The 130,169-nt window shown below is 37.6% G+C and overlaps 3 protein-coding genes across 6 annotated transcripts in view; 1 reads left to right on the plus strand and 2 right to left on the minus strand.

The window, feature by feature from the left end:
- Window positions 1–249: 249 nt before the first annotated feature.
- On the minus strand, window positions 250–35,072 carry KIAA0408 (KIAA0408 ortholog). 2 transcript variants are annotated; one of them, XM_055114107.2, is made up of 6 exons: window positions 34,932–35,072; window positions 15,680–15,920; window positions 11,823–12,185; window positions 11,655–11,734; window positions 8,255–9,587; window positions 250–6,140 (listed from the first exon to the last, which is right to left on the minus strand). In XM_055114107.2, exons 2-6 carry the CDS (start codon window positions 15,812–15,814, stop codon window positions 5,967–5,969), a joined length of 2,085 nt encoding a protein of 694 aa, XP_054970082.1. In that variant the 5' UTR covers window positions 15,815–15,920; window positions 34,932–35,072; the 3' UTR covers window positions 250–5,966. The 2 variants fall into 2 exon arrangements, with proteins under 2 accessions (XP_054970082.1, XP_034818715.1); XM_034962824.3 differs by having other exon boundaries at window positions 15,680–15,934; window positions 34,932–35,068.
- Window positions 35,073–35,104: 32 nt separating this feature from the next.
- MTCL3 (MTCL family member 3) lies at window positions 35,105–81,568 on the minus strand. 3 transcript variants are annotated; one of them, XM_034962820.3, is made up of 7 exons: window positions 80,294–81,568; window positions 77,230–78,418; window positions 76,540–76,764; window positions 74,605–74,763; window positions 44,752–44,823; window positions 37,141–38,316; window positions 35,105–35,243 (listed from the first exon to the last, which is right to left on the minus strand). In XM_034962820.3, the coding sequence occupies exons 2-7, from the start codon at window positions 78,328–78,330 to the stop codon at window positions 35,133–35,135; spliced, it is 2,844 nt and encodes a 947-aa protein (XP_034818711.3). In that variant the 5' UTR covers window positions 78,331–78,418; window positions 80,294–81,568; the 3' UTR covers window positions 35,105–35,132. The 3 variants fall into 3 exon arrangements, with proteins under 3 accessions (XP_034818711.3, XP_034818712.3, XP_054970081.2); XM_034962821.3 differs by having other exon boundaries at window positions 37,141–38,313; window positions 80,294–80,473; XM_055114106.2 differs by having other exon boundaries at window positions 77,230–78,413; window positions 80,294–80,451.
- Window positions 81,569–129,786: 48,218 nt separating this feature from the next.
- Window positions 129,787–130,169, plus strand: part of C5H6orf58 (chromosome 5 C6orf58 homolog) — a 21,256-nt gene continuing 20,873 nt past the window's right edge. Inside the window, exon 1 of the mRNA XM_055114111.3 lies at window positions 129,787–130,086. The gene's annotated coding sequence lies outside the window, so the exon portion shown is untranslated. The remainder of the gene's footprint in view (window positions 130,087–130,169) is intronic.

Here is a 130,169-nt window from a genome sequence, read left to right on the forward strand (position 1 = left end):
GATGGAGACTTTTGCCCCCTATTACTCCATGTAGCTTCCTCTAAAGAATATTGTGGGTGCTTCTCTGGCTTTCATTGCAAATGAACTATTTTACTACAGATATCATTAACTCAAAAAACCCTTTACTGGGTTAATTTTAAACAGAAAATTTTAAGAAAATATTCAAATAAACAAATATATAATTCAGGTTAGACAATTTGGTGTTGAGACTGGTCAGCATTATGTAAGAAAAAATCTGCAGATCCCAAATAGCTGGATTAAATTTGTTTAATGATTCTTATAAAATTGCCATGAGTAAGTAATTGAAAAATAAAGCTTCAAAAATAAACTGGCAGCAGAGCACAATTGCAGTCACATTGCTTAACAACAGGGATATGATCTGAGAAATGTGTTCTCAGGTGATTTCATCACTGAGCGAACATCACAGAGTGTAATTATATAAATCTAGATGGTAGGCTTCATAGTATAATCTATTGCTCCTAGGCTACAAACCTGTACAGCATGTTACTGTACTGAATACTAAAGGCAATTGTAACACAATGGTATCTGTATATGTAAACATAGAAAAAGTATAGCAAAAATATTGTATTATAATCTTATCATCATATATGTGCATTGAACTGGTTTGTGCAGCATGTGACTGTAATTTTGAGTGAGGTTTATATTGGAAATTACTGTATGCTTGCTATGGTTTGAATACGTACCTCCAAAATTCATGTTGAAACTTAATCTTCAATATTAAGAGGTAGGGCCTTTAGGAGGTGATTGGATTATGAAGGCTTCTCTTTCATGAATGGGATTTAAGGCCCTTATATAAGAAGCATCACATAGCATTCAGCTGCTTCTTGCTATTCTGCTGTTTCTCCATTGTTGGCCCCTTCTGCCATATAAAGACACAGCAATAAGGCACCACCTTGAAAGCACACAGCAGCCCTCACCAGACACCGAATCTGCTTGCAGCTTGATCTTGGACTTCCCAGCCTCCAGAACTGTAGAGAAATAAATTTCTGTTCTTTATAAATAACCCAGTCTCAAGTGTGTTTTGTTATAGCAGCACAAATGAGCCAAGATAATACTTCAAGCAAACTGCTTTTATTTATTCTGGAGTATATGTAACTTATGAAGTGTGAAACTATTCTGATTCTTTTGAAGATTGAGGTCAGGATTCAGTTGATGCTAGAGATGAATACTGATTGGCTATTTATTGGTTTTACTTCAACATCATGTCCTACATACAAAATTTATATAAAATCAGAGCATAGGCATTAAAAGTGGAAATATTTTGTTAAAGCCTTGTTCACAACTTCTTGAATTTCAAAAAACCATTTAAGTCAGGGGTGATGACTTTTGATGATCATTGAAAGAGGGAATCAACAGAAACTCCCAATGAGAGCAAGATAAACAATTTGTGTCATGTATAAAATGAACAAAACAAAAATGAAAAAGAGCTGTTCAATCTTTTTTTTTTTGTCTTCTCTTCCTTGGGAAAAGAAGGCTGGAAAAATAGCCTGAGCTAGGAGTCTGAAGAGCCATCTATTTAACTATCATCTTCAAAAATATTTATTCTAAATATTATCTTGACTACTTAATTTTTCCTTCTTACTTAGAAATCACAATGCCTGCCTTGTAGTTTGTTGTAAGAAGCAGACAAGTCGTGGAATATGAATTTGCTTTGCAAACAATAAGGTCATAGATGCACATGGGACATTTATACAGGAGAGCAGATCATGAGTGAGCCCAGGCTTGGATTCTGTCCCTGCAATCTTGGCAGCCATGCAGACCTCTTTGAATCTCAGGTTTCCCACCTCTAAATGAACTTGTTCTGAGTTCATAGGTCCCTCAAAATCTAAACCGTTACCTACTTTCTAGATTTCTCCATAGCTTCATATAAACAGATTTTTTTCCTAAGAATTTGTTAATTTAACCTATTGGATTAATACGATCATTGAAATGTGTATCAGATTTTAAGTATCATGATTTTATTCCCAATAAAACAAAAAATTATTTTCTATGATGAATATGCATACATTAAAATGACGAGAAATCATTTTTGGTACTTGTCTGAAGAACTCATCCCCAATTTTTGCCTTTTTTGCTTTGCAAAGCACATTTTCTTGTAGGAACATATTTTCAGGGTGAGATGAACAAGTCATAGTTATAAGTTTTTTTTTTTTTTTTTTTTTTTTTTTTGAGACAGAGTCTCACTCTGTCACCCAGGCTGGAGTGCAGTGGCGCGATCTCTGCTCACTGCAAGCTCTGCCTCCCGGGTTCATGCCATTCTCCTGCCTCAGCCTCCCGAGCAGATGGGACTACAGGTGACCACCACAATGCCTGGCTAATTTTTTGTATTTTTAGCAGAGAGGGGGTTTCACCGTGATGAAACCAGGATGGTCTCCATCTCCTGACCTCGTGATCCCCCCACCTTGGCCTCCCAAAGTGCTGGGATTACAGGCATGAGCCACCGCGCCCACCAGTTGTAAGTTCCGATACATGTACTTGCTACTTAAGAAAAACATGCCGAATTTAAAGCAAATAGTACTGTAATAAAAAAATCTGATTTTCCTGAAAATGGTTTAATTTTATGATGTAAATGCAAATCTTAGAAGTAAAAACTTTTTTCAAAGAAGCCTTTTATCAGACTCAATTAGCAGTTAAATGGGTAGAGAGAGGATGTCAGTGTACGAGAAGCCATATGGAGTTTTGGGTGGCCAAGAGCAGGAAGTCAGGCAGGTTTGGCTTCAATTGTACTACCTAGAGATATTTTGGAAGAAGCTAGAGTGAACTGTGTACATATATGAGTTTAGATTTCATAAGACACTTAGCTTTACTGGAGTTCACTGCAGAAAATGAGGGAAAGAAAAATGTTCTCGATGTATACAAATGCCACAGACAGTTGTTTTTACGCCTACTTTATTTGATAGCTTCTAATGGCTGAAGGAGATTTCAATATCAAGTAGTTGTTTATCACAAATGTGCCTAAAAATAATTTTAAAGATCTTTGTAGGGAAGCAGAAACTCTTTTAAGTCCAGATGTTTTCTCAGGATAACTAAACCTGGTAAAATCACCTATGTAGAAGTAAATAATATTTTATGGCCACATCTGCAAAATGAAATATGATCATCTTCATTGTCGATATAAAAACAAATGAAAGTTATGGGTAATTTTTGATAAAATGAATTATACAAAGCATCATTTATATTTTTATATTTGGCTTTGGGACATAAGGCAATATGGAGAACTTATGTGACACTGACACAAACACACACACACACACACACACACACACAGAAACTCAAGTACTCCTCTCTGCCTCATCCTTATTCCTTTCTGAGATCAGCCCATAATATCAGTAATCCTCTGCTGAACTAAAATAATATTTTTGCTCCAAAAGTCTGCTAGGGAAAACATCTATTAATATATGTTTTTAAATCAAATATTTCCAGAAATGCTTACAAGTCCCTTTAAATCTAGCAATGATAGCATAATAAAGGGCATATTCTAGGGAAGAAAATGCCCACTTAAAGTAGAAATTTACCAGTTAAAAATCACAAAACATCAAAAACTATTTTCAAGGATTATTTCCATTTACCTAATAGGTTTTTCCATTTAAAAGTTATAAAATATTTAAAAAGAGAAAACAGAACATTCAAATAACCTTAGTTTTTCAGTTTTACAATCAAGGAGTTGGACTAGATGCTAATTTTTTTTTTCTCAGCTCTAACTATAATTTTAGTCAACATAAAAAGACGTTAAAATGTGTCCCACTGGTTCATTCAACTGTTAATAGAAAAAAGTGGCTTAAAATTGTGAAGTCTGAAAGTATAGCCATTCTAATTTACAGATAACAAAGGCAAGTCCTAGGAAGAAAAGTGACCACCCAAGGGCATCCATCCATTCAGAGATCAAGCAATGTCACTGTTTTCAAATCTGCCTGATCATCAATATTTTGCTTTGTTTTGTTTTGTTTTATTAATGGTTCTGGAGTCCCAGTCCCTACCCCTAGAAATTTTGCTTTAGTAATATGGGGTGAGATCAGAAATTTCATTTTTTTAAAGAGATCCTCAATATTCTAAGGAACCACAGATCATACCAGACTACTTGGGATACAGTGGTGGAGAGGAACAGATAGGTTGCACAGTCCTTGGGCAGGCTCTCCATTGTCACACAACAGCATTTTCCTAACAGGTCTGTCATTTTATGACCCAGGGTTCCTCTTTCCTGATGTTTTCTCCCCTCTAGCTGGACAGCATATTATGAGAGTGATATTACTTGGTGTCTAGTTTACTTTTCTTTGATAGCTTCCTGTGGAAAAGGATCTTCCTGAAGGAAATAAGAATTAAAAGAGTAGATGTATAGACCTTAGTTACCATCCAATACAAATCACTCTAGACCTTTAATTCCACTTAACTACCGAAACTGTCCTTACAGTAAAGTATGAATCTAGACATCACCATGCTACAGTCTTGAGCCTTTCAAGGAAGTCTGCAATTTGAAAATTATTTTCTTTACCTCAGGTCATGGGGTACAATGAAGTGAATTTTTCTAAATGGTTCAAATACATCATAAGGAGATGGCTCTTGGAATACATTTGGCATAAGAATTTCTTAGTAAAAGAAAAGCTTAAATAGAGTTAATATCTAATAACATAACATAATTGGTTTTATATAGTGACAGTAGAGAGCAAAGTTCCTTCTAAAATCTTCCATTTAGAATTCCAAGCCCCTCGACATTCATATTTCTGTCAGTTTTCAATATAGATTTTATGTGTTCACTGTATGCAAACTGTAGCCAAAATATACATTTCTATTCCTGATGCTACTGTGGATGTCATGGTTTAGTTTAAGCCTTTTTTGGGTAGCAAACTGTGAGAAGTATAATTTCAGCTTTCAAAGAAATATTATTCCTGATCTTCCTTGTTAGTAAAAAAGTAACTTAGTTTGTTATCTATTAATTTTAAGGAAAAGATTAGAAAAAGGAAAAAAATAATAAATGACTTACCTCTAAGTATGTATGACTCCATGTTAAAGCAGCTAAACTAAAAGCTTACCACAACTTAAAGAAAAACTAAAATTCAACATCATTCAGTTTCTTTCTGCATCCCATTTAGGAAATGTTTGTTGCTGAGGCTGACAAAATAAATTCATCATTTAATCATGTCATTTATAATGTAGTCTCATGATACTGTCTCTGAGGATCAAATATTCAGTTAAAGCCATACTAGACTACCAAATAATATATAAAACATTTATGAACATTTTATGCTTGCTTTACAAGGCTGATCTATTAAACTTGTGACATTTTTATTTAAAAAGAATAAACAAGAATATCAATCGTATTATTTTATCCTTATATGGGTTAAGAAATTATTTATGAGTTGTCTTTAGAAATCTACCAATGTTAGATGTGTGCATAATTCTTCTTTTTCATTGTAGCTGGGGGCCAAGGAAGTGGTCAATTAATATTTGTACTGCAAATGCCTTAAGTGGATACCTATTAAAAGGTATACAAAATATAAACAGTACTGCATATTTTCAAAACTTTTAAATAAACACAAAGAATATATAGGTATACATGTTATAATTTCAAAGTCAACACTAGCACATAAGTTTTTCATATCTAAATACATACTAGGATACTTCCTATTTCAACACATGCACCTACAAACACATGGCCATGCACATAACCTTACTTTCTGCCACTTGCAACAAAGAATATACAATATTGTACATTGTTTCAACTTATATTGTATTGGAAAACTAATGAGGATGGCATTAAAAAATTCTGATCTAAGAAATCAAAATGCGGGAAGATAATTATTCCTTAGATTAAAAACACTGAAGACTGATGGAAAGTTAAGATTCAAATTGCTTGTCGGAAGAGAACAGGTCCGCCTGTAAACACTCAGAATGCTCTGTTTGACAAGTGGGACTAGAACTTCTGTAATATAGCAATCCAGGCCAAAGACTTAAACCATCGATGCTTCGGATCGCAGAGAAATGGTATAGTTGTGGGTAGTTCTCCGCAAGGCAGGGGGTGCAGATGGAGATCTGGATGCCCATCTGGAGGGGAGACGACGATTTGCTGGTCTAGCAGGTCGGGAAAATCCTTTTCCATGTGAGGCGTTCACTGACATGGATTCCTAGGACACAAGTAAAAACATTCCTCTCACTCTGTGGGTACCAACAATAGGCTTAATATACGATGGGTCTCAACTATAAGATTAGTCCGTTAGTAAATTTACAAGAAAGAAAAAGCATTGAAAACTAAAGAAGATAGTTGTCTAATATTTGTGGTTTTGAATGTTTTAAAGCAATTCAATTTTAATATGGAATATGACATTTGATAATTTTGTACCTTTCCTTACACTGACAAATTTTAATACAGTTAATCTCTCTGTAGAACTAATGATGAGCTCAGGATTTAAAATTTCAAGTTAAATAACTTGAATATCATGGAAATACAGATGTTTCTTAGTGCGCTGTTAGTATGTTACAGTGTTATTTAAAAATAAAAAGATAATTTATAGAAGAAACTGTTCATTTATGTCAAATTATTGACACTTTTAGAGGTGATAAGCAAAAGGCACACAAACCAAATGATTAATCTGATGCTTTTTTTTTCCACTATCACTGGCACTATCTATCAAAACCTTAAAATTATCATTAAAATACTTTTAAATACATCTTCATTCTAATTACTAATACAAAATTGCTCTCTTGGGCATGTTCTGATGAGAGAAAACCTTTTCTTTCACTTTTCTTCTCTTTCATTTTCTTCCTTCTTTCCTTTTATTTTAATGGAAAAAAAAGCATTCCTTGGTCCTTAAAATTAAAACAAAAGTACAAAGCTTCCATGACACACTTTATACACTTGGTTCTTATTGACCCTTCTTAGACCCCACAAAGCCTGTGCTCTTTCATCTGAGCTAGGCAGTGAGGATGGCCTCCTATTTCTACTATTTTAGCCATGGTCTGACAGTAAACTGCAGTTTCTTTTTCTTTTTGGAGACGTATTTTCTAGATTTGTTCCCACAGGAGGAAGAACAAAAAACAAAAACAAAAACTGCTCCTAAGGATCTATAGTAGAGAACCTCCCTGCCAAACTCCCAATGAATGCAAAAAGGGAAATCACTCAGTAGTATTTCTTGTTAGTTAACAAGAATTTTGTTTGGTTATTGTACAGATATATCTATTTCCCATCTTTAGCTATAGGACCTTGCGGGCATTGATGGGCTCAATTAAAAAGCAGAGAAATACAAAAGCAGGATACTTTCTGCACCTTATAAAAACAGGCAAGATTTCTCATAAGATGGATGAAAACTGATATTTTTGCAGGGTTTGAAATCCACATAGTAGTTTTTTACACCAGAAGGAAGCAACTTGCATAACAGTTTAAAACCATGCTGCGTACCCACTGCATTCTATGAAACTAGGAGTTCTGAAGTATTGGTTAATAACAACAATATGTCACCTTGTAATTTTTGTTAGCTTCTTAAAAATTATATGAGTAAAAGAGAGTGTTGTATAACTCTTCTTTGTAAATACCAATTTCTTTGACCTCTTTTTCTCTTATAACTAATGAAGATTAAACTCTTTCATAAATAGGAACAAAAAAAATAACAGTTTACTTAAAATGTCCATTTGAGTGGGGTTTTTTTGGTCAATTTCTATGCTAAGAATACATACAAATAAGAATAACCTTATTTATATATACTATCTTTTAGTTCCACAGATAAAAGGACTCTATTAGGCACTGTTTTAAATGATGTGTATTTCCCATATTCATATTAATGTGATTAATCCTATGAGAAAGAACATGAGTCAAATGCTGAGAATGACTGAACCAATCATAGTTAATAACTGAAAAGTGAAAACGATTTTAAAAATATTTTCCATACACTTAAAAAAGAACCTTTAAAATAATGAAATTCTATAAATTGAGAAATGTCCATTCTGAGTATTTTTTCAAGAAAGAGCAAACATTTGATCTTCTTCAGGTTCCTAAATCCACTTACTGTATTTATGTTATCCCATTTCAGAATTTTTCAAAAGTTACAATGTACTATTCTCAGTCTTAAAAACTACACCTTCAAGGTTCATGTTGAGTTATATTTATTTACAAACAGGGTCAAGGGGCTAAGAAGAGTCCAAAACTTGTGCCCTCATTCTATTTATATGAATTGGACATATAAACATGATTCAGAGCCATTGCTAATATGGATGCTGCCAAATTATGTTATATTTGCTTTCTCACCTCTGTTATCTTTTTCGGATCTATTCCTTGCTTCACTTCCTGTCCCCCCCACACAGCTGTCTTTTGCTGAAACTGTTGTTCCATTTGGAGCATTTCTAAATGCTGACTTAATGTGGCACCACCACTGACATCAGAATTACATTTGGTCCAATTATCCTGGAAGCACTTAGAATTTTGCAATGCAGACTCTGTTGCTGTCTCATAGGTTTTCAGCAGCTTTTCCACAACACCATAATTTGACCTGGGATCAGCTGACCTCGGACGGCCAGACAAATTACTCGGTCTCCAGTCATGCTCGTGGAGCATATTTCGATAACTGCGAGGACTCAGGTGTCCCTGCATTTGTCTTACTAGGCCTGTTGTGGATTTCTTGGTGGGATTATCAGGCACATTTTCCATGGGCACAGGCATGTGGGCATTGGTTTTCCAAATACCAGACACATCGTTACTTTGTGATATGCTACCTGTGTGAGTAGATGAGGTATCACAGGGCTTGAGATCCTCTGATGATTTTGAGCAGCTGTGATTTTGCTGTATTGCCTGACAATTTCTATCTGTTCTAAATACAGTTCTGTTAAATTCATCAGTCTTTGCTGCCAGCTTCTCATTCCTTGTAGTCCTTTCAAAGCCACAACTGAAATTTCTAAGTGGGCTACTGCTCTCTGCTACTGAGGAGCTACAGTCATTACTTACATGAAGATCAGGATGAGATTTAGCAGGGTGATCTGGGATCACCATTTCATATTTTGGATTACTGGGGGTAGAGCAGGTTTTCTGAAACCACGAAGTAGAGGGGCTCCTTTTTGCACCTATCCCAATGTCACATGACCACATGCTAAGTCCAACATCTTCATTACTTGGAGGCTTGCTATCTATTTTGACTTCTGGTACCAAAGAGGAAAAGATGATACCATCTTTCGAAGTTTTCCCTTCATTTGGATACAACATAGACATCTCTTGTTGTCTCAAAGGGAAGTGAGGGTTGTAATTCCTTTTACTTCGACCCTCATGGGGTACCCAGCTGTTGTGGTCTAACCTTTCCTTCCATCTTTCATAGGCTTGTTCAGAATCCGAGCTGGGAAAATTTCGAGAGGTGCTTCTTGGAGGAGGAACTGGTGGAGTTTCATTTCTTTTTAAATCGATTGTATCAATTCCACATTTTTTCGTAGAATTGCTCTGGAGCACATTGGTACAGCTCAGATTCTTCCTATTTTTCTGTTTTTCTTTTTCTAAACTGATTGGAAGAATGCACTGGTCATTGTTGATCATGGGGTCCCCATGAGGTATATTAGTTACATTTGGCATTTCCTGGAGAAAAGAATCTGACTTCATCCTAAACAATGATAAAACATGGTGTATTGGTTATAACTTTATTTAGAATAAGCTCTCAAAAGCAACCATAGCTAAAGCAATGAGTTTCTGCTATAAGAAAAGGATTCACAACTGCCTCATACATCATTTTTATATAAATCTCCCAGTCAAAAACTTAAGTCCTTTTATGGTGGAATGAAGTCTACCTCTCAGTGTTATATTCAATGCTCTACACACTCTGACTCAAACTCTTTCCAAACTTGTCTCTCATTTTCACTATTACCTGAGACTTCACCTACCCTCAGATTAAACTATGTAGTCTCCTGGGTTTCTGCTACTGGCATTTCTCTCTCTGTAGCTTTTATCTTGCCATTCCCTTACCTTCTCTCTGCCTGCTGAATTCTTATTCATTATGTAATGTGAGCTCAAGTTCTTCTCCTTGAATTTGAAATAACATTTTAAGTAGTCAGATAGAAATCTGAATAAAAGTGCAATGAGATATGAGTAATTCCAAATGGAAAGTGTCATTTGGTCTTGAAAAAAAGTAAAAATTTTTTGGATGACTTGAGTAAAAGGCATATAGGATTGAAGTAAAAGGCAAAAGGATTAAATACTATGGCTACTCGAAGGAAAATGAGTACTTTGATATAGATTAATTATAAAGCAGAGTGGGGAGGATAATGAAAAATGAGAGAGAAACATTAGGTTATGTCAAATTGTAATGTCTTTGAATTACAAATATCTTGAACCTTGTTCTAAAGTCCATGGGGTGACAATAAGAACGTTATATTGGGTGTGATTTGTAAAAGAAAATTGGCAAGTAAGTCTTTTCTGAGTTATATTAAATAAAAAACTAAATATCACAATTCAAACTTAACCACACTGATAAATATAAATCATATTTATACCTCTTCAAATTATAAAAGATTATGGGATAGCTTACAATAAAATGTGGATAAATACCTATTAACAGAGAATAGAAAAGCTAAATAGGCAAATAGAGGACAAAGTTATGTTTAAAACATGATTGGCTAAGAAAATCTATTGCAAGTCAGCACAAAAATTCTTTCTGAGCTTCCTAACAACTAATGAAAAATAAGGGAATGTAGGAAGCCTACTGACCCACGAGGAGAGATAAATGTTGATCCTAGAATAATCCATCTTTACTAAACTTGTAGAGAATTCCAATGTATTTGTTAATTTGGCTAAAACTTACTGTTATTAAGTATATACTGTTTCCAAATGGAAACAGCATTTTTTGTGGCACGCGTACATGTGTACATATTTACAATATGTTGTTCTGAAAACTATGTAGGCCTCCATTACATAAATACGAATTGAAGCAAAATAAAGTGCTCTTAAGCATTAAATATTTTAGTAGAACATGATTATATAAGCAAAACGCCACACTGTTAATTCTGACATCGTTTAATGATACGTTTAACTGAATTAGCCCAGTTGTACACTTTCATTGTCCAAATGCTCAGAATGAGAAAGAACTACTTTAGAGGTTACTTACTGATTTTTACTTAATTAGACACGAAAAAGAGTAAAGTATTACTAATAGATTACAAAGAGAATTGGAAGATTTGCTTTAAGAATTAGTGAACAGAGAAATATACAATTACAGTTTCTGGCCTGGCGTGGTGGCTCACGCCTGTAATCCCAGCACTTTGGGAGGCTGAGGCAGGGGGATTATTTGAGGTCAGGAGTTCGAGACCATGCTGGCCAACATGGTGAAATCCCGTCTCTACTAAAAATACAAAAAAACTAGCTGGGCGTGGTGGTGTGTGCCTGTAGTCCCAGCTACTTGGGAGACTGAGGTAGGAGAATCGCTTGAACCTGGGAGGCGGAGGCTGCAGTGAGCCAAGATCATGCCACTGCTTTCCAGCCTAGGAGACAGAGCGAGATAACATCTCAAAAACAAACGAGCAAACAAAAAATTAAAGTTTCTATCTCCCACCCTAGATAGTACATTTTAATAACTCATTAGTTCTTACATGTAAGGAGGAGGCAGTTTGGAGTCATTAACTAAAAACAATATTCTTTTTTATTTACCCATCTAAGATAATCAGATGTACCAGCCTACCTTCTATGGTTAGACCACTTTCGAATTTCCTCTTGAAAGCTGCATAATTCTTCACTCACCTTCGCAAGTTCTTCAAGAGCCTTTACACATATAAGCAACAGCCCGTTAGCACTTTGAAATGTAAATATTTCTTTAGAAACAGTTCTAGGCCAATCACATCTTACTTACTGTACTGAGGGCGCCAGAACAGCTCTTGCTCTCTTCCTCAGAAGTCCTCAGGTCAGGCCAGGCCTCACATTCCTTTTGGTTGTCTGTAGCCAAAGGATCCAAAAACCCTACTTTTGATTTTTTTGTTGCTTTTTGTTCCTTACACATTTGATTTCCTCCACTGACTAAGCTCTGCTCTCTTTTATTTTCTTTTCTCAGACCATCTTTGTGATTCGTCCTTATAAATTCACTTTGTCCTAAATCGGGGTAATTTGGGGAAGATTCTATCACTTTCTCTGGAATGGTCTTCTCATGGTAAAGATCAATGATCTTAGCACGTTCATTCATATTGATTTTCCTCCGAAGCTTTACTTCCCGGCAAAGCTGTAAGAAAAATAAAACAAAATTAAAACTTCTTTTCCCCTAATTCACTTTGTTAATATTCTTGATACTAAGCAAACCGCTTTGAGTTCTCTTTGCCATATTAAAATATACTTCCTGGGTATTAATGCTTCGGCCTCCAAATAGTGCCTCTAAAATATGGATTAGCTAGAACAAGTTTGATGAAACATAAAGGCTACTTTTAGTAGGGCAACACATGGATGCTAATTCTTTTGACTAGCAATCAATCATTCAAAAATAAAATAAATCTGTATCTGTATATAAATACAGAAACACTGTCACAAAATTAGAATGACCTGAATCAATTACTGGCCATACTATATAATTGCTTTCAGAGAGATGCAAGAATTTAACATTAAAGTCATAGTTTTCAAATGTCGGGTCCTACTTGTACACTAACATTTAACTGTCTAAATGCTTGACAATCTCAGATAGTAAGTCAACTTATTCTTGTTCCCTAAACAGTCACTTGTCAGTCAAAAGATGTTTCCTTTGGTTGGTCAATTACATTGTGAGGGCTAGATATTACTGAGATTTTTAAAAAATCTCAAAGTGATACACATTTTTTAAATATTTCTCATCCAGATTAAAACAAATATGACAATACCCTACGTGATATAATAGAACTGCAAGGCTTTGATCATCTATTAGTCTGTATTAAGGTAGAATCCAGATTACTTCTTTATGAGATCTTAGTTGAACCTGCACACACTCATTCAGTTCACTTCTGAATAGAGGAAAGAGATGGCTTTCTCTTTAGGCTTGGGTCATGTAAAAGCTTGTCAAACTTCAAAAGAGACTGTCAGATGACTATCAAAGCAAATGACTCTATGTTTAACAGCCGCAATCAATATCTACACTACATGTATTATTCAAGTAATATAATAGATTTATTGCTGCTTAATACATACCGATAACTCAGTTGAGATAAGCACTAGAGTTGATGCCTGAAAAATATACAGTGTATTTATTTTTCTAATGCTTATAAATGTATTAGTATTTATTGTATGAAGTCAGGATAGCATCAAACTGCAGCCGTGAATTGATTGTTCGGTCGCTGCCAAATTATTTGTACTGAACTTCTGCGGGCATTATGGTTTGAGCTGACCTTGAGGGATATAAGAAGGAACCCTAAAAAGTGACATGTTAAATCTAAGGATGCTCTTGGTGACACTGTCCTGTTTTTGCGAAGTCATGAGTGAAAACAAAATTGCTTTAGTTGCAAAACCGGGGAAAAATGTGCTATTCCTGGGAAATAAGTTTGCCTTATCATTTGAATTTGAAGGTATATGCACCTGATAATTTTTGTTAGTTACTAGAAAGACTCACTAGTACATTTCATATATGATCCTTCCTCCTGTCTTCAGCTCATCTTTCCATTTTTGTTTTTGCATATTTTATATCATACCTAATTTTATGCCATCTTAAATTTTCTTGATTTAGGTGAGGTATGAATCAACAAATAACAATGTTATTGATGGAAAACTATTTTGTACAAAGGTACTATGTTACTTGGTACTCAGCCCTTGTCAATGGTTATCTGATTATTCTACCAAAGGATACAGGCAGGAGACTACAGTGTGGAAAAAAACAAAACAAAACCCCAGACATCTATAAGTTCTATCCAGAATTTCTATCTGGATTATTTCAAATTTCAAATGATCCAAGTATGAACATTTTGGTTTTGCCATAGCAAATGCAATGACTGTGGATAGTGGCTGAACAGGGAACTACGAGCATCTTAATAGCCAACACTGCATCCTCTCATTAGATATTATCACTTAAAATCACTGAAGATATATGTGCATACCTGGGAATCTACAGTTCTCTAGTACATGGCTTAATAATTTACATCTGATTTAACATACAGAACTTTGTGATAAATGTTAAACAAATACAATCTTTTATGCTTGTGGCATGAGATTATTTTTCCAAGTGTTGATTTCTTAATTTTAGTTTAGTTATGGAGCTGTATAGCACAGGCAGCAAAACATAAACAGCAGCACAGCTACTCTCCAAGATAAAAAAATATGACAGCCCTTTTGTCTCTCTGATACAGAAAGGGATGTTATCTCTATGAGGTATAATTTGATGTTTAAAGCATATTTCATGCCTGCTAATTGATAAAGCTAATATTTACCATAGATGAACTCTATAGAATTGTCAGAATAATTATTGGACAGTAATAAATTTAATCAGACAGCAGCTTCTTTTAACTACATGGCTTTAAAAATTGGCTAGACTAATCCTGCATCCCTTAGTTATTTTGCTTGGATGCTAGAATTGTCTGAGACCGTTATGAACTGAACTTCCCAAACATTTGGAAGGCAATGACCTAGGACTACAGGTCAGTTTCTGATTGCGCTGGAGTTTTGGATTCTGATTTGACCAGGGAATCTCTTTGTTGATCCAATCCGAGTATGGATAGAGGGGTTAAAGGAGCAAGCAGGACACATTTTCTAAACTATAGAGGGACAAGAAGTATATATTCTCCTTTAATCCCTAATCATACACCACATGCCTGCCTTCTCAGCTCTATTTTAGAGGAAGGGCTTAATAGTTACTTTTCTTCAGCTTTCTTCCTACTATGCCAATTCATATTTTATTCACAGTCAATTACATGGCTGTTAATAAGAAACATGACTGTACTATAAACACATAAAGCACTTACTTTGCCTGCAAAAAAGGCCAAGAAGTCTTAAAATAACAACTTTGGTAATGCGCATAAAACCATATGAAGTCAATACTAAGGATGTTACCAAAAGAAAGCAAGATAAGCATAAATTATTTCCAGTTGGTGCAAAAGCTTGAATATACATCAATGCAAATGCTTGAAGGAAGTATTTCAGGGTCAACGGACTGAGGGAGGGTTAACGGGAACAAAATGACTGTGTCAGAGTCGTGATATGTCATTTTTCATAACTCCTTTTCCAATAAATATGCCACTAAATGTGCACACCTTGATAGAATAAATCTCATGTCTACTGCCATTTTCTGTTTGATATATGATACTCCTTTTGATTATACTGCATTATCTAACATGTAATTTCCTTTAATAGACATTACTCATAAATCTTCTTAGGAAAGATCTATGTTCTAATGCCCAACTATAATTTTGCTAATCTATGTCCCATCAAGTGTATCTTTCTTGCATTTTACTCCTGGACCTGGTATTTGAAAATTCATGCAAAATACATACCTCACTTTTGACAAAAAAGCTCTCTAGCCAGAAAATAATAAGTTGAAACATTATAGAGTGACATTTCAAATGCTTAATTTTCATGCAATGATATAAAATAATCCTTACAATACCATTGGATAAGATTATGCTATTTTTGTTCTAGTAAATGTCACTGAGAAATGTACCTCTTAGGTCGAATAAGGAAATCAAAAACAGTTTCCAATACAAAACAGCCCACAGAATTTTCATCCTGCACTTAAACATTACAGAATATCCAAAACAAATTAAAGTGTACCTCTTCTATTTTCTTCTGCATAATCTTCCATTGACTTTCCCATTCCTTTCTTTCATTGTCAAACTGGTCCAGTAATTCCATCTTTTCCTTATGCCAGTTAGTCTCTGTGTTCTCCCACTGCTTATGTAGGTCCATGGCAACAGTGTAAGTGTCAGCGAAGAAGTGTTTCTGCTCCTCTCTGCCTCCTCTTAACTGTTTCTTGGAAGCTTGAAGTTGTTTTATTTGAAGCAGTCTCACTTGCCTTTAAAATAAAGCCTAATATAAACATAACAAGAGACAGTTCCAAATCCATGTGCTTTCTGGAAATATATTTTATCATTTTGTCGAGCCATTGATATAAACAAACTATAGGAAAATTGGACTCAAAAGAAAAGAGATGACAACAGTCTACTTAAGAAGAAGAAACTAACACAGTCAATAAAGTAATAAGTATTGTCCAAAGTTTTTTTCCCTTTCTGAGACCAGACAGCAAAATTATAATGGACAAGATGATTAAATGCGCATGTGAGATGTAATCATCCCTTTAACCACTTACTCTAAAAATAGATTTTTTCATGAATAAGAGTGTAAGTATACAATTCAAATGTATGCTCACATCTACACACTGTGACAGATTCTGCTGCAATAAAATTATTCTTTCTGTTCTGATGCAACCTGATTATATATTCTTATGACTTAAATTCCTGAAACAGAGCTGGTTTGCAGTCTTAATTCTATATTCAGAGATCAAGCCTGTGCCAAATGTCATTACTGTGTTACTTATGAAGACCCCAAAGTTGGTAGTCAACTTAGGACTGATGTATCATCCAGAAACTAATCTAAATTATAAAAAATATATTCATTATGTCATTTCATCAAGGAAAATCTAGAAGCATCAAAACTATCCTGTGAAATATACGTTAAAATTTATCCATGCTCTCTTTTCCTTTGAATAGGCTATATACCATAAACTGCTTAGGATATTGAATACAGGGAACTGAAGAAAACATTTTGCTCAGTTTTCAGGGAATCCTCTATTACATTAAGTAGTGACTGAAATAATTAACTTTCTAGCCTTCAGGGACTTGTATTTAAGGTTTGAAGTCACAATTTAAAATACCAGCTATGTAACTGGTATAAGTCTAAAATTTCTGAGATTTAGTTTTTTGCATTAAAATGGGGATAGTCATAGAACTGTTAAAAAGATTAAATGGCATACTGAATGCAAAGTAGTTTGAGAAATTTAAGAAAGTTTTCTATTTTTTGCTTTACAAAATTTCATTGTGACTTCAATTAAAAATAATTTTGTATTAAATAAGTCATGTGCCTTTTTAGGGGGTAGAAAAGCATGTTTAAAATGTTTGAATCTCTGTTTAAGATAATTATGCCTATAAGATGTCTAACTCTTCAGTCACTAAGCCAGTATCAAAATGCTATAACTTACTGGTGGCAGCTAATGCTAATTATGGACAAAGATCCCAACAGTCAATAGCTTTGTGGGTGCTGGCACTGCCGAATTAAGGCCACATACCCAAGCAGCAAGCGCCAATTTTGTATTCACAGAAGGTAACTGCATATTTCAAATCCTAAATATCAGCTAAATATCGAACACTAATTTTATTTTTGTCAGACTGTTGTGAACATACATATCTGACTAGGAAACAGTTTTGAATCTATATTTTTTGAGTCACGATCAATGAATTAGCATAGAATAAGAAATGAAAAATGTTAGCTATATATGCAGGGTTCTACCTTCAAAACACCCGAATAATTTTGGGATCTATATTGTTACTTTACTCTCAAACTATTTACTAAAGATACTTTGATAATTTTTTCCTATGTCTTTGGCACTAGCACTATTATGATTAATTCAGTCACGAAAAATACGTAATTTCAGATCTGGCTATTAAAGGTGCTATCATATCTCATTTTATCCATTTGGCCATGCTCAATTTCTGACCTCATTTCTCCACCTCCTCTGTCACCCCTTTCTTTGCTATCTTTCCCACATATAAACCAGTAACCACAAGTACTTGCCATAATAAATGTCAGTGAAGAACAAATAAAACGAAGATGGTAAAGAACATACAGAGTTTTGGTTTTTGTTTGTTTTGGCTAATCTAATTTCCATTGATCTTGATCTTGAATACCTAGTAATCTTTTAGATTCGTCTAACAATTCTTCATAGGAAATGCAGACAGTGCCTGTCTTGAAACTAGCAGACTGCTTTAAAACTATACGTAATTAACTGTGTGGTGAAACTACCTTGCTGACTAGAAAGTATTTGCCACTGGAACTTCTTAGGAAGAATGGTGTGGTTTGAGATAATAAGAGATAAATGCAGATTTAACCAAAGAAACTAAAAAAGGATGCAGACTAATTTCAAGCTACCTGGAAAAGAGGAGCTATGATAAATCCATGTTTTATCCCAACTGTCTTTAAACATTGGAAATGTTCAGAAATCACCATAAAGTCTTTTCTACAATTATGTAGCAAATGGCTCCAATTTTTCCTTCTATTCCTAACTCTTCTTGAATCACTTCCACGCTACTGTTGAAAGATGCCAGGCCTTTCTCTTTTTAACCTACCAGAAGATCATTCAGGAATACCCTAGATCAGTCTTGCTCTTGATAACAAGACTATATCTAAACCCAGGTAACAGTCCTGAAGCAGACCGAATCCTGCACCTATTTGCAAAGAGCCAAACTCATCCCTTAATATGGAGAAGGACCAATGTATGGAGCTTTTCCTTTCCAGGCCCAGAGCAATTGCTAGTGCCAAGAAATGTAATAGTTATGGATCAGAAACAAGCCTTTGCAAGAACATTTCTATAGAGCAATATCTGTGCCAATTTTTTGTGGAAGGATTTGGCCTTCTTAGCATCTCAGTCTTGTCGTAAACATAATGTTAGATGTAACGCAGCCAAACATATTGCTTCCACCTCTAAATATAAAGTGGAGGGGGGGGCATAGAATTGTTTCGGAGATTAAGTGAGCAAAAGGGAAAAATGCTTAAAAGAAGTGCCTAAACACTGCTCTGGATCATAGCAAATGCCTGAAAAATACTTGGTTCTTGTTTTCTTCCTTCTGTCCTTTGTTCCCTCCCTTCCTCTTCATGTCTTTCCTCCCTCCTTCCCTTTCTCCTCTCTTTCTCCATCTATCCCTCTCCATGTTGTTCTCTGGAAAAAAAACAGATTATTTTGGTCTTTATTTTAAAATGAGATAGAAGCAAGTGTAATTGTGTGAACTCTCATATTCTCCATGGTCTTCTTTTGCCTTTTTTCAAATATTTTAAAGATACATGTCACATATTTAAAGAAAAAAGCTTTATTGTTAGTAAAAATGTGAACAAATCTTATGTAAAACTGCTTTTGTTATAAATCTGACTTAAATATTACAAAAAATATCAAACTGAAGGGGCAACTTTGTAGAGACAGAATGTTTCGTAATGAGAAGTTATGGGGTAAAGTGGTTCAGCAGATTCAAAAACTCAATTTAAGTGCTCTCTACTGGGGCAAAAATAAAAGTTCTTTTTGTTCCTAGTTGTCACTCATTTTCTCCCACAGATACTGGCATCTATGTGGGAGAGAAGGAAGGATTTCTGCTATCTGCATCCCCTACCCCATATCTCTTTGGCTCTCCAGTTTATGTTGTTCCTTCTAGAATTCCATTTCAGAATAAAAATTTATTAGAGCAAATGTAAGAGGACAGAGTGAGCTGCATTACTTAGTCACACACCCCAACTCTAAACCAGCATTGCATAATCCCTTTTAACTTACTTCCCCTTTCCAGGGCTGAAAGCCAGAATTATAAAGAGTTGTGAGTGGGTTGCATAAGTATGGTGATGGGAGGCACATAGTTCTGCTAGACTTCCGGCCCTACCAGTAAGCAAAGTTTAAGAGTAACACGCAAGTCTCACAAGAAATTATTTTCACCCCCAAATTAGCCTCAGTTTGGTCATGGCAGCAATTCTTTCTCTGAGGGGTGCTCCATTCTTAGGACACCCGGGTCACTACCCTTTCAACCTCCATCTCGCCCATTGAAAACTGGACTGCATCCAAACAAACTAAACAGCGTTCCTTAGGGGCAGCTGCTCCATTGCTACTTCTCTCTTTTTAGATTATTGTTTAGAGTACTTGTTTCTTGCTGTCCTTATTTCCTTTTGCTAAACATATCACTTTTCACATAATTAAAGATTTTTCATTTATAAGAGGTTACATATTCCAATAGAAATGCCACACACAGTAGGTACTGCTAATATCACAATTCCTAGAAGACTCATTTGGCCTGAAGATGCTTTGCTTCTGCTTAACTTTGATGGATTAGGAATTCCCCAGCTTATAACCTATCAGAGCAATGTACCATTTACCTCCTAAATTCTCTATCCCTTTCTCCAGGCTATTATAATCACTTGAATTATTTCAATGAATTAATAAATCTCATTCCTCTCTATTGTTCACTTGCAATTGAATCTTTCCAAAGACCACCATGATTTGATTTTGTTACAGAGTAAAAGGGAAATTTTTTTCATTGCTGTGTATTGCTGATTTAGCACATTCCTCATGCTCCAACAAGGTCAAAGAGACACTACCACATGCAATTCCGAATGAATCAACTTTACCGTTTCATTTAATTATCTTCTTCCTTGTTTTCTTTACAGTTATTTACTCAAATTAGAAAACATCCAAGCTGTATGCACACTGATTTTACTTATAAAATGCAAACTTTAAAAGCAAACATTTGGTTTGAGTAAACAAATGTCTAAAACTAACCATCGTGAACAAAAGACATAGTGGTAAGTTTCCCTCCTAACCGTAGATTATTCAATTATGAATGGCATAGACTTCAGCTCAAATTACAGAAACACTAACTCTACAGTGAGTCCACCACCACCTTAGATAAAACTAAAATTTATTTTTCACCGCAATTTTCAAATACCAAGTCTCCAGGATTGTGACCTTTAATTTGCAAATGTTAAAAGTCTTTATATGAATAAAAAATCACATTTGAATAAATATACTTAGTGAAAATCAGTGATGGGCAAAGTGCTTTTCAAACAACTGAGAAGCAGTGTTGGAAAAACAGTCTCAAAGAGCGGATGGTACTGTCAGTCCACAGTTGGGAAATCCACCCTAAGCAGCGGAACAGCCTTTTTCCTAGGAGTCAGTACAATCTGTTATGCACCCCGCCCACTGTTTTTAAGCCCAGACACAGACAACAGCAGAGACAGATGTTGAAATTACACTCCACTTAAACAGTATCCATAGTTTAAAACATCTCAACAGCAGCCCCTTTGTATCCTGCCATAATTAGTCACTTGCTTGTAAACTTGCCGGAAAGAAACATACCTTTCGCACTGGGGAGAAATCCTATGGATGCTCGACCACTGGTCAATTAGCAGTGGAAGAAAGTGGATGGCTAGCTGTCTTAAAGAGAAAAGTCTCAGCTCGGTGAATCTCGATTCTTTACAAGAAAAGGGGATGCAAAATAAGTCCAACCATTCCACAGAGCAGTACTGACAAGTCCCTTTGAAACCTTCACCACTTTTACAAGTCAAAAAGCTGCTCAGCTTAGTGTCACAGCAGCAGCTGAGACTACTGTGACGTCAGTTACTTGGAGGCGGCCTTCAAGCCACCTCTTCCAACCAGAGCTCTGTAACTTTAGAGCAGCTCATGCTCTGGGTAAACAACTCCAGGTCCAGGACATTTTTAGCTTTTATAATGGAGCCCAGTATTTTCAAACTTGCCAAAAGAGCTGGTTGTTAACATCATACGATGACAATGGCCAATTTTAGATTTATTTTATTAGGAAAGTAAACTCATTTTTTTATAGGCAAGAATTATCTCCCTCCTTCCATAATTCTTTCTCCTTCTCAGCTGGTGGCAGGATGTACTCTGCTGCACCTTTAGAAGTTTGCATCTGGATGTGGCAGAACAATATGTGTAGCATAATTATATATATTATGCACTCTCAAAAGATCTGTGAAAGTTATGAAACTTCTATCTTCAAATAAAATAGAAATGGAACATAAAGTCCAACCTCTTAGCTCTCTGTGATTCTGACAGTGTGTTGCTTTTATCTACAGTAGTAGCAATGTCTTTACGTTAGAGAAAATCAGAGCCCATGGGAAAGGATGAGATTTCTTATTGTGGGAGGACAAAACAAACACACACACACACACCCCAAAAATGAGATACCTATGGGCTTATTTTCCACTAAAGTGTGCTGCAGCCATAGGAAGAGAAAGCAGCCTAAGTGTATGGAAAAGCTCTCTAAATCATGATCAAATCAGCCTGTTCTGAAATGCTAGGAGATCTTGCCTCCCCAGCGACATTTTCAGGTTTATTGTGGCTTTGTACACACATGCATCTGATGATATTTGGTTTAATTTAGTCAAAAAAGTCTCTAGAGCAATTTTTTGCCTAACTTAGCAAATACACAAGTTTAAACAATAAGGTCTTATCTTCAAGTCTGAAGAGCTTCCCTGGTGTGGTCTTTAAAGTAATACATATTCACTCACATTATTTTCACCTGCTTCCAGATAAACATTTCATGAGGAGCTAAAGTTTAGTAATAGTAACCTGCTCATAGTAGGACTTTAATACATGTAGGACAATCAAATGAAACTGTACTCTGTGTCTGGAAAGCCTGACATCATAATCTCAACAGCAATAACAACAATAACAGTGATAGTTATAGTAATAATAGTGATTATTCACTGAGGGGCAACCCTCTGCAAGGTTCTGTGCTAAGTACTTTGAACAGACCTTTATCTGAGTTCACCCTCAGAGCAATTCTGTCTCTAGATACTGATAATCTGATCTTACTGATAAAACCCAAGCAAGGCTCATAGTGGTAAAGCATCCTGCAAAAGTTCATAGAAATGCACCCATGGGGAGGAAAGGGTTTGAAACTGTTTTTTCTGATTGCAAACCATGGAATTTTGTCATAGAGATCTAAGTTTCAATTCTGCTGCCACCACTTATCTGTGTGATCTTGCAGACCCTGATTCTTCCTTAAAGACATAATTATATTTACTTTAAGAGGCCATAAGAATATGAGGGAATGCCATAAGAATATGAGGGAATATATATAGCGCCAAGCACACAATAAAGGGTAGCTCATGTCTGCCTCCATGCTTATGAGGCTAGGAAGAAGATTCTTTGAGAGAGGGAAAGGGAGGAGGGAGTTGCACAAAAACATCAATACAGAATTATCTTAACATTGTTTCTGGCCGGGTGTGGTTGCTCACACCTGTAATCCCAGCACTTCTGGAGGCGGAGGCAGGTGGATCACGTGGGGTCAGGAGTTCGAGACAAGCCTGGCCAACATGGTGAAACCCTCTGTCTACTAAAAATAAAAAAATTAGCCGGCTGTGGTGGCTCAGGCCTGTAATCCCAGCTACTAGGGAGGCTGAGGCAGGAGAATTGCTTGAACCCGGGAGGCGGAGGTTGTAGTAAGCAGAGATGGCATTCCTGCACTCCAGCCTGGTTGACAGAGCAAGACTCTGTCTCAGATAAACAAAACAAAAAACAAAGGTTTCCTTTACCTTTTCTTCTACTCCAAACTTCTATGTATCACTTGTAAATCAAACTAAGACTATTTTCTAAATCCTATCGAAAATTCAGATAGTATGTGTCTAAGTTACAAGAGATGTTAGGTTGGACTATACTTCCTAAGTGTCACTCAGTAGTACCCATTTCAATCTCTTTTCATGGCTGTCCCAGTGTGATTGTCCCAGGGCAATCACAAATAATTGCCCTATGTTTTAGAAAGAATTATGTCATTCATACCTGATGACATACTAATTTATTTCAATGTATAACAGATTCAAGTGCTTCATCTGCTTCTTGTCATGGTAAAGCTGATCTTAAATTGTACACAGAATCAAATAATAATGAAAGTCTTTGACAAAAAGTTTACTCCAAGTTTACCACTTATTCTAGTATTTACCAACCTTTTCTGTTGAAGTTTATATATATATAATTTATATTATATGTTATTTATATAAAATATATAATTTCCAGGCCATATTTCATACCCAAAAGACAGAAAGTAAGTCAATTAGGTGATACGGTGCGAAGTCAAGAAATGTTCAGCACAGCTTTTGATATTTTCCCTTGAAAACTTTTTGTTTTTTAAGAAAACTTTTAAAAGAAAATTTACCACAATTATATACATAAAATGAATGCATTTAAAAGACTGATGCTGGTATACTCAGCCCTACAGTTACATTCAGACATCTTGAACTGCCTGAGGTTTTCAATCAGAATGACTGAAAATCTTATGAAAATAATGCAATTTGTTTTGTAATGCAGTTTTTCTTTAAACCATTTGAACATTTAAATCTTCAAATATGAAATTCACAAATGATTGCCCTATGTTTTAGAATTACATCATTCATACCTTATGACATACTAATCTTATTTCAATGTATAACAGATATGTAAAGAAATGTACATAATAACACTTAATGGAAAATAAATGTAGAAACACTGCCTGCTGTCAAGAAACAAAAAAGAAAATTCTAAAAAGAAATGGAAAAGATCTATATTAATAATAATATTAAGGCACAATCAAAAACATTTTGAAAAGGGTAAAAGAGAACTAATGCGTGCATAAATGTCACTAGCAGGTGTTTCCAGACTTACAGAATTTTAGAGCCAGAAAGAACTTCTGAAATCATCTAGCTAACCTTCTCATTTTACAGTTGAGGGAAGAGGCCCTGAGGGTAACTCATCTGCTCAAGGTCACAAAGCCACTAAGTGGCCATTCCAAGAATAGAATCCAGGTCTCCTCATTCCTGGTGGAGTGCCTTGAAGTTCAAAATTCCAAGAAGTGCAAGGGAAGAAAATCGAAATATGAATGCTGGATATGAGAGGAGACTGAGAAGTTGATTTCTGGCTTTGGCAAATTTTAAATTCAGTTTTCTTCTATATCCAATGAGAGAGATGATACTCTATCTTTCAAGTATGACATAAGAATCATATAGCTGAATATTTATTTATTTATTTTTGAGATGGAGTCTTGCTCTGTCACCCAGGCTGGAGTGCAGTGGCGCAATCTCAGCTCACTGCAACCTCCGCCTCCCAGGTTCAAGTGATCCTTCTGCCTCAGCCTCCTGAGTAGCTGGAACTACAGGGGCATGCCACCATGCCCGGCTAATTTTTGTATTTTTAGTAGAGACAGGGTGTCACCATATTGGCCAGTCTGGTCTTGAACTCCTGATCTCGTGATCCACCCGCCTCGGCGTCCCAAAGTGCTGGGATTACAGACGTGAGCCACTGTGCCCAGCCAGCTGAGTATTTATTACTATCTAAAGAGGCTCGTGTCCTTAGCTAATTGTAAACACTGGGTCAAAATAAAAAGGCAAATGGATTTTATCTTAGCAGTTAAAAAATCTGAAGATAAACATGGCAACATGGCCTTAAGCATGCCAGTGCCAGTACATATTTAATCTATGGTTTTGTTTGCAGAATGATCCTGAAGTGTTACAAAGCAGTTACTCATTTGTTCTCTTTATGCTATGACAACCTGGTTGTTATGAGACTAGAGAGCTTCTGATTTCTTGTTTATAACGTTTTTCCATTGCTTATTCTTTTACCCTTTAAACATATTTAACAATAAAAGGGGTACTGTGTTTCTATTTTCATTGGAAAGAAGATAGAAAAGATTGAAAAAGAGAACAACTTTTAAAAAACTAAACTTGTTCTTTTTTGTTTGTTTTAGTTTAGTTTTGTTTTTGAGATGGTCTTGTTCTGTTACCCAGGCTGGAGTGCAGTGGTGTGATCATGGCTCACTACAACCTCAACCTCTGGGGCTCAAGCAGTCTTCCAGCCTCAGACTCCTGAGTAGGGGACCACAGGCACTTGCCACCATGCCCAGGTAATTTTTTAATTTTAATATTTTTTTTTGAGATAAGGTCTTGCTATGTTGCTCAGGCTGGTTTTGAACTTCTGAGCTCAAATGATCCTCCCTCCTTTGCCTCCCAAAGTGCTGAGATTATAGGCCTGAAACACTGTGCCCCGCCTAAACTCATTCTTCTGCATGTTAAAGTTCAAAGGCTACTATAAAGGACGTATTTTAAGAAATCCTTCCTTCTTGAATAATGTCTGCCCCTTGCAATTTTCAAAGTACTTTAAGATCATGAGATCTCAGTTGTTTAGCAGAACTCTTAAATCTTAAATTATCTTCAATTCCTAAGGTCTTGGGTACTTCAATTAACATTCCATTTAACAAATATTTGTGAATACCAATTCTGTGCCAGGTTAGACCAAGAGGACTCAAACAAGAGGAAGAAATCCTTGTCTTCAACAGGTCTGGTCAGCTCTGAAGATTCCCTGAAATGTGACATGTAGCATGACTGTTTGCATTTTGAGTAGCCCACTACACTGGTATAAATTCACAAATTTGGAGAGTCTCTCCTAGGAGTACCCACAGCATTCCACCAAGGAGATCACGGTTTAGTGTTACTCTCACTCAGCCCTAGCTGCATACTATAATCACACAGAGAATGAAAAAGAAAAATAGTAATGCTGGAACTCTCCCCAGACTTCTGACTCAGACCATCCAGTGGTGAGGTCCTGGCTTCAGACTTTTGATAAAGTTCCACAGCTGATTCTGTCAAATTTGGTCCTGTGTTATTTGAGTTCTAGAATGGCAATTTCAACTGTGTGTTAATAAATATAATTTTGATCCTCCTAAAATACTGTTTTGGGGTATAAAATTATGAGGATCACACACAGAATATTTACTATCCATGTACATGTTTGGATTATTACTTGCCAGCTAATGTACTATTTTTCCAGTGGGGGATGTTTATCCTTAGAATCATGGGACACTGGCTGTCTCTTCTATTCTGAAGGCTGAGGACACGTCAACAGGTTTTTTAACCAAGCACATCCGTCATGGGGCTTATGCACAGGCATTTCCAGATGACAGAAATATTCAAAAGACACACGTTTGAATGATCTGTTCTTTTTAGGTAGTGGTCCAAATTCTGAACCAAACAGTAACATATTTGAGAAATGTGGGCTATTTTAAAACTAGAAACAGACCTTGCTCACATTTTTCAAACTTGTTTTTAGCATCTCATTGTATTATTTACAGATTCTTGACTTGGAGGATACTGATAATGATGACAATAAAATCAAAATAATAAAAAGGACTGTTTGAGGGCTACCTTTACTTTAGTGACCAGCAGAGTCCTGGGAATGCTTGTCCACCACAAGAGGGCCACCCTGAGCCACTTACTTCTCTCTGCTAGGATGTTTCAGCAGTAAAGCATGGCTCAGGCTTGGTGAGTGTAATTTGAAGGACACAGGAACTAATCCATATTCCCCCAGGGAGTAACTAATCCACCTATATCTTCTACGAGAAATGTTAGATTTATCACTACTGGGTGGCAGCATTCTATTTCCAAGAATTGCCTAGTAAAATACCACTGGTAGAGGAAATAACTATTGGCTACTCACACTTCGGCACAGAAAAGAAGAGGTAGCACATACTAAGGACTAGAAGGAACAAATCAATATGGGTAGGCTTTGATTAGAGGTCAGGAAAGCCATCTGTTTCATTCACAGGGAATGGAGTGGGGAAACAGGTGGAAGATCTGAATGGGGAACTGCATAGGTGGGTGTTAGATTTTAAGCACTTGGAGTTCAGGTCAAAAGGAATGTGGCATCATGATATGAGAGGGATACAGTAAAGGATCTGGAGGTAAAGTTACAGAACGGGAGGCCCAAAGTCACACTTCAGCGTAGCTCCTAGGCCCACTCTGCAGAACCAGCCAGACCCATTTTCAGGGTCTTCTGCAGAACCATGCAGACCCATTTTCCATGGCCAAGGTCCCTCAGTAAGTCCATATTAGCCTATAAGCACAATACCTTGATGGGTAATTTGCCCATGAACATCTCAAAAATTCATAAAGGAAAAGGGGTTAGGAAGAGAGAGTTACAAAATGGCGATATCATGTAGGGCAAAAGCTATTCAAGTGCAGGAAGGAAACAGTAGGTATTTAGTACATCCTCAAAAGCAGCTGTGTCTGACCCTTCCACTGTATTCTGATGTTGTTGACGCTATCAATATATATTGCAAAATAAGATTTCTGTAACCTTATTCTTTTTTTTTTTTTTTTTTTTGAGACAGTTTCGCTCTTGTCGCCCAGGCTGGAGTGCGATGTCACGATCTCAGCTCACTGCAACCTCTGCCTCCTGGGTTCAAGCAATTCTCTTGCTTCAGCCTCCCAAATAGCTGGGATTACAGGCACTCGCCACCAGGCCCAGCTGATTTCTGTATTTTTAGTAGAGACGGGGTTTTGCCATGTTGGCCAGGCTGGTCTCGAACTCCTGACCTCAGGTGATCCACTCAACTCGGCGTCTCAAAGTGCTGGGATTACAGACGTGAGCCACCGTGCCCAGCCAACCTCACTCTTTCTTTATCCAATCTTTTTAATCCACATTACTATTTTGAATCCAGTCACTTTCTACAAATATCAGGTATCTTCAAACAAATAGCTGCATCTGAATCAATTACATTCCCTCTGAAGTAAGGAGGCTGAATAGAGACTTCAGTTTCCCCTCTTGGACAGTTTTTTTCATATCAAGATGAGGTCCAAGGCCAGGGAGTCCTCATTTTCCTTGACTACCTCAACTAGCTTCACTATGGCTTTTTCCACTAGATGTAATCTAAGCTTATTTACAAACGCTAAGGCCCTCTATGCTATGCCCTCTATGTGGGCCGACAGCCTCAGCAGGTACACATTTCCTTTCAGGCAAAGGCTCAGCAGATACACATTTCCTTTCCTGCTTGGATTCCCAGGAGTCATCTAATGTCCAGAAAAAAATTAATTTCAGTAACTTGTCATGCTGAAACCCAGTTATAAATGACTGATCTAGGCCACTACACAGGATGTTCTATTTAAGAAGTCTAACTCTATTTTGTCTGTCCCGGAGTCAGTGATGCAAAAGGAGTAACACAGAATGTGAAAAAACTGTTTATAAGAAAGATGGAAGGGAGTTATAAACTACAAACTAAACTGAGTGTTCTGACTTTAAGAAATAAGAGTATATAAGTCATTTCTTTAAAAAAGCTCTTAAATTACCTTCCCTTACTAAATCACTTGAGGCAAGTAAGTAAACTGATGAGCTGCTCTCTGCCCCTCATACTCTCTTAATATTTGAATGCACAGGTTAAGGCAGGTACTTTTGACATAAACTTAAAGAGCTAACTTTAAAGGTACATCATGTTGGACAACCTCAAAAAGAAGTGATGCCGTTTCCCAGCCTTCAATAATCACTTATGCATATGCTTGTTAACATAAGCAGCTCAACTCAAAACATTCAGAAGAGACTACAGAAAATAAACGCATAAAGCACACTTTTTCAGAGTCAGTAATTTCCACAGCTCCATATCTGGAGTACACATGACATTGTAACACTTCAAATAGTCAAGATATTGCACCACTCCTGAATACCTCAGGGTGGTTTGCCATTTTCTTAAGTGAGTTGATGTTCTAAACTTTTCTGAAAAGTTCTAGTTTTTAAATTAGTGTAATGCTCTACACTGTTACTGTTTATTTAATGTTTATTTAGTAAAAAATAACAATCATTTAAAATCATTTTAAAAATATATCTAAAACTTTGCTGATAATTTAAATAAAAATCATCAAAACAGGCAAATTTTTATTATCTGAGTTTAATATATGCTAAATAGGAATTTGGATTCAAAAACATTGAGAAAAACATTCAAATATGCAAGTCAATAAAATTTTATTAACATTTTTGTAAAGACTGAATAACTGCTAACAACCACTGATTATGTATTCTCATCTTAAACTAAATGTTTGCAATTTTATCTTCAGATGTTGAGTTTTGTTGGTACCTTATTTTGAAAAATAGCTACAGAAAAATACATACAACTCTGAACTAAAAAAGTTTTATAATGGTAACATTGAAATTGAATAATCAGGAAATGTCAATAGACTTAAGTTTATTAATCATAAATATCTGGGATATAAGATCAGATGGGGCTCTTTAAGACAACACAGCCTGGGCCGGGCACGGTGGCTCACGACTGTAATCCCTGCACTTTGGGAGGGCAAGGTCGGCAGATCATGAAGTCGGGAGATCGAGACCACCCTGGCTAACATGGTGAAACCCTGTCTCTACTAAAAATACAAAAAATTAGGTGGGCGTGGTGGCGGGCGCCTGTAGTCCCAGCTACTCAAGAGGCTAAGGCAGGAGAATGGCGTGAACCTGGGAGGCGGAGCTTGCAGTGAGCCGAGTTCGCACCACTGCACTCCAGCCTGGGCGACAGAGCGAGACTCCGTCTCAAAAAAAAAAAAAAAAAAAAAAGACAACACAGCCTGGCTTAACAGTGAGCAGTGCAAGGTAGAGATTTCTGAGGTTTCTCTTTACATCTAAAAAGTGTTATATTTGCTGCTCTTGTTCTTTGATCAAGTGGGTTATAACAGTACTCTACTCAAAAGATGCCCCCAGAAATATTTAAAATATTACCCACAACTTCACTAGGACAGACACAGACTAGAACTGCCAGTGAGTGCAGAAAATACACCTTTAAGCAGGGAAGACATAGATGAAAATGTATTTAAGTTACATGGAAAGGACCTTTAGAGATTCTATGATTTGCACACATTTTCAAAATGGCAAACATGAAAAACAGCCACTACCACTTTCCCTTCTCTCAACTGATCAACTCAGAAGTACAGTTTAGAAGCATTACCACATTTAAGATATTACCACATTTATTACTGTAACTACAAAGGTGTTCTGCCATGTCCAGGCCATGAAACGTTCTATTTTGTATGAGTTTCTATCTGAAATTCTAGAAGTAGACTGCTGAGAATATCAGGACCTACCCATGAAATGTGAGTTTCATCAAAATATGAATGAAATTACTTTACTTATCAAAAACCAGATCAAAATTAAAAACGTAGAATGAAATCTATCTTTCATTAGACCTAATTGGTTTACAACTAGGGTTTAAGCAGTTATGTCTTCATGCATACTATGTTTTAACTGTACCATATCCCAGTAGTTTAATAAATGGTCGACTTTTCTTACTTTCTGGTAATATTCTCCACTACCTTCTCTTCAATTTCTACATTCAGTTATGGTGTCTGACCCAAAGCATGACTCTACTAGATGAACTGGACTGTAGTTCTATCAGAATGCAGTTACAAACTCTGCACGAATATTTGGAATTAAGGCTGAGCTACCAAATTGACACTCCAAACTTCGTTGGCAGCTGATTAAATAACCATATCGCATTCTATCACACAAACTAAAGTGAAGATTGGAGAATGCAGGCCAAAACACATTCCAGGCTCAGGACTGAATTTTCCTTTGTTTTATGAGTTTAGTTACTTATGCCTAAAAATAGCCAACTGAATTCCTTTTTTCTTAGATCTAGGCCAAATTAACAAGAAGACACTTCTTCCTATGGCCAAGAATGTGCATACAAGGGAATTTTCTAGAATAAGGCTTGCTCTGTTGAGTTTACTTTGGTGTGATGTTTAAATAGCACAGCTTCAAAGGTCCAAACAAAAGATGACGCCTTGTCTTAATAATTAAGAGTCTTTGCTCTCTTGGTGAATCAAGAAGCCTGGTTGTTCCTCTTTCAGAAACAGCTTAATATAACAAAAATAATGCAAGCAACAGGATCAAAGGGGAAGATGCTGGGGACTCTCTTTCTGAGGTTTTGGGCACCATCTTTGTCAACTTATCTTCCCAAGTCTATGTTCTACACTTTAAGAGATAGGTGCACCCTGGATACTGGGTGCCCATTGAACAGCTTTAAGTTATAGGGAAAAGATGGCAAGGAAAAAGGTCACTTTGTGCCTGCTGGCAATTTTCTGACCCCACCTTCCACCAACTGGTCCCCAGCATGTCCCCTAAGATAGAGGCAGTTCTGAATGCCCTGACCCTGGATGCATTTCTCATTATACACCACAGTGTGATGGAGCTGTGTGTGTACACACAGGCACAACCGGGAAGCTGGTTTATGCAGTGAGTGGGGCAGAGTGGAAAAGAGCCTCCCTGGAATTCAACTGTTCAGTAAAGTTGATTCACTAACTTCAGAGGAGCTGTTGGAATGATCCCATATCCCCCAGAATCTGTGAGCAGCAGTCAAGTCAGTACTGCTTCAGCCTACTTTCCTCGCCCCAGTATTTCACAGGAGTTTCACATATGGAGGATCTGGATGAGGTTTAAGTCTCATGAAATTCTATAAAATAACTGCCTGTATTAGTCCACTTTCACACTGCTATAAAGAGCTTCCCTGAGACTGGGCAATTAATAAAGGAAAGAGGTTTGACTCACAGTTCTGTATGGTTAGGGAGGCCTCAGGAATCTTACAATCATGGTGGAAGGGGAAGCAGGCACCTTTTTCACAAGGCAGCAGTGGAGAGGAGTGAAGGAGGAACTTCCAAACATTTATAAAACCATTAGATCTCGTGAGGACTCACTCGCTATCATGAGAACAGCATGGGGGAAACCACCCCCATGATCCAATCACCTGCCTCCCTCTACATGTGGGGATTACAGGTCCCTCCCTCAACCTGTGAGGATTACAATTCAAGATGAGATTTGAGTGGGACACAGAGTCAAACCTTATCACTGCTTTAGGAGTTCATAGGTAAGATTAATACCCCTGTTGCCAGAAGGGCAACATAGGGAACATGACCATAGTTCCTAAAATGAGATCTATAGTTGAGGCTGGTGTTTTGGTTAGCCCAGACATCTCTCCTTTCCTATTCAGGTCATAAGTTATCACTGAGGTGTTTGCACCATCTTTGCATATATTTAGGCTGTCAGCCCATCTAAGAATGCCTAGGGATTTTGTTGTAATAACATGTTAGATCACTGTGGGATCATCTTGAGTCTTGAATTCAGTGTGCACACGTGCCTGTTTCTTTCAGTGGGTGTGTGACCCTGTGCCCACACACAATTCATCTTGGTTCTCTTTTCTGTTAGGTATTACTCCTATTTACCTTTGATTTTGTGTTTTTGAAAACTTGTATTAATGCAAGCCAAGTTTTCTGGCACGACCACCAGTGCAGAAATATAATTGCTTTATCCCTGGAGGTGATATCCCTTCTGGCAAAGGCTGTACAACTAAGTGGAAATGCTCTAGAGAGAATTCAGACATCCACTGAGCAGCTGAAACTTTAAAGTCTACTCAAACCTAGACAACTAATGATCCTGTATCTTGGTATCACATAGTTTACTGTAAGCTTTGTTGAGGCTATATAGAATGTGTATTTTAGATAATTCAAATATCTAAGAGTAGTGGTTCTGGGGCATTTTTAAAAATACAAATGCCTAGGTCCGTACATTTTATTTCAATTAGTATGGAGTAGGTCCCCAAATAAAAACATCCCAGAAATTCTGATGTGCAGCTAGTGTTGATAACTACTGATCTAGTTATTTCATTTTTGATTCCTCTCATGATAAAGAAAGCTAAAATGTAAAGCCAGTTTCTTAAAGTCACATAGGGTGGTGAATACGCATGATGCTTCTGAAGTGAATAAGTGCAAACCATATCACATTTCTCCACAAAGACAACATCAGCAATTTGGACAAGCCAATTATTTGTGATGTGGGATTTCAGGGACCTTGAAGTTCTGATCCCTTCCTCCTAAATGCCAGCGAACTTCCCAGTCATTGTAATAACCTGCAACACTCCACACACTTCCAAATGCTCTGTAGGTGGCTGAGAACCTTTTAACAGGTATAACTGGCTCCAAAGATGATAAATATTTCAGCTACATTTCTGCCCTCAAACATTTACTTTCAGTTCCTGAAATGGTGGCCTGGAAACTTATCACGGATCTAACAGACAAACTTTAGGTTTTAAAGTGTTTTTTATCTCTGAGATGAAAAATTTTAAAAAGCAAACACCTGAATTATATATAATTGATTAAACATGGCATTTATCTAATTTCATTCATTTTTGTAATGAAGCTTTACCTAGCTCTCAGAATCTCTAAAATGAAAAGCCAGAAGTGCATACTGACAGATTCCAACTGTTGGGTAACCACTCCTCACTCCAAGTCTCTCCTCCCCCTATCAAAAAACAAACAGAACCAAAAACCAAAACCAAACAAACCCTATAGAGAGTAAGAGCAGTTATTCTAAACTAAAGTTTTAGACTATTGTGAAGGTTTGTTTGTTTGTTTAATTAATACTCAAATGGATGTGTGGGAGGATGAGACTATAAATAAATCATAGTCCCTTGAAAGTTAAATTCCTGGGATTCCAAGGACCATTACCAATAGCAACTTTTATAACAAAGTTTTTCCACATATCCTTTTTGCAGACATGCAAGATACTTCACTTTCCACAGATTTTCATATCTGTCAACCAACCTGTGAATATTTACAAGTATGTGACTTCAACAAGTGCAGAGATTGCTGACTCTTGGGTGGCACTGGATAAACTATCAATGAGATGGACAGAATGGGTCCTTTGGGTAGATGGAGTCTATCCAGGCCACTTTAGGTTTGAGGAGAAAGGGGGATGCTCAGGTTTATTGAAGTTAGTTTATATCTCGAGAGCACCTCCTGCCTGAACTATGCTACCAGTCTTGGATTGTGATCTAATGAAATTCTAGAAAATGACGATACTTTAATGAAATTCTAGAGAATGACTGTATTTTTTCCCATTCAAAACAATTCACATATCATATTTATAGAGTATTTCCTACTCTGGAGGCAATCTATTATAGAGGATAGGACTCCAAGCAGTAAGTTTGATTAGCAATACACGACTTCAGGTATAATAAGTAAAAGCAGGAGTGGCAGGTTTGGTGGGAATCTGGTCAAATAGAGTAGGATGGGGATAATTATTTCCTAAATGAACTAAGACCTAATCCAATCTCATGCTTCCAAGCATATCTCTGTAGACAAAACACATTGGCATTACAACACATTACTTAGTTTTCATGAGGGTCACATTTCATTTATTTCCCATATTTTTTTCAGATATTTATTGGATGTCAAAATTATCTTGTTAGTTTGATGCAACCTGGCAAAGGTACTTTACAAATGTATATACTTTTTGGAAATGTGACCAAATTGTGAATGTCCGTCCAGCTTTTGAATAATAATAGTGAACTACTGAGAAATAATTATGAGACATGTAGTCCATTTTTATATTCAATATGCCAATTATTTATCAAGAGGAGACAAACAGGATGAAAAAAAGAAATAAAAATTAAAACAATTCATACAGAAAAATGTCACACTTTCTTACCTGAAATATTTTAGTGTTTGGGCTTCTTATTGAATTTGGTCTTGGTAAGATGAGTTGTATCTTTTTAAAGAAATAAGCAGTCTTCAGTGTTTTTATAGCATTGGTTACTACAGAAATTATACTTCTTTTACTTCTTGTCTTGAAGGGTGAACAAAATAAACAAACTGAAAATACTACAATGAATGGTAAATGATGAAAGATTTACAGTACAAAAAACAGTGTAAAAAGGAAGACAAGTTTAAATATTGTTGTGTAAGAAAGTGATGAAAATAATACAAGAATGAGAATAAGTAAAATGATAGGCTGGAACATCTGGGAAGGTAAATGCAAAGACAAAGAGAAGAGTTAATTAATAATAATCTTTAAAACTTAAATTCACATCAACAAATTTAAGTATTCATTCAACTTAAAAAAGAACCTCCACCCTCCCTTAAGCCTATATCTATAAAATCTGAAAGCCTAATATACATAGCACTTTCTCTCACTCTAATTTCTATTATTTTCCCTAAGAGTATAACTGAATACATATCAAAATTCAACACGTTTTATCATAAAACGATATTTTTCATAGCAAAGCAGAGCAACATGCAAGATAAATAAGCGATAGGGCTGCAATGTTTCTAGCTGTACCAACAGGCAGTTAATCTAAAACCATGCTTCTGTACGTAAACTGGCTTTTAAATGTCTTGCGTGTCTTAAAAGCCATGCATGCTGTTGTACTTCCGTGGGTTCTCCAGTGGATACAGGACACCAGGCTTGCCAGAGGAAACAGCATTGCCTGTTTTGTTTCATAAATTATCTTTCATGTGGTTAACTCTGACAAAATGCATTCGTCTTTAAATGGCCACCATACCTGGCCAAAGCAGCTCAGTCCAATTCATCCGGTGTGCCTTTACAAATCAGGATGGAGGAAAAATGCTGGTTTTCCCTGTTCTGGAATAGTTATTACTATTTCTCTGAATTAGTGTTGCCTTCAAGCTACCGTATAGACTCCTTCCCCAGTCCTGAGATTCTCCACTATACAACTGAGAGTGATTTTCTCTGGAAATAATGATCATGTTATTTCAACTTATGGTAAAAAAAAGTGGCTTTCATTTGTTCCTTTCCCGGGGGTTGTAGACACAAAACCATGTCTCTTTACCACTGGTTTCTACATTTACCAGTAGTTATCCATCAGTTCTGTTTTATTTAATTAAATTAATTTTTTTTATTGAGACAGAGTCTCACTCTGTCGCCTAGGCTGGAGGGCAGTGGTGCAATCTTGGCTCACTGCAACCTCCCTCTCCCCGGGTTCAGGTGATTCTCCTGCTTCAGCCTCCGGAGTGGCTGGGATTACAGCAGTGCGCCACCACACCAGGCTAATTTTTGTATTTTTAGTATACACGGGTTTCGCCATGTTGGCCAGGCTGGTCTCGAACTCCTGACCTCCTGCCCTCTTTGGCCTCTGGGATTACAGGCATGAGCCACAGTGCCCTGCCATCAATTCTGTTTTAGTTTTATTCTTTCTTTTTTTTGAGACAGGGTTTCACTCTTGCCCAGGCTGGAGTGCAGTAGTGCAATCACCATTCACTGCAGCCTCGACCTGCCTGGGCTCAGGTGATCCTCCCACATCAGCCTCCGGAGTAGCTTGGATTACAGGTGCGTGCCACCACACCCAGCTAATTTTTCATATGTTTTGGAGAGACGGATCTCGCCTTGCTGACCAGGCTGGACTCGAACTCCTGAGCTCAAGCAATCCACCCTCCTCGGCCTCCTAGTCTAGTCATTTTTTTAAAATCCTAAACTCAATATGGATCTTGGCTCGAAAACCACATATCAGCAGTTAAATATTCCTATCCAGGACCATCTTGCAGTTCATCTGCTAGCAGAGTAACAGAGAAAAATATTGACCTTCTAAAATAATAACGTGCCTCAAAATCCGTTACTCTTTCCACAACAATTGAGGGTAATGGTGTTCAGTTTTCCTTTTAAACAAAACAGAGGAAGAAATGGTGACTATGTGATGGAGTCACAAAAACCTCAGCCCTGCAGAAGGACAGTGTGTAAGAACTGGTGGGCCGAGGCCGGGGGTTTCAGGCCCCAGCGCGGCCCTGAGCGGGGGCTTCCCTCAAGCGGGGCGCGGCAGTCCGGGCGCCGAGACGCCCCCCAGGGACGCGGCTCCACGGGCCAGCCTGGCCACCGCCGTGGCTCGCAATAGGCAGAACTGTACCTGACTCACGGAAATGGGCTCCTCGGCGCCGCGGTCGTCTGCAGACTTGGGCACCTCGAGGCGGTCGATGAAGGTCTGCAGCTCCTTGCGGAAGGCCTTCATCTGAGCGTTGATGCGGTAGAGCAGCTCGTGCTCGCGGATGCGGCTGCCGTCGTCCTCCTCGTCCATGAGTCCGAACAGGTCCCCGTTGGCCACGTAGATGCGCGCCTCGGTGATGATGGTGCTCGTGTCGGCGATGAGCCGGTCGATGGTCTTGCCCAGGCGCTCGGCCTCCGAGCGGATGTCCTTCATCTGCTGCCGATCGGAGAAGCTCTTGGGCCAGGGCCCGGGCGCCGGGTAGAAGGAGCGAGTGGGCGTGAGGCAGCGGATGTTGCGCACCTCCTCCGAGTCGCTCTCGCCGCCGATGGGCCCTTCGCGCTTGCGGTGCGGCGGCCGCGAGTCGTCGTCGCTCTCCTTCTTGCCCGCGTCGCTCTCGGCGTCGCTGTCGCGGGGGCTGCCGCGGATGCCCAGGTGCGAGGCCAGGTCGTAGCGCTGCATGTTGGACATAAGCACGCGGTTCTCATACTGCAGCTGCATGACCTTGCCGCTGAGCTCATTGATCTGCAGGCGCGCCGCCTTCAGCTCCTCCTGCAGGGCCTCGGTCTTGGCGTTGTCGTGGTGCCGCGCGCTGTCGTGGCCGCCGGACTTGTACTTGTACTTGTTGAGCTCCGCCGTGATGCGCTTGTTCTGCTCCTCCAGGTCGGCCACGTTCCTCCGCAGCAGCTCCGTCTCGTCTTCCACCAGCTGCAGGTGCTGCCGCAGCTCCGACAGGGATTCGCTCTGCTCCCTCATGAGTGGGTTGGCCGAGCCGTTGAAGTCATCGCCCCTAAGGTCGTCCAGTTCCGCCTTCAGGCCTCTGTTCTCCACCTCCAGTTCGACGATTTTCCTGCCCAGGATGTTGGCTTCTTCCTCCACCAGCCTTAGCCGTAGCTTGAGCTCGGCCTCCCTAGTGCTGGGAGGGCCTCCGGCTTCTCCTTTGGGCAAAGGACTGTCCAGATCCCCATAAAAGGATCTGTACTTCTGGAGCTCGTGTTCAAATCTGTCCTTTTCTTTATCAATCTTGGCCATTTTCTTTCTCATCAAAGCGGCTTCTTCCTTAACAAACTGCAGCTGGCACTTCAGATCTTCATTGTCCTCCTCATTTGGGGGAAAAGACGGAAAAGGATAGGAGATCATTTTTATGTAAATCAAGGAAACAACCAAAAGAGGACACCTGGATAAATAATTTTTCTTGCAATCCAGATTTAATGACAGAGAGAAACAGAAGCAGATACTGTGTATTTTCTTCAGATCACTTAAATTCTCTGGCAAATTAAAGATTAGAACAATGTTACATCCTGGAAGCAAAAAGGAAAAGGAATATGAAAAGAGAAAAACTGTGGCATCACTATTCAGAGATTATTATATGTTGTAACTGCATACAACTGTTTGGTGATCATTTCAGCAGTGTTTCTTTTGTTTCATTATTGCAGTAATAAATATAAAATCTGTTCAACGAGCATGTGGTTCATATGCATTTGCGGCCACTTTTTTGTCACTTACACTGAGCCAAGTGCTGAAAAGTGTTTTACAAATATAAACCTAATTTAATATTCAGAGTAAACTTAGGAGTAGGTTTTACAGTTCCTGGTTTAAAGATGTTCAGTAACCGTTCGAAGGTTACACAGCTAATGAATAGCAAAGGACAAAGGTGAAATTTGAATCCAGTTCTGGCTGAAACGAATGCTCAGGCTCTTGATTTCTGTGTCACTTAGGAAATAATCTGCCCCCTGTTTTTATTCAAAGGAAAATTGTTTTAGAGGCCTGTAAGTCAGGAAAGGTTGACATTGGAATGGTCCATCCAAGGAGAAACTGTTAAGTTTTCCATCTAGATCACATTTAAAATAGGTTGTACTCCCATCAGTCTGAAATGGATAAAGCCTGGCAAAAGGATAGTGGAACTATAGAAGTTCTTCTCACACATTCTTACGACAACCTCAGAGCCCAATCATTAACTAAATTGAAAAGTACAAAAGGAGGAATGGAAATCTTTCTCTGAGGGATATTACTGAAGCATGTTATTATGTCTAAGGTCATTTCTCCCAAGGACAATTTCTCAAAATTCTCTTTTAAGTGTGTACTTTCAGCCAATCATATAACTTCTGTGAACTTTGGTTTCTTCATTAAAAAAACAAAAATAAAAATTCTTTCCTTATCCAGTACTCGGTCATCTGTGTTTGAGATGCATTCTGGTAAAGAAGGAGCAACCACTGGTGAGAAGGTGAGGAGAATAATGAGCTTCTGCCAGAGATGCTCAGTAAATACCACACAGAGCCTTTGAGATGGAAGAGATGGAGAACAGGGCACAGGTCTTCTGTCTTCCTATCTACTAATGGGAATATGAAGAATATGAAGGGTTTGAGAGCTGCTGGGTGTGCAGAGCCTGAACATTACATTCCATATAGTATTAAATACTTATATCAGTCCTTCAAGATAGGTGATGCTATCTCCCCTTTACCGATAGGGGAGATTTATTAACATTGCAGTGCACAAGTTAATAAGTGACAGAGCACCGTCTATATTCTGGCTGAGTCCCAAACTCATATTCCTTCCACTGCACATGCTGCCTCTAGAAAAGAAGCATAAAAGAAAAAAAATAGAGCAATGTGGTAAAATCAAAGAAGTAAGATGTGTTGCCTTGTACACTTTCCTCTAGGAGAGGTTTAGAAGAAAGAAGAGAAGGACTACCAGAAGAGATGAGAGAGCCTTAGCAGCATCCAGAGAGGAGAAGAGGGTATGTCATGGAAAGCTTTGATGGAAGATTTTTTGAGGATGAGACCAAGGACATGTTACAATGTTTTGGATCACATCAGCAGAGGAATCAAAGATGACCCTGAATTTTTGAGTTGAGGGGTCTCATTGGATTGTATGGCCAATAGCAAGGGTAGAGAATGAATAAAGAGGAGCATTCCATTTAGATCGCTTTTAAAATAGGATGTACTCCCATCAATCTAAAATGGATAAAGTTGGTTCTGCCTGCTGAAAGGATAGTGGAATGAAACTTACAGAAGTTCTTCTCAAACATTCTCACGACATTCTCATGATAACCTCAAAGCCCAGTCATTAACTAAATTGAAAAGTACAAAAGGAGAAATGGAAATGGTTTTGGGTGAAGAATGTGGGTTTAAGGTTTTAAGAATGCTGTCTGTGAGGTGTTCCAGTGGAGGGATACAGGGTGGAAACATCCATCAACAGTCATGTAGAATCTCAGGCTCATGATTAGATTACTAAGATTACAGCTTGGCACTTAGAGCTCAGGTCAAGAAGTGAGGACATGTGGATGAGATGTGTAGAGGTGATGGTTGAACCTATCATAATGGTCACAGACACAACCAATGAGGAGAAGAAAAGAAAGGGAGACAGATGGCCAGGCGCGGTCACTCATGCCTGTAATCCTAGCACTTTGGGAGGCTGAGGTGGGTGGATCACAAGGTCAGGAGCTCGAAACCAGCCTGGCTAATAGGGTGAAACCCCATCTCTATTAAAAATACAAAAATTAGCTGGGCATGGTGGCATGCGCCTGTAGTCCCAGCTGCTCGGGAGGCTGAGGGAGGAGAATTGCTTGAACCCCGGAGGCAGAGGTTGCAGTAAGCCGAGATTGCGCCACTGCACTCCAGCCTGGGTGACAGAGCGAGACTCCATCTAAAAAAAAAAAAAAAAAAAAAAAAAAAAAAAAGAGAAAGGGGGAGACAGGTAAGAAATAGTCAAAGGTTTGGGAGGGGAAATCTAAGGTCATGTAGGCCAATAATTAGAAACAATGTTTGAACAGAAACATGACCAAAAATGATAGGCTAAACAAGGGGTGGATTATTTTAGACCATATAGGGTAACTTCCTGATGTTGTCATGGCATTTGTAAGCTGTCATGGCACTGGTGGGATTGTAGCAGTGAAGACGACCAGAGGTCACTCTCGTTGCCATCTTGGTTTTGGTGAGTTTTAGCTGGCTTTTTTACTGGAACGCATTTTATCAGCACAAATAAATGTCAAATATGCTTTTACATAGGCTAGGTTTTATTTGACATGCAAGAGTAGATGAGACTGGGAAGCCAGGTAGGGTTGCATATGTGGTGGAAGTCCTTGATTGCAAGGCAAGGCCTTTATTTGCTAGTATAGTTGGCATATACTGCAAATTGAATCTAACCAAAACAGCAGTGGGTGTGATACAAGGCACACACTGAAGCAGAATAACACTTCACTGGGTTATATTAAGCAAATAAAAAAGAGAATATCTGATTTGTGTGTATGTAAGCGCTCCTGCCCAAAGGAATGAAAACAACAATTATTTTAACACTTGGACATAGACTGAATATAATAGAGTCATTATGAGGGAAAGAGCTGCATCAAGGGCTAATGGTCATGGTAATTATTTTATTTATTTAAAAATAAATATTTTCAAGATACAAAATGTGCTAGTTTCTGCAATGCCAAGAGTTTACCACCCTGTATGCCAATATGCCTTGCATCCTGATCTTGTAACCCAACTATTGTAGGCTGCATTGGAAACTTGGCATAGAAATATCGTACATAATTATTGATAAAAAAAGGAGATTGTATGCAAAGTGCCTGGTCCACAGTAATTGAGCAGTAAATACTTTCTCCTATTTTCCACAGTGAAAGGTAGGCAAGAAAAATTAAAATGCTCTGAGGTGTGAAGCAAGTTATTTCTTATTTTTGTGTATGTTAAAGACTCACTCAATTGAAGATGCAAATTACATGTGAAGAGGGGAACATAAAGATATGATGATGATGAAGGCCAGTAAGAAATGAGCTACGCCTGGCTTCCACTTTAAGAGCCACTACTAGAAACTAAATTGCATTCTAATCGATTACATATATTAACTCATTTAGTCTGTACAACAACTCTCTATTATGATTCCCATTTTATATATGAAGAAATAGAGGCACTAAAAAGAATAAGTAATGGGCCCAAGTTCATACAGCCGGTATATGCCAGAGATTTCAACCTAGGCAGCCTGGCCCTAGAGCTACAGTTCTTAATTGCTGTGCAGTATAATTTCTCTGTAAATAAAGTCACTGTGCTGCTGGAGGAACATGTGAGGAAGAGATCAAAGAAGCTGAAGCAAATTAACAAAATGAAATACAAAGCTAAATGAATAATAGACAGTTGGACCATATGAAATTGCCACTTCTGTAGATCAAATTCAATAGCATGTTGGCAATTTTGTGTGATTTACATAGAAAAAGGAGACACGGGAGTATTTAAAAGCATGTATTGAACCTGTGCAGAGTGCCAATCACTAGACACAGATGATTCAAAGCTGAATAAGATGGCTCCTGTCTACAAAAATGCCCTGGCTAAGTAGGAGAGATGAATGCATAAACAAGAATTACAATAGAATGGTATATTTTCAGTAATACAAATATGTGGATCGATGGTTTGCAACCTTGACTGAGCATTGGAATCGTGTTATAATTTTGTAAAAATGGACCATTTTATAATTGAGATATCCCATCAGAGATAGCCTGATCAGTCTCCTGAGGTGGGTTTTTTAAAAGTGACAGGTCATAACCTCTGAAAATAAATGTGTTGGAAATGATAGCAGAAACTTCAAATGCTACAGTATACTTATAAAAAAGGAAGTTTTTGCCCATGAAATAAAAGCTGGTAGATTGCATAGCATCTTGACTTTTGTAAGGTCCCTGACCTCACTGAGAAACTGATTAAAGTTGTGGATGTTTTTGCAGAAAGTTGCCCACATGCATAGTGAGTGGAGGTCCATAAAGCCAAGACTAAACAGTTAAGAATTCCTGCATCAGAGACTATGGTTGAAAAGAATAAATAAGCTTTTAACACAGGAAGTGTAAGAATAGGACAAATGTAGATACAGCGTCTACTCCATAAACAAGGTAGGAAAGAAGATTCATGGCAACACGTGAAATGATTCACAACAAAATATTTAGAGTGAGTTGGATAAAGTGACAGCAAAGACAGAGTGGAAAAGCTGTAGTGACAGAGTATATTTGGACTTACTAAGGGAACAGAGAGAAAGGTACAAAAAATGGTATCATGGTCCTGGCTGTGAGATTCTCTGGGATTCTAAAAATGCTGAGGTCCATACATGTTCTGGTGCAAGTACCAGGAGAAAACAGAGCAGGAAAAGAGCAGGTACAGAGAGGAAAAAGGAAAATAATATATAGTTAATACGTTATGCTTTAAAAAATGTCTGAGATCAACTTTTTCAAATTTTGAATATTTAAAATCACTTTAGTTAAATTATCTATCTAATGTGAAAAAAACCTTGTAATCACAAAAGTATACTACAGTACCATAGATTCCAACTGACATAGTTTAAAGGTTAATATCTAGCCAAGTGCTTTTGGAGAGTCATAATGTCAGAGGCGTGTGACCCAGAACAACTACATCTTGAATAGGAGCTGGGTAAAATGAGGCTGAAACCCACTGGGCTGCATTCCCAGATGGTTAAGGATTCTGAGTCACAGGATGAGATAAGAGGTCGGCACAAGATACAGGTCATAAAGACCTTGCTGATGAAAGCATTCCAGTAAAAAAGCCAGCTAAAACTCACCAAAACCGGGAATGACCTCTGGTCGTCTTCACTGCTACAATCCCACCAGTGCCATGACAGTTTACAAATGCCATGACAACATCAGGAAGTTACCCTATATGGTCTAAAAAGGGGAGGCATGAATAATCCACCCCTTGTTTAGCATATCAAGAAATAACCATAAAATGGGTAACCAGCAGCCCTCAGGGCTGCTCTGCTTATGGAGTAGCCATCCTTTTATTCCTTTACTTTCCTAATAAACTTGCTTTCACTTTACTCTATGGGCTCGCCCTGAATTTTTTCTTGCACGAGATCCGAGAACCCTCTCTTGGGGTCTGGATTGGGATCCCCTTCCTTAACAATAGTGTCATTTTTATCCCAAATGTTTCCTCTTCCATTTTAAAATCTTCTTCATTACAACCATTGGCACCTCTTTTTACCTTGAAAGCAAAGCTAGTCTTTACTGTGGCTGTGTTTCTAAGGTTTTTAACAAGCCCATGTTAAGTACATCTTTCAACTTTCATTTTTATTCTTTTGTCTCCTTTCTTTTGCTTCTCCAATCACTGGTATGGAGAATTACTTCATTCCAGGGCTCTCTAAAGATATAATGAGCCTTTCTCTCCTTTCTGACTTCCCTCTGCAACATTCCTTTCTTTACTTTCTCCTGACACTATAGGAACAGCCTTTCTATTGACCTTATTAATTATAAAAGGACAAGATTAGCATCATGAGTACAGTTCTCAAATATAGCAGCGTATAAAATACGAATGACATTTTTCTGCATGCTTACAATGTAAAGCAATTATAATAGGGATGTTATGGCTGGCTTTATAAGTAAATATTCTGATTTATACTACCTGTATCTACAGCTACATAATTGATATGCAAATTTGACTTTGTTTTGCATAAGTTTATCTGGCCATTATATCTATTTATAAATGTAGCTTGTGATTATATACACTTAGAGGTACTTGATGTACTAGTTGAAATTTTATTTCCACATACCTCTGTGGGAGTCTGTTGAGCCTTTTTTTCAGATTTTGGCAAATCTTTGCTTCCTCTTCTTTTTAAGGATAACTGAAACAAAGCACGAATATATTTAGTTGGATAAACTATAATTTTAATTCAATTTTATGTTTTTAAGTATTCTAGTCTCAAATGACAAAACCAAGACAAATAAAAAGAGTTAGTTCAATAATCATAAAAGGAGGAAAAAAATCCTAAACCAGATAGATTTAGATATATTTTTACTTTGGACTAGGATACACATCACAGTAGAATGTAGCTGGCAATTATTTAATTTGAGAAATACAGGAAACCTACTGTGAAAATGCAGAAAAACAACAGACAAAATTGATTGTTGACTCAATATGATATATAGTTCAAATGTAAACAAATGCTTGTTAGCATTCCACATCACTAAAGGAAAAAAAGTAAGTTATTATTTCCAATGTTGGGAGTTAGGTTGCTATAAGCTTATGAACACACACTTTCAGTGAATTTATGTAGAATCGGAAGCACTTCATTCTCCCCTCACCACACATCACCCCCTTGCTCCTCCTCGACACGTGCAAAATGATAGGGCATGGTAGGGGTTGTAGTGAAATGGAGAAGGCATGCCCCATCTCAAGAAACAGGTGGACCAGCCACAGCTTCAGCTCATTGTGTGATACAGGAATGTGGGCTTTTACAAGAGAAGCTGGAAATCTGGATTCTTATGTAAAATCTCCCACATTTTACTGGCTGATCCTAATTAAAATTCAAACTAACACTTTGGAAGTCAAAGAATACACAGCTAGTGCCAAACTGTTTCAAGGACAAGCGTAATATGATGTCTGGTGCTCAGTTCCATTTCTCACACCAATATAAGAAGAAGGGTCTCTGTATGTAAACAATAATTATCCATATGTATGACGGTCTACCATATACTAGACATTGAGGGGGAGACTCAAAGTTTGATTAGATACTGCATCTACCATCAGGAAGCTGAAACTTAGCAGGGGAGGAGACAGAGAAGCAAACAATTACAGTGCAAGTTGATAAATGCTATGCTTTAGGTTCTGTGAAGCAGGGGTTTTGATTTAGTGTGGCATCACCACCATAAAAATAGTGCTTGCTACATGGCAGGTGGTGAAAAAAATACTTGCTGAACTAATGATATATGAATACCAAATCGAGGTTCTGAGGTCAAAGAGAAGGACAGGGGTATAGACTGACAGTAAAAATAGGGAAGCCTTTTCCAAAGAGGAGTCTTCATAAATTTGCAAAGAAATGAAAATTAAATTCTTCACATGTTAATTTCTAACCCATATCCACTGTTAAGTAAAGGCATACGTTCAAGCACAGAAGGCAGGGGAATACTTTGGTGCAACTGCTTTCATTCAGTATGAAACTGAAACTACAGAGACAAATGAATAGCCCACGTGGTTATTCATTTCTAGTTCTTTACAGGAAGAAGTTCTTTCTGTTGCTTGTATAATCTTCTTAGAAAGGAAAGCTTGGGGACTGACTCACCATAACCAAAAAGTAATTTAGGAAGTAATCAACAAAACAGTCCCAAGAATACCAAGAATAAAGTGAGCTAAACTAAGAAACCTGGAACATTCTAGGTAGGGGCTACCTACAAGAAGCGTTGAATTTGTTTCACTAAATACTTATTGAATGCTTGTATTTGAATTCACTCAATTATATGTTTATTTAGTGACTACCAATGCACTTCATAACATACCTGTGACACAATAATAATAAAACCAATGTGATCTTTGCTCTTTTGGGGGTTCTCAGCTTACTTGGCATGATCTGTTCAGTCTGGAATTCAACACAGTGTTATGAAAGCAATGATAATACAAGAACAATATTAACTGTCATTGAGCCCTAATTCATGTCAACCCCTTCACATACATTATCTCAGCTAATTTTTAAACACTCCTTTTAGCCTCACTTTGCAGGTGCTGAAACTAAAGTTTACAGGGGTAAACAGAAGTAGATGAATAAATTATCAAAAGCATCAGTTATCTCTGTGCTCCTCAGAACAGCATCATCAGTGTCACCCAGAAAGCTGTTGGAAAAGCAAATTCTTGAGATTCATCCCAGAACCACTGATTCAGAAACTCTGAGGATGAGGCCCAGTGATCTATGATTTAATAAGCTAAATTTGCAAATGCCTAAAGTTACTAGTTGGTAACAATAACTTCAGACCTTGACCCAAGTCTTTCTCATATCTAACTGTTAGCTATTAGATCACTAAGGAGAAAGACTTTATCTAATCTAGGGCTAGAGATGGTGTGGGGAGCTAGGGATAATTTCCAAAATGAGTAGCATCTTATCTAGAATCTGGTGCAGGAGTAGTTAGCCAATGGAAGATGAAGAGGAGGAAAAGGGAAAAAAAGGCATTCCACATAGAAAACCCATTTCTGGGACAGAAATTCCATATGGGTGTTACAGAGTGAGAGGAGAGGAGTGACATGAGATTTGCTGGTGGCATAAGTCAGATCTTGAAGGACATTGAATAAAGATTGAATTTTATCTTATTCAGGTCAAATTATTGTCCTAGGGTCAACTTGGAGCACTAAATGCCCCTATTGAGCAAGAAATGTCATAACTAGACTGTCATAAAGATATACAAAGACACAAGGGTGGCAGTACAAATGGCTGTGAGATAAAGATGTTACATGCAGGGGTTTAAAAGGAAAGTATGTTCTAGTTCTGGAAATGTTTTTTGGTCTTTGTGTTTCATTCATTTCATAGGTATTTAGTTTCTGGTCTATATGTGGTACTGTATATATGCCAAACACATGTGACTAAGAAATATTGTACTCTTTCCCCAAAGAGCTAACTGTTTATAATGATAAAAAGGATGCAATTAGCAAAAACAGTGGGCAGAACTAACTCAGGGCAATAAATGAACAAAAAGGGACTGAGAGGGCAAAGGAAGAAGCTCTAATTCCAGATCTGGGGAATCAGAGAAAATCATCCAAGAGAACTGACTTTTGAAGGATATGCAAAATTTCAACAGAAATAAAACTGAACAAACTGTTGTAGGAGTAAAGATATAGAGGAATGAGTGTGCCTTTCAGATGCACTAACTCCTGAAAAGAAGTGATGGAGGTAGGGCCACTGTAGAGATGGGGTAAAAGAAGATGCAGAAAACATTGAGGTCAGCTTGTGCAGCTGAGAAATTTAGACTTTATCCTTTGGGCAATGTTAAAATGAGACCTCTAAATTAATATAAGAGCAATGCTGAAATTAGGGCATTCTTTCCTAAGAGGCATTTTCTATTTTGCTTTTATTTAAATATCACTCAGGTGGGGTGTTAAGCTCAAATAAAGCTCTGAAGTAAAGCCTTCCCCTTGAATAAAGATACATTAGCTTTCAGGTGCCTTTAGGGCTGCTACTATGTGTAAGTATCACATTTGCATTTTCAATAAATATTTCATCATATTTTCATATTCCAGTAAGTTTATGTTAACTTTCTGAATCCTATGAAACAAAGATGAGACATTTCTATGGATACAGAAAGTTAGAGAAATAATGTGAGTCCAAGTAGTCCCTTTCCTGTGAGGATGAAACTGTGTAACCTCCCCCCTTGTCATCCTCCCCCACCATCATCCACTAAATCTTGTAACCTCTGCTAGGGGAGCAGTTGGGGAGGCCACAGTGAAATCTCAGATTTTCATATTTGCTGGCAAAGCAGGCACTTCTCTAGATGGTTCTCTAGATAAATACGTTGAAAACATTTATTGTCCACTTCTTAATTCTTTACATTCCCAGCCTCAGCTTGTCCAAAAGAGGCTGCTGTTCTTTTTGATCATGAGAAGGCCAGGAATTAGAGAGTTTTGCCAGTAATTATTTTTTCACAGCAATGATATAAAATGCGTTGTTTGTTTTCTAAAAATGTTTTGAGATTATCTTCCTTTTCTCAATTAAAATTTACTCCACTTAGTATGTAGCATCTTTATGTTTTCAGCAGTTAAACCACAGAGAAGAATGTGCCTAACATGCTACCAAAAGACGTATTATGCATATAGAAGTCTCCTATGCTGTTGATAAAATTAAAGAGAGATTCATTTGTGTGGTAATTAAATCAAGAAGGAAACTATAGAGACATTAATATTTAGATCTTTTGAGCCCTAAATATGTGTCATGCACTTTTCTAAGCACTTTATATGTATCTACTCATTCAGACTGACAACAGACTTATTGACACCATTGTCTGAAGCACACAATGGATTTATCGCTCAGCTAGCTAGTGTTAGAACCAGGATGCAAATTAGCCAGTTTCAGAGTTCCCACTCTGAACAACTACATTATACTGTTACTTCGACAGAAAAAGGTGCAATTTAGATAGCAGGCTTATATTATTTCTGAGCATATCCTTTATGGTAACAGAGCATGACAGCAAGGTTTGGGGTACTAGGTTACATATATGACACATGTGCAGAAGTTTTAATATTTTCAACACAGGCATCAGCAGAAGTGACATACACCACTCACTGGTTCTTAAATCAATCTGTAAATACTGTGACTATAGGGTAACACTGGGAGGGAGGCCCAGGGATTGCCTGCTGGAAGGAAACTGAAAAAGGTAGAAGCTCTGTCTCCAACTTGTCTTGGAAGGGGACAGAATGGGCTCTTGTTCCTAGAAGTCTTCCTCTTTTCCTTCTATTACATCCTTGACACTTACCCAGACAGACTGGCAGAGGCAGAACAGGTGAAGTGCCCAGAGAGCTTGCTTAGGACCACATTCACTCTCTTCCCTAAAAGGGTGAGGCAGGATCCCAAGCTTCATACTAAGGCATGATCTTAAGGTCCAGAGGGGAATGTGGGTGAAGAAGAGGCACATGCCAGGGTGATCAAGCTGTGTCATCCTGTGCAAAATCTTTCAGTGGCTTCCCATCTCACTGAGTCAGAGTCATGCTTTACTAAGGTATACCAGACCCTGACTACACACTAGATTTATTCTGGTAATGTTTTATAAAGACTTGACCAGATTTCAACCCAGACCAATTAAAACAGATTTTGGGATTGGGCCCAGACATTTTTTCAAAGCTCCCAGAGTGACTAGAATGTGTAGCTGGTTCTGTCAACTACCAGCCCACTCTATGTGGTCACCCCACCCCCCAATCCCACATCCCAAACAAGCCCTTCAACCTCATCTCCCACCACACTCCTCACTGCTTTCTTTGCTCTAGTGTCACAGGCATCCTTGCAGTTCCTCAAACATACCAAGTATGCCCTTGTTTGGGGCCTTTGGATTATGGCTTCCTCTGCCTGCAACATTCTTCCGTCATATACTCTCATGACCCACTTCCATAGTCTCTTCAGGGTCCCTAATAAGAGAGACCTTCCCAGGCCATTTCATATCAAAAAGCAAATCCTTCCCCCATTCTCTTCCTTTGCATATTCCTTGTCTTCCTAATTCTGCTTTTTTATTTTCCCCATAGCTCCTCTAATCTCACCAACTGACTTGTATATTTGTTTGTTTCATGTCTGTTTTCTCATTCTGCAATGTGAGCTCCACAAGAGCAGGCTCCTAGAATTGGTCTCTGTTATAGCTCCTGCTCTTAGAAATATACCTGACACAAAGTAGTTGTTTAGTCTATATCAGTTCAATGAGGAAACAGCCACTGTAGCTTTATTTCTTACCTAGATTTGTTTTGGAAGCGTTACTAAAAGTCAATAAATGATAACAGGTAAACAAAAGCCCATTTGAAAAGGTCTACTTTAAAAGTAGACCTTTAAAAAGCTGGAATATAAAATGGAAAGAAGCTGGAAAAATAAAAATGTCTTAGGCTTTTCAACAAAAAGAGTCAAAATTGTATGAGCTGAAAAGTATTTAAAACAGGACATATCACATATAGCTGGCCCTCTGTATCTACAGGTTTCACATCTGTGGATTCAACCAACCATAGATTGAATTTTTTTTAAGTACAACAATAAAAAATAATGCAAACTTAAAAATTATACAGTAAAACCACTATTCACTTAACATTTACATTGTATTATGTATCATAAGTAATCTAGAGTTGATATAAAGCACAGGCATACCTTGATTTATTGAGCTTCACTGTATTGTACTTCACAGATACCACAATTTTTACAAATTTAAGATTTGTGGAAACTCTGCATTGAGCAGGTCTACTGGTGCAATTTTTCTAAAAGCATGTGCTCATTTTGTGTCTCTGTGTTACATTTTGGTAATTCTCCCATTATCTCAGACTTTCTCATTATTATTATATCCATTATGATAATCTGGGATGAATGATCTTTGATGTTACTCTTTCAATTGTTTTGGGGCACGATGAACTTCACTGATATAAATTGGCTAACTTAAATGTTGTGTGTGTTCTATCTGCTCCACCAACTGGCTGTTCTCCCATCTCTCTCCCTCTCAGGCCTATTCCCTGAGACACAACAGTATTGAAATAGGCCAATTAATAACCCTACAATGGCCTCTAAGTTTTCAAGTGAAAGGAAGAGTCATATGTCTCTCACTTTAAATCAAAAGCTAGAAATAATTAAGCTTGGTGAGGTAGGCATGTCCAAAGCCAAGATAAACCAAGAGCTAGACCTCTTGTGACAAACACCTAGGCCTCTTAGCCAAGTTGTGAATGCAAAGTAAAAGTTCTAGAAATAAATTAAAAGTGCCACTCTAGTGAACACACAAATAATAAGAAAGCAAAACAGCCTTATTGCTGATATGCAAAAAGTTTTAGTGGTCTGGATAAAAGATCAAACAACCCACAACATCCCCTTAAGCCAAAGCTTAACCCAGGGCAAGGCCCTAACTCTTCAATTCTATGAAAGTGAAGGAAGAGAGGTGAGGAAGCTGCAGAAGAAATGTTAGAAGCTAGTGGGCATTGGTACATGAGGTTTAAGGAAAGAAGCCATCTCCATAGCACAAAAGGGCAAGGTTCAGCAGCAAGTGCTGATGTAGAAGCTGCAGCATGCTATTGGGAAGATCTAGGTAAGATGATTGGTGAAGGTGGCTACACTAAATAATAGACTTTCAATGTAGATAAAACAGCCTTCTATTGGAAGAAGATGCCATCTAGAAATTTCATAGCTAAAAAGGAGAAGTCAATGCCTAGCTTCAAAGCTTCAAAGACAGGCTCTCTTGTTGGGTGCCAAAATAGCTGATAATTTTAAGTTGAAACCAATGCTCATTTACCATTCTGAAAATCCTAGGGTCATTAAGAATTATGCTAAACCTATTCTGCCTCTGTTCTATAAATGAAAGAACAAAGCCTTTATGACAGCATCTCAATTTACAGCACAGTTTACCAAATATTTTAAGCCCACTTTTGAGACCTACTGCTCAGAAGAAAGGATCCCTTTCAAAAGATTACTGCTCGTTGATAATGCACTTGGTCAAACAGGAGCTCTGATGGAGATGTGCAAGGAGACTAATGTTCTTTTCATGCCTGCTAACACAAAATCCATTCTGCAGCCCATAGATCATGGAGTAACTTTAACTTTCAAGTCTTATTATTTTAAAAATGTACTTTATAAGGCTATAGCTGCCAGGTAGTGATTCTTATGATGAATCTGGACAAAGTAAATTGAAAATCTTCTGGAAAGAAATGGCATTCTAGATGCCATTAAGAATATTCATGATTGGGCCAGGCGCAGTGGCTCACGCCTGTAATCCAAGCACTTTGGGAGCCTGAGGCAGGTGGATCACGAGGTCAAGAGATTGAGACAATCCCGGCCAACATGGTGAAACTCCGTCTCTACTAAAAATACAAAAATTAGCCTAGTGTAGTGATGCGTGCCTGTAGTCCCAGCTACTCGGGAGGCTGAGGCAGAAGAATTGCTAGAACCCGGGATGCAGAGGTTGCAGTGAGCTGAGATCGCGCCATTACACTCCAGCCTGGGGGACAGAGCACGACTCCATCTCAAACAAACAAACAAACAAAAACACACACAAAAAGAATATTCATGATTGATTGGAGACGGTCAAAACATTAACAGGAGTTTGGAAGAAGTTGATTCCAACCCTCAGGGATGAGTTGAGGAGTTCAAGACATCAGTTGAGGAAATAAATGTGGTGACAATAGCAAGAGAACTAGAAGTATAGCCTGATTGTGACTGACTTGCTGCAAGCTCCTGATACAACTTTAATGGATGAGGAGTTGTTTCTTATGGATGAGCAAAGGAAGTGATTTCTTGAAATGAACTGTATTCCTTGTGAAGATGATATGAACTTTGCTGAAATGACAACAAAAAGTTTAGAATATTCCATAAACTTCCTTCATAAAACAGTGGCAAGGTTTGCAAGAATTTATTCCAATATTTTAAGAGATTCTACTGTGGGTAAAATGCTGTCAAACAGCATTGCCTGCTACAGGGCAGTCTTTCATAAAAGGAAGAGTCAACTGATGTGGCAAATCACATTGTTGCCTTATTTTAGAGAATTGTCATAGCCCCTCCAACTTTTGGCAACCACCACCCTGATCAGTCAGCAGCCATCAACATCCAGGGAAGACCTGCCATCCAACTAGATGATGACTTGTTGAAGGCTAAGATGATCCTTAGGATGTTTTAGCAATAAAGTATTTTAAAATTAAGGTATATACTTTTTTTAGATACCATGTTATTGCACACTTAACAGACTACAGTATAGTATAAACATAACTTTTACATGTACTGGGAAACCAAACGATAGTGTGACTTGCTTTACTGCTGTGGTCTAGAACAGAACCTGCAATATCTCTGAGGTAGGCCTATAAATGGGAATATGTGAGTAGACCAGCCTGGGCAATATGGTGAGACTTTATCTCTACAAAATTTTTTTAAAAGTTAGCCAGGCATGGTGGCATGCAGCTAGTCCTAGCTACTTAGGAAGCTGAGCCAGGAGGATAGCTTGAGCCCAGGAGTTCGAGGCTGCAGTAAACTATAAACCCACCACTATACTCCAACCTAGGTGACCCTAGACTCCAGCAAGACCCTGTCTCAAAAAAAAAAAAAAAGATGGAGTCTACTTCTGTACCTCTTCTAACTGAACTGGCCTTGTGACTTGCTTTGACCTGTAAAATCTGTTGGCAGAAATGGCATGCTGGTTCTGAGTCTACCCTTGAGAGATTGTACAATTCTGCTCACTCTCTCTTGGAAATCTGCTACCCTGTGTTTTAAGTCTGGGCTGGCCTGCTCCATGAAAAGTCATGTGGCCCAGATGCTCCTATTGCCCTAGTGAACCGCCAGTTAATCCTCAATGCAGAGCCTTATAGCTGTTATCTGACCATAAATACATGCATGAACCTACCTGAGACCAGAATGGACCACAGAATTATGAGCCACATAAATGTTGTTTTAAGCCACAAAGTTTTGGGATGGTTTGCTACACAGCAAAAATCCACTGACACATCTACCAAACATTCTTCACCCCTGGGATTAAAAAATACACTAGGCTAATAAATTTAGTTCAGATTTATAAACAATATCCTGTATTCAAATTCCATAAAAGCGAAAAAAAAAGAATGTAAAAGGCTAAGAGGAAGAGTTGAGAAGGTTATCAAACACAAGAAAAATAAAGCTTAATGTATTTTCCTTGTTTTTATTTCTCCCCTGCCTTTGCCACTATTTTGATTCCAGAAATTTTTTATTTTTAAGACAGAGTCTCACCCTGTCACCCAGGCTGGAGTGCAGTGGCCCGATCTTGGCTCACTGCAAGCTCTGCCTCCTGGGTTCACGATGTTCTCCTGCCTCAGCCTCCCTAGTAACTGGGACTACAGGAGCCCGCCACCACACCCGGCTAATTTTTTGTATTTTTTTAGTAGAGGCGGGGTTTCACCGTGTTAGCCAGGGTGGTCTCAATCTCATGACCTCATGATCCACTCGCCTCGGCCTCCCAAAGCGCTGGGATTACAGGCCTGAGTCACCAGGCCCAGCCCCTAGAAAAATTTTTTAATGAAACTGAGCTTAAATAAATTATTTTTAAAGTTCACTTTTCCAGTTCTAAATTGCAGATGCTTCCCTTACTAATAGCAGGTGTTCAATTAGCACCAAAGGTATATAGGAGTTAAAAGCTAATAAATTTCATCCTAACATTTAAGCTTATTATATATGAAGTGTTTCTTCTATTTGAACTTAGCTTTTATTCTTCATTTTTAGGAAGAAGTGATATATACATCTTCACAATGCCTTTATCTATGCCTCTGATTTATATTTGTTCATCCCACCCTTAGTTTTAGCAAACTTTGTTTATCATTCTGTTTCTATAGTTTTCCTAGGCAAGAGAAGAAAAATAACTTTAAATTTTCCAAAATTTCCTACTTATGTAAATTTACAGAGTTGAAGCACAAATACAAAGTGAACTATACCCAGAAAATTATCAATTTTAATTTAAGGATTCGATTTTCCAAACTTACAGTGATAGTTTAAAAAGCCAGACTTTAGAAAAGAATAGAGAAGGGAAGAAAAGAAGCATTATTAATTCATTGATTCTAATAAATAATGTTGGAAGATATGGGAAGGAAAGTTGACTGGCAATTTAAATCTGGAAATTGTTTCCAGAAGGTAATAATAAATTTTAAAAGTCCTGGATTTTTCACTTTGACTCCCTTCTAAAGATGGTCATAGAGGCACATGTCAGAGTTGAGGAGGTATATCTGGCATACAGATGTTTATGTCATGAAGGCAGAGACCTGAATTTGCCAATAAATCAGCCAGCCCTCTTCTGCTAGACAGCTAAACCCTTTCTCCATCCCATAAGGCCAGGTACCATTCCTATCTTTTGAGTTATGAGGCTGCCAAACTTATTTCATCCTATCTCCAGTGAATGCCTAAATAAAAGCAAATTTTAAAAGTGGAGAAAACTATTTTTCTGCTCTAAAAACTGATACAATGCCAAACTAAAATAGCTGTGATCATGGTGTTATTTTGTTTTATTTTTTTAAATTAAAGAATCCAATAAATTTTCCTTTTCCTAGTTCCTCTATTCTTTTCCCATGTGATAAAGTAGATATCTACAGCAGAGCTCAGATTGACGACAGAGTGATGTGAATTCTTTATTGTTAAGGAATATTAATGAGTCAATTTGTAGAGCATACCCTTGAACCAGGCTACCAATAAAAGAGGAAACTTTTAAGTCTTTTTTGGTGTGGGAATCAGAATTATCTTCACAGGGCCAAATAGGTTTGCATGGCCCTTCAATTGTACAGTGTCTTTTTAAGCCATTCTTTGGTGCCAGGAATTACTTTAGGACATATCTGCCCTTTTCCTAGTGTATTATTTGGTAATAATGCTTAAATGTCTTTAAATTGGAACCCATGTTTTGTAACTATTAGTGGCATTAAACTTAAAATGGCAAAACTGCAATTACTTTTGCACCAATTTAAGAGTACAGTGAAATTTAGGTACGTCAGAAACTTAGAAAGTAAGATGCTGAACTTAACTCTAGAAAATATAAGAGAGCTTAAAAACCATGGGATATCAGAAAGAAGAAAAAAAAATAGAGGCTTCTCTTGTTAATGGGATGTGGTTACAACAGAACTGGAGGAAATAGCACTGACAAAAAACTGTAACAGTTGAGGCCTACAAGATCCTTGTGAAAACATCCCCTTTAAAAGTCAGGTTAGAACTCCATATGGGCTGCCTTGCATTATGTAGTTCATATCATATGATCAAAATATTTCCTGGATACTTAGGAAGAATTGGCCTCTGTATTTTCTAAGCTTCTCTGGGATTCATCAAGGGACTCAAGGCTACCAGTGAAGTAGTTTATGATACAATTAACTCTTTCATCATTGTAGAACCTTCTTTTGGAGCAGGGTATGGGTTATTAGAGGGTCTGTCAAACTGCCAATAATAAACTGATCACGAAGCAAGACCACCTTGCTTTAAAAAATCAAAGCCAACATGGTAAGTGCTTCTTTAATATATCATGTATTATACTTGGTTGGCACCATGCAAAAGCCTCAGAGAACTCCACCCAAGCAAATGGATTTAAGACTGGGATATTTCTCAGCTTAGAGTTTTAAAAAATCTGAGAACCTGGTGGCTCACACCTGTAATCCCAGCACTTTGGGAGGTCGAGTCGGGCAGACCACGAGGTCAGGAGATCAAGACCATCCTGGCTAACATGGTGAGACCCCGTCTCTACTAAATATACAAAAAAGTAGCCGGGCATGGTGGTGGACACCTGTAGTCCCAGCTACTAGGGAGGCGGAGGCAGGAGAATGTCGTGAACCTAGGAGGCGGAGCTTGCAGTGAGCCAAGATCGAGCCCCTGCACTCCAGCCTGGGCGACAGAGCATGACTCCATCTCAAAAAAAAAAAAAAAAAAAATTTTATATCTTAGATCCACAGTAAAGATATGTTTATTAAACTATGGATGACAACAACAAATGCAGAGATGTATTCTAATTTACTCTTGTTAATGGATTGGGTTCTAACCATCATTGCATTGAGTAATTAAAAGACACTTAGAAAATTATGTCTGGGTGGTGACCAGAGTTCCTTAAGGCCTTTGTTTATAATTCAGGCAAAGAAAAAAAACTGTGGCCAACATTTATAAGGTGAAAGGATGAGCTGTCCAGTCTATTCTACACTGCATCTCAACCAGCTTCGAATTCATTAATGCAGTGAAATTAGCAACATTGTTCTATCAGGATTAGAATCTTGTAAGAAATATGCTTGAATGTGCCATTACAAGATGGCAGGACACTAAGGGGTGGGCATTACATGAGTGTTTTAAAATTATTCTTTACACAATTACATATTTAAGATATTTCATAATACAAATTTAAAGGTCAGAGTATTCATTAATTTCCAAAATGCACTGAAAGGATATAGAAGCACTTTTCTGAGGGTAATTCCTGGACTGGGTTAAATGTGATAGCCCACAATTACGCTTTAAAATTTTTGGAATTAGTTACCAAATTTAAAAATGTAAACCATTTACATTTGAAAAATCCAAATTTCCAGTTTCACTTGAAACACTTGAAGAACGGGTAAAGTTGGGTCTAGATTATGGCATGGCAACGCTGGGTTAAATTGAATATTAAGACATACACTCTCGGCTGGGCATGGTGGCTCACGCCTGTAATCCTAGCATTTTGGGAGGCTGAGGCGGGTGGACTGCCTGAGCTCAGGAGTTTGAGACCAGCCTGGACAACATGGTGAAACCCCATCTCTACTAAAATACAAAAAACTAGCTGGGGGAAATAAATGCATGTACACAAGAGCATGAGATACCACTGCCACAGGAATAAAATATTCCACATATTAATGAAGTTAAGGAAAGTAATTAAAGATGAACCAGACTTATTTCCTAAAGTAATATTTTTTAAAGAAAATTTACCCTGTTCATATTGTTACTCAAATTGACAGAATTCTGAGTTAATATAGTATAAAGCTATCATTTACTTCTGATTAAAATATATCTGAAGGCCAAGACAAAAACGTAAACACAGTAATATCAAAAACTAACATGGCAGTCAAGCATTAACCAGAATCTGAGAAAATTTTCTTTTAAAAATAACATCAGTGAAATTCAAACAAGAAATATAAGCTATCGAATGTATGGCCTTCAATGTGTGAAACAGAAGGATTGGACATGCAGACCAATGAAAACTAGAAATCCTGTTTCTTAAAAGGCTAAATGTAAATTTGCCATATGACCCAGCCATTCCAATCTTAGGTACATACTCAAGAGAAATAAAAACATATATCCACCAAGGACTTGCACAGTAATATTCCTAGCAGCATTGTTCATAATAACCAAAAGTTGGAAACAACCCAAAATTCCACCTACTGGTGAGTGAATAGATAAAATATGATATTTGCCCAATGGAATATTATTTGGCAATTTACAAAAGGAATGAACCACGGATACATGGTATGACACAGATGAACTTGAAAAACACTATGTTAAGTAAAAGAAGCCAAACCTAAGAGACCACATACAGTGCAATTTCATTTATATGAAATGTCTAGAAAAGGTAAATTCATAGATAAAAGAAGTAGATTAGTAATTGCCTGGAGGTAGTCAAAGGGAAGGAAGAAATAGGAATTAACAGTAAATGGGCATGAAGAATCTCACTACTATGGTAATTAAAATATACTAAAACTGATTTATAGTCATTGTTGCACAACGTGGAAGTTTACTAAAAAATCACTGAATTGTACCATTGGAAATGGATTAATTATATTACATGTAAAATATGATTCAACAAAGTTATTTAAAAAATCAATCAGGCAGCTAAAACTTCTGCATCCCAATCATATTTTCCCCAGTACATGCATAAGTACTGCACAGACAATACTGTAGCTCTCTGGTGGTTAAATATTCAAACAAGTAGGAATTAGGCAAGGAAAAAGAGCTAGGTGACTAGCTGTGCAATGAATCATGAGATATATTCTTTCCTTATCCAAACATTCAGGGGAAGAAACATAGGTAGAAAAGACTTGGGAGCACCCATGTTGAGGTTTATTCTTTTTCATATATTAAAGGTAGTTAAAGAACAACTACAAACTTCTTCAAATATTTCTAAGATATGTCTCCCTCAGAGTTAGTGTACCTGAGTGCTGCAGTAGCAGCCTTTCCTACTTCAAACAGGCCAGAACTAGCTGAATGTTTACTATCATCAGTAATTGAGCTGGAATTGTGCACGTCAAGCTGTTCTATATCTTGGCTCTGAGAAGGGGCAACTAATAGCAAATGGAGAGTGAGAGGAACTAAGAAAAAAAGCCACACAGTGAGTATCTAAAGCCAACATTGAATCTATAAAGAATGTTTGACATTCAATGATGATATTTTCTAAGAGAAAGAAAAAGGAAAAAAGAAGATAAAATTGCACTGAGTCAAAACAAATCAATGAGGAAAGGATAGTCTTTTCGACAAACGGTGCTGGGGCAATTCGAGATCCACATGCAAAAAGATGAATTTAGACTCCCGACTCACTCTATACATGAAAATGACTCAAATTGGATTGTAGATCTGAATGTAAGAGCTAAATCCATGAAAGTCTTAGGAAAAGAAAAAACATTGAAGTGAATCTTCCTGTAGGTTAGGCAAAGATTTCTTAGATGCGACACCAAAAACATAAGTGATGAAACAAAAGAATACAAATTGGACTTGATCAAAATTGCAAACTTTTGCACTTCAAAAGACACTATTAAGAAACTAAAAAGACAAGCCTAAGAAGAAAACATTTTCAAATCATATATCTGATAAAAGACTTATATCCAAAATACAGATAGAGCTTAAATTGGAACTCAAAAATAAGTAGAAAACCCAATTAAAAATAGGCTAAACATTGTGAATAGACATTGCACAAAATAAGATATATGAGTGCACAATAAGCAGATGAAAAGATACTCAACATAATTAGGGAAACAAATTAAAACCACAATGATGTATCATTTGATGCCCAGTGGACTAACAATAATAAAAAAGATATACAATCAGTATTGAAAAGGGTGTGGATAAATTGGAATCCTCATCCGTTGCTGGTGGGAATGTAAAATGGTGCAGCCCCTTTGGAAAACAGTTGGCAGTTTCTTTAAAAAGTTAAACACAAATTCACCATATGACCCCCAAATTCTAATCTTAGCTATCTACCCAAGAGAAATGAAAACATATATCCACAAGAAAATTTGCATGTGTGTGTTTATAACAGCATTATTTATAAAATTAGAAAGTATCCACTGTCCAAAAACTGCTGAATGAATAAACAAAATGTGGTATATACATACAATTGAATATTATTTGGAAATAAAAAGAAATGAATTACTGATACACGCTACAGGGATGAACCTCAAAAACACTGGTCTAGGTGAAAGAAGCCAGGTACAAAAGGTTACATATTTTATGATTGTCATTATATGAGATATTCAGAAAATAAAAGCTATAGATTCCAAAAATAGATTCGTGGCTGATTGGGGTTAGAGCTAAGAACAGAAGGTGACTGCAAATGGACATGAGAGATCTTTATGAAGTGATGGAAATGTCCTAAATTTGGGTTATGGTGATGGTTGCATAACTTTGCATATTTACTAAAAACCATTAAATTGTACAATTAAGTGAATTTATGGTATGTAAATCAAACCTCAAAGCTGTAAAAGTAAAATGCATCAGGATGATTTAAAAAGTCAGCTTAAAAAAAGAAAAAGATCCCCCAAATATTTCTGAAAACTATTTGCTATGAGAAACAGAAGATAGCTTTAGAAAATATTGTACCCTTAAAAAGATAACAAAGATGGCCTCTATGAACTAACAAGAAGGTCATAACGGGAGATGAAGCTCTGAAGACTAGGAAGCTGTCAGGAATAAGAAAACTCAAAAAGGTCTTTAAAATTCAACACAAGAATGAAATTTTGCACTGATGTCTTTAAGGAGCACAACTGACATCGCAGAAAATTGATTCCATAATATTGAAAACAAACTTGAAAATTATCTAAGGCCACAGAGGAAAAGGATTAAAAAATGAAAGGATGAGAAGGTAGTAAGGAATACAAAGCAAAGAAAATGCTAAGAAGAAAAAATAGAGCACATATGATTATCAAATCTATAATACAAGAAAGCTTTTCTGAAATAATGAACACACAAGTGTTAATTTTCAGAGTAAAAGGTCTGTATGTTCTGGACATGTTATAAACAAAGACCATCACCTAGATATGACCAGGTGGTATTTCTGAACCGGGTATTCTTCTTTAGCTACCCAGATTCATGCTTGCTCCTTCTCTGCCCTGCTCTGTGCTCCAGGAGGCTGACTTCTGCAAACTTTACCCAGGCTTTCTCCCCATCGGTTGACTCCTCCTTGGGTTTGGCCAATAGAAGGCACTGGCAGGCACGCTGACAGGTGGAAGGTGGGAGAAGAAATGGTTCAGAGTATTTCCCCTCACTACCTTTCTCTTACAACACCACATTTTTAGGCAGTAGCTAAATCCCCTTCAGGCGATAGATCCCACTGGGAGGACCCTACTCAACGGTTAGTTTTCACTGGCCTCTATAATACTATTTCCTCAGCTATGTCTTCATTTCTCGGGGTGGTGATGGTTTCCAAGAGTAGCAAGATTTTTCTGAATGCCTTGCCAGCCCTGGTTTGTTCCCATAATCCTGCCCATACTGCTGTGAGTAATAATCTCTTTTCATTTGAACCATCTTGGGTGAATTCTGTTTCCCACTGGGGAACTCAGATTAATATAAATGATGAAGAAAAATATCCATAAATACATAGAGAGAAAATAATCTGACCTACAAAGGAATAAAAGTCAGACTGATCTCATACTTCTCCATTGCAAAATGAATGCCAGGGCTAATATATAATAAGACATATTTTTTGACTCAATAATTTCATTCTGCCATTCCTGTGTGAAATCAACCAAAGGCTATTTTCAAAAATACAAAGGTTCAGAAAATATTTATAAGCTTTTTCCTGAAAAATCATGTCAAGTATTATCTAATCAATGAAAGACTAGTTAAAACTATGATCTCAGAATTGTAGAAGCTGTGGTTTAAAATCATTGATAGCATTGAATTGTTTGAATACCTATAATTTTTTTTAACTTTTATTTTAAGTTCAGTTGTACATATGCAGGTTTGTTATATAAGTAAACTTGTGTCATGGCAGTTTGTTGTACAGATTATTTTATCACCTAGGTATTAAGCCTAGTGTCCATTAGTTATTTTTCCTGATCTTCTGCTTCTCCCACCTTTCACCTTCCCACAGGCTTTAAAATGGAAAGTATATACTATAACAATGAAACATTTAGTAGTAATAATTTTATCTATAATCTCACATTAAATTAACAAAGAACAGGCTGTAGTGTAAGGAGTTAAACTAACTGAAAGAATTTTTTTTTTTGAGATGGGGTCTCACTCTGTTGCCAGGCTGGAGTGCAGTGGTGCGATCTCAGCTCACTGCAACCTCCACCTCCTGGGTTCAGGCAATTCTCCTGCCTCAGCCTCCCAAGTAGCTGGGATTACAGGCACGTGCCATCAAGCCTGGCTAATTTTTTTGTATTTTTAGTAGAGACGGGGTTTCACCATGTTAGCCAGGATGGTCTTGATCTCCTGACCTCGTGATCTGCCTGCCTTGGCCTCCCAAAGTGTTGGGATTACAGGCATGAGCCACTGCTCTCGGCCAGGAATTTTTTAAGTTTCATTTTTGATTTTGGCAATTGGGAAAACTGAGAATTGTACATGTATTACAGAATAAAATTAACACTAGTAGAATTAAAAATAGGATAACTACTTTCAGAACGACTCTAGAACATAATTATTCTAATTTAAACTTAGCCATACCGCTAAATGAATAAACCCAATAGCTACATTTTACCCTTGATAGATAATACTTCCCATATAACAGATATTCCTAAATACACACAGTTGGATCACTTGATAAAGTTCTATGAAAATTTTTCTTTTCTTCATATGCAAAGAGGCAGTGGATACAACTACATACTAACATATTAGTTGCTCATTATATATCAGAATAAATAAGCAATTGGTCTAATTATTTCTACTATTATTCAAGGTTCTTGGCTAATGTAATGGTAAGAAACTGTTACTTTGTGAAGGAAAGAAAAAATTAACAGTTAATTGTATTAACCACTTACCCCCATGATTAATTGGCTACACAAATTTAAATAACTGAGCTAGCCAGCAGATCAATGTAGAATACTCTGAATTTTTAATTTTAAGTGCTTCTAAGTTGAATCATGCTGAATATAAATGCTCCAATTAAGTGAAATATATAAGTATAAAATGGAAAATGTTAGGAAAGGCTAAATGACAACTTCAAATGTCATCTTCAAATGTCATTTACCATCTGGATAAAGATCAATTTAACTGACCCTGAAATGTAAAAATGGAATTAGGACAGAAGCATCAAATAAATAATTGTATTTCCATTCAAATTCAGTCAGGTCTAAGGTCTTCAACATATAACTGAAATTCTAATTTGGAAAATACTTTCCAATATGCAGTAAAATTGCACATTATATTTACTCAAAAGTAACATCACAAGTATTTGAAAACAAAAGAACTGAGTAAATTATAATTTAAGAAGCTAAAGATGAGCTCCTATGACAGCAATCTTATCTTTCTAAACCTCTTCTCTTGCCCAAACATTTATTGATATTTTTTATATGTATCACTGTGTGTGTAAGTGAATTAAATAGAAATATAATTCTTAAATTCAGAGAACATTAAATTTAGCTGTGGAGTCAATAAAAACTACAATGCAAACTAAATTATCTTGTGCTTGACCACTTTTGATCAAAGAACAGTTCTTCTTTCTCTGCTACTCTGTTTCTTTTTGGGAAGCATATTTATCTAGCAGTAAGGTAGAAGAGAGATATTTAACAGGACAAATCAACATAGTCAGCCCTGTTGCCCTGTTGATGAATGCAGTGGCAGGTAATGCAGCCAGATTATCTCCCTGTCCATCAAAACATTTGCAAATATGAGCTAATGTATCCTGAAGCAGTAAGGACTAAATACAGGCCTAGTGGAAGAGGCAATGGGTCAGATGGAAGAAGTTAGCATGGCTTTATAATGAAGTGAGATTTAAAGGTGAATTTCAGAGAGTAATAGACATTCATGAAAAAATGGAAAGAAAAAGCATTTCAAAGTTCTGTAGAAAAAGTTGGGGTCCTAGGTAGCTCTAAAATTTTATTCTGATAGACTTCAAAATTCTTTCCAGGAATTGTCTTAATTAGCTAACTTACAGCTACATGGTGTTAATAACAGTAACATCTGATATGGTACCATACAATTTATAAAGCACCTTCACATATGTTACCTCATGTTACCCTTGTGAATAGACTGGATAGGAAAAATATTTATTTTCCTTTAAAAGGTGATTAAATTGAGAGTCAGCTATTACGTGACTTATCTGAAGTAACATAGCTATTACATTTGTAAAAAGTGAGATAGAATTGACAGACCTGAAAACATTTTTCTAGCCCTATGTTCCTAGTTTTTGCTCCAAAGATTCCCTTTCTGTAAGATAAAATAGATTTTTCCCTACAGCCACCTTGGAAGTCTTCTCTCAGTGTTTACTCAAAACATTCTCTGATAGACCCTAGAGTATTATAGAGGATTATAGATTCTAGGAGTATTGAGGTTCCCTAAAGAGGGTAGGTTATTTGTGGGTCAGGAAGAACATGAAAGTGGCAGTGGAGGGGCAGCCTGAGTCCTTGCAGTGAGGCCACGCAGCACTGATGACTGCAGACCACGCGTTGGAGGCAGACAGACTTGGGTGTGGGCCTGGCCTGCTAACTGGTGACATTAACCTCTCTGAGCCTTAGAGTCTTCATCTCTAAAATGAGGCTATTAACAACATAATTATACATAAACTATCTAGTTCAGCCGCTGGCATGTAATTAGCACTCAACATTGGTGGCTACTGAGCCACTGCAGCCCTGGGGTAATTTTCCATATCTCTCCAGCCAAATTAGCTGCTAAATCAATTGTCTCAGACATTGAAGATATCAAGCAAATTCCAATGGATAGTCTTTGGGAGTGACAGGATCTGCAGTCTTCTCTCATTCCTTAAACCCACATTTTACATTTTTTCACCAAAGCTCAAAGAAGTTAAACTGCAGAGCTGATGCCCAAGATGTCAGAGTTGTCTTCTTGTTCTTGGGTTCCTGTCCCCATTCCCTTTCTCAAGAATCCAATGGTACCTTGTTTCAGGGAAGACCTGTTGTTTCTGGGGGATAAATGGAATTTGAGAGATGCAAAGCAGAGTGCTAGAAGTTTCTAGAAGGTAGTAAGGTCTTGGGAGATCTCTATTTCTGGAAGTGGGGTGAGGCTGGAGTTACCCATCTACTTCCTTTTCATCATGTTTGCACTGCACTAAGCACCATGGAAAGAGCCCTGGTTCACAGCCACTTTTTTTTCTCTCTGCAAAATCAGGCATGAAACACCTTGCTTAATTACCATTTATTCTCTTTTCGAAATTACTTATTGTTTATCAACTTTGTGCCCTGTTCTCTTTTGGTTATTGTGGACACAGTTAATAACATGGACTTGGTCTTAATAACATGGACTCGGTCTTTAGTCTCAAGGAGTTTACAGTCAGGAAACTGTAAACAGTTTCAGCAGGAAAAAGTTATATACAAATCAAGTAAAAATAATTATTGTAATATTACAGAAGAAGGTGGTCTCATTGCCTATATGCTGGGTACTGAACTAGACGCTGAGGGTGCCACAGGGACCAACACAGGAGCGGCTCTTGTCCTCTTAGAACTCACAGTCTGGTTGGTCTTCTGAGGACTTCATGAGAAGTATTTGGTATAGTAATGTGTATGTGAAGCTATAGTCAAAATACAACCTGTATGAGGCTCTTTCCTATTAGAAAATAATTAACTTGTGGGCAATGACTATCCACCTGGTGACATTATCTGTTATTCCTTATACATATTATATATATGCTTCATAAATAGTTGCTAAGTGAAAGTCAGGTCCAAGTTTATATGTTTTTATTTTTATGTAAAAGGCTGAGACAGAAATAAGATGCTATTTCTGCCACTACTGGGAGCAAGGCCATTCACAGGCAGCCAAGGGTGGCCATGGTAGAGGGGAGTGGTGGAGAATAGTGTCGTTTATTACTGTCCCAAAGCCTGAACGCACCACATGGACTATTTAAGTTACAACTGTGCCCTGATTATCTCCTAAGGAAGGGATTGAGGTTAATTGAGGTCTTGTCTGCATGAGGTTGATGTCTGTCACACATACAAAGGCCAAGTAATCTCAAAAAAAATTTTATTATGCTCTTGAAAACATAAAGACTTGCAACTTCAAAAAACATCAGAGAAGTCATAGGGAATAAAAATAAATTTCAATAATAACAAAATACAAACATTTGGATGTTTAGCTGAGGATCAGTGCTGGTAATGGCCACATTCTGCGGTGAGAGCCTGGCAGCCTTCCAGGGGCAGGAAGCAGGGGCAGATTTCATTCTAAGAATCGTATGGTTAAAAACCCCACCTCAAGACTTTTTGCAGAAATTAGAATGTTTAGGGGCCATCATTCAACACCCTGGTTTATTTACTGGAATAGATGATGAATTCTTGTGTTACCACATGGTCTTTGTAGCTTCCTAGAGTGTACAGCCAAGGCCACATCAAAAGGCATGCCTGGATTATTAGGGAGTTTCAACTTGTACTCATTCCCACATATCAGGTCTTCAGTTGTAATTTCTACAGCGCTAACACAGGCCCTGAGTACTGAGTAGCAACGGCAAGATAACTGTGGGTCTTACTTCCTGTGTTAAAAATGGAATCAACCTAAATGCCTATCAATTATAGACTGGATAAAGAAGAATGTGGTACATATACACCATGGAATACTATGCAGCCATAAAAAGAAACAGATCACATCCTTTGCAGGGACATGAATGGAGCAGGAGGCCATTATCCTTAGCAAACTAACACAGGAACAGAAAACCAAATACTGCGTGTTCTCACTTACAAGTGGGCGCTAAATGATGAGAATACCTTGACACGTGGAGGGGAACAACACTCATTGGGGTTTTTCAGAGGATGGAGCGTGGGAGGAGGGAGAGGATCAGGAAAAATAATTAATAGGCAACAGGCTTAATACCTGAGTGATGAAATAATCTGTACAACAAACCCCCATGACACAAGTTTACCTATGTAACAAACTTACACTTGTACCCCTAAACTTAAAAGTTAAGAAACAAAAAAGATACATGTTCCTCAAATGTCCATTTTTTTAAATTAAAAAATGTGTATCTGGAAAAAAACTTTCATTAGGGGCCTTCAGTGGGTGCAAACTTGGAGTTTAATGCAACGCTTTGCCATCTATATCTTTATATCCTGTGTTATCTACATGGCCACACTACACCAGGCATTCAAGAAACAGCTGTTAACTGACTATATGAAAAAATAATTATAGTATTTAAATAATAGTAATGAAACTGAATTTTATACCTATGAAACTTTCAGGGAGAACAGAGATGGATAACTGACAAAGTAGAAAATGATATATTTATAGTAAGCTTCGAGAGCACTCAGTTTAATTTCTGCATTTACATATTAAAAACTGAGGCCTGTAAATTTTAAGTTATTTGCTCAAGGTCATAGGGAATGACAGATGAGGTCTCAAAGCTAGTTTCTAGACTCCATTATACGTGTACTTTCTAACAATCACACTCAAATTCATGGCTAATGAAAAAATGACTATTATCTTTTCTGTAAAATTTTAACTCACAATTTGTTGATTCTATAGAAAAGACCTGTCAAGTATTTAGAAGGCTCATTTATCCATGATGGTTGCATGTAGAGTCTGTGTATAACTGCAACTTTTTGTCGTACTATATTGATTTTCTTCATGATTGCCCCAGAGGCCTCACATAAAACTCAGTGTTGCTTCTGTATCTGGTCACAGCTAGGAAATGAATTCTTTCAATATTTGGTCCCCAGCCTTGAGTGATACTAAACTCAGAGCTGTTTCATAACAATGTACATCCCTTGGATTAAGTTTTTCTTCACCTTCCCAGCGTTTTTACCTAATTTTAAAACCCTTATTTCAATAGTTTTATGGCTTTATTGTGAACCATTTCAAATTCCCCCTCCCCCGTCTTTATTTATTTAGTTTGATACGGAGACTCGCTCTGTCGCTCAGGCTGGAGTGCGGTGGCGATCTTGGCTCACTGCAAGCTCCGCCTCCCGGGTTCATAACATTCTCCTGCCTCAGCCTCCCGAGTAGCTGGGACTACAGGCACCCACGACCACGCCCGGCTAATTTTTTGTATTTTTAGTAGAACGGGGTTTCACTGTGTTAGCCAGGGTGGTCTCGATCTCCTGACATCATGATCCACCACCTTGGCCTCCCAAAGTGCTGGGATTACAGGCATGAGCCACCACGCCCCGCCTCAAATCTCCTTTTAAGGTAGGTTGGATACAGAAGTCAGTGAAGTAAACAACACTTCAGTAACTATATAAGTAATATACTTCCATGGAGATACTTAACATGGATAAATTGCTAACCTCACAGAGGTGAGTCACTCAAAGTTCAGCCTTGAGCCCTTGGACCAAGTTAAACTGGCCTCATAGAGTTCAGGGTTGGAGACTTAACTCTTATGAATATGCTTCATCAGCAAAAGCAACAAAAATTTAAATATACATGTATTAAACAATTTTTGGGAAGCCCATTACGTTGCACACATCAAAATCTATAGATATTTTAGATGGGAACTGGAAATGTACTCAATAGGAGATGCTTAATCAGGTAAAAACCTGTATTTGTTCAGCACTCTACAGTTTCAATAATATGTAGTGCAAAATTTCAGCCAAGAAAGGAACTGGAATCTGATCAACAATGTGGGGGTGTGCCATGCTATCCTGTATTTTTATGTAAATAAGAAATTTGAAATTTATAATAAAAGCTCATTATATTGCACAAAAATAATCCACCAATTTCTGATCTGTGTACTACTTTGCTTCTAATGGGGGCTTGGCATCTGGGTAAAACAGTCATTTACGTGTGACTGAATATTAAAGATCACTTCAGAGTACATGGAACTGTATATCTAATTTCATTTAAAAATCCAATAAAATTTATAATGCCTACATAAATACATCTTTAAAAATGCATTCATAGGCCGAGGTGGGTGGATCACAAGGTCAGGAGATTGAGACCATCCTGGCTAACACAGTGAAACCCCGTCTCTACTAAAAACACAAAAAATTAGCCGGGCGTGGCGGCGTGTGCCTGTAGTCCCAGCTGCTGGGGAGGCTGAGGCAGGAGAATGGCGTGAACCCGGGAGGTGGAGCTTGCAGTGAGCCGAGATTGCACCACTGCACTCCAGCCTGGGTGACAGAGCAAGACTATGTCTCAAAAAAAAAGAAAAAAAAGAAAAAAAAATTCATTCATAACACATGGCAACTTCCTGGAAGAAAAGCTTTTCTATGCTTACCTGACACACTCTTCCTTTTTTTAAATTTAGTCTCTTATTCCTGCCCATGTTATTCGACAAACTATTGGCTCTGAGAAGATATGACTAAAATAATAATGTTTAATTGATGCATCTAAATATATGTGTGGCCATTTCATTTTAAAATATCAATGACTACAGTTTTATTTTAAAATGTTAAGTAAACTACCAGAACCAGGGGAAAATATTTGCAAGAAATGCCCCATTAAAGCGTCTCTTGGAATGCTTCTTTGCTGATTTATCACTCAACATTTCTTTTTCACATTTTATTATTCAGGTAAACATTCCCTATTAGAACCAAGTGTAGCTATGATCAGTTCTTTATTTTATATAAGAAAATAAATAGGTAATTGTAAATATATAGTACAGAATTTGCCTATTAAACTGTTCCATTTGTAAAGAGAATCTGGATATACAGATATACTCTCAAGGGACTCTAAAAAACAAGAATAACAGAGACGCTGTTAAAATTTATAGTACTAATTATTTTTGTGTTCTAGAATGAAAGTTCATTGTAATAAATAAGATCTATTATACCAAGTGCACAAAAAATAAAAGTCCAAGATAGATGGTGCTATTTCAGTAGGCCAGTTAAGAACCCTCTGGAGCAAAGACTGGGAAAAGTTAAGAAAATTATTTTCTTTTAAGAATCTTGTGTATGGGTGAGGTATGAGACAATATAAGGAGTACAGATTCTGAAAAGAAAAAAGATCTGATAAACAGTTCTCATCATCATCATCTTACTCTTTTTCTTTGCTCCTCTGTTGGTGAATTCTTTGCTCAAATGTCTCTTATCAACACTTCAACAAGCACCAGACCTTAAAAGTGACACCAGATGACCCTTCTTCTCCTGATGATTACAAGGAGTTTCAAAGCTTTGAAAATAAAGTTCACTGCTACAGCAGCAGAACCTCATGACAGGCAGTGATCCTCAATTTAACTGGAGCAAAAACTCACCTCTCACAGAGAATGCATTGTCCAAAGCCTCCTCCACAACCTCACCTTATCCTATTTGTGTATGAACCCATTCTGGCGTTCAAAGAGCTAGTTGTTGTTTACATGACGTAACTTTAATTAAAAACCTCTGTCTCTTTGATCATTTGCAATGTTGAAAGATAGAATGCCATTTTCTACAGGTTACAGAAAGGTAAAGGCATTCTTCTACAGCAAGAAAGCATAGTGCTGGTAGCAATCAGTGTTTTATAATTGGGATGAAAATGCTATTAAGATTCGAAGGCAGCATTCGAAGAGGTCCCTCTTGTTTGCAGTTGGTCAAACATCAGCTATTTCAATACAAGCAATGAGATGCAATAGATGCAGCTAATTACCTCTATCCTGCCTCTACTCAATTCTTCTTACTCCCAAGTGCCTACTCCATCCTCTCAGGGGGAGAAGATAGACAGATAGATGTGAGGAGGTGCACAAGACCTTGTGCAGCCACCAGTCCTGAGAGCAATTGGTCAATACCCTTGAAGCTAATTAAATTTTTAGCAAACAGTTCTAAACTGTAGCAGATGGTCTATTGGTCCCAGCGGTGCTGTTCAACATCTATATGACTCCATGTAAAGATCTAAAATCTTGGAATTGGAGGATTGCTTCTCTAGAGTATATTCTATGATTTTTTGACTTTATAACTAGTGTCTTTTCTCTTAATGGAGAGCTTGGCCTGGTTCTACTTTTCTCCTTTAAAAAAATGACACGAAGGGATGACAATTCATCACTCACCAAATTAACCAAGTTGGTTAACACTCACCAAGGGCTTGAATATGTTTTCATTTTACAACCAGTGAAGCAGATGGTTAACTGAAGTTGTTGCAAGTCATCCAAGGAGTAGCTTACAACCGTTATCCACAGAGTAAACCAGTTATAATTGCAGCTCAGTTTTAATATTTACCGTTTTAGAGCATCATAAAATTACCATTGCAAAAATCTTATCTGAATGAAACATTTCTGATTTCTAAACATATTGTTAAACTACTTTTTCTATTTCTGACATTTTTCTGAACACTATGAAGGTCAACCTCAAATGGATAATTATAGAGAACTCCTACCAGAATATTATTTGGTTTTCCTTTATTATATTTAGTATCTTCCAGATGTTTATCTTCCACTCTTTCTCCCTTCCTGTTTTTTTTTATTTCTGTTCCCCACCACCTTCCATCTTCTCAAATCGTGAATGCCATTTTCCTAATAAAAGATTACTTTAAAGGCTGATGTTCTGCATATATACTCCTAAATTATTTTTACTTTTATTGTTGTATTCCCTAATCAGGCATTGACATTTGGTTTTTTGTAACTCCAAGGAGAATCAAATTGCCTCTTTGGTATGAACATATATACCCACACTGCTTGGTGCTGGAACAGCATTCTCCCAACCCAGAAATAGAGCCCTGAAGGAGGAAATAGTCACAGGGAAGAGTGTGAGCAAAAGAATCAAGGAAACGCATCTTTACAATCTCCTGAGGACATTCCCAAGCTCTACCCTTTCCTCCTGGTGGCCAGATTATTTTGGCTTTTATTTTAAGATAGGAGAGGTCCCATCGTTCTGGCTAATGGATAGACAGTCTATGCATATTTTCCCCTTTAATGGAAGTAAAGTGAAAATCAGAAAGCTCTTATGCCATTCTTAAGTACAATTTTTCAGGTATCCACTTAAAACATTCACATGATACCAAATTAAAGGCATTTCTTTTTTATCTCCGGTAATCAAGCGAAGTTTGTTTGTACTTGAATGTTTACAATTTAAAACATTCAAGGAATATGAGAGAGCACAAGTAACGTATGAATAGGGAATGGCGCCTATGAGACTGACAATGAACATTCTCTTTGCTTGCTCACAGGAAGCTATTAGATTGTTGCTGCTGTGGGTTGAATTCTGTTCTCTCCTTCTACCCTCCCTGTCAAATTCATATATTGAAGTCCTAACCCCCAGTTGCTCAGGATGAAATCTCATTTGGAGACAGAGGTATTTACAGAGGTAATCAAATTAAAATGAGGGGCAGGTGTGATGGCTCATGCCTGTAATCCCAGCTCTTAGGGAGGCAGAGGTGGGAGAATTGCTTGAGCCCAGGCAGGTCAAATGAGGTCCTTAGGGAAGACCCTAATCTAATATCACTGATATCCTTACAAAAAGGGGAAGTCTGGAAACAGAGAGCTACAGGGAGAATGCCATGTGACCATGAAGATGGCCATCTACAAGCCATAGAGGGAGGCCTGGAACATATCCTGCCTTCGCAGCCCTCAGAAAGAACCAGCCCTACTAACACCTTGATTCCAGACTTCTAGACTGCACAACTGTGAGACAATACATTTTTTTGCTGTTTAAGCCACCCAGTATTTGGTATTTTGTTACAGCTACCCTAGAGAACTAATACAGTTACCTACTTTACTTTTTTTTTCTATAAATGAAAGTCAATTTTTGACATACCTTCAACTGTACATTATTGTTGAAGAAATATATACTTATAACTATATTAATTTCATATTTGATCTTTTAACTTTAGGGAAAAAATCTTTGCCATTCCTTAAATGGCAATGTTCTGAATTTCATGAGGAAAATCTTACATACCAGAAAAAGATGTTGAGAATCATCAAAAACAACCTTTCAGTGTAGAACTGGATAAAAGTAGACAAGTACAAGTTACAGGCCTTTTAAAGTCACCCAGTTACTGGTGAAAATAGATCACACAGCTCCCAGTCTCCATATTTTTCTACTATAGCACAGAGCGACTCCTAGCTAGTAGCCAAGGATTTCATATCATTAAAATTTTTTTTACTATTTTGTTATGCTAAAAATTGTTTAAAGTCAGGATAATATAAGTAAACGGATCACAAAAAATAGTTTATTCCACTGAAACTGTGTTCTTCAAAGTCCTAAGACATATTCTTAATCAGACTGTTGATAATTGCACTGTTATTTGCACTATATTTTTGTACCATTTTGAGATAAGCACAGCAATGACAGGTGGGTCAATACCTCAGTCTGTGGAAAGATTAGAATTTTCTTTAGAATTCTGCTTATCCAAGCAGAGGAAAATTTTCGGAAGACAACTTGTGCATTTGCTATTTCTCAACGGTAGTTTTCACAAGTTGCATTGTACATGTTCAGGTAGCTATCAAAGAAAAGTATAATTTAATTCTAATTAAATTGCTATTTATCTTAAAGCTAATCATTTCTTGATAGGTGTTTCTGTCTCTTTTTTCCTCCATTTCTTTACCTTGATTCTGTTCTTTTAGAAGACTTATGGTAAATACATTTGGAATCTTCAAATAGCTGACATGAAGGAGAACTTTGACTCTTCTACCCTAAAGGATATAACTAAGATGAGCTGGCTAAAGTTGCAATTAAATATATATCATGTAAAAAAAAAGGAAAATCTTTAAACAGAGCTATGATATGATACAATTGGCTACTGTGAAAGATCTTCAGGGATAGTCACTGGTGATATTGTAAGCATTAGAACATTGTGGGAAGGGCTGGCTTTGCTATATAGAGACTTCAAGCAATGAATGAATTAGATCAAATGGACCTTAGAGTCTTTTCCATCCTAAAAATTCATGGTTCTATGAACTCAATAGTAAGTAATCTCATGGGGCTAATTATTCCCCTCAACTATCACAAGTCTCATTCCTTCACACGCTTGACACTCTTTGCATTTAATATGCTGTGGAATTGATTTAATTAACATACATTTAGAAGACACAGAGATGAAACACAGAGATCAGTCAAAGCTCGTACATGTCGAGTTAGATACCGTGTTTAGGTCAGAATCTTTCGTTGCTACTCATTTATTAGTATGAAATCATGTATTTTTTACTATTTGGGTAAGAGTAAAAAATTGTCCTGCAATCATAAAAGAAATTTTTTAACAGTCATATTAGTCTTTGGGATTCTTTTTCAAAGGGCTAAAAATACATAGTACACCATGAAATAATCAAATACTAACCTCTTTCATTTTTTCCAGTTCATTCTGTAAAGCTTGCTTTGCAATTTCAACTTCTATGAGCTGTTGCCTCAGTTTCTCATTTTCATCTTCTGTTGTTGTTCTCTTTTCTTCCACATTTTCTAATTCATGGTGAAGTCTCACAGATACATCCTTTGCAACCTGAATTAAGGTGTTTGTAACAATAAAATATAATTAATGACAATATAATAAGGGCTAAAATTGTATTCCTATTGAAAGCATTAAAACCCAATATTTATATGGTGTTTACCATGTGCCAGGCATTATTCCACAAAGTATACATATAAGCCATTCACATATATCAATCATTTAACCCTACAAAAATCCCATGGGATAGGTACTATTATTACTTCTATTTTGTAGATGAGGAAACTGAGTCTCAGAGAGGTCAAGGTCACACAGCTAATGAGTAGACACTGCTGGGCTAAGAGGCCTGGCAATCTGGCTCTAAATTTTGTTCCCTTAACTTCTGCACTACTCTGTGGTAACAAATGTTCTATTGCATTTTATCACATGTAGAGAAATTTCACAAATCTCCTTTACTTCAACAAAACTATGAGGTAGATGTTTCCATTATAATCTATGTTAAAGAATGAAAAATTGAAGTTTTTACAAGTAGTGGGTTGGGCTTGAATTTCAGTCTTATAACTAGAATTCCAGTTGCTTAATCTTAGTAAAGTTTTAGTCCTTGAGATTATTATTTTTTGAATGACTGTGCATTTTTGCCTCATATTTTGAGATTATCCTGGAAATTCTAGGGTTTGGAAGAAAAGTGGAGCAGTCTGGTGTAGAGGCTTAGGACACAGGTTGTGATTTTGGACTGAGTGGAGAGTCAGCCTGGCACCTATTAACTGTTTTCCAGGCCTGGGCACTTAACCTCTGTAAAAGGTGTAGCTTCTGCACCTATAAAATGGTGCCTTAATAATCCCTACATTGTAAGATTTTTTTTCCCTTGAGAATTAAATGAAATAATAATGTATGTAACAGTGTTTGCTACAGCGCTTAGTACATACTAAGCACTCGACAAAAGTTAAGGAAAAAAGTAATACGTCTTTCATAAAATGTTTACACGTAGCTTTCTTTAAAACAAAGATTACACGTGATCTTTAAATCCCAATGAAGTTAATGCAATGAACAGTATACTTATTTGGTTGTGCAAGGAGATTAAGTTAATATCTAGTTTGCATTGTCAATGAATCTGCCTACAGTCAAACTGAACTGGAGACCACACCTGTCTAGAAAATGCACTTCAAGGTTGAGATTTTTCCACTGGAAGAAATTCTGAAGGAACAATTGCACTTAAAAAAAATGAGATTATTTCATTTACCTCACACCAAACAGGCTGCAAGTTGGTTATCTGTTTTTTTTCCCCCCTCCTCAGGGAGTCACCTAAGTGGCAAGTGCAGAAAGGAAGAAGTCCTGGAAGAAGGAGGTGGAGTGGACACTTGCTGAAAGAAATCTTAACTCTAGTATCTTCCCAGTGCAGTTCCTATTTTGGGTTTCAACTCCCCCAGAGGAGTCCTTTTAGTGCAGCTCCTGACTGCCCGATTCCACCGGCCTTCTCTCAGTAGACAGACTGAAGGGCAGATCAAAGGCTAGAGCCTGCGCTCTGCCACGCCCTTGCTTCTGCCCAGAAGGGAGCCTTCTTCTCATCACCTCTTGAAGAGCCACCTTTGCTCCCAGGAGAGCACACTTAGCTCGTTTGCTGCCAGGCCCTCCACACACTCTGCACTCTTTAGAGCCACCTGCCAGTTCTCTCCCTTCTGAGACCCTAGTATTTTGTGGTTAGCGCTACGAAACTGTGTCCCTAAGGCTCCTTGCCAGTCGCCACTGAAGACTTCTCAGCCTAAAGAGCCCTTGGCCAAAGTCCCCACCCACCGCCCCTGCCGCGCGCCATTGAGCCCCCGCGCCGCAGACCTTGAGGTCCTGCTCCAGGCTGCGCAACAGCTCCCCGTCGATTTCCCCGGTCTGGGCGTAGCGGAGCCTTTTGCGCTCGGCTTTGCGGAGGCGGTACTGCAGGATCCGGCAGTTTTTGTTGGCTCTCTCCAACTCGTGGCGCATTTCCTGCAGTTGACAGGCATCCTCCTCGAAGAAAGTGTCCCTCATCTCGTCCATCTCGGTTCTCAGCTCATCGATCTCGTTCTGAGGCGGTGACAGGCCGCGTGTCAAAATCAAACTCGCTTCCAGCCCTTCCGACACACACCGTGCACACCCCATTCCAATTCCACATTCTCAGCTTTAATTGCCCTCTCTCTCCACGAGACAGGAGTGACAAGGAGCTGAGTACAGAAGAGGAAACTGGGGAAAAAAGGCCCACTTTAGGCCCTCTCTCGTTCTCTTACTCTACCTCTCTCCAGGAAGAAGTGTGACAAACCATTATAATTAGAGAAACGGAGGCCCAGATTTGAATTTAAATGAAAACCTCGCGTTACTGAGAGCAGATTCAAATTCAGACAAGGCCTAGGAAACCCCCTCCCTCCTTTCTTGTTTCCTCCCTCTTCAAGGTTCCCTAACAGGTTAGCAGCCTCTCATCCCTGCCGGTACACGCCCTAATCCTCCCAGGCCCACTCTTCCCATCCCCCAGCCGGGTCCCCCCACCCTCCTCACCTTGAGAGTCTCGTTTTCCTCTCGCAGCTTCTCCATCTCCTCTTGCATTTCTTCCTGCTCTCGGAGCTGCTGCGGGTGCGGCTGCGACGAAGGGGGCGCTGCCGCCTGCATGCCCCCGCCGCTCGCGCTGCCCTCTGCGCTCTGCTGGGGGCCCTCCGCCGCCGCCGCCATTGGGGAGGCGGAGGCGACGGCCAGGGTCTCGCAAATGGCAGGGGGGCCAGAGACCGGGGAGCTGCGGCTACTGCTGCTGCCGCCGTTCTTAGCGTGCATCTGAGCCGCGGCCGCCGCCGCCGCCGCCCGCTCCTTCTTGAGATGGAACTGGATGAGCTCAGACTGCAGACATCCTTCCTTCCAGTAGCTCCCTCCACCACCGCTGCCGCCCCCCGCAACGCCGCTTCCGGAGTTTCTGCTGCCGGTTCCTGGGGTTTTGCCCGCAGAAGAGGAGGATGGAGAAGGGGAGGCCCCCTCCCCGCCGCTGCCGCCCCTCTGCTGAGCGCGTACGCCTTTCCCTCGCCAGCCCCTGGGCGGCGGCGGCTGCGGAGCGCCCCCCTCCCTTTCCCCGGAGCCGCCGCCGGCTCCTCCTCCTTCCCCGCCCCCTCCTCCCCCTTCTTCGAGCGGAGGGGGTTCCCCGAGTTTCGAGGGCACGGACTCTAGCTCCCGAGGCGGCTCCTCGGGCGGTCCGGGCCTCCTGCCGCCCAAAGCGGCCAGGGTCGCGGCGGGGGCCGCTTCAGCACCAGCCACAGGCTGGACAGCTCCCGGAGCGGCCCCTTTGGGCGCCAGGGGCGTCGCCTTCTCGGCCCCACCTCCGCCTCCTCGGATGCTGGCGGGCGGCCCGGTGCGGCTCCCGGTCTTGTTACCCTGCTGTTGCTGCTGCTGCAGCTGCTGCTGCCGAACAGAATTGAGTTTAGTGCCGGCCCCCACTGGGGACCGAGTGGCCGCGATTGTCTGTCGCAGCGAACTGTCCCTGGGTCTAGCGGGTGACTGAGCTCGCTGCTGCTTTCTGCTGCTGCCCTCCGGGTGCAGACGAGCCTCAGTGGCTGCAGCGGCGGGAGAAGCTGCTGCTGTGGCAGGGGCAGCGCCCCCGGTTGGTGGCTGACTCATGGCTAAGAACCTACCAGATGCGATTTGGAAGAGCCCATTACTAGATCATCCTCTTCCCTCTTCACCGCCGCCAACCTTCCTTCCTAAGCTGGGACAGAAACAAAAGGAGAGAAGAAGACAACATGTCTGAATTTTTGCAGAGCAAAGGGTGATATTGCTCTATTTGGACGGCGCTTAATAGAAGCTTTGACTTTAGGAATAGGATGCAGGGCTGTCTTTAGGAATAGGATGGAGGGCTGTCAATTCTCATTTTGCCCAGGGTGGCGCTGTCTCCATCTCACTCCACCTCAGCAAAATGACGGATCTGAAAGCAGCTGAACCTTACATTCTCATGGTAGCAGGCTTTGGAAAGGGTGAGATACAGAGTCAGACAGGAATTGATGGAAAGGGAGATATAAAAGAAAAGAGGATAAAGTGTAAAAGAACCTTCAGAAAGAAAAGATATCCATATATTAGAGTTGTCAACTCTGCTTTTACAACTTTGGCTTTCCTCACCATCAAATCCATATGTAAAGCCTAGCTTACTGGAGAAAGTTTTCATTTAATTAGTATTCCCAAGTTCAATTAGAGGAAAAGGGTTATGATGTAGGGCTCCTAGAGAATATTTTCTATGGATAAATGACACTTTCCCCAGGCAGCTCCAACCCTTAATGTTGTTTTTGGGAAAATGCACCCAACTTCCTTTATAATAGAACTAAAAGAAAATATAAATAATGAATGCCTTTAAATCAATCTCAGTTTCAAGAAAATAATAGCATTAAGAATTGTCTATATGGGTTAGTTATTAGCAACCCCAAAACGTATTTTTTCCCTTTTGGGAAATAATTTTTAAAATACATTTGGAAAAGTTGTGGTCAGTTCTGCAGTTTCCTAAGTTTCTGGTGATGAATTTTCCTATGCTTACCCAGTTTTGTAGTCTTATGAATCACTTTAGTTTTAAGTGTAATTGCTAGATAGAAAATATTTTCATTCTTAGCCATCTTCTTACATCGCATATCATAGGCAAAAGTTGTACTTTTTAAAGTGCCCATTTCCTCCCATATAGCAATTCTGAGACAGAACCCAGAAGGCTGGTGCATCTTCCCTCATGGTGGTAAGATCAATTTCCAGTATGTGTATTTCCAAGATAAATCCGTCACTAGCTTCTTTAATCTGAAAAATAGCAAGTTACTGCCTCATGGGTTCCTCTCCCTAGGGATCCAGGCAGCTAGTCAATTAGTTGCCTTTTCCTTAAAATTATTTCTGTCTAAAGCACTGAAAGGGGCATGACTAGGCATAAATTTCTCCTTTAACAATATTTGTTCTATACAGAGAGCAGATTACTTTACTGCCAGTTATTTTACTTGCATTATTCTTGTTAACATCTATTGTTAGCATCACAACTTAGCATGCAGTAATTCCTCATTTTATAAAGAAATATTACCGAAGGGTTCCTAATCCACCTCCCTTTCTGTTTCTGGCACCTCCTTCCAACTCACTTTGAAATATAAAGGTGAACAAAGAAGACATTGGGGGAAAATTGCCCACCAACTTGTTTTCTACATCTTCTCTCCCAGCCGCGATACTACTAGAATGTCTGGCCTAGTTTATCATCATGGGTGGCACTAACATTGTCTAGCTAACTAACTTATATTGCCAATGCAAACTTATTTTTGTTTTTAATCAGGCAGAATAATTCCAGAGCTGAGAAGCCAATTTTAAACTCAGCCCTCAGACAGCATTAACCCAGGCGAAAGCTTGTGTTCCAGTAACTGGGCTCCACAATCAAAGGTATCCGGCTGCTGTCACGTGGTTCCCACAAAGTGACAAGACGCTGCATCTCTTCAAGGCTTTCCCGGTGAAAATTATCACCCAACCAACCCCGGCACGGCTTAGACCAACACTTTTAATCTCAAGTTTTATCCGCCTGCTAACCCACCCCATCATTCATCCCCAACCCTTTAGAAATCCAGAACTTGCTCACTTCTCAGCAGAGGCGAGGTTTCCAAGTAGCTGAACAAATCAACAGCACTTTCCTTCTGATATTCCGGGTATCTCAGGGTTTATTATTGTGCCTTTCTGCGCCGAGGAAAGTTCAACTTCATATTATTGTATGCGACTTTCCGGCTGAGCATGACTTTGGGCTCGCTCGCCGCAGTTCCACACCCACTCGATTTCTCCAAACAATGGCAGTAACGTCAAGATTCAGCTGCCCACAGAGCGGGTGACTTCCCGGCGGTCCGCGGCTGGGCTGGAGCTGCAGCTCTCAGCAGGCTAACACGCGAGGTACCAAGCTGGGCCAGACGCTCCCCAGGAAGTGCAGAGATGTTCATGAGCTGACCTCACCGAACTGGGCAGGAGAGAAGGCGGGATTGCAAGGGACGATAGGGTAGAAGTAACCAAAGAGAGGTTACTTTCAAGAGGAAAGAGAAGAAGGCGGGGAGGGGGACGGGGGACGGGGGTGGGGAGTGGCGGGATAAAGAGACAAAAAGGCCAGAGCCACGCCCGAGATGGAAGATTGGCAGCAGCGCTCAAACTCCTTGCTCTATTCTCTTATCCCGTACTTGGCAGAGGATCCCCAAACCGCTCGAACACGGATGCACTGGTTTCCTGCAAAGCTTTGTCCTGGGTTCGGTCATTCTCCATCAATTATTTACTTGAGCTTCTTTTCCAAGGAGGCGGACTAGAACAGCCTTCCGGGCGTGACTAACATCTCCTGATGCAGCTGGCTGGCGGCTGCTGGGAGTTCTCTTTGTTCACTCACTTTAATTCTCAGTCGAGCTCTCCACGCGGTGCTCCCTCCCCACCCCCAGCCCGGGCGGAGTCATCAGATGTCGTTTCCACGAATAGATAATGGTTGCCATGATGGGACCCACCGTCCCACAGACAAAGGGTTCTTGCGAAGCCACGACTAATTTAGTGCAAACCGAAATAATATCGGCCCACAGAGATCCTTTACAGAACCGTTTGCCTTCAGTACGTTTTCCTGTTTTCTATTGAGTGCCGGTTTCTACCGTGAAAATGAGTAATTGCTGGGATCCATAATCTTTATAGTAGTGCATGCGAACAATAACAGAAACCAGGAAGAATACATTATATCAGCCTAAAAGGGAATTCATTTAAAAAGAGGAGTTCAGAATATACATGTCTTTACAATTTACACTAACCCATACTGTTTCACAGTAATAATATTTTTAAAAATTAAGTGGAATTTTCTCTTTTTCTTTTCAGTTTCTTCTTTCAGTGGGGGGCGGGGGGCATGGGAGCCTCCCTTCTACCTCTAAGAATTCCTTTGTGAGCTTGAGTATGAGAATAAAAGTAAGTACTGCTTTTGAAAGGGCATTTTAAAATTTAATTTGTCTTACATTTATATGGTGATTTTGTAAGTAAAAGGAAGAAGATATCTTGAAATAATAATAGCTTTTTGTGCCAACATGAATTTTGGCTTAAGAGATTCAATTTTCCAAGTGTTGATCTTGCATTAAAAGTGAAATAAAAACAATTTAGGAGTAGTTTGCATAAAAGCAATTATTACAGCAAAATAAAAACATGCTCAAGCTCTGGTTATTCTTATCTTTAGAGACACATGAAACAAATATGATATCACGATAAAATCATTCATGTTCCAAAATAGGTATTAAAAGCCAATTTTGAGCCTGGCACTGTCCAAGGTACTGCGATGCAAAGCTGAATCAAGAAATTGTCCCTGTGCTGGGGACACTCAAGCATACTGGTGAAAACTGAGATAATTTCCTTATTTTCTTTCAAATACCTTTGGGAACAGGAAAAGTGACATCTGTGACATTTATAATAAAAAGCCCACACCTCGACTAGCATACCAAAAATAAAGGAAAAAAAAAAAGCAAGTGAAAATGTAATCACAAGTTGGTTTGAATTTATATTAGGCAATTTCTTATTATGTACCCAAACTTGAGCTGTAATATCCTCAATATCAAGATGCACATGTCTCATCCAATCAAAATGGATAAAGTAGATACAAATATTTTTCAGCTCAATCTTTACCAATAAAATATTGATACTGTAAACACAGTCTAAAGACACAGAATATGCATAGTCCTGCTTCTCTAAGAATTTTTACTCTGCTCAGGCATCTATGTTTTGATTTTTTTTCCGAAAGCGGTATCATTTATTTCAGTGCAAATAGTAACTTTAAAAAGTAAAATAAATATTAAGAATGGATTATTATGTATCCTTAAATCAAACAATGTGTCTAAATGTTTCATTTTATAATTTAGTATTATGCAATTTCAAGGTTGAAAACTGTAATAATACAGAATAAGTATAAGCAATATTTAACATGCTTGTTTACCCATAAGTATGCCATAAGAAAAATAACTTCTGAATTGGATATTTTCCTGATTTATTCCTTTATTTGCTGGTTAAAATTATATTGCTTCAACTAAGCAAAACTTAAAAATGATTATTCAAAGGCTTTTTTCCAAGATTTAGAAAGATTTCAGCATTATTTTTACTGTGTTTCAGAAGCAGACAGGCCAATCAGCCTTCTAATGTTTGCTTATAATAATGAGTTATCCACTTCATAGCACAGCAAAATGTGGACCTTCGATCAAGGGAAGAAGGCTAAAGTCTCAACTTGGAAACCCTTAAGAAATACGTAGTTTAAAATTTCCAACCTCCTATTCTCACGACTTTACATCACAATATCTTAATTTATATAGCTTTATATTTTGCAAGGCCCTTTCATTTTGTGTGCTCAAAACAAAGCGTGTGAAGTAGATACTATCTTCTCCACCAAACACAGAATAACTGAGTTTCAGAGATGTTAAGTGACTTCCTCTAGTTAAATTTCAGAATCACAACTTAAACTTGGTTCCTCTTCTCCATCAATTGTGCTTACTATATTGGCCTTAAGTGCCTCACCTCCTTTTCATAGCATGATGTAAAACTCTGCATCTCAAAGCCAGATTTTGCACCTGTATCCTAGTTCAATCTTTTCACCAATGCATAGAATATCTACATTTGGAGATAACACTATCACCTCAAACTCATGTAATTTTTTTCTTTTTTCCAACTCTTATCTATTTCTATTTATCTTTTAGTAAAGAAAAACAATATATTCTGTATCTATTTTTCTTTTAGTGAAACTATCATGTCATATACTTTCCCACTAAACATGGGCTTCTTCATTGCTTTGTCTTTTCCCTTCACTTCTATAATCATATTTTCTTTCAAAATGTCTTATATTCATCATTTCTTCTTTATCTCCTTTGCAATCAACTACCAAAATGCAGATCCTCATAATTCTAGTTTAGACTGTTACAAATGCTTCCTCTGTTAATGATAGATTTTTTTCTCTCAGATCCGCACTGCTTAATGCTGCCTGTTTACACCTTTATTAAACAACACTTTCCTCATGTCATTCTGTTTACAGTCATATCTACATTGTTACATCGCATCCAGACTCTTCTTCCTAGACCGCAAGTAAGTGTACTGTCCCCATTCTATAAGATGTACTCTCTAATACATCACTCTGTCCTCATCAGACTTACTGTCTCTTTTTCTCATTAACATGCAGGCTTATTCTGCTTCTGTACCTTTCTTCTTTCCAGTCCCCATACTTGGTATTTCCCTCTTCCTCTCTAGCCTGAAATCTGCTCATATTTTCAGGTTTAGCTTAAGTTTCAAATCTTTCTGTCTCATGAACTTAGGCAAGTTATTTAAACTTTCAGAGCCCCAGTTTTTTTCACTTACTTCTTCACTTGTTTATTCATACATGTATGATATATTGTTGACTTTTTGTCATTAATAATACCTAGTTTATGTGATTATTATTATGAAATAGTGAAGTTAATTTTTATCACAGTGCATGAAACACAGTAATCATAACTAATGTTAAGTGATGATTACCATGTGCTTGGCATTGTAGGCTATCAGTATGAATTAACTATTATTGTTGTTATTATTATCATTAATTTAATCAAATTCTACCATTTCTGAATTTCTACAAAACTATGTCACACTATTTAAAAATACTTGGTTAGTCTTGGCTTATGTTATAATTTTTCATCCAGAGAGTAAATATTTTAAGATAATATTTCTGTTTTTCTCATTATCTCCAGCAGAGAATTGGATACATAGAAGCTAGTCAATACAAATTGATTAGTAGAGTCATAACTGAGAAAAGCTGATGTGTTTGGGTTCATCTTGTTTTTGGAGAGTAACTTAGCTTGGAGATGTGCCATTGTCCTGACCTTTATTGACATATGTATGCAGTCACACACTGTATTTGTTCTCTGGATGACACTTTAGATAATCATTAATGAATCATAGAGTCCTTGAGGTGTAAACATCATGATTCATCTTTTTATCTCTAGGCAGGGTGACCAAGCTGTATTATACATTGGGATTAGCCTAATTTCAGCCATCTCAATAAAGGCTATTCTACAATCTCTCTGAGTACATGTACACATGTTATAACTTAACTTTATGAGCAATAACTTACAGTTTAATTCATATATTGGAAGAAGGATGTTTTGTGAATCACAGAAATTGCTATTTTATAATGGCTGCCTTAGTTACTCATGCCTTTACTGTTGAGTATATTTGCAGTTAGGCTTTGAATAGACTTCTATTCAAGACTATTGAGTAGTCTTGAGTAACTTTACATCTGTAAGTACTCTTGGTAATTCAACCCAATGTCTAGCCACTCATTATAGCCAACATATTGTTGGATTCCTGATTTCAATCTAAACCCATTCTCATTCTAGTCTTAATCTTAGTGAAAACTTTTAACAACTCTGGTACTTATTATATAAATGCATTATACATATTTAGAATCACCATTAAAGTTCCCCTTATATCTCTACTTTAATAACTCAGAGTCATTAAATTGTCTCTATCTGCATTTTAATAATCCTTTATCTTACCTATTGTGGATCATCTTGCTAGTTTCAGAATTCATCACTAATTATTGTGCCTTAAAATGAGCACAGTAGACCAAGTTTCATTAGCCAGACCAAAAAGGATGGCATCCTAAGTTACAAACTTTACATTTCTAGCTCCTCTCTTCCCCTATGCTGTCTGAAAAAAAGTCAAATAGTCCTCTGCATAGACATAATCTAAGAAAGATCCTAGTAACTGTAAATGGATCTGACAGATATTTATATTATTATATACTGAATATCTGTTAAGCAAACTTCAAATGTAAGGTCTTGATATTCAGTTGATCCAGTTATGAAAATGTAAGCAAACTGCCACTTATATGTTATACTTTAATATCTTGCTTTTCTTGTTATTGTTCTTAGATATCAGTAGGATTTAAATTCAATTTGTAGTCATTAAAGTTTTGGATATTGTAATATGCTATGCAAATTCAGAGTACTTTCTTCTGACAGGATGCTAGATTGCTTTGACTTGATTCATTCTTCACCCAGTGATATTTATTATACATGAGTAATTTTTAGGGTCCTTCAAGGAAATACATAGCACATTCAATGTAAAATAATTTGAAAAAGGTTTGTTTACAAAGGGACTACTTACAAGATGTGGATCAGATGTCGGAGAAACCACAACGGAGAGTTCAATAAACTGGAGTTAAATACCAGGATGGTGCTATCACCACACTTATGCAGAAAAGAGGATACTATTGACAATGGGATTAAAAAGATGAGAGAACAGAGTGGTCACTGTACCCAGAAAAAGATGTGCAGAGCATGCTACTTTGAGAAGAGCGATTTCCTATTGGATGACATAGCTAGCCCAAGATTATCTTGCTGTGAGGGATTCAGTGTTACAATTATCATTACTGCAATTCTCATCCCTGTCTCTGGTGTCCTGCTGGTGCTGTCCATTTCTTGGTCCCTTGAAGTCCAGAAGGCTATAGAACCAACTGATGTGGCCCATAAAGGCCACCTCCTGGTTTGAGATTAGATCTTAAGATGTGAAATGCAAAATATTCAGCACAATAAGCAACAATATGATCAATAATGCAAAGTCTTTAAATTTACAATGTCCCTCACAAACTCATTTTTTTTCTTTTTCTTTTTTTTTTTTTGAGATGGAGTCTTGCCCTGTCGCCCAGGCTGGAGTGCAGTGGCACTATGTTGGCTCATTGCAAGCTCCACCTCCCGGGTTCACGCCATTCTCCTGCCTCAGCCTCCCGAGTAGCTGGGACTATAGGCGCCTGCCACCATGCCCGGCTAATTTTTTTTTTGTATTTTTAGTAGAGACGGGGTTTCACCGTGTTAGCCAGGATGGTCTTGATCTCCTGACCTTGTGATCTGCCCACCTCAGCCTCCCTAAGTGCTGGGATTACAGGCGTGAGCCACTGCGCCCGGCCTTCAAACTCATTTTTATATATGGTGGTGATCTAAAAATTTCAGTAAAAGCATGTATGTTGAGTTATTTCTTATAATTCTGGTAATGAATTTTCTCTGTGGGTATTTTCATTGGAACTGCACATTAATCAATTGGAGAATTACAATTTTATGGTATTAAATTTACCTATATATCCACATGATATGTCTTTTTATTTAATTAGGTTGCCTTTCTAAATATGAATATTTTTTTCTCAAAGATCTGGCACACGCTTTGCTAGATTTATTCTTAGGTGTTTGATATTTTTATGCTGTTGTCAAAGGTGTCTTTTAGAGCATGTTTGCTAATTATTTCTTGTTAGCGTATAGAATCACAATGGACTTCTTTGCAATGATCTTATGTCCACTAAACTTGCTTTATTCTTTGATCATTTCTGATAATTTTTTTGAAGATTAATTTTTAAGTAGATAATTCTATCATGTGAAAATAATGACATCTATTTCCTCCTTTCCAAATTTTTTGTCTTAAATATATGTTTCTTGTTTTATGGTACTGGCTAGGCTCTGTGGTACCATATATATAGAAATAGTGACAAATGGCTGTATTAGTCTGTTCTCATGCTGCTAATAAAGACATACCTGAGACTGGGTAATTTATAAAGGAAAGAGAGGTTCAATAGACTCACAGTTCCACATGGGCTGAGGAGGCCTCATAATCATGGTGGAAGGCGAAGGAGGAGCAAAGCCATGACCTACATGGCAGCAGGCAAGAGAAGTGCTGAGCAAAAGGGGGGAAAGCCCGTTATAAAACCATCAGATCTCATGAGAACTCACTCACTATCATGAGGACAGCATGAGGCTAACCACCCCCATGATTTAATTACTTCCCACTGGGTCCCTCCCATGACACTTGGGGATTATGGGAACTACAATTCAAGATGAAATTTGGGTGAGGATACAGCCAAATCATATCACTGGCTATTACTAAATTAAGAATACATGAGAACTTTCTTATGATAATACAGTATATCCACTAAAAGTATCCAGAGTAAGCAGCATAATTTATGATTGATTAGAAACATTCAGTTAAAAATTAGAACCAAACATGGAGACATACTCTCACTACTTTTATTCAATATTGTGCTGAAGGTTCTACAGGGAAACAAAGAGAATAAAAGTTTAAGGATTGAAATGGAAGCAAAATTGGTTTTTATTTTATATGATATATTGGTATGATTAACTATCAAAAATCTTAAGGATCTGCAGATAAGTTATGGATGCTAGAGTTAGGAAATATTGTTATATAATAAAAAATCAACTTATAAGTCATGCCAACACACCAGCAACAAACAAAAATAAGGTTTTAAAAGATATATTATCATAACTACAAAACAGTTAAAGTATCTATAAAAATCTCTAATAGGAAATATATCTTTTTGAAGAAAACAATAAACTCTTATTCAGAAAAGTTAAACAAGGCATAAGTCAACTAAGAAATTGATGTTAATAGATGTTATTAAGAGAACTTGTTATCCAAAAGGTGTCCATTTTTTCCAAGTTGATTGATAGGTTCAAAGAATACCAATCAAAATCTCACAGGTTTATTTTTTGAACTTTAGTATATGAGTATTAGTTTTGTACATAAGTCTCGAAGACCAATGATAGCCATAACACAAAGTGAGTTAACAGGCTGTACCAGACATTTGTATCTAAACTATAACACTTAGTATATGTAAATGCCTCAGGGATAGAAAACCTAAAGAAACAGAGATGGTAAAGTAACATGGCGCATTAAAATCACCAGAGAAATGATAGATTATTCAATAAATAGTGCTAAGACAAATGGTTAAATCTATGAAAATAAAAAAAAAAAGAAATTGAGTCACTATGTTACATCATAAAATATCATTTGACAATGGATTTATGGCTTAACATGAAGGGCAAAACTTTAAAACAGTTAAAAGGAAGATTAGGAGAAAATATTTTTTGGTCTCAAATAAAGAAGGAAGTTTTAAAAAATAAAATTCAAAAATTGTATAACACAAATGGGAACATTAATCTATCAGACTTTATTAAATATAATAATTTATCTTTATCAAAAGATAATTTTTTTAAAGTGCAAATATGGAAGGGTAGCTTTAAATTTGTAACAACAAAGGATTAATATCCAGAAAATCTCAGTGTCCCTACTAATCAATAAAAAAATTAACAGCTTAATAAAAAATTATCAAAAGACATAAATAAGCAATGGATGTCTCACAAATACAGAAAATATTTTCAATCTTATTAGTAAAAAAGGAAATATTAATAAAAATACTTGAACTAACATATTCCCATCATATTTTCAAGATATTAAAAAGTCTGATAAAACTAAATGTTGAAATGGATATGGAGCAACATTAAGCCTGGTAGGATTACATATTTGTGCAATCACTTTGGGAAACATTGTAATGTTATGCAGAAATATTACAGGCAATAAATTCTTACAATCTGGGATCTTCAATCACAGGGATAGAATTTCTTCCATGTTTTCCAGTGTGTGTGTGTTCATGAAGACATTTGTAATTTCAAAAACCCAGAAATTACATGAATAATAAAATTGTGACATATTTATTCAATGGATTGCTATATAACAGTCAAAATGAATGAACTGTAGCTACAAACAATGTAAATAGTTCTCAATAGTGCTAAGTAAAAGAAGACATTCATAAAATACATGAACAAAACATTTACTCACATAATTTTAAAACATGCAAAATCAGGCCGGGCGCTGTGGCTCACGTCTGTAATCCCAGCATTTTGGGAGGCCGAGGTGGGCAGATCACGAGGTCAGGAAATCGAGACGATCTTGGCTAACACAGTGAAATCCCGCCTCTACTAAAAATACAAAAAAGTAGCCGGGCTTGGTGGCGGGCGCCTGTAGTCCCAGCTACTCGGGAGGCTGAGGCAGGAGAATGGCGTGAACCCGGGAGGCGGAGCTTGCAGTGAGCCGAGATGGCGCCACTACACTCCATCCAGCCTGGGAGACTGAGCGAGACTCCGTCTCAAAACAAAAAACAAAAAACAAAAACAAAAAACAACCATGCCAAATTAAGCAATATTATTTAGGGATGCATGCATAGAAGTGAATCTAGAATGAAAACCAAGGAAATAATAACAAAATTCAGAATAGTAGTTAACTCTGAGTGCAAGAAAAAAGTAGTTCCGGGTAGAACTGGCTTTAGTGACACCTGAAAAAGCTGGATTTCAGTGTTCAAAGCATATCTTCAATTTGTCATTTTCCCCCTGTATGTCTGCTTTCCTCTGTATTGGCTTCAATCTCAGACAGTCTCTTCATCTGTGGGGAACCACCCGCATTTCCAGGCTTAACAACCTCAGAGAAATAAGAACATCTGGTTTTGTTTTGTTTTTTTTTTTTCAGTTAGCTTTAGTGAACTTCCAGATACCACTCTCCTTGTTCCACGTTAGGTCTTAAGTTCACCCTCCAGTGATGTTGGGAATGTGTAATTATCACTACCAGATCTAGACCATGTGTCAGATGCTTAAGCTAGGCTGTAGGGTAAATCTCATCGGTCCATATGGCAGGATGGAAGATTCAGGTCTTCCAAAGGAAAATTAAGTCTTTGTTATCAAAGGAATGAGATACTGATGCTGAGATGCCCAAACGATAGATATGTACTTCAGTCTCAAGGCAAACAATAACAGTTTCTGAATCAAGGGTCAAACAACCTTTAAATGGTGATTGATAATGTGGCGAGTCTCTAAGATGCCTAGTTGAGTTCTGACCAGAAATTAGCAGATGGGAGGACAGACCTCTGGATATGTTTGACAAGACACCATGCCACTGTGGAATACCCTCTGGAAGGTCTGACTCAATTGGAGCAAGTTATGAGTAAAATTTGCACCAACTTGTTACTGAGGAAGGTGAGACTTCATTAAAGATCCAAAGGACTCCCCCAAGTTCTCACCATTTATGTAGTTATTACTGTAAGAAAGGAAACCAAATTGGATGCTCTCAGGTAACAGAACTAAATTATGGGGTCAGATTTGAGTTATAAATTCATATTTGGAGAACTGGAGCTCATACAACCTCTACAAGTGGAATTCCTGATAAGCATAGGCCCAAGGAGTGGACACTGCTAATAAGAAGGGTCCTGAGTGGAGACTTTCAGAATGGGGGGCCTGGGACTCAGTCAGACAGCTGGGACCACTTAGACACACACTTCTAGCTTTCCCCATCTCTCTTATCCACATAGAGCAGGGATAGAAAAAAAACATTCAATATAATGTTTTAACTTAAACCTGTTCAGTGAAAATACCACATGCTGATTTGTTTTGGTCATGGTGGTGTGTGTGTGTGTGTGTGCGTGTGTGTACATATATATATAATTGTCCCTGGGACTGCCTAACTCTGGAAATCTACAGATAAAAAATATACTAATGTATAAAATATGTTTATATATTAGCATATTATATATTAATATATTAGGATATTCTATCACATATTAGTTATATTAATATATGAATATATAATTAAACATTAGTTATATTAATATGTAGTATTAATACATATATTAATACATATTATGTGTTAATATAACTAATAATATATTAATATATTAGATATGAATATGTATTATTTATTATATATTAATTTATTGTATAGTAAAGGAATATATATTTTCTATTACTATATAACTAAAAAATTAATATATACATATATAATATGTTTATATACTAGTATACAACAAATATATTAATATGCATTTTAATATTAGAAAGGTCTTCTCAATAAAAAAGAGCTTAATTTTATAAATGGGTAGATACTGTTATTATCTCCATTTTATACATATCAAAATTTAGGTTAAGTGAGATTAAATAATTTTTTCAAGGTGACACAGCCAGTTAGTGTCAGGATCAAATTTGAACACAGGCACTCTGGCTCCAGAATACATGCTCTTAACTGTATACTAATTATTTAATATTCTAAATTCCAATATTAGTACGAGTCTTTTTCGTACTATCTAGTCTGTTGATTAATCTATTATTATGCTAATATATGGTATGCTAATTACCATGAATTCATACACCATGTTGATATCTGGTAGGGCATTCCCTCTTATTTATTTAAATCTTTTCTTGTTTATTTTTATTTTATCTTTCAAATGAACTTTAAAGTTGGTTTGTCAAGTTTCATGAAAATCTTGCTGTGATTATCTGACTTTATACATTTGTTTAGGAAAATTAATGTCCTTAAAATATTAGAGTATTTTTGCATAATCTATACATTGATTTAGGCTTTTAAAAAAAGGTCCTTAATAATGTTTCAGGTTTTTTTGTTATAGTGTTGCACTTTTCTTCTAGTTTTATGTCCAGGTATTCCAGAATATTTGTTTCAATTATAAGCAAACTATTTTTCAGCTTAATTTTCCAATTATTTATTGCTATGTATGGAAACTAAAACTAGTTGATTTTTGTCTCTATCACAAAGCTGAATGCTTTTATAAATTCTAATTCTAATTGTTATTTCATGTATCATATTAAATTTCTTTTACAAATAAAGAATATTAAAAGCCTTTTATGCTTCCTTTAGAAATGAAGAATATAAAATGGTTACAGAAATGAATAAACAGAGGAAGAAGGCAAAGAGAACTATAATGTTCACTGAATCTACCCATCAAAGTAACTAACTACATTTTATGTATTTTCAGCTACTTGATCTGTGTTTGAAGCAATTCCCTTCAGTTCAATGTTTTTTCTCTTTGCTATCTTTTTTTGGCTTTTTCTTTTTCTTTTGCATAAAAAGTACAATAAAAATGATATTTCAGTTTACATTATGATGATCTCAAATATTGCTTAAGAAACTCAAGTGTGGCTGACAAATGGAAAACATCAGCATTGTGCAATAATTTCTTTCATCATGTTTTGTCAATCTTGGCATCTTTAAAAACAAAAACTTCATGCTATGAATGTCACTGATGGCCTGAGACAATCTAAAGGATATTTTGTTTGAAATGCACACACACAATTCCTAAAGTGTGAGAAACAAAATCAGCAAAGTAACAAACTGCTGTCTGCCATTTTAGATAAGTGCCCCATTTTGACCAAAGGCATCTTGCCAGAAGACAGAACTGGCATATTAGCAGGTTTTACTGGTAAACAAAAATACTCTATTTTAGTACAATGCTTCAAGATTGATAGCGTTTCCATACATGGTTATTATTATTTTTAAAATTTTCATCACCATCCAGTGCTATGTGACAAAGGCAGGGTTTAGTTGCTCTGTGTTATCGATGAGAGAGCAAATCTACTAGTCTGAGTTAACCAGGCATGGAGATGAATGAGCCACAGAGTTGGAACAAAATGTAGATCTGACTGCACGTCAAGTGAAGTTTTCACTCCCACTGAAGAGGCTTAGAAAAATCAGTATTCAGTGGGAATTTAAATTAGAAATATTTTAGAAGAAATTAAAGTGTAGTTTTCACTCCCACTGAAGAGGCTAGAAAAACCAGTATTCAGTGGGAATTTAAATTAGAAATATTTTAGAAGAAATTAAAATAACGTGCAGTTCCTGATAAAAGGGATCTTTACATCACACATCTCATGATTGATTGAAATTGTACACAATATGTGGAAATAGTACCACTTCCTGGCTTAAAATCTGACAACTAAAATTAGGGATCAAGTACTTGACGGATTCTCTTGAACACTGAGTGGATTCCTATCTTGGGCTGCAAAAGATATATATTCCCAAAGAAGGAAGTTTTCTGGGCTTTTGGAAAGACTCCCTACCCTCTCCCCCTTTTACGAAAGCGATTTTAAGTAATGTAAAACATTTTGTAATATTCAAGTATATGTTGTAACTTTTTCACAATATTTATTTAGCATCTATAAAGCTCAAGGGAAATTAAATATGATGAAGCTCCTGCTATCAAATTGATATTCTAGAGCATAACTAATGTATAGTTCTAAGCAAACATAAACATAAGTGAAAATCAGACTAGTGCTGATAGTATGTAAGTATAGAGGAAACTTGCTGGAGAAGCATTTAGTTAGAGAAATCATCATGAAACAGTAAAATGCAAGCTGGTATTGCAGGAACTGCAGGTTTGACCTATTTATTTAATTCCCCTGGCTGACAATGACCTCTTCCCACTTTAGTTCTGGTGTTTCATTTTTTCATTTAATGCATTTTGAAAAACTGTTACATTCCAACCAGGAAATATGGATGTCACTTATTGAACTTTCAGCATATGTTACAAAGTTCCTAAGAGCAGTCATTTCTTGTTCATAGTTATATCCCTACTGTATGTCTGTGGCTATTCACTAATTTTGCTCATAAAAGGTTATTTATCAAGATAATTTTGCATATTTGAATTATATTTTTATATTATTCCAGGTAAACATTATTTTTCTCACATAAATTCTTAGAAACTTGTGGAGTCACATAACATATTTTGATGTCCTTTTCAGTTTCTAATGCAGGGCTTTGCAAATTATGAGTGGCTGATAAATGTTCTTGATTGAATAAGAGTGTTGTGGGTGGACAGATGAATTTTAGCAAAGGAAATGAGAGATGCAGAGTAAGTCCAGGAAGGAGGCCAAACTGAAACACATAGAATCTTTTTATTACGGAGTACTTGGACATCTTCTGTAGTTCTCCAATGTCAGTTAGTGAAAATGCCAACTTTCTAATTATTCAATTAAAAATCTTTGGCTCCTCTCTTTCTTCTCATATCCTACTTTGGTTATTCAGGAAATCTTGTCAGACCTGTAAGCAAAATAATTCTCTAATAGAAGAGACCCTTTTGGCACCACTTTCACTGTTACCAACACAATCCAAGGGAGAAGCTTATGGTGCCTGTAAGAGTCTCCCCGCTTCTAACTTTGCTCTCCTTCTCATATAAGTAAAGCTTACATGGTGACCAGAGTCATCTTTTCAAAGGTTAGTCAGATCATGATGCTCCTAGCTCAGCCTGTACAATGGCTTGGGATCTCTCCCATAGCAAACCCAAGGTATATATATATTCCTCAGGAAGATCTCCATATTGGTATATATATTGCTCATGAAGCCCTACCAATTCTGGCTCCTGCACTCTCTCTGACCTTCTCTAATCTTCTTTCACACTGACCTCCTTACTGTTCCTCAAATACTAGATGCACACTCATGACTCATGATTTTTGAAGCATCGTTTTCCATTTGATAAGAATTCTCTTTCCCCAAATAATTGCTTGCTTTTCACACTTCCTTATGGTCTCATTTCAAATGTCATTTCAAATGTCACCTTCTCTGATTGTCAGAATATAATCTTAATTCTTTACATAAATTTCCACCCATTCAATAATCCCTACCCTTCTTACATTGCTTTATTTTTTTTCTCATAGCAGTATTCTCCACCTGATATACTGTTACTTGTCTGCTTCCTCGCCTTACAGTGGGAGCTCCATGATGGTGGAGCTTTGTTTTTTTCACTGCTGTATCCCTAAGACTCAGGACAGAGGATCTTAGTAAACACTAAAAAAGTTTTAACTTATTTGAATAAATGAATGCATGTATGGGTAAAATATAAATGCATGAATAAACAAAAAGCATTGATGGCAATTACAAATTCCAAATGGAGTTTTGTTTTGGTGTGAAAATCAGCAAGAACACACTGCAGATACCTGAGGAAGGGAATAGAGATTATCTTCAGTCAGAAAGCTAGATAAATCTAAGGAAGACAAGAAAGAGTAAAGAAGGGACTGCTATAATCCAAACTGAAATCAGGTTTACATAAATAGTTATGGAAATGAAGAAAATGTTATAATTTTCATGTGGGAGAAAATGTGAATTGGCCAGATTAACTATAGTGGGAGGATGAAAATGGTATTTCATAGACATTCCCAATACTGAGATCTTTGAGAACTGGAAAATGTGGGTCCACTCACAACAAGGAGAACTTGGAAAGTTCCGTTTGTTTGGGGAAGATGACACTGTTGTGAACGGGAGTGGGGTGGGCAGCCATGGCTTATTGATAATTTTTTCTTTAATCATTTCGAACCCACAGTATTCTTTATTGCAATGACTTAGTGAAGGGTGAATGGACACACTGTTAAAAGACTGTCCCTTTTAAGCCACGTTCTTACTTTTTATACTTCATATTTCTCCTCCACATATCAGGCAGCTGCCATTTGATCTGTATACTAGCCAGCAGAGGAGCGGCTCTGTACAGATCCAGATTAGCTTAGGGTATGTTCCTGCTGGGTCTAAAGGAGTCATAAAACCAACAAATAAATCCTGAGGTTCTCTGTGGCCCTACCCTGCTAGCTGTGTCCCCATTTTAGGATTCTGCTTTCATAAGCAGCTCATTGCCATAGTGGACTCCAAAATCCAACATCTTTCCAGAGAGAGAGAGAAAAGACAGAGAGATATAAACACTAAGAGAAAGAGATAGAGGAAGGGAGAGAGAAGACAGACAGGGAGGGGGGAGAGGAAAAGAGAGAGAAAGAGAGGGAGAAAGAAGACAGACAGATTGAGAGAGAGGTAGGAATATCTCCAAATTGGCTTATTGCTTTGAGGTTCTGTACTGGATTAGAACCCCTGGTAATTTCTGCTACGTACTTTAGTCTTGGATTTCTGAAAATTTAGGTACCTGGGAAATATATGTTAACACTATCAGTTTACTGTATTTTTAAAACATGTTTAATTAACATATTTTTATTTTTATTATTATTATTTTTTGAGACAGAGTCTCATGCCACTGCACTCCAGATGTGTTGCCCAGGCTGGAGTACAATGGCATGATCTTGGCTCAGTGTAACCTCTGCCTCCCAGGTTTAAGTGATTCTCGTGCCTCAGCCTCCCAAGTAACTGGGACCACAGGCGCATGCCACCACGCCAAGCTAATTTTTGTATTTTTAGTAGAGACAGGGTCTTGCCATGTTGGCCAGGCTGGTCTTGAACTCCTGGCCTCAAGTGATCTGCCTGCCCTAGCCTCTCAAATTGCTGGGATTACAGGTGTGAGCCACTGCACCCAGCCAACACCATCAGTTTATAATCATCAAATTAGGACCTCTATAAGTTAATAGAATAAAGTTATACCACTCACCTACCCTCAAAACTATTAAAATCCCCACTAGGAAAATGTCTGGGAGGACTGAAGTATCTAGATTTTTAGGATTGAAGTTGTGGTTTTAAAAGGCAATACCTATTTTCAAAGTGCTTGAGTTTTTTGGGCAGGTGTATCTCTCTCTCTCTCTCTCTCTCTTTTTGAGAGTGAGTTTTCGTCCTTGTCGCCTAGGCTAGAGTGCAGTGGTGCCATCTCGGCTCACTGCAACCTTCGCCTCCTGGGTTCAAGCGATTCTCCTGCCTCAGACTAACGAGTAGCTGGGATTATAGGCATGCGCCACCACGCCCGGCTAATTTTTGTGTTTTTAGTAGAGACGGCGTTTCACCATGTTGGCCAGGCTGGTCTCCAACTCCTGATCTCAGGTGATCCGCCCGCCTTGGCCTCCCAAAGTGCTGGGATTACAGGCGTGAGCCACTGCACCCGGCCCGTGTATCTCTTTAAGATTCTCGCTCCTGTAATCCCAGCACTTTGGGAGGCCAAAGCATGCGGATCACCTGAGGTCAGGAGTTGGAGACTACCTGGCCAACACGGCGAAACCCCATCCCTACTAAAAATACAAAAATTAGCCGGGCGTGGTGGCGGGGGCTCTGTAATCCCAACTACTCAGGAGGCTGAGGCAGCAGAATTGCTTGTGCCCAGGAATCAGAGGCTGTAGTGAACTGAGAGCTTGCCACTGCACTCTAGCCTGGGCGACAGAGCAAGACTCTGTCTCAAAAAAAAAAAAAAAAAAAAAAAAAAGATTCTAATTAGTTCTAATGAGCCAAAGCTTTGAACTTCTCCTTATTTCGTCTTCTCCCTTCTTTGCATTTTTCCTCTTTTGGTGTTAAATGTATAGCTGGGAGTTAAACTTGAAATAGACCACGTGGGTAAGGACTTAAACAGCTCCACTATTCCTCAATGGACAGAATGAGTGAGCAGCTTCCGTCAGCCCTTAGTTTACCAATGTGAATAAAACTGCTCCCATGCTGGCATTTGATACAGGAATGGGAAATTAAACTAATTTTTAAGAGCTAGAGTAGCATCTCTTTCTCACCTGGGAAAGAATTGGTAAGAATTGCATTGGTTAAAGTAACTAAGCCTAGTCAAAGTAGCTGGGGCAAAAGTGAATATTTATTGGAGAAACGCCTTCTTATCAAGTTTGATTAAAGAAGTACATGAATGTGGCTGCGCACGGTGGCTCATGCCTGTAATCCCAGCACTTTGAGAGGCCAAGGCAGGTGGCTCACCTGAGGTCAGGAGTTCAAGTCTAGCCTGGTCAACATGGTGAAACCATGTCTCTACTAAAAATACAAAAATTAGCTGGGTGTGGTGGCGTGTGGCTGTAATCCCAGCTACTCGGGAGTCTGAGGCAGGAGAATCACTTGAGCCCAGGAGGCAGAGGTTGCAGTGAGCCGAGATTGCACCATTGCACTCCAGCCTGGGTGACAGAGTGAGACTCCAAAAAAAAAAAGGAAAGAAAGAAAAAAAGAAAAGAAAAGTAAAAGAAAGAAAGAAAGAGAAAGAAAGAAAGAAAGGCAGAAAGAAAAATAATATGAATGAATAATCAACTCCTGGAAGAATGACATCATGGCTTCCAGGAATAGCTGGAACCAGGGAATCAACATGATCAGGACTCTCTCCCACCAAACCCCCCACTCTCTACCTCAGTATACTGTCTGTGCTCCTCTCTGCTTTTCAGTTTCATTTTTTTTTTTTCCTACTCAAGGGCAGCTTCCTGCCCTGCTTCCTCCAGCATCTGCATTTTACATTTTGCTGCTCCCACTACCAGGGATGTACTAGCTACTCCTAAGTACAGTTTGAAAAACCCTGGGGAAAGATTCTGAGTCACTTTTTAGGTTATAGGCTTACCTTTGGTATATTCAGGCGACATCAAGAGGCTACATGGGGGATTGTGCACTACAATTCATAGATGAGGAAACTGAGGCACAGAGAGGATAAGCGACTTGTCCAAGATCACTCAGTTACTATAATATTATTTGATCAGTGTCTAGAGAAGATATTAAATATTAGTTATAATTAAATCTGTGATCATTAAAAAGCCATTTGGAAAGAGCTTGAAGCAGAGAACAGCACAATCAGGGGGAATAGACTGTATTTAATGTTGTATACTACCATCTAGTGATAATCTAGAGAATTTCAGCATTATACATTAAATATGTATTTAATATTCGAAGTTTTATTTTTCTTGATGTAATCTTTACAAATGTATCATAAATTGGCAATAAATATATAACCACATATTTACATTTTTTATGGTCCCAGTAAGAGAATAGCAGCCATTTAAAGGATCATTTCCATTAATGTTTTCAAAACCCGCGTTTTTAAGGTGGATGTCACAATAACTTTGAAATTTAGAAAATTTGGGATGAATTATCTTGCATAAAATATTCATTTGCTCTCATTTTATGGTATGAAATGAACCAGATGTCAAGGTTTGCAACAGATAGCCTGGTATGTGAGCCTTCTTCCTAGGAGACAAATAGGTGCTCTTGAGAATGAGGCAAAACATAGTTAAATAAGTGGTCTCATTAGCCTACCATCTGGAGGGCATGCTTGCTTACTCCAGGGCCAGCCCTGAGAGCTGCTGTGCCACTTTGGTACTAGGATAGGAAATAGGGAGTCACAGGGCTCTAAGCTGGCAGTCAGCTTGGTTCTGAATCCACATGTTCACTCTGTACCCAACAAATATTTTAATACAATATAGCCATGTTCCCCTTTCTTTTACAAATGTGTGATTTACAACAGCGGGATTCTAGCATTTATCAGGTCTACATAGCACAACATAATTTTAATGTGAGGGATTACTGACAGGCTTATATATTAAAAAATTGAGCACTCAACCATGAATATTTTAAAGACTATATTTAGTCCAACATTATTTGATGATATTTAGTATAAACTGACATTGACTTAGAAGATATAATATTTCATAGTGTATGTGATCAATAAGCTTGTACTGGGAGCACTAGATGTGTACCAAGGTCTTTTACATATCTTTAGAAAATTCATCGTATCATGACCCATATCCCTGGGAGCTGGCTAATATTTACAAATCCTCAGTTATTTGATGAAGTTTTTCAAATCTTGATATGATCAACAAGGGAAAAAGTCATGAGAAAAGAGGTAATTTGAACATATTTTCTTCCCTTGACGTAGCAATATTTCCTGGTGTGTGGAAATATTATTCTATCCGTCCTCAGGTGAGAAAGAGCTGCTACTCCAGCTTGTTAAAAAAGTTAGTTTAATTTCCCCTTTCTGTATCAAATGCCACCATAGGAGCAGTTTTTAGTCACATTGTAAACTAAGGGCTGATGAGTGCAATCTGTTGAGTGGTAAGATTTAAAATCAGACATATTTTGAATATAAATCACAGTTTTACTGAAGTAAAAGGTTTTTTAAATGGAGTCTTAAAATATAAAATGTATACGTGTAGTCATTAACATATTTTCTTTAGTATAGCCATGTGGGTGATATATTTTAAATATATCTGGAATATTTATTGAAATCATCCGGCTTCTTAGCAGTTATTTAACAATGTACCACATTAATGACAATTCTAAGAATGTTTCATTGGAATATATAAAGCAATATTGCTCCCCTCCATCTCATTCCTTCCTTCCAGAGTAATCCGTAGGTGTCCTAGAAATCTCCTGAGATTCAGCAAGAATCAACATTCACATACACAAGGCTCAAGATCTGGGGGAGCCTGAAAGAGTGGCATTTGGTCATAGTGCCCTGATTGAGGAAAGCGTACTGGTGGGTTTTCCTGCATCCAAGCAGGATGCAGGATTCCTGGGCCTCCTGTAGGCATATTTCCATGGGCTTGCATATTACAACCGAATGAACACTATTATTCACCAATTCTTCATGGCAAGACATAACTTACACTGTTCTTGGCAGTAACCAGGAACAGCTTAGCAAATTATTCAGAGATGCTAGGAGATAAATCAGCTTAAGTGTTGTTAGAGCATTATTCAAGCAGATGTACTTAAGGCAAAGGTATGTCTGCTCATCTTCGCCATAATGTAAAGGGTCCTCCACCCCCAAGATCTAATGCAGTGGAATCATCTTCCCCAGGTGAGCCTGGGAAAGCTGTGGCTGGGCTTGTTTATTTGGAAGCACAACAGCCTCCATGAAACTTCTACGTCAGGGGTAACCTATAAAAGGAGAGATGAATCTCCGATGCCCACAGGACCCTGGCCCTTAGCAGACTTGGGTTTATAATGAAAATCAGATTAAACCAGAGCAGTCTTGTTACACAGAGCCTGTCTAGAGTAATTTAAAGAGGGGAAGTGGGGTGGAGAAGATGTGCTTTAATCCATTTTATGGACGAAATCTTTGGTTCCAGGTAGTTTTTTATCCCCTCCATGGAGGGCCATCCCAATATGTGAACTTTTCAAATGGATGCCTTCTGATGGGGCCCCTAATACAGACAAATTCCCCCACCCTCACCCTGTGGACTTTGCATGAGAATCAACTCCAAACTGCCATGTTCTCTACATACATTTCCCACATTTTCTTCAGTCATTAGTTTCCTGCTGAAAACACACAGAACCAACACCCGCTGGAGAACTTGCTGCTATACATTTGCACACACCTATCCAAGTTTTCTGCAGGACCACAGATTTCTATTCCACTCTATTACCTCTTCTCTCTCTTTCCCCTTATTTGGCATCTGGATTCCTTTCTAAATGTGTCATTTACCAAGAAGCGAACCCACCAAACCTCTTCCTCACCTGGGGAGTGTTGCCAGTGGAGAGACAAGCCTCTTTATTAAACTGCTGTTTCCACCCCCTGAGCCTGAGATTGGGATTTTTGCAACCCTTGATGACCATGTTTCCTGTATCTACCCTTCTTTCTGGGGCTAAGTTTAAGACAAATCTTGGATTAAAAGCCAGCTTTTGGAAATACAACATAAATCACAGGAAGAGGCAGAGACAACTTTAGCTTAGTAACCCCAGGAGACATGAGAGGAAGAGACCCTCTTAGGTCCTCACTTTCTACTCACAGCTTTACTCCTATCTCCAGAACCTTGGAGATGGATGATATCAGAACACTTCACAACCTGAAGCAGGGCACACTGAAGAGAAGAGGCATAAACCTGTGGCAGGAGCAAGAGGGATCCAGAGACATGTGAAGTTGAGAGCAGAGGAGAGAAGAGATGGTGGGCCAAGAGGGAACATTTGCTTATTGCCTACTAGTCACAGGGTAGGCGCCTACTAGTCACAGGGTAGGTAGGTAGTGGCCCTAAGGCCTTAGCTGAGAGGCCCTGGACCCCTTGATTATTTGGACATGATTCATATATGGCAGGAAAAAGTATTTCTGATATTTTAATATAGGTTAGCAGATGTGATTTAACCTAAATCATATTATTGTTTTACATATTCTTCTGGCCTCCTAGTGAGTGTGATGAGGAAAGAGAGGTTCAATACTGAACTCCATTACCCTCCTTTCTACAGTAGCATAGTCCCAGGTTATATGTCTACCTCTATGAAACACCGTATCAATCACGTGCCATCAGTCTCCTCTGGGACTCATCCAGTGCATGTCATGAAGAAGAAAATTGGATAACTACATTTCCAACATGTTTTCTTCAGCCTCAATGCGTGGCCATGAGAGACCACTACTAACATTTACCAGTCCTTTCCTAGCCCTGATCGCCACAAAGCCAGAGCTTTGGGGGACATAAATATCTGAGAAATAAGTGAAGAGAAACACATTTTCAGAGATTCCTGAACAACCCAAATTTCTACTTATGTCTTTTATATTCTGGTTTCTTCTGACAACTGACATACTAGAATCTGCACAACATTGTGAAACAGCCAGTATCATTAGTTACCTACATAGTATATTCCACTAATCTGTTTTGTATGGTCTCAGGTCCAAGTATTTTTGGGCTGATTATAGCAGTACCATATTTGTTCCAAAGCTAAGAAACATGTATCTGGAGGCCTGTAGTAGAATTCCCTGGAAATATTTCATCTGCTAAGGTCACCTGCAGAACACCAGGTTTCATCATTTACTCTGAATGGGAAGGGTCCCAACATTAAGGACATCCAATAAATTCTAGATTTCGGTGGGTTCAATACGGAACTCCATTACCCTCCTTTCTACAGTGCATAGTCCCAGGTTATATGTCTACCTCTATGCAACACTGTATCAATCACATGCCATCAGTCTCCTCTGGGACTCATCCAGTGCATATCATGAAGAAGAAAATTGGATAACTACATTTCCAACATGTTTTCTTCAGCCTCAATGCGTGGCCATGAGAGACCACTACTAACATTTACCTATCCCTATCCCATTTTCCCACCTTCACTTCCTATATATATATATATATACACACACATATATATACACATATATATACACATATATATACATATATACACATATATACACATATATACACATATATATACACATATATACACACACACACACACACACACATATATATATATATTTTTTTTGCTGAGCAAGGTGGCTCACGCCTGTAATCCTAGCACCTTAGGAGGCCGAGGAGGGCGGATCACCTGCGGTCAGGAGTTTGAGACCAGCCTGGCCAACGTAGTGAAACCTCGTCTCCACTAAAAATACAAAAATTAGCCAGGCATGGTGGCACATGCCTGTAGTCTCAGCTACTCGGGAGGCTGAGGCAGGAGAATTGCTTGAACCCAGGAGGCAGAGGTTGCAGTGAGTTGAGATCGTCTCAAACCAAAACCAAACCAAAACAAAACAAAAAACAAATAATTTTTTTAATGAAAAAGAGTCTTCTTTACAAATTAATTATTGGTTTCTGCATTTGGTTACATAACTGGATAGTTTTCTCCCAATTTGGGATTGTTCATCAATATTTTTTTCTAGCATTTTTATATTTACATGTTTTCATTAACTCATTAACATGGATTTTTCTTTTCTTTATAAAAACCTTTCAATTTTTTCTATGATGTAGAATATATTTCTCTGAGGTAGTGGTCTATCTTGATGTTTAGTCACTTAGCCCAATGCATTATTCGAAAGTCAAACTGATTTAAAATTATACTTCTATCATATACCAAATTATTTCAAATGCTTGGGTCAATTTCTTGTCTTTTTTTCTTCTTCTGTGTATCTGCTTGTTTTTAAACTATTGACAAATGTCTTGTTTACTTTTTTAGTTTCTTTCCTTTCTTTTTTTGTTTGTTTGTTTAGGGAGACAGGCTCTCACTCTGCCACTCAGGCTGGAGTGCAGTGGCATGATTATAGTTCACTGCAGTCTCAAACTCCTGGTCTCAAGTGATCCTCCTGCCTTGGCCTCGCAAGTAGCTGGGATTGCAGGCATGAGCCACCACACCTGATTCCTCTTTCTTTATTTTTCTCAGATATAGAAAAGTCTTTAACTTTCTATTTTTTTCCAGAAACACTTTGCGTTTCTAAATTCTCTCATAGGCACTGACAGTTCTTTATTTGATTATCTTGGATTTTCTAAATAAATAATCTTATTGCTTGTAAATAATAATAAATTTGCCTTCCTTTTTTTTTTTTTTTAATGGAGTCTCACTCTGTCGCCAGGCTGGAGTGCAGTGGCATGATCTTGGCTCACTGCAGTCTCTGCCTCCCGGGTTCAAGCAATTCTTCTGCCTCAGTCTCCTGAATAGCTGGGACTATAGGCGCGCACCGCCATGCCCGGCTAATTTTCTTGTATTTTTAGTAGAGACGGGGTTTCACCATGTTGGCCAGGATGGTCTCAATCTCCTGACCTTGTGATCCACCTGCCTTGGCCTCCCAAAGTGCTGGCATTACAGGCGTGAGCCACCATGCCCGACTGACTCTTTTTTCATAATTATACTCTACTGATTTCCTTTCTCCTTCCATTCTTCCCTCCCCACCCTTCCTTCTATCCCTGTTTCTTTTTTTCTCTTTCTCTCCGTCTCTCTCTTTCTCTAGGTTAAAGCTTTCTAAACAATGCTGAAAAAGAGTAGGTAATGGTGCAGTGTCATTTATATCACATTCTTCATGACTGTAATGGAAATAGTAGGGTTTGGCTTTGCTTTTGTTTTTCAATCAAACATAGTTGTTGCTATTGGATTGATTACTAATATACTATTTGGGCCGAGTGCAGGATAGGATGAGAGCCTGTGAACAAGCCTCCATGCACTTTCATAAGATAGGTGTAAGGTAAGATTGAGAATTCCCTTTCCCCTTCTCACCCATCATCCCCTTCTTTAGGCTAGGCTTGCCTGTATTTCTTGCCAAGCAGAACTTCACTGTGTTTTCAGATCTTTCTGAAAGCTGTCCTTTGGCTTTCCAGGTGGGCTAATAAACTGCTGGGTGGTTTGCCATTCACTAAGTTTAATCTCATCAGTATCATGTCTTCCAGAAATTGCTTGAAGTCGCTCTTCTCTGATTTCCCTTAACTTTTTGGTAGTTCTTTTGAATTTCAATGAGAACTAAGTAAAAAAAAAAAAAAAAAAAAAAAATCAGCTCAGCCAACCAACTTGAAATAGTTCCTTTAAAAATAAAAATTATCATTTTTAATTCTCAAGTGTTAAAATATAAATGAATCCTCCCTTAAGTAATAATGACAGATGGAAATACTATATTAAAAACTCAGCTCCTATCACATATCTGCAATGGTAACTCACTTAAAAATGTTATCCTGCATTGGATTAAATGGTTTCAAAATGAAAATATGAATATAACTAAACTGCTCTTTTACAAAAGAACTGAAAACTAGCAAGTATACTGAAAAAGTGCTTCTTATTCAAATTAATCTATGAATTATTTTCCTTTTTTGATATTGAAAAAGAACCTTGCTAAGAAACAATGTTGAATTTTGTATCAACGCTTAATACTAATTAGGAAAAAAAAGCACCCTTATTATTCTCTCTGAATAACAAGTATTTTTCCAGTTGGATCACTGTACGTTTGCGCATGTTAATGACTTATTTTTCAAAGATTTACCACTCTGATGTATGTTTTGCAGTAGTAGATTTCCTCGTGTCCTCCACAGTGAAAAATCTTCATTGTTTGAATCACATTTTTGGCAGGATGGTGTTCTTTTACATTTTGAGGGAATCATAGGAGCCTGAGAGAGGAGGGAGACAAATCTTATCTATAAAGCTTATTCGTGAATTTTTGTTTTGGCGTGGGAAATTTGCCCCTGTGTGTAACAAGGGCATTTAACAAAATCTGTAATGCTTGTTTGAAATAAATTAGTTTCTTACAACAAAGCTGTAAGAAGCTCTTTTTTCAGTTGTTAACATGTTTTTAGACTAAGTTCCAAACTCAAAACAAATATGAATGCCGCCTTCAAGCTACACCACTGCACCTCATCTTTGTTCATTTTTCTTCCTTTCCCAGACACCTATATTCTCATTTTATTTCTTCAGCGGACATCAATTAGCACTTTGGTCCCTAACCCAGATCGGTTTTGTCAGCACCTCATATTTGGAGTTTTTCTTATTTTCATCGTTTGACTCAACTAGTCCTCTGATTTCCCTGACCCACTTCCCTGATTTCCAAGGTAAAAGCTGGCTGATCTGTCAGACCAATTCTAAATCTGTCCATAGTCTTTTCCTCTATGCTATACTCTCACATCAACTCATTATTATGACTCGGTGTTAAAGATATGATAGTATGAAGGGTTACATTATTTTTCAGGAACTGGATACTTGGTTTAACATGACTCTGCCCTGGACAGCCTGGCCAATTACCCTGACTCCCCTACTTTCAATCATACTGAAGATGTTATATAAGTAACGTGTTATTAAATATATTTTTAATGTCTGCAAATGCCATTCTTCTATAGCTGTCAAATTCAAGAAAGTTATCTCAGAATTCTGCAAAGCCTCAGAACAGATAGTCTTCAATGACACACACTGTGGATGCTAAGATTTACCAACCCAGTAACTTCTTGGGCTGACTGAAATTTTTTTCAAGAAGGCAGCTGTGCACCTCCTGCTGGTGGGTTGGTGGCCTCACTGGTGCAGTCACTCCACTAGTGGAAAGGCCCACGTGTTCCTTAGAACTGTTTCTTCTTCTATATGGCCAGAACAATCCTCTGCTCACCCTCCTGATGTACACTGATGAAGCTATTTATTTATTTATTTATTTATTTATATTTTTTAAGACTGGACTGTGGCAGAGGGTAGGGGGCTGGCTTTGCTGTGTTGCCCAGCCTGGACTCAAACTCCTGGGCTGAGGTGATCCTCCGGTCTTAGCCTTCTGAGTACCTGGGACTATAGGTGTGTGCCCCAGCACCTGGCTGATGCAGTCTTTTACATACAGGGCACTACCCTTGCAAATAAAAGTGCCAGATAAAAGAACTGTACAATCTACGTTCTAGGTCTGGTTCTATTCCTGATCCAATATGTGATTCTGGGTAAATCATTGTCTCTAGGCTGGACCTCAGTATTCTAGGAAGTAAAATGAGTGTTTTGGATTATATGATATTTAGTGACATCTCCTGTCCTAAAATTTAAAACTGTCATTCATCTCAAGGTTACCTTTCTGTTTGTCTATGACTTGCTGTCCTGGCCCATTGGCTGTTGAGAGGAGTAATGAAGCAATTGGGGTATCTGAAACTCAAGGTTTCTAGGAAATTAAGTCCTGGCCCAAGTATGCATTTTATTTTTCTCCATGTAACTTATCCCCACCTAGTGATTAAAAGTTAAAATAGCAACTCATACTTGGAGAGAAAAGGGATTTTATTTATCACACCCAAATGATGTTTTCTTGGGGAAATGATACACGGTGTATATATGTAGGCCATGTTTTTTAACATCAGGTTCAAGATGATGGCTGACAATCCTCCTGTATCCACCCTGCATGATAATTACAAGGGCTGGAGTTACCAGAAAGGCAGAAAAAGAATTTTTAAAAGGTTGTTTCTAGAAGCTGCTTTGAAGACCTTTATGCCTCAAATGACTAAGAATTTTTTGTGTGCCTTGGTTTTTTACAGTTACTTTGAGTAATGAGATTTGAAGGCAACTAATCCCTGACAAAATCAGAGACAGCATGAGAGAATAAGAGTCATCTGTTTAAAGTTGACACACAGGCAGGGCAAAGTTTATTTATTCATTTTTAAATCCTGGAAGGTGTATGCAGAAGGGAACTATAATACCCGATTGTCTGGAACACACCCCATTTGAACAGCTGAGTGGAGTTTCTGTTTTTTGCCACTTCTTCTCATTTGTTCAGGCTGCCCCTGTGGACCACTGAACAAGTAGGCTAATTATAGAGCTGCTGGGAAGTTCAGGAGCCTAGGTGAAATTTTGGAAAAAGGCAGTGGCATAAAATAAGGTCCCAGGGAACAGATGTACTACTCAGAATTCTGAAGCTCAAAACACTTTGTTATAATAGTTGTTCTTAGGCTTTTTATTATGGATGAGGATAAAAGAGTGGAGTAAGAATCTTTGCTATTACTCAGTCTTCTTATTTGAGTTCTTCTAATACTGTTAGGCCACTTTTGTTAGATCAATTTTATTTGGAAGCCAACAGCTAAAATTTAGGCCAGGATCTGTGGGATCATTTAAATTCCATGTAATTCATCAATTTGAAGAAAGAGTTACAATAATTTTCACCCAAACTATTACATAAAAGATTCTTTATAAATGAATGATATGACTTGGAATTCACTCTTTTACTTTGTCTTGGTTAAGCTTGCTGGAAGTTTATGCATTTTATTGATCTTATCAGAGAATCAGCTTTTGTAACTTTATTTTCTAGATTGCTTTCCCACTTTCAATGTTTTAAATTCATGCTCTCATTTTTCATATTTTTTTCACTTCTACTTTCTAAATTTAATTTGTTAATCTTTTCTAGCTTCCTAAAGTGGAATACGTTATTAATTTTAACCTTTTCTAACTTCTTGATAAATATATGTATTAAAAGCCAAACATTTCCTTTGAAGCACTACTTGTACTAGCTATAATTTCATTCAAAATATATTTTAATTTTTTTCAAGGCTTATCCTTTGACCCTAGTTTTATTTAGAGATGTTTTGTTTAATCTCCAAATATTTGGAGATTTTCCAGTCAACTTTCTGTTATTACTTCTAGCTTAATTCCGCTGTGGTGTGAGAGCATACTTTGTCTTAAATCTATTACTATAAATTTGCCATGTAGGGAAATAATAAAAATGTGAGCATAAATTTGTTTTCTCATTTTCATAAAGTTTCAACTTCATGAAAATGAGAAAACAGGATGGGTCGGGTGGCTCACACCTGTAATCACAGCATTTCTGGATGCCACAGAAAGGTGACTGCTTGAGGCTAGAAATTTGATGCCAGCCTGAGCAACATAGCAAGACCTAATTTCTACAAAAAATAAAAAATAATTCAGGTGTGGTGGCAGGTGCCTGTAGTTCCAGCTACTCAGAAGGCTGAAGTGGGAGTATTGCTTGAGCCTAGGAGTTTGAGGTTACAGTGAACCATAACCATGCCTAGTTGATAGAGCAAGACCCTGTCTCAGAAAACAAAAAAAAGAAAGAAAAGAAAAGAAAATGAAAACACAATATAGAAAATATCTAACACCAAAGGTAGTTATTTGAAAAGATCAGTAAAATAGGGAAACCTCCAGCAAGGCTTACCAACACACAAAAATGTAGGGAGAAGACACGAATTACCATTTCACAAACGAAAGAAGGATCATTACAACTCATTTCATGGACACTCAAAGGAGAAAAAGGGAATACTATGAATAAATGTGTGCCCACAAATTTGATAAGTAGATGAAATGATGAAATGGACTGACTTTTTTGAGAGACACACACTAGCAACATTCACTCAAAGGGAAAAATAATAACCTTAATCTCTCAGTATATATATTAAAGAAATTAAATCAGTAATTTAAAAATCTGTCAAGAAAGAAAGCACCAGGGCAAGATGATTTTTAGGTGGATTCTATCCAGCAATTAATGAAGAAATAATAATTATTTTGAATTTCTTCCCAAAATAGTAGTAAATACTTCCTAACTCATTTTATGATACCAGACTCACTCTAATACCAAAACAAGATAAAGACATTGCTAGAGGAAATAACCTGCAGGCCAATATTTCTTGTGAATATAGACACAAGAGTTCTTAACAAAATATGAACAAACTGAACTCACTCAACTGAAATTCTGAACTCACTCTATTGGAGTGAGTTCAGAATTGAATAATTAAGTAACTGGATGGTAGATCATGAGTCATGTTTCTCATTTATGGAGTGGGAGGTTACAGACAGGCAAAAAGAAGGCTAGAATGGTCTATGTTGCAATAGATTAGAATTGGAGACATCAGCATGAACTCATGTTCAGCTTAACATAGGTATAGATGGCCATTTATAGGAATATTTATAAAAACATAGGTTAGTATAGATACTATTTGAGAAGGTCTAGAAGCAATGATCCCCCAGTAGTAATGAACACACCCAGTACTCAGATCTTGGTTTCCAACACCATTTTCCAATACAAAGAATCAGGGCTCTTTAGGAAATGGCTGATTCTAAGACCAGGGCACAAGCATAGGAGATGAGCCTGGAGCATTGTGTGGTGCCAGAAAACAAGAAAGTGCTGAAAACAAAATATCAAACAAATGCACACACACACATACACACGAACAAAAACAAAAACCCTCTCATAAAACATAAAACACTGCAATGGGGTATGTCCATGAGACATGAAAGCCCACCAAAAGAGCTCTCTATGGCCAAAGCTGGAATAATCTGAGCAGCAAAATAGCATGGTGTTGGAGTAAATGCAGAGTACAAAACAAATATCCATGATTCCACACAGATATAAATAAATGATTGAATAACTAACTTCCCACACCATCAGTGTAGGCTGTGCACAGTAACTTCCACAGAGAGCAATAGGGAAGGGGAGAAATAATAATTTTACACTGGAGAAATCTGACAAACACGATCTCAGCCAGGTGATCACAGTTAACATCAAGAGTGATGTCATGTTCCAATAATAAGTAATGAGACTGAAGCCGTAATAAAAAGCCTCCTATCAAAAAAAAGTCCAGGACCAAATGGCTTCACTGTGAATTCTACTAAACTTTTAAAGAAGAACTAATACCAATTCTACTCCAACTATTCCAAAAAATAGAGGAGGTGGGAACACTTCCAAACTCATTCTGTGAGGCCAGCATCACCCTGATACTAAAACCAGACTAAGACACATCAAAAAAAGAAAGCTACAGGTCAATGAACAATAGGATGTGTTTTACCCAGTTATGTGCAATACTAATCCTCCCCTTTGCAGGATACAAATTTCAATTTTTTAATGTGCCTAACTACAGTAAACATTGCCTTTCTATCACATAAATTCTTCTATCCATCAGAGGGCCACTCAGGGAAGTTCTTCACTGGGCTACTTTGTTTTGCCTGAGCAAGCAAGGAAACTCAGTGTTTATATTATTGAAGGAATGTCTTTGACATTCTTTTAAAAAAGACATCCTACTGAATGAACCTGTTAGCTTTCCTTCATCTAGATTGAAGTTTCTCAACCTTGGCACTGTTGATGTTTCAGGCTACATAATTCTTTGTTGAGGGTGGGGGTGCTGTTACATGCACTGTAGGATAATTAGCCTCATCCCTGGCCTCTGCCTTCTAAACATCAGTAGCACCTTCCCTTCCAGTTGTGACAGTAGAAAATGTTTCCAGACATTGCCCAATGTCCTCTGGTAGGCAAAATTATCTCTAGTTGAGAATCTGTTGTTTAGATCAACAAAGGACTTGAAGGTCATGAGTGGCCCTCTTGAGTTTATGTTCCCGGGGTCTACTGTTTCCAGTGGTCAGTAACTCAACGATGACAGAGTTTTTACTGTCCTCATTTAGTTTGGTTTGTATTGTAACCAGCAGTCTTCTGTGAGTGGTACACAATGCCACTATGTTGTGCCCAGAGCTGGTTGATTGAGCTCCCATTCATTGTTTGTGGTCTGTTTGTCCACTACATTTCTACAGAAAATGAGAAGTATTTGTTGTCAAGATTTGGAATACATAGTTAATTGGATCTTCACTCAATCTGTACCCCATCTACCTGTCCTTTGTGTCTTTTCCCAACTTCTTTAACCCATACGCAGACCTTCATTGACCAAAATATGGGCCAAAACTCAGGTGGAAAGTTGCTCTGTGTCATTCCTTGCACATTATCTTTGTCATATTTGGCTTACTTTCCTCTGAATCCTATGATAAACATGGGGCCTCTGAGCTCAAAAGAGTGAACAATCTGGAGGGAATCCCAGTTTCTAATGGTGTATTCATTATAATGCTAACTTCCATGCTTATTGGTTTATAATCTAATATATTGCTGATAACATTTTGAAAAGGGGAAACTGAAGGATTTCTAGAGAAAATGTAATTCTATATTATTAAAATATGTCAATTCCTTAAGAAAAAACTGTTTTGCTAAAGTTTATCTTACAAATAGAAAGACTTTAACTTTGAGTCAAGTTAATGGCCATGCTTACAATGTTACTATGTATGAGTTCATGTCACACTAGAAAAAAAGACCTGCTAACAGAACTGGAGGACTTTAGAACAAATTAAAAATTTTAGTAGGTGGCATATAAATGTAACCAAAGTTCAAGAAATATCCTAAAATTTGGTAAATACTTAGACATTAGACAGGGTTAATATCTTCTTTATTTTATCATAGTTTCAAAATAATATTAACATAAAGGGTAGCACAAAAAACATAATGTTAAAATAATAGTATAGTTTATGCAAGGCATGAATTTACTTACTATGGAATGCCTAGACAGATGGGCTAACATTAATTTGGCAGAATTTTACAATTATGAACATGCCAACAGCTGTTCAAGCAAATTAAATTATAGTACCCAATATCCTTATGAAATGGGTTGACTCATTTAATTTGTCTAATATTTAAAAATAGCAATTATTCTTTTATTTTTTGACCATCTTAATTCTCTAAGAAACTATTTATATAATAAATTTACATGTTAGATTTAATGAAGACGTAATTGCCTCAGAAAAAATTAATAATCCTTGTAAAGTCAACATAATCCAAATTGAAATGTTTGTCTCATATTACAGAGAAAATTTTAATATCCAGACCATGTTATGTAAATGGGTTTTATAAGTCATTAAGAAAAAGAAATAACTTAGAAAAATAGCTAAACAGAGTGAACAGTCAATTAATCTGAGAGAGAGAAACTGGCTAAAAATAATTTGTAAAGACTTGATCTCACTAAAGGAAGAATAAAAAAGAAAACAATTAAAATTTTATTTGATCAGATAGGCAAGCATTACAATGATTTATAATAGAATTGTTGAGAGTTAGTAAGATGTGCAAATTTATTTCATAAGAGAGGTAGTATAAATTAATATATCCTTCTTGGAATCCCATGTGATAAAGTCTCTCAAAATTCAATTTCAAGTGATATATATTTTAACCCAAAGAAAGTTTTCCTACTGTAGATGCACATGTTTTCTTAAGTAAACATTCATGGTCACCTTTTATGTGCCAGGCACTATGTGAGATACTGGGAATAAAATGGCAAATAATATTTACCACAGGATCATTTTAAATACAAAAATTTGCAACCAATTAAAATTTCCATGCTAAGAGGTTGGTTATACGAACTTACAATGTAGTATTGTGTCAACCTTGAAAGAACAAAGTAAGTCTGTAAGAACTGGCATTTTAAAAAATTTATCAATATCTCTGGATAAAATATAAAGGATTAAATTATATGTAAATAAATGTTGACAAACTGTATGATATATTTCCTTTCTGGTAAAAGAAATTTAAATATGCATAGAAAGAATACGGAAGGTTATCTACCAAAATTTTACCACTAAATTGTTAAATTGTTAATTTTGTTTTGAATCATTAGGGTCACTTGCCTAAGTCAATAAATAAATGAATAAGGAAGTAAACTAATCAAGGTTAGATCATCAAACATTTAACTACCTAATTTTTAAATTGTATTATTCTTTACATGTTTTTCCCCAATAGCATGAGCAGAAAACTTCATTAATGAAAACTATTAATGGAAAGACCCTAGCATATAAAAATTCTTGTAATTTATTTCAATGGTCTTTACAATGAAGCAAATCTAAAATGAAAAAAACTCCCTCAAAACATAAAATTATGTCAGCCTCTTTATGTTTCCCCTCTCTGCCTTTTACCTGGGACCTGGTGCCTATTTTCCTTAGCCGAATGGTGGCAGCATTTGAACACTGTTACTCATGGCCTGCTGGGCATGTGCCCCAATTAGGCAAAACCAGGGTTAGTATGATGTCCTCAGATAGGCATGGCTAAATGAGACCTCTATGCTGAGACCATGTCAACAGGCTCCACAGTGCCTTTGTATGAAAATACATCAAAGAAGAAAATAATATCTACCTTTGATTGCCATGTATGAAAATTATACATATTTTAGAATGTTTTAATTTTTAGAAAGACCTTAATATAAACAACTTGAGAATTGGTATTAGTGCTAGTAGTGCTTTTCACAATTAATCACATATATTTTTTTACTTACACTCTTGAAAAGGACACTTACTAATTCTGAGTCTTAAATTACTCCTGCTTCTCTTATTAAAAGAAAAGTAAAACATGTGTAATGTGTATTCTGGAGAATGGTGAAGAGCTATTTTAAAGCAGTCTATTTCAGTTTTAGGAAATTAGATTGTCACCATGTGAATGTGCTCATTGGCAGGATGGTACATAGTTTTCACATAGTTTTCATATTCACCATTCTCTTGGAACCTAACACTTTGTCTGAAATGAATAAATAAATGATGTCTAATTCACCACCTGATGATTAGTTTCTTGGAGCTGCTGTTCTGGTTAATATAATCATAAAATAATACTAAAATTTGTTCATAAAATATAATTTTATGGACTTGCATTTTTAAAATATCTGGAGCACAAATATTTAACATGAATGTTAACAAAACATCTTTGAGACTTTTACATTGCTTTTCTTGCAGTGTGTGAGTGTGGTTTGGTAAGCAGTTTTTAAAAATCACCTTTAATATTTGTGGTTCATAGCAAAAACATTGAGTGAGATACTGAAATGTTCATATAACATCAGTAAAAAATTATTGAGTCAACTGTTAGCAATTCTATTATAAATTAAGAAAATATATCTTCTGTTTAGCTATTCCAAATCCATGTTTAACCACATACTCACCTAAATCTTGCACGAAGACTTAAACTCTCTAAAGTTCTGCTTCCTCATCCATAAAGTGAGGATGAAAATACATCTGTTATCTTAAGAATAGTCACTATTTGGGAAGATTCAATATGATAATGTATGTAAAGCACTTAGTATGGGGCCTGGAACATACTGAGTTTTATAGAGAATGCTCTAGTTTATTGTGACTGTGGAGTATACTTCTGGAAGTGGGAAATTTCTGGATTAGAGCAACACAGTGTAGCAATGATAAATGGGGTAGACTTTGCATAGGGATTCATCTCCAATTATAGGCATGGCTTACTGCATGAATGCATTTGTGTGTGTGTGTGTTTCTGTGTGTGCGTGTGTGTTAACTTTTCTCCAGTAGATGGAATGGATCATTGTCAATACTCAGCCTCATTCTGGCCTATGATTTTTGTTACTGCAGAGATATTTCTATTTTGTGTTCTAAGAATATATTTGAAAAGCTTCACCAGTGGAAACTGAAAAACAATTTTTTGGTGTGTAACTTTTATATTTTAGAAATTTTTGGCCATGATTGTTTTCTATCATAAATTTTAGAATCTCTGGCCAAGTTCCCAAATCATAACTTTTGGATTTGTTGGGATTGAATTACATTCATCAGTCATTAAATATACTTCTAAAGTAAAACGTGAACAAGTCAGTCAAAAATTCCAAAATTGGAGTGACATCAGCAAGATGGCAGAATAGAAGTTCTCCACCTCCACTCTCTCCCCACAGAAATCCAGCTAGCAACTGCCCACAGACAAGAATAACTGTGGGAAATCCCCGAACTCAGGAGTGAGGCTGAGAGATCCACTTGGACCACCAAAGCGAGAAAAACCATGTTCAGGAGATCAGAGGAATGGTTCTCTTTGACTGCACCACCCATACCCCAAGGCAGTACAGTGCCACACACAGAGGATTCCCATGGACCCATGGTTTCTACAGTGAGAAAAATGAGTTGGAGGTAGACATTCAGTTTCCATACGATTCTGGGACCCTTCATAGAAATCTCACTCCTGTCAGCCTATGGGAAACATTGGGAGTACCAGCAGGATTACATCATGACTAGCCAACAGCATAGTGCTACAGGAACACAGTCCACAAGTTTGCCAGGATTGAGTCCCTAGCCAGCTACTCCATACAGCCTTGGTACTCACAGAGAGAGCATGTGGCCCCACTCAACCTAAACTGAAGAGCAGTGACTCCAAAAAGCCTTGGTGCTCTGCTTAAGCCCACCATAGTCCAAGAGGCAAGACTACATGCATATCTATGAAACATGGCCTCTGGCCCTGCTCATCTTATGTGGTTGAGCAGCTACCCCAGCCACTTCATCCAGTCTCAGAGCCCAGCGTATAATCCTGCACAACTACAGATTCTGAGCAACAGAATCACCCAGCCAAGGAAGAAAATCTACAACCCTGCCCATTCAGAGACAAGCATAGAGTCCAGCCAGAAGCCCCATTTGACAGTAGAGTCCAGTTAGTGGTTTCACCAAACCACAGAGTACAACCAGCAGTACCATTAGACCTCAGAGCACAGGAAGTGACCCAGCCCAACTAGGACACCTGAACCACGGTTAGCCTGTCTGAGGTTGCTATTAGCTGATTCCTCCAGAATCCCAGGCTGGACTATATAGTAAAGTTCTATCACCACCAAAGAACACCTGCAAGGGCTGGAAGAGGTGGCTGTCTGCTAAAACACACAGGTATCATTATAAGGACAGAAAGATTATGAAAAATCAGGAAAATATATGATACCACCCAAAAAAAAAAAAAAAAAAACGAATACAGCTCCAGTAATAGACCTGGAAGAAATGGAGATCTATAAAATGACCAAAAAATAATTCCAAATAATCAACCTATAAAGAAATTCAGAAAGCTCTAAGAAAATTTAAATAGAAACATAAATAAAATTTGGAAAGCAATGCATCAACAAAATTAGAAGTTTAACAAAGAAATGTAAAAATTAAAAAATAAAAATCCTAGAGATAAAGAATATAACAATTGAGAAAAATCCAATAGGTAGTTTAAATAGCAGACTTGATCCAGCAGAAGAAAGAGTAATGATCTCAAAGACAGGACATTTGAAATTATCCAATCAGAGACATAAAAAGAAAAAAGAATGAAAAAGAATAAAGAAGACCTACATAAATTATGGGACACCATCAAGCAAAAACTATCCACCATATAATAGGAGTTTCAGAAGGAGAAGAGAGATATAAAGGCCTAGAAGGCATATTTAAGAAAATAATGGCTGAAAAATCTCCAGATCTAGGTAAAGATGATAACATTCAGATATAGAAGCTCAGAAACTGGCAGTAAAATTCAACCAAAAGAGAAGTTCACTAAGACACATTATAATCAAATTGTGAAAATTTAGACAAAGAAAATACTAACAATAGCAAAAGATAAAAAACAGATCACATTCAAAGCTTTCAGCAGATTTCAGATTTTTTCCTGCTGTGTGCAGCCTAGGAACTTAGTGCCCTGCGTTCCAGCTGCTCCAGTCTGGCTAAAAGGGGCCAAAGTACACCTCAGTCCATGGCTTCAGATGGCACAGACGCCAAGCCTTGGTGGCATCCATGTGGTGTTGAGCCTGTGGGTGCACAGAAGTCAACAATTGTGGTTTGGGAACCTCTGTCTAGGTTTCCAGGGATGTATGGAAATGCCTGGATGTCCAGGAAGAAGTTTTCCACAGGGGTGAAGCCGTCATGGAGAACCTCTGCTAGGGTAGTGTGGAAGGAAAATGTGGGGTCAGAGCACCCATACAGAGTCCCCACTGGGGCACTACCTAGTGAAGCTGTGAAAAGAGGGTCACTGTCCTCCAGACTCCAGAATGACAGATTCACTGACAGCTTGCTCCGTGCACCTGGAAAAGCTGCAGACACTCATCACCAGTCCATGGGGGTAGTACACTGGAAAAGCTGCAGACACTCATCACCAGTCCATGGGGGCAGTACACTGCAAGGCCACAGGGGTGGAGATTCCCAAGGTCATGAGAGCCCACCTCTTGCTTCAGTGTGACCTGGATATGAGATAGCGAGTCAAAGGAGATCATTTTGGAACTTTAAGGTTTAATGACTACCCCATTGGGTTTTGGACTTTTATGGGGTCTGTTGCCCCTATGTTTTGGCCAATTTCTCCCATTTGGAGAGGGTGTATTCACCCACTTCCTGTACCCCTGTTGTATCTAGGAGGTACCTAACTTGCTTGTGATTTTACAGGCTCATAGGTGGAAGGAACTTCCTTGTCTCAGATGAGACTTTGTACTTGGACTTTTGAGTTAATGCTGGAATGAATTAAGACTTTGGTATACTTTTAGAAGGGCATCATTGTATTCTGAAATATTAGGACATGAGATTTGGGAGGGGCCAGGAGCATAATGATATGGTTTGGTTGTGTCCCCCTCCAAATCTCATCTTGAATTGTAGCTCCTTTAATCCCCATGTATCATGGGAGGGAGCCAGTGAAAAGAAATTGAACTATGGGGGCGGTTACCCCCATGTTGCTGTTCTCATGATAGTGAGTGAGTTCTCATGAGATCTGATGGTTTTATAAGGGGTTTTTCCTCCTTTTGCTTGGCACTTCTCCTTGCTGCCATAATGTGAAGAAGGACAGTTTTGCTTCCCCTTCCTCCATGATTGTGTTTCCTGAGGCCTACCAGCAGTGTGGAATTGTAAGTCAATTTAACCTCTTTCCTTTATAAATTACCAAGTCTCGGGTATGTCTTTATAAGCAGCATGAGAACAGATTAATACACAAGCTCTAACCTATCAATAATTACCTTGAATGTAAATAGATTAAATGATCCAGTAAAAATACAGAATGGCCAAATACAGTAAAAAAAATACAACTATATGCTGCCTACAAGAGACCCCCTTTTCTAGTAAGGGCACACATAGACTATGAATAAAGGGATGGAAAAAGATATGCCATGAAAATGGAAATCAAAATAAAGCAAGGGACCTATATTTATATAGACAAAATAAACTTTAAATCAAAAACTATAAAAATAGACAAAGAAGGTCATTACATGATGATAAAAGAGGTTAATTCACCAAGAGGAAATAACAATTGTATATATATGCCCTCAACATTTGAGCACCTAAATACATAAAGCAATTATTAAATGATTAGGAGGTAGAAACAGAGTATACTACTACAAGACAGGATCCAGGATGCAAGGGTAGTTCAATACATGCAAATCAATAACACGAGGTTAAAAAATGAAAAATAAAAATTATACGATCATTTCAGTAGATGCAGAATAAATATTTGACAAAACTCAACATGCTTTTATGATCAAAATTCTCAACAAATTAGGTATAGAGGAAATGTACTTCCACATATTTAAAGCCATATATGACAAACCTGTAGCTAGTATCATTCTCAGTGGTGAAAAATTGAAAGCTTTCCCACTAAGATTAGGGACCAGATAAGAATGCCCATTCTCACTACTTCCTTTTTAATATAGTACTGGAAATTCTAGCCAGAGTAATTGGGGAAGCAAAAGTAATAAAATGCATCCTAATTGAGAGAAAGAAGTTCTTTCTTTCCAACTGCCTGTATTTGCTGATGACAAGGTCTCGTATATAGAAAACTCTGAAGATTCCACCAAGAAACTGTTAGAACTGACAAATTCACTAAAGTTGAAGCATACAAAATCAACATACAAAAATTACTTGCATTTTTATATACTAATAATGAGCCATCTAAAACAAATTTTAAAATCACATTTACAATAATGGCAAAAGAATTAAATAATTAGGTGTAAATTTAACCAAACAAGTAAAAGACTCATATACTGAAAACTACAAAACACTGATGGAAAAAAATTGAAGCAAACACAAATTAATGGAAATATATCCATGTTCATGGACTGGAAGAATTAATATTGTGAAAATGTTCATACTACCCAAAGACATCTATGGATTCAATCCTATGAAAATTCCACAAGGCCAAGCACAGTGGCTCATGCCTGTAATCCCAGCACTTTGGGAGGCTGAGGCGGGTGGATCATGAGGTCAAGCTTTTGAGACCAGCCTGACGAACATGGTGAAACCCCATCTCTACTAAAAATACAAAAATTAGCCGGGCGGGACGTGCCTGTAGTCCCAGTCACTTGGAAGGCTGAGGCGGGAGAATCGCTTGAACCCAGGAGATGGAATTTGCAGTGAGCCGAGATTGCATGCCACTACACTCCAGTCTGGGGCACAGAGCGTGACTCTGTCTCAAAAAAAAATTCCACAACAATTTTTCACAGAAATATAAAAAACAACCCTTAAATGTGTATGCAGCCACAAATGACCCCAAACAAAACAATCTTGAACAAAAAGAACAAAGCTGGAGGCATCAAACTCCCTAATTTTAAAGCATATTTGTAAAGCTATGGTAATTAAAACAGCATGGTACTATTAGGAAATCCAGAAATGAACTCATGAATTTCTGGTCAATTGATTTTTGACAATAGTGCTATGAATACACAATGAGAAAAGGATAGCCTCAAATAAATGATGCTGAGAAGATTAGATATCCATTTGCAGAAGAATGAAACTAGATCCTTGTCTTATTGCATATACAACAACCAACTCAAAATGGATTAAAGACAAATATAAGACCTGAAGAGGTAAAACTACTGGTAGAAAATATAGAGGAAATCTCAATGCCACTGGTCTGGGCAACAATTTTTGGGATATGACACATAAAGCATAAACAACAAAGCAAAAACAGACAAATCAAACAGCAGCAAACTAAAAAACTTGTGTACAGCAAAGAAAACCATTAAGAAAGTGAAGAGACAACCACAGAATGGGAGAAAATATTTGCAAACTATACAACTGATTAAAGGTTAATATCCAAAATATATAAGAACCTCAAATAACTCAACATCAAGAAAGAAACAACCCAATTAAAAATAACAAATGACATTAACAATCATTATTCAGATATACAAATGGCCAACAGGTACATGAAAAAATGCTCAGCATTACAAATCGTGAGGAAAATGCAGATTAAAACCACAATGAAATATCACATCTGTTAGAATGGTCTTTATAAAAATGATAAAACAAGTGTTGGAGAGGATGTGGAGAAAAGGGAACATTTGTATACTGTTAGTGGAAATGTAAATAACTATAGCCATTATGGAAAACAATATAGGATTTCCTCAAAAAACTAAAAATAGAACCTACCATGTGATTTAGTAAGCCCAATTCTGGGCATATATCCAAAGTAACTGAAATCAATATTTTGAAGGCATATCTGCATTCCCATGTTCATTGTAGCATTAGTCATACCAGCCGGGATATAGAATCCACCTGTCTACCAGCAAATGAATGGAAAAGGAAAATGTGGCATATATACACAATGAAATGCTATTCTGCCTTAAAAAAAACAGGGAAATTCTGTCATTTGTGACAACATGGATAAAACTGTAAGACATCATGGTAAGTTAGTTAAACAAGGCATGGAAAGACAGACAACATGATTTCACTTATAGGTGGAATCTAAAACTGTTGAACTCATACAAGTAGAGAGTAGAAGGATGGTTAGCAGAGGTTGGGGGTGGTGGGGAGGGAGGGAATAGGGAGTTATTGATCAAAGGATACAAAGTTTCAGAGAAACAAGAGGTATAGGTTTTGAGATATATTACAAGGCAAGTATATATACTTGATAATAATGTGTTATATATTTCAAAAATAACTAAGAGAGTAAATCTCAAGTGTCTCACCACAAAAAATGACAGGGAAGCAAGGTAATGGGTATGTTAATTAGCTTGACTTACTCATTCCACATTGCATACATATATCAAAACATCACACTGTATTGACAAATGTATGCAATTATAATTTATCAATAAAAAAATAATAATTTTTAATGCCAAAATTATTTCCCATTACTTGTAGAATTAAGGTCAAATTCCTTGAATGATGATATGGCATGGCTGTGTCCCCACCCAAATCTCATCTTGAATTCCCACATGTTGTGGGAAGGACCCAGTGGGAGGTAATTGACTCATGGGGGCAGGTCTTTCCTGTGCTGTTCTTGTGATAGCGAATAAGTCTCTTAAGATCTCAGAATTTCATAAAGAGGAGTTCCCCTGCACAAGCTATCTTTCTTTGCCTGCTGCCACCCATGTAAGATATGACTTGTTCCTCCTTCCCTTCTGCAATGATTGTGAGGCTTCCCCAGCCACGTGGAACTGTAAGTCCATTAAACTTCTTTCTTTTGTAAATTGCCCGGTCTCAGGTACGTCTTTATCAACAGTGTGAAAATGGACTAATACAGTAAATTGGTACCAGTACAGCGGGGTATTGCTGAAAAGATACTTGAGAATGTGGAAGCAACTTTGGAACTGGGTAGCAGGCAGAGATTGGAACAATTTGTAGGGCTGAGAAGAAGACAGGAAAATGTGGGAAAGCTTGGAACTCCCTAGAGACTGGTTTAATGGCTTTGACCAAAATTGTGGCAATGATATGGACAATGAAATCCAGGATGAGGTGGTCTCAGATGGAGATGAGAAACTTGTTGGGAACTGGAGCAAAGGTGACTCTTGTTAGGTTTTAGCAAAGAGACTGGTGACATTTTGCCCCTGCCCTAGAGATTTGTGGAATTTTGAACTTGAGAGAGATGAGTTAAGGTATCTGGCAGAAGAAATGTATAAGCAGCAAACCATTCAAGAGGTGACTTGGGTTCTGTTAAGACATTCAGTTTTTTTTTTCTTTGTCTAGAATTAATTTCTTTTTCTTTTCTTTTTTTTATACTTTAAGTTCTAGGGTACATGTGCACAACGTGCAGGTTTGATACATAGGTATACATGTGCCCTGTTGGTTTGCTGCACCTATCAACTAGTCATTTATATTAGGTATTTCTCCTAATGCTATCTCTCCCCCAGCCCCCCACCCCCTGACAGGCCCCAGTGTGTGATGATTCCCCTCCCTATGTCCAAGTGATTTCATTGTTCAATTCCCACCTATGACTGAGAACATGCGGTGTTTGGTTTTCTGTCCTTGTGATAGTTTGCTGACAATGATGTTTTCCAGCTTCATCCATGTCCCTGCAAAGGACACGAACTCATCCTTTTTTATGGCTTCATAGTATTCCATGGTGTATATGTGCCACATTTTCTTAATCCAGTCTATCATTGTTGGACATTTGGGTTGGTTCCAAGTCTTTGCTATTGTGAATAGTGAAAGTTTTCTCCTGCCCCATTTATAAATATTATCGTTATATTTGTTCATGTGTGGTAGGAACACTTATCAATTTTCTTAGCAAATTTCAATTGTATGATCAGTATTTTTAGCTATAGGCACTATACTGTACAGTAGATCTGCAATCCTATGTTCACTGCAGCATTATTATAATAGTCAAGATATGGAAATAATCTAAATGTCCACTAGCAGATAAATGAACAAAGAAAACGTGGTATGTATATGTGTGTGCACAGACACATACCACATTTATAAATACATTCACATACAACTGAATATTATTCAGCCTTAAAAACTGAGGAAAATCCTGCCATTTGCAACAACACGAATGAACCTGGAGGACTTTATGCTAAGTAAAATAAGCCAGACACAGAAAGACAAATACTGTATGATCTCACTTAATATGGAATCTTATAATGTTGAACTCACAGAAGCAGAGGGTAGAATGGTGTTTGCCAGGGGCTGAGGGAAAAGGGAAATGGGAAGATAATAGTTAAAGTGTACAAAGTTTCAGGTATGCAAAATAAATAAGCTCTAAAGATCTGTGACATAGCAAATAAAATTTCTTAAATTTCTATTCACTATTCTATAAAAATCATAGTGTCTACTCAGCTGTCACCATTATAATAGAGTAATACACAGTACCACCATGTGAATTAGTGAATGTTGTAAAGGGAGATTTGTATGTAATTTTTATGATGGATAACAAAATGTATTTCAGATAAGCTATAGACCTAATTGATTATTTCAAATTTCAAATTTTATTCTTCATGAAATGAAGTTAAAAAGACTATTACTTTTTTATCAGCTCAGTATTACATAAACAAATCATAATGATTTATAGTCTTTAGCTCCTTAAGTGTTACTGTCCATACATTTCATTGCAGAAACTTTCATGTGTTTGATTACAGGATCCTATTTCAACCTCTGCTCAGGGTGTTACATAATGCTTGTATTACATTTTTAAAATCTAAAAAGCTTCTGATTTTCAAACTCCCTTGCTGTTTGTGTGAGTTATTTACCACTGTTACAAACTACCCCCAAATTTTGTGTCCTGTAAACACATTTATGAGCTTGCAGTCTGTGGGTCAGCAATTTGGATTGGACTCAGATGGACAGGTTTATTGGTTACATCTGGTCTCACTCATGTAGCTTTAGTCACGTGATGACTAGACTGAAGCTGGATGGCCTAGGATGGTCTCATGTTTTCTGGTTGTCTGGCTGTCACTTGGTTTTCTAGTAATGCTTTCTCAACAAACTGGAGTTTGTTCACTTGGCGTCTGTATTCTAAGAGGGCGAGAGCAGAAACTGTAAGGCCTCTCAATCTTAGGCTTGAAAGTTACTCAACATCACTTTTACCACATTTTATTGATGAAAACAAATCACAAATTATTATAACTGAAGAAGCAGAGAAATGAGTGTTATTTATCATGAGTGGAGCTGCAAATAATTTGTGGCTACTTTGCATCTACCACAGTGATCTTACTCATACAAGATTATGGATCCACATTATCAGTAGAGAGCAAATTTCAAAACCATCACCGACAATGTTCCTATTGCTACCTGAGTAATTTTGAGAACTAGTTTTGATTCTCTTAATATAATTAGTTGTAGAAGATACGAATAAAAACCAGAGAGTGAGGTATCAAATTGTTTACTTAATCCAGGGAAAGTATTATTACAAATCCCTGGCAGTCACCAGAAGAGTAGAGTGAAAGTCAATAGCGTGATGGTGATATAACATGGTGTGAATAGGGCATTTAATGGGAGTAGTTTGCATCTTGTTAAATCTGCCCCATGATTTATGAGCTGTAAGTGAATGAGCATGCCCAGGAGCTACCTACTGGGGAAGACAGTGCGTCAAAGAAAAGGCATAATAACTGTGAGTTAAGTCAAAGAGATGTAAATAGATAAAATATCTGCGAAGACAATGAGGACTCTATTTGTCCATTAATTAAAATGGAGCAGAGGACACAACTAAAGAAGCTCAACAAATTTTCAGTGTAGCAAAGAAAAGGTGAGTCTAAGGGACTCCAAGTTCAGGTATTTGAAAGAAGTCATATGTGATTGAGAATGTTTGATACTACCATTTTATTGAAAATTTGGAAAAAAAATCATTTTTGCTGACAGAATGGTATGCCTCTAGCTGTTGATTATGATTCAGGAAAAGAACATGAGGACTTTGGAAACAATTTTTGTTTGAACAATAAAGGGCAGGTAAGATATCATTGTATGTGTTTCTCAAGATATCAACTAAATGAACTGGAAACTTAGAACTAACAACACATGAAAAGGAACAATAAATATTAACTTACCTTTGTACAAAGACAGGTTGTATTGAATTCTGAGGAAAGAAAACACTGAAGTTATCAAAAGACATAAGTTCAAAAGGAAAGGGGGAGATAGCTGCCACTGAAAGGCAAATCAAGGAAGAGTTATACCTCACCCCTACCATTAGACATATATAGTGAATGTGGAAATTAAATTGACATCATGTAAGTCTTATGCCAATCCAAACACCAGGGAGCAATCTTCCTGTTTCCTCTTTCCTTTCACCTCACATGAACTTCACTAGTGAAAAATACTGGGGCCTTATGCGTTGCTCATGTTACCTGTAATCCCAGCACTGTGGGAGGCCAAGGCATTGGGGGGATCTCTTGAGCCTAGGAGTTTGAGACAAGCCTGGGCAACATGGTGAAAGCCTGCCCTACAAACAAACAAACAAACAAACAAACCCAAATATTAGCCAGGCATGGTGGCATGCCTGTAGTGCCTCCCTACTTGGGAGGCTGAGGCAAGAGGATTGCTTGAGGCTGGGAAGTAGAGGTTCCAGTGAGCTGAGATCGCACCACTGCACTCCAGCCTGGTTGACAGAGTGAAGTCCTGCCCTATTCCCACTATGAGGGAAAAAGGAATCTGTACAATTGTTGGGAATAGGAGATAAAGGGTCCTAATGGAGTTTTGCGCTATGACTCCTATATTCCACTTCAGCAGGCTAACAAGTGTCCAGTAAAGGTAAACATGAAATAGTGCTGGCAAGCTACAAGAGATGTAATTTCTGAATTTCATCACAGTGGGAAAGTCTAAGCCTGAACAAGGAGAAGATATTAAGAAAAATTCTCTGGTAAACCAGCTCCAGGAGAGGAATTTGAGGCCTGTGGTTCACGGAGTATAACCACAGAAACAAAAATTCTCATATCCAGCTCAGTTAGATTAACACAAAACCCTTGTGCTAAAGAAAGATCTAATAGAAGGAAAGATATGCCTGGATCCAAGCAAAAATCTATTTATCTCATTTTCTATTATCTACACAAGGTGTAGATGTTCAACAAAACATTAGGAGGTATATGAAAAGCCTAGGAAACATATTCCCAAGACACAAATGAATTAGCACTAGACTCAAAATATGACATAAGAATTTAAATTTATTATGCTAAAGGCTCCATTTGAAAAGGAGGTCAACACACAAGATCATGTGGGTAGTTTCAGCAAAGTGAGAGAAATTATAAGAAATTAAATAGAAATGCTAGCAATCTAAAGCACAGTAACAGAGATAAAAAATGCCTATGACTGGCTCATTCATAAACTCAACACAGATAAGGCAAAAATGTCATTGAACTTAAAAATAGTTCACTAGAAATTACCAAATATGAAATACAAAGATAAATAAAAAGTAGTATTAAACTAAATGGATTTCTTCTAAAATTACCTCTGTACTTTGAATTTCTCTATAGTAAACTGCAACCTAACTCAGTATACGCGAACTGCAACATAATTTGAGTATTTTCTTTTAACAAGTAGCTGAGTCTCAGCCAATCATCACAGCCAAAATTCAGCCAATTATAGGCTGTCAACTGATCAGACCATGCCCAAATAAGGCAAATGCTGAGCTGGAATCAATCAAGCTGTTTCTGTACATCACATCCTTTTTCTGTCTGTAAATATTACCTGCCCAAGTTGCTGAGTGAAGCTCTCCGAACCTCTCCTGGTTCTGAGTGCTGCCTGATTCATACTTTGCTCAAATAAATTCTGCTAAATTTAATTTGTCAAAAGTTGTTCTTTTAACAGTAGAAATAAAAAACATAACAGAGATAAAAGAATGGGGCAGGAGAATTTTGGAAGAAATAATGACTAAGAGTTTTCCAAAATTAATGACAGATATGAAATCACAAGTCCTGAAGCTCAGAGAACACTAAACAAGATGTATATATAAAGATGATATGGTTATTATATTCAAGCTGCTGAAAGCAAAGGACAGGGAAAATCCTAAAAGTAGAGAGAAGTGGCCAGGCCCAGTGGCTCACGCCTATAAACCCAGCACTTTGGGAGGTTGAGGTGGGTGGATCATGAGGTCAGGAGATCAAGACCATCCTGGCTAACATGGTGAAACCCCGTCTCTACTAAAAATACAAAAAATTAGCTGGGCATGGTGGCGGGCACCTGCAGTCCCAGCTACTCGGCAGGCTGAGGCAGAAGAATAGCAGGAACCCGGCATGAACCCGGGAGGCGGAGCTTGCAGCGAGCCGAGATTGCGCCACTGCACTCCAGCCTGGGTGACACAGCGAGACTCCATCTGAAAAAAAAAAAAAAAAAAAAGAGAGAAGGAAAAAAAGACACATTACCTTACCTACAGTGGAAGGAAGGTAAAGAGTATAGCTGACTTCTCACCAGAGACTACGAAATCCAGAAGACCATGAAATGACACCATTAAAATGCTGAAATGACAAAGAAAATGAACAGAATCCTATGAATCCCAGAATTCTGTATCTAGAGAAGATACCTGTAATAAAAATTAAGGGGACATATTTTTTTTCAGGCAAACAAGTACTGAGTGAATTCATTGCCAGCAGAGCTACACTAAAAGAAATATTAAAGGTAATTCTTCAAGTGGGAGAAATACGATACCAGGCAGAAACCTAATCTACGCAAAGAAATAAAGAGCACTGGAAACTGAAAAAATAAAGTTAAGAGAAATGCCTAGAGGAGAAAGTATTTCAAGGAATGTTGTGGATGAGGTGGGGGTTTTAAGGCAGTAGTGGTGAGAGAAGTAGGCCTGAAACTAAGGCTAGATGGTGGTGGTCAAAGTATATTAACAATAATTGATTTTTGCATAAGAGATATATTTACGGTGGATTTTACCTGGCTAAAATATTGCCCTTTGTTGAAAGATTGCGTCACTATGGGATTTTTTTCTTAAATTATTCAACTGTACCATACAGATTGTAATTAATATAAGAGACTCCCTTTTAAGGCTTCAGTCTAAGATGTAGTAAACCAATTGATGTACGAAAAGATTATAGCAATGCTTTTAAATAATCCCTAGGCCACTTCTGTTTCAGTGTCAGCAGAATTCTATGGTATAATTATTGCATACTTGTAAAAAAAAAAAAGCATAATTTTTTTCTGAGGTAAATTTAAGAAAATTGTGATAGATTGAGGGATAGAAGATATAATGAATTCAATAGAAGACAAAACAAATAAAATTGTAGCAGAAAATGGTTTAAATATCTATTGAGAGTCAAACAATAAAAATATAATTAAGAAAATTAAAAAGATTTCAATTAATTTAATTCTAGGTATATTAACATCCTATGAGGATTAGAGATGGTTAGCATTTGGTAACCATTATTAAGTAACACTACTCAATACAAGTACCACAAATAACATTTTTTTTTTTTTGAGACCGAGTCTCGCTCTGTCACCCAGGCTGGAGTGCAGTGGTGGGATTTCGGCTCTCTGCAAGCTCGGCCTCCCGGGTTCATGCCCTTCTCCTGCCTCAGCCCCCGGAGTAGCTGGGAGTACAGGGGCTGGCCACCACGCCCGGCTAATTTTTTTGTATTTTTAGTAGAGACTGGGTTTCATCGTGTTAGCCAGGATGGTCTACATCTCCTGACCTCATGATCCGCCCACCTCGGCCTCCCAAAGTGCTGGGATTACAGGTGTGAGCCACCGCGCCTGGCCCATCTCCTCTCTTTATGGATCATTCTTGCTTATAGTCCAGTCTTGCAAGGACTTAACATAATAGGAACCACCTACTGATTTATTTCCCTCACCGTCTCTCACATCTTTCTTTCTCTGCTGAATGAGTTTACACTTAATTCCAAGGGCAATAATTATAATCAAATCCTTGTGTATACATTTGTTGACATTCATACATCTGTGGGTGGATGTTAGAGCCTGAAAGGATTGGGGTTTACGGAAAAATGGCATCAGGAATATTTAGAGACAACAAGTGTATACAACTTTTTTTCAGGAATTTTGCTGCAAAGTGGAGCGGTAAAACACATTTGGAGGGCAAGGACATAGGGTAAACAGCTCTAGGTTTAAGTATACGTAAGAGAGAATTTCTTATTTTTAAAGTTGAATGTTTAAGATATTGGCATGTTTGTATTTTTACTGAGAATGTGAAAAAATGTAGGGTATTGTCTTCTTTTAAAAAATATTTAAATATTTTTAAATGCCTTATTTAAAATGTGAACAAATTCTTCATCCTATATCCCTAGCAGCTACTTTCTTGCTTGTCTCATTTTCAGAGCCAAATTTTTTATTAAATTAATTATATTTTCAGTTTAAGTAATATAGATATATGCATGTGTGTATGTATATATATATACATAAACATATACACTTACATTTCTTAATGGTTTTCTTGTATCAATATTTTATTTGTTCTTTAGATGCTATCTCTGAATTTCATACTATGAAAGATTTAACACTCTTTCACTACACACTACACTCACACATTTCTTTTTATCCTATATTCCTAGAATTGTTAACTAAAATTTGTGGTGAAATAAATATCTAGTGTTTAATTATTATGGTTATGTAAATATTATTGGCACTGGACCTACACAGCATAATCCTATTTCTTTCTCATGCAAACTTTTTCTTCTTTCTTAAGTTAATAATTGCTTAATTTCTCTTTTTTTTAGTTTTCTCTGTACTGAACACAAATCACTAACTTTTATAGAGCTCTAAAACTTTTTCCAGTATCGTCAAAGTCATCAGGTAATGTATGTTTTATTTAATATTTTTGAAAGTGCTCTTTCTTGAATCCCCCATCCTCATGATCCATAATATGATTGCTCTCT

The sequence above is a fragment of the Pan paniscus genome, chromosome 5 (assembly GCF_029289425.2).
Source record: "Pan paniscus chromosome 5, NHGRI_mPanPan1-v2.0_pri, whole genome shotgun sequence".
Classification (NCBI taxonomy): domain Eukaryota; kingdom Metazoa; phylum Chordata; class Mammalia; order Primates; family Hominidae; genus Pan; species Pan paniscus.

Excerpts from the sequence above, each read along its gene's own strand:
- MTCL3 (XM_034962820.3), bottom strand. The coding sequence starts at position 78,330 with ATGAGTCAGCCACCAACCGGGGGCGCTGCCCCTGCCACAGCAGCAGCT. Across the intron at positions 44,824-74,604 it reads AACTGGAAAAAATGAAAGAG|TTATCCTTAAAAAGAAGAGG; the intron begins GTTAGTATTTGA and ends GCTTTGTTTCAG. Across the intron at positions 35,244-37,140 it reads AGCCCATTTCCGTGAGTCAG|ATGTTCCAGCCTATCATTTT; the intron begins GTACAGTTCTGC and ends TTACCTTCCCAG.
- KIAA0408 (XM_055114107.2), bottom strand. The coding sequence starts at position 15,814 with ATGGACCTACATAAGCAGTGGGAGAACACAGAGACTAACTGGCATAAG. Across the intron at positions 12,186-15,679 it reads TGCAGAAGAAAATAGAAGAG|CTTTGCCGGGAAGTAAAGCT; the intron begins GTACACTTTAAT and ends TTTTTCTTACAG. Across the intron at positions 11,735-11,822 it reads GTTCTGGCGCCCTCAGTACA|GCTCTTGAAGAACTTGCGAA; the intron begins GTAAGTAAGATG and ends ATATGTGTAAAG.